The sequence below is a fragment of the Lolium rigidum genome, unplaced genomic scaffold, assembly GCF_022539505.1.
Source record: "Lolium rigidum isolate FL_2022 unplaced genomic scaffold, APGP_CSIRO_Lrig_0.1 contig_18504_1, whole genome shotgun sequence".
NCBI classification, from domain to species: domain Eukaryota; kingdom Viridiplantae; phylum Streptophyta; class Magnoliopsida; order Poales; family Poaceae; genus Lolium; species Lolium rigidum.
The window spans coordinates 29,543-173,721 of NW_025899923.1; the positions used below are offsets into that span (position 1 = coordinate 29,543).

Sequence of the window (144,179 nt, forward strand, 5' to 3'; positions counted from 1 at the left end):
GGGTGGCGCCAATCGTCGACGGTGAGCTGCGTCCCCCGGCGGCTCCGATCTTGAAATTGCTTCTCCTCCGGCGGCAATCGATCAAGCTAAGGTGGTGAGGAAGATCAGGGGTGAGAGGGGAGTCGATTGGTGTGAGGAGAGCTTGCTGGGAGGGCCTCTATTTATAGTGGCGAGGGGTGCCGCGGGGTGCTGCAAGGGCGCGGCCATGGCGTGGCGTTTCCAGCGAGCGAAAGGGCAAGCGAAGGACGGCTACGGCTAGCCGGTGTACTGGAGATGCTCAACCTGTATCGAGACAGAGAAAAGAGTGATGGGAGAGCTCGAGCGCTGGCAATGTCTATCACTGGGCGCGCGGCATCATTTTGGTCTAGGGCGACGGCGACGGTGCAGGGCAGGCACGGGCGTTCGTCTAGCGTGTAGAGGGTGCAGAGGCGATGCTCGACGCGGTGATAGGGATGCAGGGCGAGGACGGTAGCGGTCGAGTGCGTGGCGTCCTTGCGCGTCCAGGGCGTGATCACCACGCCGGCTGGCACGTCCTGGCACGTTTTGGACGCGGGCGTTCTGGGCGAGTGCCGTGCAATGGCGATCGAGTGAGGGGTACGGGCTTGGTCCTTATGCATCGGAGATGCTCGCGGACATGGAGAAACGACGAGGGAGAGGCCGGGGAGAGGAGTGCCAAAGGTGGCCGGCATGGCATTGTTTGGCATGTTTTAGGGTTTCTCCTCGACTTTAATCGACCATGCAAGTACTGGGCTAGAGGCAGGGGTGTAGGGGAGGCTGATGATCACAAACCAAAAGTGGTTTAGGCTCAAATCTGCTGGACAATAGCATGTAACACAAATCCCAGATGCTGCCTGCCACCTGTTCGACAGAATGCCCGCATGAAAGTTTCTTTTGAATTTTGAAAATCTCTTTGGTGATTCTCATTTATATAATTATTGTGATGTATTGGTGGTGGTGGCACTCAATTTGGAAGTGATTTGCAACTTTGCAAATTTGAGGTGATCTTCTTCTCTCTCTCGGGTTCCCTCTTTGCCCTCTTATTCTGGTCAACCTAGTCAACTTTAGGGAGGGTGGTCAACATCAAAGTTACTCACCTTGACATGGTCTTGGATGACCTGGCTTTAGTTGACCTTGCTTAGTTCAAGATTTGAGAAATACAGAAGGGTAAAGTGGTGAAGAAAATAATTTTGGGTTAAGTGACCATTATCACATGTGTGATGAAATCTTGATTTCTTTTGATTTGATTCTTGATCCAAGGATGCAAAAGGGTTAGTTTATCACATTGAAGCATTTTAGAAGCAAGGGGGCAAGCAAACTTGGCCTTGGTTGAAGATTTGCTAAAATGCATATTGTGTATGTGAGTGAGAAATGAGTTTTTCTCATTTTCTCTATTTCCCCTCAAATTAGGGTTTGGTGATCTTGCTTAGGGTTCACATAACAATATTTAATCATACTAACACTCATCATGGCAATTGCACAAAAGAAAATCACTCAAATGCATATATCTATATGTGGCACTATATGCATAGAAAAAGTTTTTGTTAATTGCAAATTTTGGGTTTGGGGAATTTCTCTTTCTTGTTTATTATTGTTGAAACTTGGGATGTTACAAACCCTTCCCCCTTACAAAAGATCTCGTCCCGAGATCTGAGAAAACTAGGTACTAAAGAGATCTGGGTACTCAGTCCTCATAAAGTCTTCTCTCTCCCAAGTGGCTTCTTCTTCGGTGTGGTTACTCCATTGGATCTTCAGAAACTTGATACTTCGAGTACGGGTGGTTCTGAGAGCTTCTTCCAAGATGCGAATAGGTACTTCGCGGTATGTCAGATCTGAGTTGATATCGACAGCTCGATGGTCGATGTTCTTGAAAACCTCGGTCTTCTCAGGCACTTCTAAACACTTCCGGAGTAGCGAGATGTGAAACACATTGTGCACCGCTGACATTTCTTCCGGTAACTCCAGCTGATAGGATACTTCTCCTCGGCGACTCAGGACCTTGAAAGGTCCGACATATCGGGGTGCGAGCTTTCCTCGAAGTTGAAATCTCTGCATTCCCTTAAGAGGGGACACTTTGAGATATACGAAATCTCCGATCTCGAAGGTCATCTCTCGGCGTCTCTTGTCGGCGTAGCTCTTCTGTCTTGATTGGGCTGTCTTGAGATACTCGCGGATCTTGTGAACCTTCTCTTCGGCTTCTCGGAGAATATCTGGTCCAAAGATTTGACTCTCTCCTACTTCCGACCAATTCAGAGGGGTACGGCACTTCCTTCCATACAGTGCTTCGAAGGGGGCCATCTGCAAGCTGGCTTGGTAACTGTTGTTGTACGAGAATTCTGCGTACGGCAAGCAGTCTTCCCACTTAGATCCATACTCTAGCACACATGCTCTCAACATATCTTCTAAGATTTGGTTGACTCTTTCTGTCTGTCCATCTGTCTGCGGGTGATAGGCTGTGCTGAAATTCAGGCGAGTTCCGAGTCCTTCATGGACTTTCTGCCAGAATCTGGAGGTGAATTGGGATCCTCTGTCGGATACTATCGACTTCGGGGTTCCGTGAAGGCTGACTATCCTTGAGATATATAACTCTGCGAGTCTCGGTCCTTGATAGGTGGTCTTGACGGGGATGAAGTGGGCGACTTTGGTTAGTCTGTCGACCACTACCCAGATGGAATCATTTCCTTTATTAGACTTGGGCAGTCCGGTGATGAAGTCCATTCCTACGGAATCCCACTTCCATTCGGGAATCTGTAGGGGTTGCAACAGTCCTGCGGGGCGTTGGTGTTCTGCTTTGACTCTTTGACAGATGTCACACTTGGCGATGTAGCTTCCAATTTCTCTCTTCATTCCATGCCACCAGAATTGCTCCTTCAAATCCTGGTACATCTTGGTTCCTCCGGGGTGAATGGAGTATAGGGTGTCGTGAGCTTCTTTCAGGATAACTTGCTTTAATTCTGAGTCTGACGGTACGCAAAGGCGCTTGTTATACCATAGCACTCCTTCTTCATCTACGGTGAATCCTGGTGCTTTTCCGGCGGCTATTTGGTTCTTGATTCCGTCAATGCTAGCATTTCCTTTCTGTGCTTCTTTGATCTGACTAATCAGGGTGGGTTGGAGTTCAATGCTGGCGAGGTATCCTTCGCTAACCAGTTCAAGTCTAAACTGTTCAAACTCTTCAAACAGGCTAGGTTGCTCAATTGCTAACATGGAATTTAACTGACACGGCAGTCTACTCAGAGCATCCGCTACCACGTTGGCCTTGCCGGGGTGATAGTGGATTTCCATGTCGTAATCCTTGATTAACTCTATCCATCTGCGCTGTCTCATATTCAGCTCCTTCTGCGTGAAGATATACTTCAGGCTCTTGTGATCCGAGTAAACCTCGCATCGATTACCCATGAGGTAGTGACGCCATACTTTCAGCGCTAACACCACCGCTGCTAGCTCTAAGTCATGGGTTGGGTAGTTCTGTTCATGCGGCTTCAGCTGTCTTGATAGGTAAGATATCACTTTGCCTTCTTGCATCAGCACACATCCAAGACCAATCTTGGAGGCGTCACAGTACACATCGAAGGGCTTGGTAATGTCCGGCATAACCAGTATTGGGGCTGTTGTCAATCTTAACTTGAGCTGTTGAAAGCTCTCTTCACACTTGTCGGTCCATTCGAAACTCCGGTCCTTCTTCAACAATTGGGTCATTGGTCTTGCTATGCTCGAAAATCCTTCAACGAATCGGCGGTAATATCCCGCCAATCCGAGAAAGGCACGGACTTCGGTCTGGGTGGTTGGGGCTTTCCATTCTTCAACAGTCTTGATTTTTGCGGGGTCAACGGCAATTCCTCCGGCTGACAAGATGTGACCCAGGAATCCTACTTCTTTCAACCAGAATTCACACTTGCTGAACTTGGCATACAACTGATGTTCCCGAAGGGTATCTAGGACCACTTCCAAATGTTGCCCATGTTCTTCCTCGGACTTGGAGTATATGAGGATGTCGTCGATGAAGACAACCACAAACTTGTCCAGGAAGTTCATAAAGATCTTATTCATGAGATTCATGAAGTAGGCGGGGGCATTGGTCAATCCAAATGACATGACATTGTACTCATACAATCCATATCTGGTGGTAAAGGCAGTTTTGGGGATATCGGTGGCACGAATCTTCAATCGATGGTATCCTGTCCGCAGATCAATCTTTGAGAATACTCGGGCTCCGGTCAGCTGGTCAAACAGATCTTCTATCTTGGGCAATGGATACTTGTTCTTAATGGTGACATCGTTAAGCTTACGATAGTCCGTAACCAAACGAGTGGCACCATCCTTTTTATCCACAAACAAAACTGGCGATCTCCAGGGTGACGCACTTGGTTGAATCAGACCTTTGAATAGCATATCATCCAGCTGCTTCTTCAGTTCCACTAACTCTGCCGGGTTCATGCTGTAGGCTCTCTGGGCTATAGGTCCGGTTCCGGGGATTAACTCGATGATAAACTCGATATCCCGATCTGGGGGCATACCGGGTAGATCATCCGGGAACACATCAGGATATCGACAAACGACCCTGATCTGATCCAAGGTGGGTTTGGCTAGGCTTTGGTTACAAGTGAACTTTCGGGGCATCTTTTCGGATATGTGTTCGACTATTATTCCGGTGCTACTAGTCATGGTGATGGCCTTCTTGGCACAATCAATCAGTCCATGATGTTTCGCCATCCAGTCCATTCCCAGGACTACTTCCATTCCTTTGGCTCCCAGAACAATCAAATTTGCATAGAAATCTATTTCATGTATTCTGATTGGCACATCTTTGCAAATTTTTCTAGCTTTAGTGGTTGATCCAGGTATTTGAACTATCATGACATGCTTCAAACTGATGGGTTGAATCTTACTAGTGCATGCAAAATCTTCGGTAATGAATGAATGCGATGCTCCGGAATCAAACAACGACTCTTGCGGGTATTGAGTTAACGAGAGAACATACCCAAGCACAACGTCCGGGGCTTCCCGAGCTTCTTCCGCATTCATGTGGTAGAGGCGGCCGTTGCGGTTGTTCGGGTTGTTGGGGGCGAACTTCTTGTTGGTGGTGACACGACGCCAGCTGCTGCGCAGGGCCTGAGGTGTTGGCGGCAGTCTTGGCGAGCTTCTTGGGGCACTCATAGGAAAAGTGCCCAGCTACTCCGCACTCGTAGCAGTTGTAGGTGGACTTGTCCTTGGGGGTGATGGGAACAGCGTTGCTCCCAGTCCTTGGAGCAGGGTTGGAGTTATTGTTGGGGGCGCGAGGTGGGGCGCGGTTGAAGTTGCTGTTGTTGTTGTTGTAGTTGTTGTGTCCTCCTGACCTGGGGTTTCCTCCACTCCGGTTCTGATAACTCGGACGCGGATTCTGCATCGGGGGCTTGTTGTTTCTTGGGGTGAACCCTCCACCTGAGTTGGGGCGATACTTGTGATTGTTGCTGGGCCCACTCTGGTTCATCATACGGCGCTTGCGGTTCTCATTGGCTTGGTGTATCTTCCCCTCCATCTGAATGGCGGAGTCAACGAGTGCTTCTAAGTCAGCAAAGGGGATGTTGATCGATACGATCCGCATCTCATCATGCGGTCCATTCAGAAACCTCTCCTTCCTCTTCTCGACGGTGTCCGTCTCATCCGGGGCGTACCTTGACAAAGTGAGGAACTTGTCGCGGTATTCTACCACGGTCATTCTGCCTTGCTTCAGTTCCCTGAACTCATCCCTCATCTTTTTAATCAGACCCGGGGGCACATGATACTTGCTAAACTTGAGTTTGAAGTCTTCCCAAGTCATCAGGTTTCCCGCATGTAAGGCGCGGGTACTTGTCCACCAGGCACGTGCAGGTCCAGCCAGATAGTGGGTGGCGAACAACACCTTCTCGTTGTCCTCCACTCCGGCAACCTCGAGATTGTTCTCCATAGTCTGGAGCCAATCATCAGCGTCGAGGGGTTCCTCTGTCTTGTTGAACACAGGTGGGTTAGTGTTCTGGAAGTTTTTCAGCTTTGACCCTGGGTGGTCGTGGTTTCCGTGGCCTTGATTTCCCTGAGCAAGTTGTTGAAGTGCAGCTAGGTTGGCTTGCCGTTCAGCTCTCTCAACTTCTCTATCAGCCAACATCTGTTGCAACATCTGCAGCATTGCCTCCTGAGTCATGTTGCGAGTTGGGGGTGCCATCTGAACAGTGATAGGGATCATGAGATAAGAGGGAAATGTCTATGGCTCATTTTGGGATAAAATACAACTTAAACTTGATTCATAATAATAATAATATTACACACACACAAACATAGTCATGGAGGTAGCACATATTACAAGCCAAATGTTCAGGAGGGTTTTAAGAACCCTTTCAACAAACTACGATACATGGGGCGGGTACAAAGGACAGATACATAACACGGGGCGCAAGTGCTCAGACGGGACTACTCGCCATCGACGTTGATAGGATAGACATTGTCTACCCCGGCATCGAGGTGCTCGTGGCCATCCTCGTAAGGGTGGAACTCCAGGTCGTCGTCTTCCTCCTCCTCGTAGTCGTCGTCGTTGCTGACGTAGGAGTAGCCGTCCCCCTGGATGTTCTCCCCTTCACCTTCGCCTTCCAGCTCCTGGATCTGCTCAGCTTGTGCAGCGATGGTCGCCTTCAGAGTGGCGATCCTGGCCTTCAGGCGGTTGATGGCGTGATCCTTCTTCTGGTTGGCACGGCGGAGTGCCCTGCGTTCTCCGGCGATCACCCTGATGGTGTCCGCCTGCTGCGCCAACTGGATGTGAGTGTGGTTGGCGTATTCGCGGGAGTTGTCGAGGTCGATGCGGGTCTCGCTCAGCATGAAGTCAAGGTGATCAACATGGTGGCGAAGCTGCGGGTGTGACGGCAGGTTCATTGGCACTCCGAGTGAGTTGTGCCTTGCATAGTGCACAAAGCGACTGTCGGTGAAGTCCATGAAGTTTTGCCCGCACAGACGTGCGAGTCCTTCCCGAAGTCCCCTTGCGAGACCATCCGCCCAGCTTGTTCTCCCCGAAGGAGAACTCGGATCCTTGCGCTCATTGGGAGCGTGAACCTTCCACGAAGGTCCACCATGATCACCCACCGAAGTTGACCACCGGGTTGGTCATTCAGCATTCCGCCAAAGACTTCCGGTGGTGGGCGCCCGAGGAACTCGGAGAGGGAGAAGAGGTCCCTCTCGAAGATGATCTCTCCACCGTTCCCCAACTGATAGAACTCAGTCTGGAGAAAGGGCTGCGCGTCCACGACGTGATCCATCTGTAGAGAGATGAGATGATTAAGTTAGATAAGTGCAAGTGTTCCCAATTTTAATTCTATTAGAAGAAGGGCATGAATTTAAAGTTTGTAAAAGACTCTTCAAGGTAAGGAGGTGAATAAGATTTTCATAACTAGTCAAATCATGGAATTTGAAACTAAGTTTTTGAGCGTCCATTCTAACTAGGGTCTCCTAAGGTCAAACAATGGCTCTGATACCAACTTGTCAACACCCGGGTTTTTAAGTCCAGATGCCTATTATGCCGTACATCGCAATCCCAGGAATAATGTTTTTGCGAGACATAATAGTAAGTAGCATAGAGTCATCATTTATTACAACACATATTGTCTTACAACCATAGATCACATGATCCAATATTACACAAATATATTGTTCAACATCACAAATAGTAGCGGAAGCGAAGTAGTAGTGGACGATCTATTCCACAGGCAACGCTTGACGTTAGAAGACGATCCTAGTTATCGTAGACGTCCTGTTGTCCGTCATCCTGATACCGGTGCTCTCCTTCATAGTCTGGCATTTGAATAGCCAGGGCAAAGCCATGAGTACTTTTAAAGTACTCGCAAACTAACTCTAGGATAAATACTCATTAAGTGTAAGAGGGTGCTAAGCTCTAGGTTTATTTGCATAAAGCCAAGTTTTAGTTTCATAAATCTTTGGTAAAAGCCTAATTCATGTGCTAGACTAACTCAAGTGGGAACATTAGTGTCATTCCCACAACTCATTATGGATCCACCATAATGTCACCTTTCAAACCACCATTCATTTCTCGAATCAAAACATTTTAATGATAACGGAGATAGTATGGCCTTTCCAATCGTCCGTAACCGTGGACACGGCTATTCGAATAGGTTTAACACTCTGCAGAGGTTGTACTCTTGTGCCACAACTTTTGATTACATCCGTCGAGGGTAACCTCGAATCATCGTAACACAGTACGCGGATCATCAATCGAAACCTTTCACTTATATATGCTAGTATGAGCACCTCTCCCCATGAGCTTGGCCTCCCGGTGGAAACCGCAGTTAACCCGGGAACTGCACAGGGCTTGGGCCGTACATTCACCTCATTTCAACATCAATCCACAAGTAACGGAGGCAGCCGCAGCGTAACCCCTATGATGTTTGTTCGGAGGGAACCCATACTAAAATACACAAGCTTCTAGTTAAGCCCTACCCATAATCAGGTATTGTGGGGGTACTTGTATAATTGGAAGGGTATCGCATTCAAACTCAATCATCTATTTTATCAAAAATCACCATCTCCTCGAGGTCATATTCACCTTCAAAATCTTTCACTTTAGTTCATTTCACAAATGTTCCCATCTAGAGTAGTCAATTTTAGTTCTTAGCAATAGCAACTAGTCATGAGGGGGTGCTATCTAGCTTTATTTGCTTAGGCTAACTTTGATGCTCTTGTTCTATTCCGGACAAGGGAATCATAAATCAAAAAGTACTTAAAAAAATAAATAAGCAAAAGCAAGAGTAAGTAAAAACATGGGATAGGTAATACTTAAAAGTAAAGTGTGAAGATGCCTTTGCTCTTGTAGAGCTAAGCACTTGTTTTCAGCAAGGGTTAGCTTGCCTTGAGCTGGGTAGTTATCGAAGTTCTCTTCTTCTTCCTGAGAGTAGCCCTCCTCCTCTTGGTATTCCTCGTTACTAGCGTCTATATACGAATACGAGGTATAAATACTAAACCAAGCTCACATACTAAACTAGAAACACTCAAAGAGTTCACACACTAGTCCTAGTATCAATCAAACATGGCATGGTGGATTATTGGATTTGTCTTTATTAGAAAGAAAATAATTTCCTCTCATTATTCTCATTTCCTAAATTTGATATGTAGGTCTTTAAAGAATTTCAATTCTTTGCATTACCTAATATTAAGATTTAATCTCTCCATATAATAATAAGGTATGAAATATAGGTTGACCCCAAAGTCAACATTTCATATCTATTATAGGTGAGTTCAATTTAATGGAAGTGCTATACTTCACATAGTTTTAAAACTTAACATTTAAATGAATTAAAATCTCTAAGTAATAATTCTCAAGGGTTCATTAGCCTAAGTCATTCCCCCTGGTTATTAGTACTTAGGATCAAAATTTAAATGAGAGGTAACTCTCATATTAGGGTTGAGTTTGGATTCCACTTTAAAATGCTCTAGAAATGACTACATAGCCATTTTATTTGATCTAGTCCATGATCATACAAACAACGGGGCTATGTTATTGCATAATCAATTAGAGGACATCATTTGTGATTTATTAGAATTGGAATTACTTCAAAAACTATTCTGGTTGAATTTTAAATAAAGTTTGAAAGTGCAAAAGTCCCTGTCTTGTCTTTTTTGTCAAATTAAATCTACAAAGAAAATGGAGATGGGGCCAGTGGCATTGGATAGGTAAATTCATGGGCTTTCCAAAGGTATAAAGTTTGCTAGATTTGGTTTGGTAGTATTCAAATTATTCAAATTTTACTAAACATTCAGCAGAGCAATTTGAATAAAGAATAAACGGGATTTGAATTTGTGGGCTTAGGCGGGAAGAGTTATTGGGCCGAAACGAATTTAAACAGCGCTTCGCAGCCCAACACGCGTCTGGCGCGCTCGGGCCGCGCTGACAGGGTGGGGGCCACCTGTCGGCGCCTCTTCAAACGCCGAAGCGGTATTTCCTATCTCGACCGTAGGATTAGAAAGAGGATCGACGGCGGTTGCGCGTCGTCGTCACCGACGGGATTCCGACGAGGTCACGGCGGCAGTAGGGGGTCGGAGAGCCTACCAGGCCGATGCAGGACTCAGGCAGTATGCGCGGTGAAGGTGTAGTAGATGGGGAAGAGCTTGGGAGCAGCGGCGGCGCTTGGGGTGGCGCCAATCGTCGACGGTGAGCTGCGTCCCCCGGCGGCTCCGATCTTGAAATTGCTTCTCCTCCGGCGGCAATCGATCAAGCTAAGGTGGTGAGGAAGATCAGGGGTGAGAGGGGAGTCGATTGGTGTGAGGAGAGCTTGCTCGGGAGGGCCTCTATTTATAGTGGCGAGGGGTGCCGCGGGGTGCTGCAAGGGCGCGGCCATGGCGTGGCGTTTCCAGCGAGCGAAAGGGCAAGCGAAGGACGGCTACGGCTAGCCGGTGTACTGGAGATGCTCAACCTGTATCGAGACGAGAGAAAAGAGTGATGGGAGAGCTCGAGCGCTGGCAATGTCTATCACTGGGCGCGCGGCATCATTTTGGTCTAGGGCGACGGCGACGGTGCAGGGCAGGCACGGGCGTTCGTCTAGCGTGTAGAGGGTGCAGAGGCGATGCTCGACGCGGTGATAGGGATGCAGGGCGAGGACGGTAGCGGTCGAGTGCGTGGCGTCCTTGCGCGTCCCGGGGCGTGATCACCACGCTGGCTGGCACGTCCTGGCACGTTTTGGACGCGGGCGTTCTGGGCAGTGCCGTGCAATGGCGATCGAGTGAGGGGTACAGGCTTGGTCCTTATGCATCAGAGATGCTCGCAGACATGGAGAAACGACGAGGGAGAGGCCAGGGAGAGGAGTGCCAAAGGTGGCCGGCATGGCATTGTTTGGCATGTTTTAGGGTTTCTCCTCGACTTTAATCGACCATGCAAGTACTGGGCTAGAGGCAGGGGTGTAGGGGAGGCTGATGATCACAAACCAAAAGTGGTTTAGGCTCAAATCTGCTGGACAATAGCATGTAACACAAATCCCAGATGCCGCTCGCCACCTGTTCGACAGAATGCCCGCATGAAAGTTTCTTTTGAATTTTGAAAATCTCTTTGGTGATTCTCATTTATATAATTATTGTGATGTATTGGTGGTGGTGGCACTCAATTTGGAAGTGATTTGCAACTTTGCAAATTTGAGGTGATCTTCTTCTCTCTCTCGGGTTCCCTCTTTGCCCTCTTATTCTGGTCAACCTAGTCAACTTTAGGGAGGGTGGTCAACATCAAAGTTACTCACCTTGACATGGTCTTGGATGACCTGGCTTTAGTTGACCTTGCTTAGTTCAAGATTTGAGAAATACAGAAGGGTAAAGTGGTGAAGAAAATAATTTTGGGTTAAGTGACCATTATCACATGTGTGATGAAATCTTGATTTCTTTTGATTTGATTCTTGATCCAAGGATGCAAAAGGGTTAGTTTATCACATTGAAGCATTTTAGAAGCAAGGGGGCAAGCAAACTTGGCCTTGGTTGAAGATTTGCTAAAATGCATATTGTGTATGTGAGTGAGAAATGAGTTTTTCTCATTTTCTCTATTTCCCCTCAAATTAGGGTTTGGTGATCTTGCTTAGGGTTCACATAACAATATTTAATCATACTAACACTCATCATGGCAATTGCACAAAATAAAATCACTCAAATGCATATATCTATATGTGGCACTATATGCATAGAAAAAGTTTTTGTTAATTGCAAATTTTGGGTTTGGGGAATTTCTCTTTCTTGTTTATTATTGTTGAAACTTGGGATGTTACACCCCCGTCCTTACGATCGTACTGAGGAGGAAAATGATGCCATTGTGAAGAAATACAATTATGATTTTTTTCATAAGCCAAAACCTCCAGCGCCAGAGCCATACACAGAGAAGCAAATAGAATATGCTACTAGTTTTCTGAACACACCATCGCAGTATGACTTACACGAGAAGAAGGATGACTATACACGCACTCTTGCGAAGGTAATTGACAAGAAGAAGGATGAAAAGGCTAAGGAGAAGGACATTGCTGGCACGAGCAAATCATCAGCTAGAAGTGCAGCCGAGAAAAAGTCCAGTTCAACAAGTGCACCCCTCAAGGCCAAGCAAACGACAAAAGGCAAAAAGAGAAAGCAAGTTCCCCTCCTCGGAGATCAGCCCAAACAATCGATCCCAGCACTCAAAGTGTTTAATGTTCCCAAGGTGTACCAGGAACATGGTGGTCTCGATATGGAAGAAGCTGCAAGGCTAGCGGCTTCCTGTTCAGTTACCGTGGAGGAATTGCTGTCTGCAGCAGATGCTGCACTACCCACTGCTGATATAGCTCCTAAATTTGTCTACGGGGCCGACTTGGTCAGCAGAGAGCAGCTGCATAAACTGCCAACACATATGCGGAATTTGCATCAGTGGTACCTTGATGCATGCAAGGAGAACATAATGTACATCGTGGCGAGTATACCATGGGAATATTACTACCGAAAGGAGGAGATCCATATTGAGATGAATGAACTCCGGCGGTTATTCAATCTAGATGCCCTCGACAAATCTCTCATGAGTTGCTATTGCTTGTAAGTTGTTAACTACATATAAGTTCATTTTCATTCAGTTCATGTTCGTTTTCATTGCATATACTCATTATATCTTATGTGTTCTCTTATGCGGATCGAAGATCGGTGAATGCAAAAGTAATAATATTATCAATGTTGGGTTTATTGACCCGGATAAAATACATGTTGAAACGGTAAAGCATAAACGCGAAGAAACGGGGGAAACCTACTAAGGTTTTTGGGGGAGCAATATTTACGTGATTCAATATTGTTTCCTTACAACTACGAGTGAGAGTCTTAATGATCTTTTATGCACATTCAATTTTTCTTACTCGATGTTAAGTGTAATTCCTGACGTATATGCATAACATGTGCAGCTTCCACTCGGATTCTACTAGACATTCAACCCGATAAGGGAATAGTTGAAGTAAGAGACCCACTGAGTAGAGGCGTGGACGGGTTCCACGACTTGCGAGAGTTGCTCCAAGTGTAATTTCCTTCATCGCCGCGCTTTATCTTTCGTGAGATATCAATTAATTATCCACTCATTCAATCATTCTTTTGCCCGGCAGGGCTTGGCAAGCTTTGAAGAATCATCATAAGGAGATTACCCGGGCAAAGAAGCTAACATTTACTCCTGTACCGTGCCCCCGAGCAGCCACAAGGGACGAATCTATGTGGATACTACGTTTGCGAGTCCATTCGCATGTTAACCACTGAGAAGCAGAACAAAAATAAATTCGACGTAAGCAATAACATTCACAACTTTATTTATTATCATCAATATTTCGTTATCAAGACTGATATAGTCATACTCATCTTATTTTCGTATATAGGCCGACTTCATGCGGGACAGACTCCAACCAAAGGAACACCTACTAGGAATCGCGGAGGAACTGGCGGGACTTTTGGTTAGAGAAGTAATAAACAACAAAGGCTTGTTTAGTCCAAATAGATGCTCTACCTCCAAATAGACGGTCGTTAGTACCGCTTGTCGATCGTGAGTTCCATGTATATATATAGGGAATCTACGAATATGTGTAAGGGGAATCGACTTTTGCTTCCAATATTTGTTTGATCGATCTATATATATATATATATATATATATATATATATATATATATATATATATATATATATAATGAATGAACGTGTACCACTTCTAGTAGCGTACAAATATATGCAACTTTTATTTTCGAATGAAAAAAATGAAATAAAAGGGGGTCGGTGGCGGAGGGGGGGGGGGTGCTGCACCTCTCAAACCCTAAAGCAGCAGCATTGTGTGTGCGCCACGTAGAGGGCCTTTTGTCACGGGTGGTAATACCGCCCGCGACAAAAGGGCCCGTGCCTGCGCCCCGCGGCTGCCACGTGGTGGACCTTATGTCGCGGGTCGTAAGCGACCGTGACCTTTTGTCGCGCCTTCCTTGTCGCGGCTGGCCGCCCGCGACAAAAGGGTCATACGACCCGCGACATTAGGCCTGTTTTCCACTAGTGAAACTGTCTCCTCTATCACCATCTAATATAGAGGTGGGTTTCACCGTTTCATAGCTTCCATTGGTACTTCCTCCGCCCCATAATGACATCTTATGTAATTGGACTGAGGGAGTAATATATAATGTGTGGCTAGTTCATTTATCACGATGGAATATAGTTCCTTATATAGTCTATACATAAGTAATATTTCTATGACACATCGCCATAGATAGACATGTAACTAATCAGTCCAAACAAACTGTATGCTCCACCACTGTTGGAGATCAATTTGGAGTCGAGAAGCCAATGGCAAAAAGAGGAGACCCATATATAAATATCGAACATCTAACTAAACCTAATCACTTTGAAAAATCAAATGAAATGGGGCGGTCTGAGAGAGGGATCTGTCACATGATCCCCATATCATTTCGCAAATATGTTTTTACACTAAACTTTGTTGCTTCTAGTATATTAATATTGTACACAAAATGGACCATGCATGTATCTTTGGTTCCTAATATAAAGATACACCATTATATTTGTTATACATATCAGTGCACATATACTTAGTTATCTCTGTTTTGAGACAATCCTCTTATAGAAACCCTTTATAAAACCATGTGATGTGAGATGCGAGAAAAACAAATAAACACATGCCTCCAAATATTATCTTAGCGGAAACTAGAAGAGCTAGGGTGCATATACATATGCTTGTTCTCATTTTTTGTATATTTGGATAATGCATGCATCGACTTAAAAATGTATTGCATGCCAAATATCTAAATATAGAGGTACCTATGGTGTATGATTGTCCATCTTGGTTGTATGTAGAAAGAAAATTCTAGGGTATGCCAGGTGCCTACAAAGGGTTTGTCCTTATTTACTAGTCTTTTAATGGTCAATAAATCTTTCATGCCTTTTCATGTTTAACAGTTATCTTGCAAAACATGCATACTCTTTTATTTGATGTTAAAATAACATCACTTTTAACGAACATGCAAAACATAATTTTAAACACAAAAAAGAGAATGCACCGTTGACCATTGGTTTCTCTCGATTTTTCTTATCTGAGATTTAATTGGCGTGCATGTCCAAATTTGTATACTTATTCTCTTGCATGGCCGGTTGAAAATGACGTGGTTTGGTATAGGAATGAACGAAGTTGTTAGTTGCCACCTACACATGTTCTTTGCTCTTGGTTTTTCTATAACATAGTGTATGTATGGATTGGTTTTTCCGCATATGCATCGTATAATACTCCCTTTGTTCCATTCTATAGTGCCTATTGTTTTTTTGCACGGAAATTACCGCAAGAGTATTTTTTACATAAGACCCCTTGCTGAACGATTTGAGATCAACATAAAATTTGGTAAACCCATATCTTTCTAACTTACCATAACAATTTTTGGGAGCTGAACGATTTGGAAGCTGAACGGGGAGGGATAATTGAAAAAAAGCTAAGCAACAACCTTATATTCTGAAACAAATGCCAAAAATCTATAGGCACTATATAAAGGAACGGAGGGAGTATTAAAATGTACACCGGTGAAAGGACACGGATGTCGCCTAGAGGGGGGGGTGAATAGGCGATTTAAAACTTTTACGAGATGGGCTTAACAAATGCGGAATAAAACTAGCGTTTACTTTGTCAAGCCCAAAGCCTATAAACTATGGTTCACCTATGTGCACCAACAACTTATTCTAAGCAATGGTTCACCTATGTGTACCAATAACTTATGCTAAGCAAGACAAGCAACTTATGTGATAGCACGATATATATATAACTTCAAGCACGATGGCTATCACAAAGTAAAGTGCATAAGTAAAGAGCTCGGGTATAGGAATAACCGAAGTGACGCGGAGACAACGATGTAGCCCAAAGTTCACACTCTTGCGAGTGCTACTCTCCGTTGGAGCGGTGTGGAGGACAAGTCACTCCAAATGCACGTGGGCCACCGTATTCTCCTCGAGAATTCCCACCAAAAGGGATGTCCTCGATCCACTATGGGACCTTAGGAAGGTCACCGAACCCGCACAAAGCTTGGGGCTATCTCCACAACTTAATTGGAGGCTCCCAACAAATTGCCACAAAGGCCTTGCCCTTGAAGATTCTCCACAACTTAATTGGAGTCCCCAAGAACACCACAAAGATGCCACAAAGGCCTTGCCCTTGAAGATTCTCCACAACTTAATTGGAGTCCCCAAGAACACCACAAAGATGCCACAAAGGCATTGCCCTTGAAGATTCTCCACAACTTAATTGGAGTCCCCAAGAACACCACTAAGATGCCACAAAGGCCTAGAATCCGTCTAGGGTTCCAAGAACCCAAGAGTAACAACCTTCTTGCTTTCACCTCCACGAATCACCGTGGAGAACTCAAACCGATGCACCAAATGTAATGGCAAGAACACCACAAAGATGCTCAAGTCCTTCTCTCTCAAATTCCAACAAAGCTACAAAAGCTATTGGGGGAATAAGAGAGGAAGAACAAATAAGAGGAGGAACACCAAATTTCTCCAAGATCTAGATCTAGTAGATTCCCCTCACAAAGAGAGGGATTTGATTGGTAGGAATGTAGATCTAGATCTCCTCTTCCTTTTCCCTCAAAAAGATTCAAGAAGCATAGGAGGAGTAGAGGGAAAGGGAAGCTCTCAAGGTCAACAATGGTGGAGAGCACAAAGGGGAAGAGGTAGCTGCCCAAGGAGGAAGAAGGGGGCTTAAATACCTCCTCCCATCGAAATATGACCGTTTGGGTCAGCTCAGGCCGGATTTTCCGGGCCGAATATTTGCAAAATATCCGGGCCCCGAAAAACGGCTAAGGACATGAGAAAACTGCTCTCAGGATGGAAGCCGGACATTTGGCCGGATATTTGCCCGGATTTGTCCAAAAACCGGATTTTTCCGGGGGCCGGATTATCCGCCCCAAACTTGGGCCGGAATATCCGCCCCCTGAAAACTGGCGAAACATCAAACTGAAACGGGCATAACTTTAGCATCCGGACTCCGATTTTGATGATCTTGGGCTTGTTTTAAAGCTAGGAACAAGCTCTACAAGATCTTGCAGGAAACCATCATAGTCCAACAAGGGAGGATAGAAACAAATGATGAAAGGTTTGACCTATCTAAAAAAGACATACCGGTAAAACCTCCAATCTCGAAAATGCAACAAGTTGCCCGTGCAAAAACCATTCTTGATGAACTAGAGCTTGTCATGAGAATAATCACAAGCTCTAAATCATCACATGGATAAGATCCAAATGACAACCAAGAAAGATGATGAACCAAACTCGAAAACACAACAAGTGATCTATGCGAAATCCGTTTTCGATGAACTAGAGCTTGTCATGAGAATAAGCACAAGCTCTAAAACATCACATGGATAAGGTCCAAATAACAACCAAGAAAGATGATGCAAGGATGCAAAGGTTTGAGCTCTCTCCGAACGATACGATCGAGTTACTCACTCGAGAGCCCTCTTGATAGTACGGCAACTATACTATAAACCGGTCTCCAACTACACTATGAGACCGGTGAGAAAGAAACCCTATCAAGAGCAAACCTTATACTTGCGCATTCCACTTGAGCTCGATGACGACGATCTTGACCTCAACAAGATGGAACGCCTTTCTTGCTTGTGTTTGCTTGACGAAGTCTTGTGGATTGCTCCCCCATAATCCACCATGGGAGAGCTTCTTCTTCGGCGCATCTTCACATAACCATGACCACCATGTGGATTGCTCCCCCATAATCCACCATATGGATGGCAAGACTCAAGCAAAGGACCTCTTCGAGATGGCTCATCTTGAACTTGCACTTCATTTCTCCATGGAAAGCTTCAAGCTTATGAACTCTTCGAGTTGGCTCATCTTGAACTTGCACTTCATTTCTTCATTCTTCATCATGTTGATGTCTTGAAGTAACTTGAGGGCTCACTTCATCTTCATCTTCAAGACATACTTGACACTTGATATCCTTCATCAAATTCTTCCTATTGCAACCTTGAAGCCAACATATGGTTCAAGAATTGCCTATGGACAACTCCTACAAATATAACTCAATGCAAACATTAGTTCATAGGGATTGTCATTAATTACCAAAACCACACATGGGGGCTCCATGCACTTTCAATCTCCCCCATTTTGGTAATTGATGATAATCTCTTTGAGAGGGTTTATATAAGGAATTTAAGTAACAAATAAGTTGAATATATAGAGCAAACTCCCCCATAACATATGCATGTGTGAATGATTTTGACTTTCATTGCATATATTGGCATTCAAAGCCTAGTGGGGTTTCCTCTAAATATCCAACTATGCAAAGCAACAAGATGCAATGCAATAAAGGCACATGCTTAAGCACAAAGCAAAGACATAACTAAATTCCCTTAAACCCTCCAAACTTCTCCCCCATTGGCACCAATTGCCGAAATGGATGAAAAATTTAGAAGGCCAATATAGTGAGAGTTCCTCCATAGCGTGTGCATTTCTCATAATTTGAGTGGATTCAAATGCACATATCCAATAACGAATATTCGGAAGGAATCACACTATAGATAGGATCAAAGATTGCAAAAAGATAACAAAGTCAAGAAGCTTCAACAAATGAAGCAAGCAACCAAATGAACCACAAAGAAGATACCAAAAGAAAGATAGATATTATGATAAGATCAAGAAGATTGCTCTAAATAATATGAGGAAGCTCCCCAAGGTTTGTGCACAAAACTAGACAATTTGCATTGGAGTATAAAGTGCACAAACATGGAATCATCACTCCCATAATATCATTCAAAACAAAAGATACCAAGTGAATCAAACTCTAATGATCACCACAAAATAGTGCCTTAAATAAAATGAGGAAGCTCCCCAAGGTACATGCATAAATTAAAATGTTGCATTTGAATGCAATATGCATAACATGGAATCCTCACTCCCTCGTTACCATTTAAAACACAAACATTTGCAATAGATCATAGATAGAAAATTAAGCTTAACACTTGCAACAAACAAATGGTTGAGCAACAAGTAAGAGGCACCATAATAAAAGGCTCAACCAAGAGGATATGTGAAAGGCATGATAAAGCATATTATAAGACTATTACAAGGATGAGCAAAAAGCATCATCATAGTCTTCAATGAATTATATTGCTTAGCATGACCAATCAACACGCAACAAATAAATAAGATATCGAATGGAGATGTATCATCTCTTATGTGTATAAGTTTCTCTAAGTGAGCAATATCACAAAGATATTTATCCACAAAGAAACATGCACACACAAAATAGATACACAAGAAATATTGCATGATATCCAAGACAAAGTCATGCACTATACCAATAAGAATTTTTGCTTAATAGCATGGCCAAAGGCTCAATTTTATCTTATGGTACATTCATGAACTTCAACCATAAACACATAAAATACATCACAAATATCCACAAGGGATAGAAGATAGTTGGGATGCTTTGAGAAAGGAAACAAGTATCACAAACGAGGATACTAAAAGAAATAACTCAATTTGCACTTTCATCGATATTGCACATGTGAGAGGCTTGAGGAATTGATATGCAATAAAATTGCTAGATAAGCATAGATGGGATGGGTGAATCATGATCATGATTTTATATACTTCCCAACATATGTGCTCATCTCAAATTACTCACATTCGCAATAAAGAGGTTTCGTTAAGATTTTAGCAAGAAGCACAACATTTGCAAATCAAGAGATTCATGCCAAGATGCAACCACATGGTTGGATGCTAGAAAAATATGCATGAGAAGATACTTGTTACCGAGATAGCATTGGTGAGGATGTAGTAGATATGTGTTCGTTGACCATCCTAGCTTGCCTCAAGTTACCATTGAGTCACCACTTCTCCCCAAGAGTGAGACAAGCATCCAATGCATATCCATTGTACCTAACACAAAGGTAAGTACAAAAAGGTCCCCAAACTAATTGGGTTCAAAGTAGTTAGACACACTACAACATATAGGACAAACTCCACAATTCTATGTGCATATAGATATGAAATTGAATTTCATGCACATCTTAGCCAAATTAGGATTTGATGGAGTTTACCCTATATATTGGATCAAAGAAAGTGACACATGCCATAAGATATACATATATTAAATATGCATGCACAATACTTTCAAAAACCAAAAGAAGATACAATTTGGACAAAAACACCAAATAAACCAAGAGACAATGGTTGTCCAAATTATATCAAAGAATCAAATCAACACAAGATTGACTTCAAGGACTTATCTCATTATAAGAAGTTAATTAAACCTAAACACAAAGGAATGAGATAACCAAATCCCAAGAGAGCAAGGTTCCAACAAATAAACCAAACCCTCGACACTTTTTATGATGGCACAAAGTACCAAAAAGAAAATTTTATGTCTCCCAAAACCAAATTTTTGATAAAGATCAAGAGATGTTAAGTATTCTAATAATATAGAAGAGCTCCCCCAAGTTTGGTGCATTATCTAGGATTTTTTATATGAATACAAAATGCACAAAACTAGGATCATCACGCTACCTATATCTTCTAACAATGCTAAGAAAGTTTGAATAGACAACTTAGATCCATAAGATGCAAGGAAGACACATGGGAGTCAAAGCACAACAAATTCATGGCAATAAATAAGGCAATATAAATACAAGAGCCAATGTAGATATGATCAATAAATATCTACCTCATAATTGATTACCAATTGTCCTAGGACAAGAGGTATTAGGAAATATTTCCCGGTAGTAGTTTGTAAGTATACATAAGATCATATTTACAACGAACAAAGCATATGGTAAAAGATAAGAGTTAACCATCATGCAAAGATAGTTTCTTGATAGCTTCATTTAGTCATACCAACATGCAAGGCAATTAATAGTATTCATACCAACATGCAAGGCAATTAATAGTATTCATACCAACATGCAAAGCAATTAATAGTATGACTTGAAGCACTTGGTTTTCCAAAAATGTATTGAGGGACACGTTGTGAAAAACCATGCCAAGAAAAACTTTCACAATAAAGATCCACAAAGATATTAGCAATGAAGCCATTTAAGCAAATTGGAGCTTGTTTGAGCAAACACGCCACATAGGAGAGAGATAATTTACGGTATCAATTCTATGTGACACAACCTCAAATGTTCACATTTTCTATGCTTGTAATATGCACAAAGCTTATTACCCCCCCATAATGTGATAAGGAATTTCTTTTCACAAGAGGCAAATAAGATCCAAGTAGAGATATTAATGGACATTAGAATTTGAATTTCTCATGAAGATGACATACCACATAGCGACTAGATAATCTCGCAATATCAATTCTAAGTGATATTCCTCATGTACACACATTGTTTAGGATCATGAAATTCCCAAAGGAATATCACTCCCCCAAAATGGGATTGTCCATTAATCGCTCATAAGAGCCATATAAGATACAACAAGATGCAAAGAGGCTCCAACACAAACACAAATACATGGTGTGCAACCCAACATGCATAGACTTGATTTCTCAAGCAAAACTATTAGGAAGCACAACATATACAAACACATGTTAGGAACAAAACTAACACATGCAAAGGGGCGAGTAACTTTCAATATAAATGAGTTGAGAACATGTTACCGCAAGGAGGAACATTGGATATATGATAGTAGCAAGATAATCAAAAGACTTGGCTTGATATAATATAAATGATGAAGATCCCTTAATTCTTCATGATGTAGCCAAGTCTCTAATGCCCTCCAACGAGCACCTATTGATCAAATTTTGGATTGTTGGTCCCCAACTAAGTTGGGTCCTAAGAGGTTAGTCACAATAGGCTTGGCAACCCAAATGGTTCTTTTCTTGACACCACTTTGAGCACCAACATATTTGGCAAACACATTGCCACCCTCATCCTTACGAAGAGAATAAACATCATCAATGGTGATAGAGTTGGATGAGGTACCAATAGTGCAAAAGGAGGAGATGTGGCCCTTCTCGCGGCATATGTAGCAAGTTCTTTTCTTCTCCTTCTTCTCACTAGATTTCTCCACAATGGGAGCATTGGCTTGATTCTTCTTGGGAAGTGGCATTTCTTCAACTTGAGGTTGAATATGAGTTTGAGCTTGAGGCCGCTTCCCTTTTTGCTTCTTCTTCAAAGGGCAAGATCTAACATGATGCCCTTCAATTTTGCACTTCAAGCAAACAATCTTGGCCGGGTCTTTGACTTGTAATTGGCCCTTCTTAGTCTTGTTGTTCTTGGACTTGTTCTTGTTGTTGGAGTTGAATCCAAGTCCACTCTTGTCATTGGGGGATTGTTGCACACTTAACATCTTGTCAAGTTTGCATTTCCCTTCATGACTCTTTACCAAGTCGGTCTTCAAAGAAGTGACTTGGGCCATGAGCTCTTTGATTTTCTCTACATGGTTAGTAACAACACAAGTACTAGAGGAAGTAGAACCTTCATTGTTAGAGCAACAAGGCAAGGAAGATAATTCACCACAAGATTTAGCAATACTATGAGTGGATGAATTACTAGGACTAGCACATGGCAATATAGCTTTTTGGGTAGTAGTGATAGTATCCACATGAGGCTCACAAGGTGTTGCCTTTGATATGATAGCCGCATGAGCTAACTTTAGCCTATCATGGGAGGCTAGAAGATCCTCATGGGAGCTAGAAAGCTTTCCATGATTTTCTTCCAATTTCCCATAATTGCTAGTTAGCAATTCAATTTGAGCCCTTAGCTCAACATTCTCCTTCAAGATAGATGCTTCACAAGAAGTAGAGTTAGTAGCACAAGCATCATCACAAGACATATTAAGAAGAGAGGGTAACATAGCATGCTTTTTTAAATAGGAAGCTTGAAGTTGCTCATGAGACTTGGTGAGGATAGAGTGTTCGCTCTCCAAGACCTTGTGGGCCTTGTCTAGATCATCTAGATCCTTAACAAGTTTATCATGACCAACACCAACTTTGGGATTTTCCTTTTTAAGCATTTTTACTTGAGCTTTAGCATGGTCTCTTTCCTTAGTGAGTTTAGAAACTATTTCATTTTGAGACACTTCAAGGGTTTCAAGTTTCTCTTCAAGAGAGGCTATGGTCTCTTGTTCTTCTTCAAGGTCATTCTTTAGGGATGCTACATCATTGGCATACTCTCGTTCAAGAGCACCCTTTTTATCAATGGTGTTCTCATGCATCCAAATAAGTTTTTGGCTCTCAATAGCGGTAGTCAAGATTTCAAAGAAGTGAGTGCTAGCAATTTTATCTTTGCAAATAACCTTGAATACGCTCTTACCCTTATCGCGTAGAGAGACAACCCAATCTTCTTCTTCATATTCATCCTCATCCTTATCACCACGAGACATATTAGGTTCCATGGTAGGAGGTACCGTGGAACCCTTGGCCATAAGGCATATATGAGGACCGTGAGATAAAGATGAGGAGTTACTTGAGGCTCCTTTCAAGATCTTGTCTTGACCAATAGAATCTTTGGTTTCCTCTACATTGTTAGACACACAACAACTAGAGGAAATAGAATCATTTTTATCATGGCCACAAGACAATGCAAGCATATCATCATTAGATTTTTTCAAGCAACTTACACATGATATGCAAGGACTATCAACACAAGCATGTAAATCATTTCTAGTGCTAGATGTGTTTAAGTCCAAAGATGAAGCATTGCAATGAGATAGAGATGAAGAATCATCAATAGTAAGCTCAATATCAATATTGCAATTTTCATCACCACTCACCATATCATTACCTTGTGTCTTACCACACTTTGGTGAAGTGGATGAAGATGAGAACTCATCACGGCCGGAAGTGGAAGCAAAACAATCATCCTCAATGATATTGGACACATCATATTTATCTTGAAGCTTTGTCCATAATTCATGAGCGCTCCCAAAAGGCATGATTGAAGAAGTAACTACATTGTTCACAACAATGGAAAACACATGAGAAGCAAGAGCATCGAGGCAAGAGTTTTTCTCCTCCTCAAGAGATAAATTTTGAGGATCCTTAGGAGAAGAAAAACCCATGTCAAGAAATCGCTCCATGTCCGGAGACATACGCCGCAAAATATTAAGCACATAAATTTTCCATAGATCATAATTTGTGCCATCAAATATAACCAAGTTATTGTGCGCTAATCCCCTAACCGACATCTTTACTCTCAAGGCGGTGAAGCCTAACAATGAGAGACCCTGCTCTGATACCAATTGAAAGGACACGGATGTCGCCTAGAGGGGGGGTGAATAGGCGATTTAAAACTTTTACGAGATGGGCTTAACAAATGCGGAATAAAACTAGCGTTTACTTTGTCAAGCCCAAAGCCTATAAACTATGGTTCACCTATGTGCACCAACAACTTATTCTAAGCAATGGTTTGCCTATGTGTACCAACAACTTATGCTAAGCAAGACAAGCAACTTATGTGATAGCACGATATATATATAACTTCAAGCACGATGGCTATCACAAAGTAAAGTGCATAAGTAAAGAGCTCGGGTATAGGAATAACCGAAGTGACGCGGAGACAACGATGTAGCCCGAAGTTCACACTCTTGCGAGTGCTACTCTCGTTGGAGCGGTGTGGAGGACAAGTCACTCCAAATGCACGAGGGCCACCGTATTCTCCTCGAGAATTCCCACCAAAAGGGATGTCCTCGATCCACTATGGGACCTTAGGAAGGTCACCGAACCCGCACAAAGCTTGGGGCTATCTCCACAACTTAATTGGAGGCTCCCAACAAATTGCCACAAAGGCCTTGCCCTTGAAGATTCTCCACAACTTAATTGGAGTCCCCAAGAACACCACAAAGATGCCACAAAGGCCTTGCCCTTGAAGATTCTCCACAACTTAATTGGAGTCCCCAAGAACACCACAAAGATGCCACAAAGGCATTGCCCTTGAAGATTCTCCACAACTTAATTGGAGTCCCCAAGAACACCACTAAGATGCCACAAAGGCCTAGAATCCGTCTAGGGTTCCAAGAACCCAAGAGTAACAACCTTCTTGCTTTCACCTCCACGAATCACCGTGGAGAACTCAAACCGATGCACCAAATGCAATGGCAAGAACACCACAAAGATGCTCAAGTCCTTCTCTCTCAAATTCCAACAAAGCTACAAAAGCTATTGGGGGAATAAGAGAGGAAGAACAAATAAGAGGAGGAACACCAAATTTCTCCAAGATCTAGATCTAGTGGATTCCCCTCACAAAGAGAGGGATTTGATTGGTAGGAATGTAGATCTAGATCTCCTCTTCCTTTTCCCTCAAAAAGATTCAAGAAGCATAGGAGGAGTAGAGGGAAAGGGAAGCTCTCAAGGTCAACAATGGTGGAGAGCACAAAAGGGAAGAGGTAGCTGCCCAAGGAGGAAGAAGGGGGGCTTAAATACCCCCTCCCATCGAAATATGACCGTTTGGGTCAGCTTAGGCCGGATTTTCCGGGCCGGATATTTGCAAAATATTCGGGCCCCAAAAACGGCTAAGGACATGAGAAAACTGCTCTCGGGATGGGGGCCGGACATTTGGCCGGATATTTGCCCGGATTTGTCCAAAAACCGGATTTTTCCGGGGGCCGGATTATCCGCCCCAAATTTGGGCCGGAATATCCGCCCCCCGAAAACCGGCGAAACATCAAACCGAAACGGGCATAACTTTAGCATCCGGACTCCGATTTTGATGATCTTGGGCTTGTATTAAAGCTAGGAACAAGCTCTACAAGATCATGCAGGAAACCATCATAGTCCAACAAGGGAGGATAGAAACAAATGATGAAAGGTTTGACCTATCTAAAAAAGACATACCGGTAAAACTTCCAATCTCGAAAATGCAACAAGTTGCCCGTGCAAAAACCATTCTTGATGAACTAGAGCTTGTCATGAGAATAATCACAAGCTCTAAATCATCACATGGATAAGATCCAAATGACAACCAAGAAAGATGATGAACCAAACTCGAAAACGCAACAAGTGATCTATGCGAAATCCGTTTTCGATGAACTAGAGCTTGTCATGAGAATAAGCACAAGCTCTAAAACATCACATGGATAAGGTCCAAATAACAACCAAGAAAGATGATGCAAGGATGCAAAGGTTTGAGCTCTCTCCGAACGATACGATCGAGTTACTCACTCGAGAGCCCTCTTGATAGTACGGCAACTATACTATAAACCGGTCTCCAACTACACTATGAGACCGGTGAGAAAGAAACCCTATCAAGAGCAAACCTTATACTTGCGCATTCCACTTGAGCTCGATGACGACGATCTTGACCTCAACAAGATGGAACGCCTTTCTTGCTTGTGTTTGCTTGACGAAGTCTTGTGGATTGCTCCCCCATAATCCACCATGGGAGAGCTTCTTCTTCGGCGCATCTTCACATAACCATGACCACCATGTGGATTGCTCCCCCATAATCCACCATATGGATGGCAAGACTCAAGCAAAGGACCTCTTCGAGATGGCTCATCTTGAACTTGCACTTCATTTCTCATGGAAAGCTTCAAGCTTATGAACTCTTCGAGTTGGCTCATCTTGAACTTGCACTTCATTTCTTCATTCTTCATCATGTTGATGTCTTGAAGTAACTTGAGGGCTCACTTCATCTTCATCTTCAAGACATACTTGACACTTGATATCCTTCATCAAATTCTTCTTATTGCAGCCTTGAAGCCAACATATGGTTCAAGAATTGCCTATGGACAACTCCTACAAATATAACTCAATGCAAACATTAGTCCATAGGGATTGTCATTAATTACCAAAACCACACATGGGGGCTCCATGCACTTTCAACCGGCCACCAACTTCACTAAGGTTGAACTATAAAAAATTATACTCCCCTCTGATCCATAATAAATTTAATAAGTATCGACGGGTTACAGTACCCCTTCGCTCGTGAGGGGATCGTGGGACGATTAGGGTTCCTCTGCCCCCCCCCCCCCCCCCGCCGTTGGCGGCCGCCTCCGATCGGGCCATGGAGGTGCGGCGGATCGCGACTCTCATCGGTGGGAGGGTGCCATTTCTCAAATTTGGGGTCTTCGTTCCTCGCCTTTAGGGCTTATGTTTGTAGGGGCAGCGTTCAGGTGGTGGTGGCGGCACCTCGTGCAATAATGTTTCCCTACCTTCAATCCCATCTCGATAGCGATGTCGAGAAGCTTGTGGGTGTGGTGTGTTCTTTGAGGATTTCGTCTGGCTGTGGGGATTTTTGAATCGTCAAGGAGTCATCGGCAGTTCATCCTACTTCTTCGTCTCCGGGACAGATGTGGTCTTTTCGGCCCGTTCAGCGACTTCCCTTCCGCAACCAACAATGTTAGGTCAACTCAGGGAGCAGCGGCAGTGGCGGCGCGCCATCGACACGGTCTGTAGGGTTGAAGATGAAGGGCTTCTCAAGGATCTTGTTGTAAGTTTCGTTTTTCTTGGACTGCTTTGTACGGATCGACGGTTTTTTAAATCACAAACTTAGTTTAAAAATTATACTCATTTAGTAATAAATCTCCAACACATTTTATGTATGAGAGGAGGTAATATTTGTCCACTAAATAATAGCCATCATGCACGCTTAGAGCATCTCCACCGGCGCCCACCAAATAGTTGCCGGCAGGGGCGCCGGCACTGCCGTATGGGGTCGCTGGCAGAGCATTCTCTATTTGGGGATGCTGCTCCCACACCGACGCCCCCCGTAGTGTAGCCCCAATAGAAGTTTAAATTTAAAATAACATTTAAAAACCAAATTTAAATTAAATTCATACAAATTTTATACAAAAGTACGTCGAATTTAAACCTAAATAAAACTTAAATTTAATCCTAATCTACTGGCCGTCGGTTGGGACGCGCGACGAGCATGCCTCGTCGTCGTTCTTCGCCTTTGCCGCCTGCGTCCGTGCCCGCCTCTCGGACCTTGATTCGCGCATCTGGCGATGGAGCATGGCGGATGGCATCGCCGGAGCCTGCTGGCGGCGTTGTGCCCGCGCTACCAGCCTTTGGCGAGAAGACTCGTTCTCGGCGTGTCTCGATGGCTCGTGGGCGAACACGTCGTAGTGGCGATGAGCGTTGAGCTCGTAGAGCTTCTGTCGCTCCGCCTCCATCAGGAGGCGTCCCGCCTCCTCCGTGGCGGCTCGCTGGCGCGAGATCTCGAGGGCATGCTCGAGATTAGCATCGTTGATGAACTCCCGCTGCTCCTCCTTCAACCTCCGGAACCGCTGCGCGTTCAATTACGTCAGGATCGTCGCCTGCTCCGGGTCGGGGGGTGCCTGCGGCTGCTCACCCCACTGCGCCGCCTCCTCCGCCGCCTCAGCTTCCGCATCTGCGACGTAGGACTCGCGCCACACCGTGAACCTTGGGTCTGCGGCGTCGTCGGAGCTGTTGTCCGAGTCGGGCTCTGGCTTCGGCTCCGGCTGCGGCGGTGGTGGTCGTGGCAGCGCGCGGCCGTTGAGCCCAAGCATGGAGTACGTCGTCTTCATACGACGCGGCATTTTGAGGTGGAGACGAGAGAATGGCGCGGCGGCGGTGGTGGAGATGAGAGGATAGCACCACGTGGTGGACGACGTACGTACTATATAGTGGTGGAACTGCCCGCATTAACAACGACGTAGGCGACTAGACGCCGAGTGGTCAGTCGCTGCCCTCGTGTCTCGGTTGCCGTGCGGGAGACCATTAAACGCCGACAATCAACCTTGTGTGTTGCGACCGATGCGAATTGTCACGTCCTCTCGTTGACAAGGCGCCCCACCCGCGAAAACCATCGTTTCGCGAGGCGCCGGCGCCCGATTCACGCTCTTTGCCAAGGGGCCAGCACGGAGTTGCCGGCGATTCTATTATGCTCGAAAACTAGCCGGCAGCGTTTGGGACGCACCGGTGCAAGCCCAAAAACCACGCTGACCCCAAAACGCTATCGGAATCGCTATCGGAATCGCCGGTTGAGATGCTCTTAGTAGTGGAGTTTGCAATCGAATCCACGGCTGCTGCGTGCTATACAGACTACCGCACGAATGTGAACGATACATCGATCGATCTCTTTTATCTGGCCTTGTATGCTACGTGGACGCACGCACGTGTCCGGGGTACGTGAATATGCATGGGAGCGGTCTGCGTCGTGCCGTGTTCTGTTGGCAAGCGAAAGTGTGAATATTCTGCCGCCGCCTGCAGATGCCTCCGTTTTTCCTCGGCAAACAAACTCCGCGTCCAGGAATTCGTGGTCATGAATCATGATACGGTGCTGTGGGTATGAGACAAGGGAAACCGCGTCGCGTGGGCCCACACGGCGGGACGGTGTATGGCCCCCTCTCGCGCTGCAAAGAATTGAAAAACCCGATTGACACATTGGAAACTTTGGAGGTCCTGCTCCGGCTCCAGTCACGCACGGGTCAAAGATCGCCAAACAAAAATCTCCGGCTGCCGGTCCACATTCGCTAGTGAACTGCTGGAGTGAGAGAGAATTGCATTACTAATTGGGTGTGATTATTTCTCAACTGATTGAGAACTAGCTTCGTTTTTAGTCAGATGATGTCATAAGAAATCTCAATTACAACTTTTTCGATAAAGGAAATATATTAATATCAAGAGATAGTAAATACACCCAGCCTCTGCAACAACGCACCACCTTAATGGCACTACGGATGCACACATCCAAAAAAAGGAAAAGAAAACTAAGAAACAAAAGTCCCGCTACAGTATCTCGGGCCTAGCAACAGCAATACATCCACCGCCATGACAACAACTGAATTACAGACTCTCCGAAAAAATGACGCTTTCAAGAAGGAAACAGTGCTCAAACACCGTCGTCGCCCGATCAAAGATCTTAGGTTTTCACCCTGAAGATAGTCCCCGCTCTCAAAACAATGCCTCCACCAAGGTCATTGCCAGGCACAACCAGTTAAGTCCAGACCTTGGATTTTCATCCTGAAAGGTAGGACTCTGCACTTCACCTGTGTTGTCGCCCCCACTTTCATACCGATGTGTTAAGAGTAGGACTCTACTATATACGGGCATGATATGATACAAAATGGAGTTCAGAGGAAGACCACCAAAATTTCTATGAGTATTATTCTAATTGTATATAGTAGAGTCCTACTCTTAACACATCGGTATGATATGATATGATAGTACTTTCTATGAGTATTATTCTAATTGTATTATTTTACTTTTTAGATATAATATGTTTTCACATATAATTGGTCAAAATTAACTAATTTTAATTTTAACTAAATTTTGTAATATACATAATAATATGAAGCAGATATTTTGTTGGTTTCACGGAAGCCACGTGATTCGGACACACGGAAAAATGAAGGAGAAGCAAATCAAGTAATCTAGGCTTGTCTGGATGGAGATACTCGTCTCATCGTCGCGGAGCGCTTTGGCACACGCTGACGGCCAAACCTAGTGTACTTCCCGATCTAGCTAGCTAGCTTAGCTAACCATCATCGATCTAATCCATCCGAAGCTTCCAATTCCAGCCCTGGATTCATAGAAGAACATTCGTCTTCTTCTCGTTATCATCCCTCTGACCTCCGTTCAAGAAGCAAAACGCGTCCACGCATTGCAATATTCACACCGATCACCGTGCATGTGCGATCCTGGATTTGGTTCGGATTTTGTTTCGTACACACACATCATGTTAACTGGCTGTCACTAAATTAACAACACTTGCTAGGCTCCTTGATTTTGTTTTGAGACCGACCACGCCATCAACTGGCTCGCACAACAGCGCTGATGTGATGATTAATCTGGCGGTAGTTCGTGTCACGCTGATTCATGGACTTTTTTTTTGACAGAATTGATGGATTGATTAGTGCGGAGAGCACCTGGAATTAGGGACATGCTTGTTTGCCCTGCCCCTTGTTTTGCCACTTGTTGGGGATTATTTATTGTGATATTCCTGGTTAATATCTTTCGCCATGCTACTGGTTAGGTGCAACAACTAGCAGACAACTTCCCGCCCCCTATATCAAAGCAAGCAAAATACAGTAGATAGCTATGGGTATCATTTGCAAAGAAAATACTGAAAGAGCTAGCTGCGTGTATCTAGTTTTTACTCCCTTCGTTTGAAAATGTACGATATTTTAGGTATTTATAAAGTAGACTAAATACAACCTAAAGTGAGTGAACTTACATATTAAAATAGACTAGATACAAACTAAAGTGGGTGAACTAAAGAAAATGCTTCAAAATCTTACATTTCCAAACGGAGGGAGTAGGAGAGTATCCTAGTATTATTCTCCCTGAATCATCCTATCAATTCGTTCATATTTTCTTCATGGCAACCCTATCATGGTTGCCTGGGAATTTTGTTAAACATTGAGAAACACACGTCACAACATAGACACATGTACGCATTGTGCTCACATACACACATTTCATACAGTGTGTTATAGGGACCGAAGTCGCGGATTTTTAGATTGATAAAAAAACCCACATGATTCCCCTATTGACGAGCACAACACCAACCGTTAAAAAGATGCAATTATGTATGTACCTTTCATGTACCGGGCGATCCGATTGTGAGACATGCCGGTGATCATAATGTCTTTTCGCAAATGTATTTTTACACTAGATTATGTTACTTCTATTCAATTATTATTGTACACAAAATTGACCAGATATCTTTTGTTCCAAATACAAAGATACACTATTTTATTTTGTCACTATATATATTTGTGCATGTATACTTGCTTATCTCTTTTTTTGGCAAGACTCTTACAGAAACCCTTCACAAAACCTTGCCCTCTAAGATCCAAGTAAAGCAAATAAACATATGCCTCCAAATATTATCTTATGAAAACTAGAAGAGCTAGGGTGTATATACATGTGCTTGTTCTTATTTTTGTATAATTATATATCTATGCATGTGCATCGACTTAAAAAACGTGTTGCACAATAAATATCTCAATAGAGATATCTATGGTGTATGATTGTCCATCTTGGGTGTACGTAGACAGAAAATTCTAGGGTATGCGGGTTGCCTACAAAGGGTTTGTCCTCAAACCTTTCACATTTGTTATATACTAGCTTTTTAAATGGTCAAATAAATATTTCGTCCCTTTTCAAGTAGAACAAATTATCTTGCAAAACATGCATTCTCTTTATTTTATGCCAAAAAATAGCATCACTTTTAGCAAACATGCAAAATAGATTTTCCTTATAAGTGAGGCTTGTTTTTCTATCCCAAATTAAATACGTTTTCTCAAGCATGGGTAGATTGAAAATGAGGTGGTTTGAATGAGGATGAAAGAAGTTGTTAGTTGCAAGGCGCATTTGTGCATAGTTGCTGATAATGTAGTCCGACAAATAACAAGTTTGTGTGATATGCAGTTTTTAGATTTTGTACATCTCCGATGCTTGTACCAACCAGCCAAAACCACAATGTTTACCTGGAAAATTGAAACGGATGCCGAGCTACACGTATTTATTCATTTTCAAACACTCGAAATTCTTATTTCAAAGTTTCAAAAAAAAAAAATCGAAGCAGAATTCTAAGTGTAGCCAATGATGTATAGTTCAACTTTTAAATCTCAGTACGAACTCTACTTTGTATTCTAGACAGAAAATCTGAGAACTTTGATAATGATTGAGTATAAAGTTTGTCAGATTTTATCATATTTAAGTTACATAGAATATAAAGTATAGTTCGATTTTACAGGTTTGTAGTATACATCATTGACTAACTCGAATTTTTTTTCAGATGTTTAAAAAACTTTCACATACGAATTTTAAGTGTTTTTGAAATAATGTATGCAAAAGGAAAACCGCGTCGCGTGGGCTCGCCTCCTCACGCGGCGGCGGCGGGTTGGTTGGTGCCTTGGTGTGGCCTCTGGGCTCTGGCAGTGCAAAGAAAGAACGACACCCGACTGACACGGCGGAAGTTTTTTGGTGGTGTTCCTGTGACTCCTCTCACGCGTCCGTCTAAGATGGCCAAACAAGAATCACCGGGTGCCGGTCCAGATCAGCTCGTGCTGCATGTTATCATGGCACTGCTGGAACCCAAGAACTGCATGACCGTGACGGCGCCGGGCTGAGCGTGCTTGCGACGTGACGTGACGGCTCACATGTTCCGGCCATGGCCGGGTTACGCCACCTAGCTTACGCTCTTGTGGACTGGCAAACCGGATGTGTCAGTTCGAACCTTCTGATTCTACAACTTAATTCATGGATATAGAAATGGCTTTGCCTACGACCCAGTCGAATGAAAGTTAAGTCATAGCAAGCTGCGAAAAGCCCCCTCCCTCAAAAAAAAAAGCTGCGAAAAGTCTAGTTTAGATGAAACTCGGTCCACTTCTTTTCTGACAGAAAAATGCAACTTATTCAAGTTTCAAATGAAGCACTTTTTTTATGGGTGGCCGAGACTTAAAAAAACTCTCAGCCGGTCGGTTAACCGAGACATGGCAAATCCGTAAATAAAATTGCATCTCTTCTGGTGTATATCTCTCGATCGAGCTATTTCAGAGGCCCGATCGGACGTAGTACAACTCGGTCTGGCCATGTGCCACATTTTGTTTCGAGACCGGCCATGCCATCAACTGGGGCATGCGCAATAGCTCACAACTGTGTTCGTGTCGTGCAGATTGTTGGCTTCCGGGCGCCTGGAACTAGCTAGGGACATCCCGACACCGTGTTTTCCGACTTGTCGGTGTTATATTGTGATCCAAATTCATATACTAATGGGAGGCTAACTTCTGACGAGCGGAGCGAGGCCCGTCGCCGGAGGCTTGGGCCCAATCTTCAGATCTGGATGAAGCGATCGATGCTTTCGGCGAGAAAGCGAAGGATACCTGGACCGATGCGGAGAAGCGGAAAGACCGTAAGGCTTTATCGTTGATTCAACTCCATCTGTCCAATAATATTCTGCAGAAAGTGCTGCAGGAGAAAACCACTGCCGAGTTATGGGTCAAACTAGAGGAGATCTGTTTGTCCAAGGATCTCACGGACAGATTGCACGTGAAGATGAAGCTGTTCTCGCATAAGTTGCAAGAGGGAGGTTCGGTAATGAATCACCTATCTTCCTGAAAAGAGATTGTTTCTGATTTGCAGTCTATAGAAGTTAAGTATGAGGATGAGGATTTAGGTCTTCTTCTTTTATGCTCGCTACCTAATTCTTTCAGTAATTTTCGTGACACCATATTATTGAGCCGCGACAAACTAACTCTCGCGGAAGTTTATGATGCTCTCCAACAAAAGGAGAAAATGAAATCTATGGTGCAGGCTGAAAGTTCGTCCTCCAAGGCGGAGGCATTAGAGGTTCGTGGCAGGCCTGAGCAGCGAGATAACTACTACCACAACAACAGAGATAAGAGCAAGGGCGACAGAGGTCGCTCAAAGTCCAAAGGACGTGACAAGTTCTGCAGGTATTGTAAGAAATCTAACCATAATGTTGATGATTGTTGGAAGCTGCAGAACAAGGAGAAAAGGAACGGAACTTACCAACCGAAAAATAATGATGGTAATGGTAAGGCTGCCGTTGTCATCGGTAAGGGTGAGGCTGCTGTTGTTGCTGGTAGTGATAGTTCTGATGGAGATTGCTTAGCTGTCTTGGCTGCATGTGTTTCACGTGATGATGAATGGATTCTTGATACTGCATGTTCGTTTCATATTTGTTGTAACAAAGATTGGTTCAGTTCTTATGAGTCTGTGCAGAGTGGAGATTTTGTGCGTGTGGGGAATGACAACCAGTGCAGCATTGTTGGCATTGGTTCCGTTCGGATCAAGACCCATGATGGGATGACACGCACGTTGACAGGAGTGAAACACATACCCTCCATGGCGAGGAATTTGATCTCTTTGAGTACCCTTGATTGTGACGGGTACAAGTACAAATGTGGGAACAAACTTTTGAAGGTATCATCAGGTTCTCTCATTATTATGATTGGTGATATGAATTCTGCGAAATTATATGTCCTTAGAGGTAGCACTTTGCCTGGTATTGCTGCTGTTGTTAGTTCTGATGAAACTAGTAAGACTAACCTTTGGCATAAGCGTCTTGGACATATGAGTGAGCTTGGCATGGCAGAATTGGCAAAGAGAGAGCTAATTGATGGCTGCGATTTAGGAAATCTTGAGTTCTGTGAGCACTGCATCTTTGGTAAGCATAAAAGAGTAAAATTTAATGCTTCCGTTCATACCACCAAAGGCATTTTAGATTATGTACACGCTGATGTTTGGGGTCCGTCCCGTAGAACTTCTAATGGTGGTGCTAATTACATGCTTACTATTATTGATGATTACTCAAGGAAAGTGTGGCCATATTTCCTGAAACATAAATCTGATGTTTTTAATGCTTTTAAGAAGTGGAAAGTTATGGTAGAAACCCAAACTGAAAAGAAGGTTAAGATACTCCATACTGACAATGGTATGGAATTTTGTTCAAATGAATTTGATGAGTTTTGCAGCAATGATGGGATGGTAAGACATCATACCATTCCGTACACCCCTCAACAGAATGGCGTGGCTGAACGCATGAACAAGACCATTATTTCGAGGGCTCGCTGCATGTTGTCTAATGCAAAGATGCATAGAAGTTTTTGGGCTGAAGCAGCCTCCACCGCATGTTATCTCATCAACAGGTCACCTTCTGTTCCACTTGATAAGAAAACTCCAATTGAGGTATGGTCTAGTTCGCCTGCTGATTATTCAGATTTGAGAGTTTTTTGGTTGCACTGCTTACGCTCATGTTGATAATGGAAAGTTGGAGCCAAGGGCTGTTAAGTGCATCTTCCTTGGTTATGGTTCAGGAGTTAAGGCATATAGATTATGGAATCCTGAAACTAAGAAAATTGTGTTGAGCAGGAATGTCGTTTTTAATGAGGCGGTTATGTTTAATGATAGTACGTCTACCGATATTTCGATGCTATTGATTCTCCCGATGTTTCGATGATGAGCAGCACGGAATTGGCGTGCGGGTGGAGCACGCAAAGGAGAATGAAAATGTGGTTCCCGAAACCAACAATGATGATAATGATGTTCCACCTTCACCACCTTTTGTTCAGCGACAAGGACGGTCTATTGCTGCTGACCGCCCTAAGAGAAATATTACACCTCCTACCCGATTAATTCAAGAATGTGATATTGTTGATTATGCTTTGAGTTGTGCTGAACAGGTGGAGCATGATATTGAACCAGCTACATATACGGAAGCCATTGCTTCGGTTGATAAAGAGAAGTGGGTAGGTGCGATGCAAGAAGAGATGCAATCGCTTGAGAAGAATGGCACATGGGATTTTGTGCACTTGCCTAAACAAAAGAAGGCTGTCCGCTGCAAGTGGATATTTAAAAGAAAGGAAGGTTTGTCTCCTAATGAGCCTCCACGGTTTAAGGCAAGGTTAGTAGCAAAAGGTTTCAGTCAAATTCCATGTGTTGATTATAATGATGTATTCTCCCCGGTTGTGAAGCATAGTTCTATTCGTGCTTTCTTTGGTACTGTTGCTATGCATGATCTTGAGCTTGAGCAGTTAGATGTAAAGACTGCTTTTCTGCATGGTGAGTTGGAGGAGGAGATATATATGGACCAACCTGAAGGTTATGTTGTGTCTGGTAAGGAGGATCTTGTTTGCAAATTAAAGAGGTCCCTTTATGGTCCGAAACGAGTCGCCACGACAAGTGGTATAAAAGGTTTGATTCATTTATGCTTACACATGGTTTTGAGAGATCTCAGTATGATAGTTGTGTGTATATCAAGTTTGTTAATGGATCACCTATTTATTTGCTGCTATATGTTGATGATATGTTGATTGCTGCCAAGAGCATGAAAGAGATCACTATTTTAAAGAATCAATTAAGTAGTGAGTTTGAGATGAAGGATCTTGGTCCTGCTAAGAAAATACTAGGCATGGAAATTAAAAGGGACAAAAAGTCTAGTTTGTTGTTTCTTAGTCAGGAAAAGTACATTGAGAAAGTTCTTCATCGTTTTAATATGCATGATGCAAAGTCAGTTACTACTCCTATTGCTTCTCATTTCAAGTTGTCAGCTTTGCAATGTCCTAGCTCCGAAGATGATATTGAGTACATGTCTCGGGTTCCCTATTCTAGTGATGTTGGTTCCTTGATGTATGCCATGGTTTGTTCACGTCCTGATCTGTCATATGCTATGAGTTTGGTCAGTCGATACATGGCTAATCCTGGTAAAGAACATTGGAAAGCCTGTTCGGTGGATTTTCAGGTACCTTCGCGGCACATCAAAAGCTTGCTTGAGGTTTGGCAGGATTGGTGAGGGGCTCGCCGGATATGTGGATTCAGATTATGCTGGCGATTTGGATAAGAGAAGGTCCCTCACAGGTTATGTGTTTACTGTTGGTGGATGTGCTGTTAGCTGAAGGCTACTTTGCAGGATGCTGTTGCACAATCTACTACTGAGGCTGAGTACATGGCTATTGCTGAGGCATGTAAAGAGGCTGTTTGGCTGAAAGGTTTATATGCTGAGCTTTGTGGAGATAATTGTTGCATTAAGTTGTTCAGTGACAGTCAAAGTGCTATTTATCTTACTAAAGATCAGATGTTCCATGAGAGGACAAAGCACATTGATATTAAGTACCACACAATCAGAGATGTGGTTGCAAAAGGTAAAGTGAAGGTATGCAAGATTAGTACTCATGATAATCCCGCCGATATGATGACTAAGCTCTGTCCTCGTGTCCAAGTTTGAGCTTTGCTCAAGCTTGGTTGGTATAACTTGTTTAGCCCAAGTGGCTATTGGCGCCGACAAGTGTTTTCTTTGTTGATTCAGGTGATTGTTGAAGTTCATGCTACAAGGAATTTGTCTCAAGGTGGAGTTTGTTATATTGTGATCCAAATTCATATACTAAAGGGAGGCTAACTTCTGACGAGCGGAGCGAGGCCTGTCGCCGGAGGCTTGGGCCGAAGCGTAGGGTTTCGTCGCATCATTGTACACCCACGGCGTTTATAAACACCACTGAAATAGTGAAGTTTTGCTGGCTGGCGCCCGTGGTTTTTCCCTTGTGTGTTGCAAGGGTTTTCCACGTTAAAATCTCGTGTCCCCTGCAGTGTTTTACTTTTCGTTCTTCGTTTATTGTGCATCTCGATTATAACAGTCGGGGCATGATTTATCGTGATATTCCTGGTTGCAATTTGCCACGCTCTTGGTTAGCTGTAACAACTAGGAGACAACTGCCCGGTTCCGCATAGCAAGCCAAGAAAAATACACTAGCTAGATACCTGCATGTAATTGTATGTCACATTACCATAAATGGACATGTAATTAATCGGTCTAAACAGAATTGTATGCTCCATCACCTACGGATATCGAGTCGCAGTCGACAATACGATGACAATGGTGTTGCAATGATGTAAAAGTATGACTGAATGAAGCTCCCCATCCAAACACACAGTAAAACCCATGCATAAATATTTAAAGTTCTAACTAACCCTCGTCATTGTGAAAACCATAATAACATAACTTTATCAAAGTTAATCAAATCAACTCAATCAAACGTATTCAAACACGAATTCTGATTCACAAGCTAGCTTTTAGAACAAGCACAAGCCCAAAGTCGCAGAAAGTTATGTGCTTGGCCATTTAGCAAGTATGTCCGTGTTGATACTGTGATACCTGTAGGTTGCCAGAGTATGTACGTCCAATCCAAGAGTGAGATCCCCAAAATGATCAAGATATCTTTTTGCAAAAATATGTTTTATATTAAACTTTGTTACTTCTAGTATATTCATATTGTATACAAAATTTACCACATATATTTGGTTCCAAATATAAAGGTGCACTATCATATTTGTTATACATATCTGGTTATCTCTATTTTTAGGCAATCTTATTATAGAAAACCTTCATTAAATCTTATCCTCTAAGATCCAAGGAAAACAAATGAACATTTGCCTCCAAATATTATCTTGTGGAAGCTAGAAGAGCTAGGGTGTATATACATGTGTTTGTTCTCTTTTTTGTATGTTTAGATATCTATAAAAATGTACCGCACAACAAATATCTCAATAGAGATATCTATGGTGTATGATTGTCATTATTGGGTGTACGTAGATAGAAAATTCTATGGTTTGCGAGGTGCCTACACAGGTTTTGTCCTCAAACCTTTGGCATTTTTATATACTAGTGTTTTGATGGTCAAAAAAATCTTTCATCCCTTTCAAGTTTAACGGTTATTTTGCAAAGCATGCATGCTATGTATTTGATGTGCATCACTTTTTAAAAAACATGCAAAGTATTTTTTAACATAAAAATGAGAATGTAATATCGACCATTAATTGCTTTGTCTTGGTTTTCCTTGTTGTGATTTGCTTGCCATGCATGTCCAAATTTTTATACCTTTTCTCATGCATTGGTCTCTTGAAAATATGAGATGGTTTAGCACAAGAGTGAAGGAAGTTTTTAGTTGCAACCTACTCATGTCCTTTGCTCTTGGTGTTTTCTATAACATATTGTGATGCATGGACCGGTTTTTCCAAAGATGTGTTTATAATATGCATGGATAATTCGAGTGCGTAGATGGAAATAATATGGGGGAAGATGTGTATAGTTTCTTGGAATGTAGTCCAGCAAATCACATGTTTGTGTGATTGGCAATTCTGAATTCTTTTACAACTCCAACACTTGTATAAAACAATATAAATAACAATGTTTACCTAGATAAATAGATGAAGATGACAACGAGGAATGCAATAAGGTGGATGTATTGCATATAATATTGAGTACAATAACGGGTGGAAAGGACACAAATAGGGATGATAGGAAAGGAAGATGGAGGTATGAGGACATGGGATGAGTATGGTGGCCGGGGGAGGTGAAGTAATAAACGAGTTGGCCGATGAAGCAAGTCATTAACTTGACATGTGTGGTGTGATTCATTTGTGTTTAGTTTATATTTCCCCCTTCTATATTTTGAAAGGATATTTTTTGAAAACACTTTTTTTAAATGATAAGAACCTAAATCCATGTATGTGAGGATTTGAACCAGGGCGATTGGGTTGTAGATCCAGCTCTAGGTTCACTTATTTTTTGGAAGGATCTTACAAACAAAAACTGGTCAACAATAAAATTCATGACAAATATTGCATTCAAGCGTAGTTTGCAACAAAGATACATACATGATACATTTACCGTAGAGAAAGGGAGCAACAAGTTGGCAACCCTACACCCCCACCACGGAAAAAAACAAACAAATCAACAATCTTGCGGGCACACACCAACAAAATAGAGCACACAACTCAAACATGACATTGAACCCTTGCAATGAGAAACTCACTTCTATCTAGATGTGATCATGAGATGCAAGAGCACAGTTTGGGTAACGCTGACATGGTATTTTTCTCCTCCGAGAGTGCTAAATTCATGGACAGTGCTTGCCATTGGATGCCACAACCATCTCAAAATCATTGCGAGATTATGATATATTGTTTTGGTCAAAATTATTAATGTCATATACTTGATGATATTGGCTAGCTTAGGGATCTCCATGACACGTATTGTACCCATGCAACACAATCGTCCACAATGTTATGAACAAGGTTCGAAAATCACGTGAATAGGAAAAACATGTGAATCGAACACCATGAGGTGCTTAATACCATGTGAAGTGAAAACCATGCGTGGACCAGATAGTGGAAGAAATGAGTTCCGCTTAAATTGTTATCGAATTTCTTTAAGCCGACAAAGGACGAGAAATTTAGAGCCATATCGCGTTAGTGTTCTCCTCTCCACCAAACCAATCTAGCCACAAAGGTTGTACCATCGTGTTCGAACCGCCAAACCGTGCCCGAGGCTGCCACCGACCTCGTTACTTGCTGAAAGATCTCCCGCTTAGCTAACAAAACCTTCACCTAGCATCAAAACGAATCCACTGTCACTGTCTAATCTCCCTCTCTCTCTAATCATGTGCACTGACCACAGCACCAGCCCCCAACAAACAACAAAGCAAAGCAAAGCAAAGTTTCTCTAAAAGAAACAAAACAAAACAAGCACAACAGCAACAACAACCAAATAAACCCCAATCCCCAATTCGCTGCGCGTGTGTTGTGGCTGTAGCGGCGCGCGCGTTTATTTATTAATCCGAAAGCAGCTCTCTAGTCTCTGGCACAGCTAATCCGGCGCCAGCCTCTTTTCTCCTCCCCGAGAAGAAGAAGAGCAGAAAAAAGCTTTCCAAAAGGCCGCACCGGAAATTTCGGCGTCGGATTCGGGCTGGTGGCGCGCCGGACCCCTCGCTCCCTCCCTCGGCTCCGGCGGTCGGAAGAGCTCCGGCGGTTACGGCGGAAGCGGCGCGGCGGGGAATTCCGCGGCTGGTGTGGGGGACGCGGATCTGGCCGGAGGCGTTGGCGATGGGGAGGCGGGAGTAGGGCCGGGCCGGAGGGAAAGGCGCGATCTTGGGACGGTCTCCCATGGGGGGATGCTTCTCGCTCGAGGAGCAGCGGCTCCAGAGTAGGACAGGTGCGTTCCGTTCCTGCTCCCGTGCTCATGCCTTGCTCTGTCTGTCTGTCTGTCTGTCTCCGGTTTAGTTTCTTTCAGAGCTTGCTTGCTTGTTGGTGGTGGTGTGTGGTTCGGATTGGTCCGTGCCGGACTGTCGGTTCCTGGGTTTTGCCCAATTGCAGTCTAGAAACGTGGATTTAGTTGGGGATTATTCTGGTTGCTTCGGGTGCTTGGGTAGCGGCTGCTTTGGGGGTGATTGTGCCGCAGCAAAGGCTTGCTGAGAACTGGCTGGATGCTTCCGTCGTGTTCGTGAGCTGCTGGAATGAGTGACGGAGAATGCCGCACTATGTTTGGCGCTAAGGCTTCGGTTCTCGTTGGACGTCGGGGTTCTCTATATCCGCCTCTTAGAACACTAGGATTGCATGGCGATGTTTGGGGTCGCTGATGGCCTATGGAAAGCGTGACCGTAATACACTATGCCTGTGTAGTGGTCAGTCGGAAGCAAGATCCGTGGAAGGGGTAGTCTGTGGTAGAATAAATCACATTTAGCTCATTCTTCGGTATAGAGAATTGAAAACTATATTGCGGGCAGACTGGCAAACTGCAAAGACGAAGTCTAGTATAGTGCCAGGTGCAACCGAAAACTTCTTCAGTGCGAGTAGAAAAGTGGTCTAACGTGAAGGTACAAACTCATGTCCCAGATAATTAGGAGTCATAGATTAGGCGAGAAATCCAATGCTGATATTTGAGAATTTGCAAGGAACTATTCTTAGAGGGCATGTCAACGAAAAGCAGGGAAATGGAATAGTTCATATATGCTACCCTCGAGATATGGGCTTGTGGCTGAAAATGCTCGTTTAGAACTATTCTTAGAGGGCATGTCTACGAAAAACAGAGACCCTTTGTTGTCCATGTCCTAGCCCTTAGCTACACATTCACGACCTCACGAGTGAACTTGGAGACAGTCGATGGATAACCTGTATCATTGTATATCTGCTCTTATGTTACATTATAGGTGGAGGGTCTACCAGGTCAGGTGAGGAACGCCATTGGGGTTCTCTATTTCTGGCTCATAGACTAGGCTTGCAAGTCAATGTTTGGGTCTCTGATGGCCTATGGAGAGCGTGATGGTCATAGACTATGCCTATGTAATGGTGCAGTCTGAAGAAAGATCCATGGAAGGGGTAGTCTGTGGTAGAATAAATCACATTTAGCTCATACGTCGGTGTAGAAAAATGAAAGCTATAGTGTGCGCAGACTGGCAAACTGCGATAAATGTTATTTTATCTCTAAATTGTTCATATGTGTGCTCTTAAAATAGAACGTCCTGGTCAGGTTGGATTACAAACCAAAGGGTACATGCATTATCTTTGATTCTTCTCTGCCGTCAAACTATGCAATCGTTGTCCCTTTGAGTTCATTGGAATGTCTTTACTTATGGTTTTGGTGTGCTTAAGTTATGCTGCTGAGTTCTGACTGTACACACTCCAATAACAGGCACTTCAGATGGAGCTAGTGGACCGGATGGGTTGAAGAAGTGCAAATCTGATTCTAAAGCTATTTCAAGTGTTCTTGCTCCTCCAAAAGATGTGGAGGACCTGCAAACAGAAGGCTATGGAAATGTTAACATTTTCACGTACAACGAACTGCGAGCAGCCACAAAAAACTTCCGTCCAGACCAAATTCTTGGAGAGGGCGGGTTTGGAGTTGTTTACAAAGGCGTGATTGATGAAAATGTTAGAGCGGGGTTTCCATCTGCACAGGTTGCTGTGAAGGAACTAAATCCAGAGGGGTTTCAGGGAGACAAGGAATGGTTGGTAAGTCCCCCTGCTTCCTTAGGTTATCCTGAACCTTGATAGCTCATATAGACATATACCTTACGAAGAAGCTGTGTTCCTTTATCTATTATGTAAAATGTTGATGAACCTTGGCATGGCAGCTCATATGCATTTTTAATAACTCATGATTTCTATATCATTTCAAATCCTCATGAAGCTTTTCTAGCTGATTGGGGTTTAAGATTCAACAAAGTGGTCAGAGCAGTTGTTCCTTATCTTTGTTTCGAACATAACTCACCTTTTTTATCTTTTAAGAAACAAACGTTGCATTAGCACTGCATACAAGAGTGTAGTTCTACATATATTAATAGGTCCAAGTAAAGAACATACTGTCGTGGTCGGCCACAGGCTGGCTCAAGACCATAGCATGTTACATTTGTCATTATTGGAGGACTAATGGTGCTTTTCTTTTGTGTTTCCAGGCAGAAGTCAACTATCTTGGCCAACTTAGTCATCCAAATCTGGTTGAACTAATTGGCTATTGCTGTGAGGGTTCACATAGATTACTTGTCTACGAGTACATGGCTTGTGGCAGCCTTGAAAAACACCTTTTTCGACGTAAGCTCTTCCCTAGTTGGCAAGTCCACTCCTGCTGTCCGTAACAGTCAGTGTTTTAAAGCAGCATATCCTGCATTTATTTACCTATAGTATCAATTGTTGGTTCTGAACTAGATTTAGTTTTAGAATAAGTGCAGTCAACAACTTTACATTTTAAAACCTTTGTTGACAATGAGTGGTAATGTCTGCTTCCAAGTATCTATTGAATTACATACTGCTTGTCAAGTTTGTCAGGTGGCAACTATACATTTGATCTGAATTGTTCAGTTGGTTCTATATAGCATAGTGTGATCTAACATCTGCATACACATGGGTAACCTGGCTATTAAGATACTTGAAAGAAATATCACTAAGCCAAGACAGTAACAAATATTAACCTGGTAGTAGCAGGTACCAAACCTAGCTTGTTTCCTCATTGATTAATATATTGAGCAAACATGCTTGACTTCGTCATCATAATTCATAAGATATTTGAACAATGAAATAGCAAAATGGTGACATGAAAAAAATGGCAAGCGGATTTGTGGAAATGTTTATTTTGAAGATTAGTATTAGTATGTATGTCTTCAATTTAAAGAGCACATTTTATCTTCTTTTGTGGAATAATGATTTTATCTTCTTCATTCTGAACATTAGGGGTTTGCCTTAATATGCCATGGTCAACTCGTATGAAGATTGCGCTCGGTGCGGCAAGGGGGCTTGAGTACCTCCATGGAGCCGAGAGATCCATCATCTATAGGGATTTCAAGACATCAAATATCTTGTTAGATGCGGTTCGTATATCATCTTTTATTGTTTTAAGCCCATTTCTGTCAAGTTTCTTTTTGTGTTCCCAGTTCAGTGTTTATGGCAAAGTGTATAATCCATTTACAAGCCATGCAGTGATTATGTTCCAATGTATTTTGCTGTTTATGAATAATTGTTGATTCTACTATCCAGAAGTGTAATTTGATGTATTATGAAAAATGAACTACCAAACAAGTCATATTTTATTTACCCTTGTCACTCCACAATGCTTCTGCTTGGCTTGGCACCTCCATTTAGAAGTACAAGACATCACATGACTTCTATCCTTGTTCATATTCTACAAATAGAAGAGACTTCATGCTGATGTTATGTGTTGAGGATACTATCTTGGGTAGTGTCTCAGTCTCACTCTGCATTATCCTTGCAGGATTATAATGCTAAACTTTCAGACTTTGGCCTAGCAAGAACTGGACCTAGTGGAGACCAAACCCATGTCTCAACTCGGGTCATGGGAACTTATGGCTATGCAGCTCCTGAATATGTCATGACTGGTGAGCCAATCCTCTTCCAGAAAGAAACTTTACTGAATATATATGGTTCCAGGAACGGATACATACTGCATTTTACTCATAAGTTTGTGTGTGTTAATCCAACCATTCTTGTTACAGGCCATTTGACAGCACGGAGTGATGTTTATGGTTTTGGTGTTGTGCTTCTGGAGATGATAATTGGGAGGAGGGCTGTGGACAAGAGCCGACCAAGCCGTGAGCACAACCTAGTTGAGTGGGCACGCCCCCTCCTTGTCCACAATCGCAAGCTTTTCAGAATCATTGATCCAAGAATGGAAGGCCAATACTCCACCAAGGCTGCCATTGAGGTGGCCAGCCTTGCGTACCGATGCTTGAGCCAGAACCCTAAAGGGCGGCCAACCATGAGCCAGGTTGTTGAAACCTTTGAGGCGGTTCAGAACATGCCGGAATGCCAGGACATACTCCTGCAGAACTGCATCACTGGCTCTGTGACGCTCTACGAGGTCCCCAAGGAATCCATTGAACGTGTCGAGACGGAGAAGCCGAAGCTAGAACCAGCAGCTAAGACCGATGCCGTGGCTGTGGCTCTGCCACCGGTGAACGGAAAGCCAGTGCCCCAGAGCAGGAGAACACGGCCAGCGAACGGCAGGAGCAAGAGCGAGCCGTCTCTGGAGTGCAAGCTGTACATCCCTTCGCCCGACTCTGATGGGCATCAGCTCGGTCTGGAAGCCCTAGCATCGCCCCCTTCCAGAAATGGCAGTAGGCATGATGATCCTCCTCCTCTGGACGAGGATCTGTACAAGATATAAGTAATAACAACAGCAGCAGTTTTTGATGACGATCGAGTTTTCCTCGCTCGGGTTTTGCATTGCCATCCATCTTGATCATCAAGATCAGTCAGTCAGTCAGTCAGCCTGGTGTTGGCAGAACCACCTTGCTAGGTTTTCTTGTTCCTCCTGTTAGCAAATTGTACGTAGAGGAGAGTTGTGGGAAGCATGCACTGCTGAGTGCCTGCCGTGACGATGTTCATGCTGTAAACTCGAAACGGTTCTCTGGGAATATGATCCACACCAAAATGGTAATGGAGAGATTTGTGTTGTCATCGCCTGTTTGCGTCGAGTTAATTTTGCGCAGATACTGTGAATCTTTTTCTCTGTTTGTGATGATTCCGGGCCATGATGGTGTTGATTGTGTGCACTTGTGCTGGTGTACTCGAACATGCCTGGTAGAATTAAAATTGCTCTTTGAATTCTGAATTTAAATGTCTCAACGTGTTTGAGGGTTTGTTCAGATGTCGGAATTGAATCGGGTTTATAGAATTTGCTCAGTTCAGTTTCAAATGTTTTTTCAAATTAGGCTGCAATCTATGATAATTTCTGTCATATTTTATTCAGTTAGCAAAAAATTGCCAGTTTCAAATCGGTGTAGGTAGGCCGCTGTATACTGTTAAAAAATCCTTTGAGCCCTCTCTGACTCCTTCACATCTGGTGCCGGTTACCCAGGGGCCGCCGCCGCCGCCGCCGCTTTTCATCGCCACCTCCGCACGACCACACCTGCGCCACCGCGAGGGAAAGAACCACTCTCACGCCGTTGCTGGAGCCCGCCGGCCCGGACACGAGTGCCCTAATCCCCAAATCCATCTGCGCCGCCGAGCCCGTACATGCTCGCGAGGTTCCGGCCCCTCATGGCAACGGCGCCGACGACGAAGGCCGCCCCGGCCGTGGCGTTCTCCACGGCGGCGGAGCGGGACGGCTACGCGCAGTACAACCACACCGACGCCTGCCAGCACCTCCGGTGGACAGCCAGGTATATAGCCGCACCTCACCAGTTTTATGGAACCAGGAGCTTGCTTGGTCCCCTCACTGTTCCGGTTGGGCAGGGAGAGCTACGAGTACATGTACGCGCGGCCCTGGAGCAAGGTGGTCGACTTCTACGCCATGCTCGTGCGCACCGGCGCCGGCGCAGCGGGGCTCGCCGAGCTGTTCCGGAAAGATGAGGTCCGTGGAAAACAGCAGTAGAACTTTATTACCTCTATAATGCCTGCTAATTTGGATTATGATTTTCATGGTTGGATGGATGGAGAGTTGGATTCGTGTTCATGTCAGTGACAAATTTTTTTTTGTGACAAATGTTCATTCTACCCAACTTAGTGCTTGTTTGGAGACAAATAGAAAATTGAATCTCACTATCCTAAAAAAGAACTCCAAGGTTGGCTATTTGGCCAAACTCTAATATGTTTAGGATGGATTTTCAGCATTTTTTGCAGTAGGTCCTTGTTATGCATTTTATATTTTTTCTACCAAATCCATCTGATTTTCCTTCCGCAGGAAAATCGTACCTGTGGTACAAATGGGGAGGAGCCTTTAACATCATCGGGAAAACAGATGGCGGTTAAATCCTCCAAAGGCCGAGGAGGCAGGTGGGAAAGAGCAAACTTTAAGATTGTTCTTTCTTACCATGGCGGGTCGTTTGATGGTTGGCAGAAGCAGCCTGACCTCAACACTGTTCAAGGGTAAGAATGTAGTAACCTAATTTCGGTGAGAGTTTATTTTACAGTTTTGTTCAACTTTTTCTCTTCATTTTCTATACATTTCTAGGCATAATATAACCACTTAGATGTTTATTTCACTGTGTATCGGTTGCAGGTTAGTTGAACAACGTCTCGGACAATTTGTCGATGAGAGAAAAGCTAAACAACTTCAAGATAGATCTTTGCCAATCGAAGGCTGCGCCACTGTTGCTGGGCGCACTGACAAAGGGGTGACTGCTCTTCAGCAAGTCTGCTCATTTTGTTAGTTGCACTTGAGAACACATACTTTTGCATTGCTTCTGTCTTAAGCATGTTTATAAAACCTGTTATGATCCATATCAGTTTCTCTCGAGCCTTAGCTTATCTGTAGTTATTAACTAGATTAAGACAGAAGAAAATCATACAAGTTATTTGCTCTGCAAAAGATCCTACTTTAGCAAAGCATTAACACTGACAGCATACCACAACTTTGACCAAAAGGTTGCCTGAACTTTTTTTTTGTTTTCAAATAAGTGATAGTATTCGTTCTCAGTTGGCTTCAATCTAGCAATGCATACCAGGTATTTAACTGGGATTAACAGAACTTGCTATTTGTATAAATCAATTAGTCTGTCTTTTTACTCCAAAAAAAAAAAAAATTAGTCTGTCTTTATGGGATTATCCGAAAATTTACTTCAATTAGTCTTGATCCTTCACTTCTTATAACTGACATGAAATACTTACTGTTAATCGTCTTAGATACGTGGAGAAAGGATGTACAGCCTAGTGATATAAAAGATGCAATAAATGAGGCTGCACCAGATAAAATTAAATCATTGGTTGTGTCAGAGGTATTTTCCTTCCTCTTACAGAATATATCATTGCAATTAATATCTAAGCTGGTGATTTCATTCGATATTCACTAGATTTGTTTACCATTTGTTTTCTAGTATGATAGGATGTTTTGGTTTTGTGGCTGAATGTTCTGAGAATACCAAGACTTCCGCCATATGTTATGTACTATGCTGAATATCAACTGATGACATAATTTACAGGTCTCGCGTGAATTTCATCCTAATTTTTCAGCCAAATGGAGGAGATACCTGTATATATTTCCTCTTGATGAAGATGCCAAATCAATATTAGGGGACGATCAATCCTCTACAGTATCTGAAAATCCTGAATACAATGTAGCTCCTCGGAGCTTTGATGTGGCCAAAGTTGACAAAATCATTAGACAACTGGAAGGAAAAATGCTATCTTACAAAATATTTGCACGTGATACACAAGCTTCAAGGAGTGCGTAAGTTTGTATATGGTAGCATGCTTTGTATTTTGAAGTACAGAAATGATTCCTCATCTAGATTGGCAATAGTTTCATCAGTCTATTCAGACATGTCTGTTCACCAGATACCTTAACGGTGTGCCACACTCTTCATCAATGCTTGTTTCTCGAGGGAACATTATGTTTCTCTTATTTTACATGTGCTTTCGAGTTCAATAAATTCATCAGTTACTTCACTTCGAGCCCTGTTATTTTTGCAGTGGCCCAGCTACGGAGTGCTTTATGTTTCACTCCCGAGCTGCAGTGACGAAACTGTGTTCTTCTGATGAGGTGATTCCAGTATTTCTTATTTTGTCTCTAGTTAATGCTAAAATTTCATCTATCCTATGGAAACAAAGTGTGTACCTTCGCTTGTTGGGATTTACTTTGCTCTGAATATTTTCCTTATCACTGCATATGCACATACATCACTTCAGTTGAAAATTTATGTTCAGTTTGTGTTTCCCATTTTTGCAGAATTGCAAAGAAGGCACGACGGTCATGTGCGTTGAGCTAGTTGCGAACAGGTTTCTACGCAAGGTAATACAAAACTCTGTTATTTGTCCTACTATTTATTCCCTATTATACATTGAGTTCTAGTTATCACTAAATTAGTTCACAACAAACAGATGGTTAGAGTTCTTGTCGCGACCGTCATCAGAGAGGCTGCTGCTGGAGCTGACGAAGATGCGTTGCTGAACCTGATGGAAGCTACTTGCAGGCGAGCAACGGCTCCCCCAGCACCAGCGGAAGGGCCTCTGCCTTGTAGATGTTGGCTATGAAGATTTCAACGAGCAGAGGTGCTTCATTGTTGACTAAATGAAGAAGTAATCTTCCACCTAGCGCAAGCACAAGATACCTGATTCTTCAACAAGCAAAATTTAAATCATTCGGGTCCTGATTGTGGATCATATTCCTATATACCTTACATATTCATGCTTAGTCTGACCTGCTTCACATTTCTTGTTAATTCATCCACCCAGAAAGATGGCCCCATTTTTAGAACTTAGTTATTGAAATCTGTTTTCTGTCAGAATCATAGTGATCAGGAGGTAATTAGTCTTCTTAACCACTATTGCATAAAAAATAATCTAAAACATGTCACAAAACTTCAGATAGTCCAACAAAAAGGACGAAGAGTACATTTTTTTAGCGAAAACTCTTTGTAATGAAGAAAATCCACTTTCTGTCCTTGAACTCTTGAGAGAGTTCACTTTTCATCCTAAAATCTCTACTATTTGTTTCACAACAAACCCTAAACTCTTGAAAATTTAACAAGAGAAAGATCACTGAGCCCCAAACAAAATTGTTCGCTCTCTTGCCGGCCTGGCTCTGCCACTATCCACAAGTTCAGGAAAAACCACAAAGTACATATCTCAGATAGGAATTACCCACTAGGCCACCGCCGCCAGCAATACCATGCAGTAAATATCAGCTTGTGCTTGTCTTGCTCTATTTGGTTCATTAAAGCTACGAGCCTACGATCCGACGCATCTCTTTCATCCTGAATCTTAAATTGTTCCCTTGTAGATTCTGCTGTCTGTTTTTTATGAACTATGCAACCTCTAACCTATCATCCGCCACAGTTCTAGTTGAAAAGGAGAAACAATGTAGTATTCCCTCCGTCCAAAATAAGTGTCATCTAAAGTGTGTCTAAACAAATCCGTATTTAGACAAAACTAAGACATATATTTTTGGATGGAGGTAGTACATACTATACCAGCTTGGAGACAATAAGAGCTGCCCTGCTAGCATAAGTGTCCACCAAGCCGAGACAGGAACAATGCTGGCCAATCTATCTCCATAGGCACGGCAGTCAAATGCAAGCCAACTTGGAAAAACTTAGTTACATCCTCCACAACTCCTGTTTCCTTGTCGAACTTGTGTAGGCGCCCTGCAGGCACGTCTAAGATGAGCACTGTGCCGCTCTTCTCTCCTAGCCACATACGCACTGAAAGCCAGTTATCTCCTAGCACTTTGAGGTCGAACGCCCCAACACGGAGCCAGAAGGTCTCACTCTCTCTAGTGTCGTCTCCCCGCCTCGTCCAGATATCTAGCTGTGGGACGCCAGCTTCTTCAGAAACCTGGTACAGCGTGAGTGCCCCGTCAGCGGCAACGCTCAGCATAGGCCAACCATAACCTGTTGTGCTGAGTTGATGCACCGACGACACCGGGATGGAGACCTCCGTCGAAGAGACGTGTCCGGTCTCGATGTCGACGTTGAAAGTGTGATACTTTGATGGCGTCCTATCGCTTGACAAGTAGGCGGCGAGCCAATGCGTGGTGCCGCGGCGTACGATGCCAGCGCGGTTCCACATCGGCATCATGAATCCGCCCTTGCCGTGTACCCAGGTCTCGCTGAAACACCTCCTAGGCGCGCTCCATCTTGGCCTGGCTGATGAGAACGTGTAGAGGTCGCACTCGTGGCGGTCGTTCCAGCACGTGTAATCGACAATGGTTTGCACGGTGAAGAATGTTGAGTAACCCCGAGCTGGTCTACGCGGGTGTGGCCCGCCGTCCGGGGAGCAATAGTCCGAGCCAGTGAGAATGGCACAGCTGATGCACCAGACTGGGCAGTTGAGCGGGGGGAGCACGTCGCATGTCCCTGCGAGCGGATCGCACACGGCCAAGTGGACCGAGTCCGAGTTGGCAGTGGAACCACGGTCGAGGCGCACCAGGAGGAGGCCACCGCGCGCGGCGAGCGGCTTCGTGCCATCCAGTTGGAAAGCGGGCACGTCTGTAACGAATGAGGAGAGGAAACGACGCCGAGCGCCCAGCGGCTGTCCCGGCTGCTGTGCTGGGACAAAGAAGGGCGGCTGCCGGGCCTCGGTGTCCATGTCATCATACAGGCCGCCGGCGAACAGTTCGGCGTTGTCTTCTTGGGTGCGTCGCTGCTGGACGAAGAACCCGAGGAGAGAGGACGGGTGGCAGGCGTTGTCCGGCCAGCGGCGGCGGAGGAAGGTCGGATCGGCTACCAGCGCGCACCACCGCTTGCACGTTGCGGCGCACCGGAGCAGGTCGGCGACGTCCGTGGACACCCGGAAGAGGATCTCGAGGAGGACGTCGTCGTCGTGGATCGCGGTGGCCGCCGTCCTCTTCATCTTGTTCTTACCTAGTGCGATCGATGGATCGATTGGGGTTTGGTTGGGCGATCCGATCGAGCGAGTTAGGTTTCCACGTAGTATTTTTCACCTCCTTATTAGTAATGCCGTTTTAGTTAGCCAGGGTTCCATACGTAATACAAGACCAGGCCTACGGGGCAATTAGGGCGTGGGGCTGCCTCCAGCTGGATCCGCATTTTACACTGTGGTTTCGTGCCGTGCCGTGGGCGAGCCGCGAGCCGCGAGCGTGAGGCGGTGACCGATCGAATCACGCACATGGTTGAGCCCGCCAGCCTGGCGTCACGCGCGCACGCACGAACCACCTACACGCCCTCGCTGCCTCCAGGCGCGCCGCGCGCGTGACCGATCGAATCGCGACTTCGATCGTAATCAATTCGCGCAGCTTCTCTCCCGTGTGCTTTGCCTTCTCTCTAGCGCTCGTAATCAACTCGCCACAACTGCTTTTCGCTCTGTATCTCGTCTCACCTAATGGTATGGCCATTAACGGCGTAATCCATGTAAAAGCTGCTAGTACGTATAGCTTAAGCCTTACCTTAAACCATGCATGAATGTTCACCATCGGGCGTTCGTGTGCCCCTTGCCCATCTTGGTGTCTTCTATATGCATCCACGCCGTCGCCAACGCGCTCCTCCAAGCCCCCCGCCCGCATCGCGGCAGACCACCCCGGCCGGCTCACTTCCCTTCTGCATGATTTCTACAGTTGGCCGGTTTCAGAGAAACAAAAGCCAAACCATCAGGACGAGAAACAACGACACCAGACCAGAAACAAATCATGCATACCATGGATCGACTCATCTCATGGATTGACAAAAAGCAAAAGAAACTCACGGATAAAGAAGGGAGTGCCTGCAGGTGGGTTCTCCTCCGCGCAGTCGGCCGGCATGACGGATGCCGATCGGATCGACAAAGCGCAGGACGCGGCGAGATGGAGCCGGCGGCGGCAGAGTAAGGCCTCTCTCCTCTCCTCTCCTCGACGAGTAAAGAAAAGCCAAACCATCAGGACGAGAAACAACGACACCACCAGAAACAAATCACGCATGCCATGGATCGACTCATCTCATGGAATGACAAAAGCAAAAGAAACTCACGGATAGAGAAGGGAGTGCCTGATGGTGGGTTCTCCTCCGCGCAGCCGGCCGGCATGACATACGACGATCGGATCGACAAAGCGCACGACGCGGCGAGATGGAGCCGGCGGTGGCAGAGTAAGGCCTCTCTCCTCGACGAGTAAAGAGTCAAAGTCTAAGTCATAGTCACACGCGCTAACCGCACGCGGACTACGGCCACACCCTTCTACTTATAGAGGCAACAAGAGGAGGCTGTGCTGTTGGAGTTTCGAATTTTCAGGGAGGGAGGAGTGGAGCGGCGGGAAGGAGATGACGCTCTGGCCGAAATTTCGCTCCTCTGTTTTGATGCCTGTTGGAATGCCTAGATGGACTGTTGAGATTACCCTGTGCCTGAGAGATCCATGACGTGCATACGTAGATGGACCAATCAATTATTGATTATTTCTTTCTCACGAAATAACTTCTTTGTTCCTTTCCGTTGGTAATCACGCCCAGCATTCATGGGGACATGCAGTGCATTGATCCAATGTTAGCTTACCTCAAAAATAAAAAAACAATGTTAACGGAATCCCATCAGCCAAAGATAATTAATTCCTCTCCTGGGCCACGGCCACGAATTCTGCTTCCTATAATCATAGCTCTATTTGGAATGGTTGTGCGCGTGTTGCCAGCTTGTCGTAGAAGATCGACTATGTACAAGTAGTGATGCAGTACGTGGTACGTAAAGGAATAGGTCCTTTGAGGATTATTAACAAGTATTCGTCAAGGCTAGGAAATAATTCCAAATATTATACTTCCTCCGGATCTAAATATTTGTTGTGGGATCTATCAATATATACAAGTTTAGCCTATATTTTGACTAAGGTTGCGACAATTCTTTTGAGCCCAAGAGAGTAGGGTTTTTACTGATATAATCATGTCCTATTTAATTAGGTTGTTGATTGGCATGGGAGACTTGAGGGATTTTTCCCATAGGTAAAAGCTTGAATCGATCAAATATAGGAAGACCCGTTTCTTACTTGGGTAATCCTGCTTCGTATTCCAAAGAAACTGCCAAATAATGAAGGGATGTAGAAATGGATAGCAGGAGAAGCTGATGGTGGCATAATGGGATGAGAAGCACAAACATGCAACAAGGAGCACGGATTATTTCGTTTGCAGATACTATGTGGATTCCTGAAATTCTGTGATCTTGCAGTCTTGATTTCTCATCGCTTGCATGGGGAAAAGAAGGTATTTTTGAGTTTGGATGGCAAGTTGAGATGGAACAATATCTCATAGTGCTACAATCATTACTTGATCCGATGGATCCCGTAAGGCACACCATGATGGCCCAGCTCTAAACTGGTTTCAAATTTCCAGTCGTCTCCAGCTCCAGCTGAACATAGTGTGCCTGCACACACACCATGGATAACTAGGTGTTTATCTAGATTACTTTTCTACTCTCGTGTGCAAAACTGTGTAGCTAGTTAAGCACTAAATTTCAAAATTTTGCCATTACCTGTACTATCATTGTACATTCCGATCACAACATCAAATAATACAAGAATAACGTGCATCACTGTCAAACATCACGAAAGCAAGGCTAACAGCAATCACACAAATCGCCACACAGATGTATACAGCCCAGGTTCTCAAGTAACAAATGGCAACAAAAGCGTGCAGCATGCAGCTACACGTCACCAGCAAAACAGAAACAACTCACAGAGCTAGTTCCCCTTAGTGGTGGAGCCAGAGTTGGAGGAAGAGAGGTGCTAACTTATAGCACAAGTGCAACGAGCAAGCACGCCACATGAAAGAGTACCAGTGCTGCCCTATATGCTTTCCGTTTTACAGCAGAAATCTAATTCATATATTCCCTTTGATAGTTCAGCTGGACCGGTGCTACAACGCTGGTAGCACCGGCTGCAGCTCCACCCCTGGTTCCCCTGTCAAAGAACCGTGCAGACTCCACACACATGGAGCCATCTACCAAGAGCATAATAGCCCCATCAACAAGGTCAGTGAAGTTGAGAAAACCAGTCATCACATCTATAGGCCAGAACATCAGCCTTTCCTTGCTTATCGACGCTGCCGCGTGCCGTCTGCTGCTGGGTTCCTAGACCAGGGTCATGCCGACAACAATGAAATGCACACAAGATTAGGCATTTGACTTAAAACAAGGGATATATTTTGTATGCATATAATAAATAGGAAGCGTCAACAAATATGTTATTGCATCAACCACATGATGGATCACGAGTTCACACTTAAACAAAACAAGTAGCTGTATAGCAACACATTATCAACAAATATAATACTAATTTCAAGTTTTTTTGACCTTTCTGGTCCCAAACATATAAACAACTGTCGTAATGCCATTATGCAGAGAATAGCACACCACCAATATGGATAGCCCACATCAGCAATATAGAACAATAAACCAACCAGAAGTACAAGGAAGAAATGATACTATGTGCAAAATTGAAGACCAGCACCCACAACTCAAGCGCGCTCCACTAACCAAACTCTCTAATTCAACAGACCACACACATTTATGGCTGAGTAAGAACCAAAAACTGACGGAGACCAGGCCATGATCATGAGCTTAGAGTAGAGGAGAAATGCTCGAGCTAGTGAATTACCTTAGATGGATTGTAGCCAATGCTAATCTGGGGTTGGCGGGAGGGGCACCGTCTGATACCAGTGCTAGTCTATGAGTACACTGAGGCTGGTGGAGTGGCACATCATTGACCTGCAAACACACACAAGCATCAGTTAATATTTTCTAAACAAGGTCATGTACCATCATATAAAGGTGCTCAATGGAACGGGAAGTAAAGAAACTCCTAGAAACTGAACAATTGACCACCTATGGATGGTTACAAGCTGCAGCAAGCACAACACTCAGCTGCAAGTTGAAAGATCCCAATTTACCAAAAGAGAAACATCCCAATTTACCAAAAGACAAAGAAAGCTCAAACATCAGGGTACCAAAACCAAACACTCAGCTGCAAGTTGAAAAATGGCATGCAGTTCGAGGCACACATGTTGTACGAACTATGAACCTGCACATTTAAGTTAACTACTCAACTCCAATGTTTTTAGTCATCTTTACTTGTAACACACACAGTAGTCAATACCAAACCAAAGGTTGATTGATAATACACTAACAACGAACAGGAAAAAATAAGATGATAGATGTGGTCAGAGCAACCACGTGTAAGGGAGGAAACGCCCATCTGCAGACAATGCACATGCAGATTAGGAGTGACGGAATAATCTCAGCCTAAATCCCTCAGCTGCAACAACTTGCTGCTCCAACTGACAACGCGACATGGTGGAGGCGGGAGCTGCTGCAGACGGCATTCATCCCAGCCCTAACCCTAACCTGACCCCGGACCGACGGCACAAGTGATGAACAGCCAAACAGCAGAAGCCACATCTACTACCACTGGGCAATAAGGAAAACCATCTACTACCTTCAGAATCGGTTCATGTAACGACTCAAATGTAACATGGAACTCAATATAGATTGTGATAAACATTTTCGAATGAGTTTATACGCGGCGGGGAAGATTGCAACCACAGAGTTACATCAGCTACAGAATTCGCAAAACCTACCTAATCATCATGGAAATATCCATAAATTAAGTCACACTCATTTGCAAGTTTTTAAGTTCATATAACTATGCCTGGTGATTGCACTTTTTCTTTTATCATGAAACGATGATTACTGATCAGCTAACAATCATCACATGTCTCATAATGTAGCTTACATCCTATGTTAGGGATTATAAGGCCTGAGCGCTTTTTTAAATTGTTAGAGATTATAAGGCCTTTCTCATTTCTTGTCATCTATCTCAATGCACGTTTTCTTTTTTCTCACTCTTATCTAATGCATGTGAAACAGGCATGTAGTAATTAATAAGGGGGGTCTATGAACTTTCTTGGTCCTTGCAAATTAGCCCTGGGAATACAGTTCAACACAGATCCCCTAAATAAGGTTTTAATGATATAATTAAACATGAAGTCACATCGACCTAACCCTAAGAAAAGATAATCATGTTTTTATACATCCCCCCAATATGAGACCGAAATCATCAGCAAAATCTTAGAACCCCAAGCTTTTCCAGATTTTACCCAAAACAAGAGTTCAGCAAACATCAACTTCCTAGTAGACCGTAACACATGTATCTCCTAGATATATATGGAACCTGAAGAGAAAATGAAAAACAAAACACTAGAGGAACTACATGTGAGGTGCCAGTCACATAAAGAAAAAACATTGAGTTGACAGAAACACTAACGGTCCATCTTTGCCTCTTTAGAAGGTTTCAGGAAATAAAAGGTGATTTATCGGCTGTAATAACATGTCTGTTTCTATCCATGTTAATATCAAAGCAATTTATTAAATCATGAAGTGGAACTAACTGCTCATGCATCAGTTAGCTAGTCTGAAACTTCCAGGACGTTTCAGACTTGTAGATCAGCTAGCTAGCTCCAGACATGCATCGGTTATATTGCATAGATACAACAGGTGACACCCATCAAACTGAAGAATGAAAAAAACATGTCGCATAAATTTCTAGTGGTATACAAGAAGATGTAAAATATTGCAGCACACTATATAACTATCAACTAGTAAGATAGAATTAATCGCAACAAAATTAAATAAAAAATGCTGCTTATGCCTCATTGGCTAAGAACCACAGCAAGTTAATGGCAGGTACAACAAATAAGTGCACCGATTTGCTCCATAAGGATAGTATTTCAGATAACTGAATAGATGAAGCCAACCTTGCATCATCTGCTAGTTCCCTTGTCAAAAAACCAAGTAACAGCAAGCTACCACTGCAAGACCACTGGCCACCACCACCTCAGATACATATATGTCAGTACTCAGAACGAACATCCGTCTCATGCATGTGTCAAATAAAAATAAGCAGATAACAGTGCATTACATACTAAAACATGCAATCTGGTTTCTCTATCTGCACCAAACCAGTCACAAGAACCAATAACTGACTAGCACACATTTATGGCTCAGTAAGAACCAATATTTCTGATCTAAATTCAGCTCTTGTTGTTGCTTTTGAAGCTATTTCCTTAATACAGACAAAGAAAGATTATAAATGACACACCAAAGCTGTAAAGCAATAATCTCACTTTAGCACTGGTTGACTTTGAAGCTACTTCCATTTGACAGCCATATAAACAACATAAATTTACATACGAAACACATATACATGACCAAATAGACATTGCACAACAAAATGTTGAGAATAATACTAGTTCCCAAAACCTCAACACATGTCTAGTTCCCAAAACCTACAAATCACTATAGGCTAGGCGTATTTATCAATGCAATCAATCATGACGCATCCTGCAAAGGACCCTGCTCAAAAATAAAAATAAAATTTAGATAACTCATAGCACTACCTAAGGGAAAATTCATCGGCAGACCATGTACGATGGATGCATTATATGCCAAGGCTTCTGCATACCTATACATGGGACAAACAATGAATTTTAGTTTCCAATATAAAATAGAAACAAACAATAACTTACACTCATAAATTATAAGGGATGAATTTCAGCAAAAAATATAGAACTATAAATCTATCAAGTTATAGAATTTACAGACTTGCATTATTAAATAACTTTCTGAACCATATTATTCAAGATGCATCATTTGTACTAGGACTAGGCGACCGCCGCCAACAATACCATGGAGTAAATACCAGGTTGTGTGCTTGTCTTGCTCTATTTGGTTCATCAAAGCTGCGAGCCTACGTTGATACAAGGCATCTCTTTCATCCTGAATCTTAAATTGGACCCTTGTAAATTGTGCTGTCTGTTTATTTCTCTATTAACTATGCAACCTCTAATACATCATCCACCACAGTTCTAGTTGAAAAGAAGAAACAATATAGTACCGAGAACATGTTCATACTAGCTTAGGGAGAATAACACCTGCGAGCCCTGCTAGCATAAGTGTCCACCAAGCCGAGACAGGAACAACGCTGTCCAATCTATCTCCATAGGCACGGCAGTCAAATGCAAGCCAACTTTGAAAAAACTAGTTACATCCTCCGCAACTCCTGTTTCCGTGTCGAACCTGTGTAGGCGCCCTGCAGGCTCGTCTAAGATGAGCATTGTGCCGCTCTTCTCTCCTAGCCACATACGTACTGAAAGCCAATTATCTCCTAGCACTTCGAGGTCAAATGCCCTAACATGGAGCCAGAAGGTTTCGCTTTCTTCTCCACTGTCGTCTCCCCGCCTCGTCCAGATATCTAGCCGTGGGAGGCCAGCTTCTCCGGATACGTGGTACAGCGTGAGCGCCCCATCAGCAGCAACGCTCAGCATAGGCCAACCATAGCCTGTTGCGCTGAGTTGATGCAACGGCGACACCGGAATGGAGACATCCATCAAAGAGACTTGTCCGGTCTCGATATCGACGTTGAAGGTGTGATACTTTGATGGTGTCCTTTCGCTTGACAAGTAGGCTAAGAGCCAATGCGTGGTGCCTCGGCGGATGATGCCAGCGCGGTTCCACATCGGCATCATGAATCCGCCCTTGCCATGTATCCAGGTCTCGCTGAAACACCTCCTAGGTGCGCTCCATCTTGGCCTGGCTGATGAGAACGTGTAGAGGTCGCACTCGTGGCGGTTGTTCCAGCGCGTATGACCGACTATGGTTTGCACGGTGAAGAATGTTGAGTAACCCCGAGCTGGTATATGCGGGTGTGGCCCGCCGTCCGGGGAGCAATAGTCTGAGCCAGTGAGAATGGCACAGCTGATGGAAGAGACTGGGCAGTTGAGCGGGGGGAGCACGTCGCATGTCCCTGCGAGCGGATCGCACACGACCAAGTGGACCGAGTTCGAGTTGGCAATGTAACCACGGTCGAGGCGCACCAGGAGGAGACCACGGCGGGCAGCGAGCGGCTTCGCGCCATCCAATTGGAAAGCGGGCACGTCTGTAACGAATGAGGAGAGGAAACGACGCCGAGCGCCGAGCGGCTGTGGCCGCTGCTGCGCCGGGACAAAGAAGGGCGGCTGCCGGGCCTCGGTGTCCATGTCATCATACAGGCCGCCGAGGAACAGTTCGGCGTTGTCCTCTTGGGTGCGTCGCTGCTGGACGAAGAACCCGAGGAGGGAGGACGGGAGGCAGGCGTTGTCCGGCCAGCGGCGGCGGAGGAAGGACGGATCGGCTACCAGCGCGCACCACCGCTTGCACGTCACGGCGCATCGGAACAGGTCGGCGACGTCCGTGGACACGCGGTAGAGGATCTCGAGGAGGACGTCGTCGTCGTGGATCGTGGCCGCCGTCCTCTTCATCTTCCTCCCTAATGCGATCGATCTATTTAGGTCTGGTTGTGCCGTCCAAGGGAGGTAGATGTCCACGTCTCTTCCATCTCCTTAATAACCTGCCGTTCTATTTTTTAGGGGGCCTAACGAGCCAATTAGTCCGTGGGACTGCCCAGCCCATCGTTCTCAGTTCACAAGGAAAAAATGATCCAAGCCAAAGAAAATAGCAGCTCTTCATCCGATCCGAGCTAGTAGTACAAGAGCAGGCCTATCGTACGCGGCAATTAGGGCAATTAGCGCGCGCGCACAGGGATCTGCTGTACATGAACCACTCTCACGCCCTCGCTGCCTCCACGCGCGTTGACTCGGACGGACGGGCTGCTTTTCTTTCAGGCGCGACTAGAGAAGTAGAGAGAGGCGCGAGCCAGCCTGGCGTCACGCACGAAACATGCAAACAACAACTCTCTTCTCTCACGCGTGCTTTGACTTCTCTCGCGCTGCTTTTCGGTCTCTATCTCGTCTCACAGTATGGCCAGCATAATCCATGTAAAAGCTGCTACTAGAGCTTAAGCTTTACCTTAACCCATGAATTTTCAACATTCGGCGTTCGTGCCCCTTGCCCAACTTGGTGTCTTCTCTTCTGTCCGCATCCACGCCGCAGACAACGCCAAGCTTCCCGCGCAGACAACCACGCCAGGACGAGAAACAACAGACACCTGCAAAAACGAAACAAATCATGCCATGGATCGACTCATCTCTTGGATTGACAAAAGCAAAAGAAAGTCACGGATAGAGAAGGGACTGACTGCAGGTGGATTCTCCTCTGCGCAGCCGGCCGGCATGACAGGACGGCGATCGGATCGACAAAGCGCAGGACGCGGCGAGATGGAGCCGCCGCCGGCAGAGTAAGGCCTCTCTCCTCTCCTCTCCTCGATATAGCCAGCCCAGGTTCTAAGTCATAGTCACACGCGCTAACCGCACGCGGACTACGGCGACACCCTCCTACTTATAGAGGCAACAAGAGGAGGCTGTGCTGCTTGGAGTTTCGAATTTTCAGGAGGGAGGAGTGGAGCGGCGGGAAGGAGATCAGGCTCGGCCGAAATTTCGCTGCTCTATTTTGATGCCTGTTGCAATGCCTAGATGGACCGTTGAGATTACACTATGCTCAGGATCGATGACATGGAGGGTAGGCAGACCTGTTCTACCAATCAATTACCGATTATTTCTTCCTTATTATAACTTCTCCCTTCCTTCCTTTCCATTGGTTCCAATGTTAGGGGAAGCCAACACGCCAAAGCTAACTTGTAATTCCTCTTCTAGACCATGAATTCTTCCTTTCTATAATCTTGGCCGGGAAATCCACTCTGTTTTGCTTTGCTAGTAGTAGTAGAACAAGATCGATTCTATACACAATATTAGTGCTGCAGTACGTGGTACGTAACACAATAGCTACTTAGTGGATATTAACAAGTAAAAAACCTCTTATTAGGCCGTTTTGGGTCTATCAATATATACAAAAAAAGATTCAGGTGGGAAAATCAGCAGTTGATCTTCCATAATATAAATTCACGAAGGCTAGGAATTAATTCCAAATATTATAGTAGGATTTTTACTGATGTAATCATGTCCTATTAAGTTAGTTATTCTTGATTGGAATGGGACAATTGAGGGATTCTTCCCATCGGTAAAAGCTCGAATTAATCAAATATAGGAATACCCGTTTGTTGGTTGGGTAACCCCAATCCTGTCCATATTCCAACGAGGGAGGTAGAAATGGATAGCAGGAGAAGTTGATGGTGACATAATGGGAGGAGATAACCAAACATACGACAAAGAGCTCACATTATTTCGTTTGCAGTACTATGTGGATTCTTGAAATTCTGTAGACCTTGCCATCTTGATTTTTTCCATCTTTTATTACATGGGGAAAAGAAAATGATTTTCAGTTTGGACGGCGAGTTGAGTTGGAACAATCTCTTCCTAGTACTGCGGATGAACATGGATTTTTCTCTCTCCATTGCTTCAATCCGACAAAATGGTTCCCATCGTTGTATAGAGTTGTCCAAACCTCAGGGGCAGACAAATGTAATATCCAGGTTAATATTGATTGCACCTTTTTCCATGATTTTTTCGTAGTTCTCGGAACAATCAGAACTACTGTTCGCTAGTTACTTCCGGGTCGCCCTCATGCTTATTTCCAGTATATGGTAACCCTTCCATCTGAGTGACGAATTTGCATATAAGTAAATTAGATTTGACACGGATCCACTCCGTGCACGATGGGTTGAACCTAGCTAGCGTGATGCGAGTCGAGCAAGATGGGTTGAACCTAGCTAGTATTTGGTTATACGAATTCTCCGGCTCTATCAACTTTGCAAGAGAGCAAATAACCTGTACCTTGGCTGATCGGGATGGAGCCGTAAGGCACGCCATGCTGGCCCAGCTCCAAAATGGGTTCAAATTTCCCATTCATCTCCAGCAGCTGCTGCTGAACATAACGTGCCTGCGCACGTACCATGAGGTGGCATAACTAGGTGCAGCTGAATTTGTTTATCTAGATTACTTTTCGAATTACACATTATGTAGATATAAAACTTCAAATTTTGCCATGACCTGTACTGTACTATAATCGGGAGTTCCAATCGCACCACAAAATTAAGGAACACATAAAGTGCATCACTGTCTGACATCACGACATCAAAGCTGACAACAAACACACAAATCGCCACACAGATATGGCTAGCCCAGGTTCTCAAGTAACAAATGGCAACAAAAGCGTGCAGCATGGAGCTACGTGTCACCGACAAGAAAGACACAACTCACAGCTAGTTCAGCTGTCAAAGAACCGTGCAGACTCCTCACACATGGAGCTAGCTCATGCTCTCAACTTTCAACAACTACAAAACAGTGCAGCATGCAGCTACACATCACAACATACAAAACATGAATCAAGTCCGAGTGACTTTCCCTGTCAAAAAACCAAGTCAACAATTTGTTGCCGCCGCAAGACCGCCAGCTCCACCACCACCGACGGCGGCAGCCAGCTGCCAAGTGCATAATGGTCCCATCAACGAGGTAAGTGAAGCTGAGCAAACCAGTCAGCTCATTTACGTGCCTAAACACCAGCCATCCTTGCTTATCGACGCCGCCGCGTGCCGTCTGTTGTTGGGTTCCTGGACCAGGGTCATGTCGACGACCAAGACTATGCCAAGCAAGCTTGGCGTTCTCTAGCAGCTACACACATTAAGGAAACGCACACACGATTAGGCATTTGACTTAAAACAAGGAATATATTGTATACATATAATAAGCATAAAGAGTCAACAAATATGTTATTGCATCAACTACATGGTGCAGCACAAGTTCATACTTCAGCAAAAGAAGCAGCGGTATAGCAAAGCATTATCAACAAATATACTACTCACTATCTTCAGGTTTAGTTGAAATCTATGGTCCCACACAGATAAACAATTGGCCACAACAGCTATATAGAACAATAAACCAACCAGGCAGAAGTAGAAGGAAGAAATGATACTATGTGCAAAGTAGAAAACTAGCACCGACAAGCCACAACATAAGGGCTCCACTAACCAAACTCACTAATTCAACGGACCATCACGCATTTATGGCTGAGTAAGAACAAAAAACTTACGGAGACCAGTCCATGATCATGAGCTTAGAGCAGGGTAGAAAAACTCAAGCTAGTGAGTTACCTGAGATGGATTGTAGCCGATGCTAATCTGGGGTTGCCAGGAGGGGCACCGTCCAATACCAGTGCTAGTGTATGGGTGCGCTGAGACTGGTGGTGGGCTCCAGTGGCACATCATTTTACCTGCAAACACACACAAGCATCAGTTATTTTATTTTTCAAAACAAGGCTTTGTACCATCATATAAAGATGCTCGATGGAACTAGAAGAAAAGAAACTCCCAGTAACTAAACCATTGACCACATATGAATGGTTACAAACTGCAGCAAGCACAACACAACTTTATATTGACTGAAACGAATATCCACCCAAAGTTTTTGATACATGGCAAACAATAGGCAAATATATTTAAGACCACAAGTTAAAGACAGTGTTGCATACATGTTACCATGGCCGAACTTCAACCTGCAGCTCCCAGATTTCAAGTCTACCAGCACCAACAAGTGCGACCCAAAAAATACTACAAAGCTCCCAGATTTTAAGTAAATGGTACGCTTTTAATCCAAAAAGTTGTAAATCTCCAACTTAACACTAGGAAGCATAAACAAAAAAACTTAAAAGAACTCCAGCAGCCTTGCCACAAAAGAAAGAAACTAGAAACAATTAGAAACAACTCCTCTCCACTGCAGAAGAGCAAAAGGGAACGAGAATAGAAAGATTGAAGCTCTATTTCTTGTCCATAACAAATACCAAAATAATCCAGCTGAAGAACACTCTTATGGCGTGATAATCAGCACCGCAGAAATTAAGGAACACCATAAAGTGCATCACTGTCAAACATCACGGCATCAAAGCTAACAGCAAACACACAAATCACCACATAGATATAGCCAGCCCAGGTTCTCAAGTAACAAATGGCAACAAAAGCATACAACATGGAGCTACGTGTCACCGACAAAAAAGAGACAACTCACAGCTAGTTTCCCCTGCCAACAGACTCCTCACACATGGAGCTAGCTCATGCTCTCAACTTTCAACAACTATAAAGCAGTGGAGCATGCAGCTACACATCACAACACACAAAACATGAATCCAGTCAGAGTGACTTTCCCTATCAAAAAATCAAGTCAACAATTTGTTGCCGCCGCAAGACCGCCAGCTCCACCGCCGACGGCAGCAGCCAGCTGCCAAATGCATAATGGACCCATCAACAAGGTCAGTGATGTTGAGCAAACCAGTCAGCTTATCTACAAGCTTAAACACAAGCCATCCTTGCTTATCGACGCAGCCGCGTGCTGTTGAGTTCCTGGACCAGGGTCATGTCGACGACCAAGACCATGCCAAGCAAGCTTGGCGTTCTCTAGCAGCTACACACATTAAGGAAATGCACACACGATTAGGCATTTGACTTAAAACAAGGAATAGATTGTATACATATAGTAAACATAAAGAGTCAACAAATATGTTATTGCATCAACCACATGGTGCAGCACAAGTTAATACTTCAGCAAAAGAAGTAGCGGTATAGCAAAGCATTATCAACAAATATACTACTCAGTATCTTCAGGTTTAGTTGAAATCTATGATCCCACACACATAAACAACTGGCCACAACAGCTATATAGAACAATATACCAACCAGGCAGAAGTAGAAGGAAGAAATGATACTATGTGCAAAATCGAAAACCAGCCCCGGCAAGCCACAACACAAGGGCTCCACAAACCAAACTCACTAATTCAACAGACCAGAACGCATAATGGCTGAGTAAGAACCAAAAACTTACGGAGACCAGGCCATGATCATGAGCTTAGAGCAGAGAAGAAAAACTCGAGCTAGTGAGTTACCTGAGATGGATTGTAGCCGATGCTAATCTAGGGTTGCCGGGAGGGGCACCATCCAATACCAGTGCTAGTCTATGGGTGCACCGAGACTGGTGGTGGGCTCCAGTGGTACATCATTTTACCTGCAAACACAAGCATCGGTTAATTTTTTTCAAAATAAGTCTTTGTACCATCATGTAAAGATGCTCCAGGGAACTAGAAGAAAAGAACTCCCATCAACTAAACCATTGACCACATATGAATGGTTACAAACTGTAGCAAGCACAACACAACTTCATATTGACTGAAACGAATATCCACCCAAAGTTTTTGATACAACAAGCACAACACAACTTTATATTGACTGAAGTGAATATCCACCCGAAGTTTTTGATACATGGCAACCAATAGGAAAATATATTTAAGACCACAAGTTAAGATACATTGTTGGATACATGTTACCAGGGCCAAACTTCAAATCATCAGCTCCCAGATTTCCGAGTCTACCAGCACCAACAAGTGCGACCAAAAAATACTATGAAGCTCCCAGATTTCAAGTAAATGGTACTCTTTTAATCCAAAAAGTTGTAAATCCCCATCTTAACATCCGGAAGCATAAACAAAAAAACTTAAGAGGACTCCCAACAGCCTAGCCACAAAAGAAAGAAACTAGAAACAATAAGAATGAATACATCATTATAGAATGAATACTTATCATGGCCATGGATTATGCAGTCATGTTGGATCTAGTCTAAAGCACGAATCTATAAGATCACAAGATATCCTCAACGCAACACCCAAATTTACCAAAAGAGAAAGAAAGCTCAAACATCAGGGTACCAAAAGCAAAGACTCAGCTGCAAGTTGAAAATAGGCATGCAGTTCGAGGCACACATGTTGTACGAACTATGAACTTGCACATTTTAGTTAACTACTCAACTCTAATGTTTTCAGTCATCTTTACTTGTAACACACACAGTAGACCATACCAAACCAAAGGTTGATAATACACTGACAATGAATAGGGAAAAATAAGATGGTAGATGTGCTCAGAGCAACGACGTGTTAGGGAGGAAACGCCCATCTGCTGACAATGCACATGCAGATTACGAGCGATGGAATAATCTTAGCCTAAATCACTCAGCTGCAAATACTTGCTGCTCCCCAATCGATGATGCGACTTGGCGGAGGCGGAGCTGCTACAGCCTGCACTCATCCCAGCCCTTCCCCTAATTTGACCCCGGATCGGCGGCACAAGCGCTGGACGGCCAAACAACAGAAGCCGCATCTACGACCACTGGGCAATAAGGAAAACCATGTACTACCTTCAGAATCGGTTCATGTAACAACTCAAATGTAACCTGAAAAACTCAATATAGATTGTGATAAACATTTTTGAATGAGTTTTTATGCAGCAGGGAAGATTGCAACCACAGATTACAGTAGCAACAGAATTTGCAAAAGCGGCCCAATCATCATGGAAGTATCCATAAATGAAGTGACATTCATTTGCAAGTGTTTAAGTTGACTATGCTTGGTGAGTGCACTTTTGCTTTTATCATCAAATGACGATTACTGATCAGTTAACAATCAACATAAATCCCCTAAATAAGGTTTTAATGATATAATTAAACATGAAGACACATCGACAAAACCCTAAGAAAAGATAATCATGTTTTATGCAAACTCGTTGTAGTAGAGAGGTCATGTGTACTAGGTTGACGCAATGCCCAACTCACCCTGCCTCTCCAGTTCACACTGAACCATTTCAATTCTGGAATTGGCGGCACTCCGCTCTATGTTGCCAACAGGTAGAGATTCCCTGCCCCCGCAAGAACAATGATGATTAATACATAGTTCCAAGCAGTTTCTAGGAAAACCAATTAGAGTCTGTCATATGGCCAAAATAAAGGTATTGTAATCGATTAATTTCTCAGAGCACATTCTTCTGGCAACTGCAAACATATATATGGTCAAGATACTCTTAGTGACTGCAGACTGGATGTTTATGATGGCAATTACAACTCCAATCATACAGGACTAGTCCAAAGCACAGATTTGTATTCTTAATAGTACTAGATTCCCTCAACAAGCACACATCCAGAATAAAGCAACTGCAGCTACACAATTTATAAAGGCACATTCTGGTTACTCAAACATATATGTGGATTCTACTCCATACATAATTATAGAATGAATACTTATCATGGCCATGGATTATGCAGTCATGTTGGATCTAGTCTAAAGCACGAACCTATAAGATCACAAGATATCCTCAACGTAACACCCCAATTTACCAAAAGAGAAAGAAAGCTCAAACACTCAGCTGCAAGTTGAAAAATGGCATGCAGTTCAAGGCACACATGTTGTACAAACTATGAACTTGTACATTTCAGTTAACTACTCCACTCCAATGTTTTCAGTCATCTTTACTTGTAACACACACAGTAGACCAAACCAAACGAAAGGTTGACAATACACTGACAACGAGCATGGAAAAATAAGATGATAGATGTGCTCAGAGCAACCAGGTGTTAGGGAGTAAACGCCTATCTGAAGACAATGCACATGCAGATTACGAGTGACGGAATAATCTTAGCCTAAATCCCTCGGCTGCAACAACTTGCTGCTCAAATCGACGACGCGACTTGGCGGAGGCTGAGCTGCTGCAGCCGGCATTCATCCCAGACCTGCGGCACAAGCGCTGGACAGCCAAACAGCAGAAGCCGCATCTACGACCACTGGGCAATAAGGAAAACCATCTACTACCTTCAGAATCGGTTCATGTAATAACTCAAATGTAACATGAAAAACTCAATATAGATTGTGATAAACATTTTTGAATGAGTTTATATGCAGCAGTGAAGATTGCAACCAAAGAGTTACAGCAACAACAGAATTCGCAAAAGCTACCTAATCATCATTGAAGTATCCATAAATTAAGTGACATTCATTTGCAAGTGTTTAAGTTCATATAACTATGCTTGGTGATGGCACTTTTGCTTTTATCATCAAACGATGATTACTGATCAGTTAACAATCAACATTATCCCCTAAATAAGGTTTTAATGATATGATTAAACAAGAAGATACATCAACCTTACCCTACGATAAGATAATCATGTTTTTATGCATCCACCCCAATATGAGACCGAAATCATCAGCAAAATCTTAGATCCCCAAACTTCTCCAGATTTTACCCAAAACAAGAGTTCAGAAAACATCAACTTCCTAGTAGACCGTAACACATGTATCTCCTAGATATATATGAAACCTGAAAAGAAAATTTAAAAAAAAAACACTAGAGGAAATACATGTGAGGTGCCAGTAACATAAAGAAAAAACTTTGAGTTGACAGAAACACTAATGGTCCATCTTTTTCTCTTTAGAAGGTTTGAGGAAATAAAAGGTGATTTATCGTCTGTAATAACATGTTTGTTTCTATCCATGTTAATATCAAAGCAGATTATTAAATCATGATAACTTCTTAAGAAATATGGAAAAACATTTTGAAGCTTAATCTGCTGGGGAATAATATTTCAGGAAAGGAAATACAATGGTCATCATCATTCTCTTATGAAGCAGTCATCAACTCATCCTCATGAATAAAGCTATGCATCATTTGGTTCCGACCATATGACTTCCCCCAATTTGTAGTTCATGGACAATCATGCCAGTTAGTTTAGAAAACACTGTTGCTATTAGCAACCTGTCAAGTTAAAACAATTCAAGAGAACTGGAAGAACAATTCAGGAGAACATCATGCTTTAATAAGCGTTATCGCTCTATAGTACGTGGAGGAAATAACCAAGCAGGCCGCACACGAGAATAACTATAAACATTCTGATGAACATATTTGAGAAAAAAAACCTTTGGGTGACGATGTCAACGATCTTCTGAATGGAAGCTTCGAGGTCACCTCGATGGTCCTTGGGGGCAACCATCTTGACTTCCTACTCGGCCAGGCCCATTGGCTTCCCTGCTGCCGATGGTTCCTCGGTAGACACAAAGGTTGAAGGAAGCCAGTATCAACTAGAAATCATGATGTTAGAATATAACTAGCTCAATGGCTACTCTAATGAAATTCATGCATTCGTCATATTTAAAAATTATATGGATCATGACAAAGGAAGAAAGTGCTTCAAGAAACAAATTGTTGTTACCTGAGACAACATGTCATCATGGCAGCACTGTGATGAGTTTGCGCCAAGGAGGGGAGCAGTCACTGGCCTCCCAACCATTTCCGAACAGAGGGTCCCAACAGTGCAGGTCCCGTCAAATGTCCTCGATGAGGCGCTGCACGAAAATTCCAACCGATTAATGAGATCAGATTTCTTCAACATCTTCCTTTGGCCAAACGTTGACAGTGGCTGATGATGAGAACACTAGCTGCATAGATCAAATGAGAAGAGTTTAGCATTCTGACCAGATAATGGTACAAATTTGTTGTGTCAAAAATACATAAACTTCCAAACAACAACCTTTATTGTAAAAAGAGATAAATGAGAAGAATACTATATGCTTGGGTAACAGGATGACACGCTAACAAAGAAAGCGAAGACAACAGTGTGAAGTTGTGAAAGACAAAAACAAATACTGTAACATAGCAGTTGGTCTCCATATGATCGAGCCAAAAGCTACAAACAGATCCAGATTTACTAAGAAGCTCTTGCCCAGCTCTCACAGTAAATGGCTGTACAAATTGTTTGACTCTCACGGAAGATGTTGCAGGTTTCTGAGATGGTGGCAGTGCATGACCAAAACAAAGAAAAGCAATTAGCTTGCAATATTTGATGAACTGATTCAGCATACAGACTTGGTAGTTAAAAGACCAGTAAAAAATAAGGACTCACCAATCCGCTCCTTTGGAGAATCTCCCCATTCTGTTGAATCAGAGCTACCAAAAGAACGGCTTCACATAGGCTGAAAAATATCCTTAGGGACATCAGAACCGGTTTGACTCAATATCTGTCTTTCTGGGACCTTGCACTGTCTGCAGCCCATCGATCGATGATGACATTTAATTGGCTCAGTGTTTGCAACATGTTCTTCAGCTGTGAGATCAACAGGGAGTTAACAAAAACTCAAAGACGCTATAAATGCAGAATGAACAATCAATCTTAGGCTCATTACTTCACTAGCATTTTAAGATATTTGGTATCCAAATATTAGTAACATATTGACCAAAGATCTTTTAAGTAGCAGAAGACTAACACAGCTTGCGAGCAATACAACTTTACAAGAATATCTAACATCAAAGGGTTTATGTTCAAACTTAGCAGTTAACAACAATATTAGAGTACATACAACATGTGCCTGCCCCAGCTAAACTAAACTGCACACTCTCAAGTACAAACATGATTATTTGTTATATAAAACAAGACATGCTAACAGAAATAAGTTTCAACAAATAAGAGATTTTTCCGGGCCTCCTCCTCCGGAGGCTCAAGAAAGAAGAGCTTTCTTCAATCAGATCGGGGGCAGAAGATTAAATCATAGTTGCTTGATAGCATATAATTAACCTTTCTCCACAACTATGGTTACAACACAATAAAGAAGAAGTGCAGAATAAGTACATGCCTCATAAAAAATTCCCTATATGAATCAACGCTTGGCTGAAAAATGATCCAAAAAGATGGCGAGCTTCATAATATAATTCTTGATAGTATACATAAGCGAAACGATCTCGTGCCTAGTTAATGGAACATCACTAGAAAGTGAAAATTCAGAATTATCTTGTGTTAAAGATGTCAAAATCTTTACAAAGCAAGAAAATACTATTGTTCTTGTGTTACCGTTAGGTTAGGAAACATAAATTTACACATTGGATCAGACCTGGGAACTAGCATGCTTTTCCTAGGGTATACCTTCTTTGAGCTCTTCTCGGATGATGACGGTGACCAAGCTGCTCCCCACGGACATCGCAGGACACCTGCGGCACACCACCAAGCCTCGCTGGACAACTGTGGCCCTCTGCATAATTTCAGAAAAAGTAAAATAAAAATGTAGAACAATATGTGAGGCAAAATATAAGGTAGAAAAAACAGAGCATGCATAATTAATCAAGCAACTTGTCCTGCCATCACCTTCCCATCAGTATGCATGCCATCCATGTACTACGGTTTGATGTTAGGACTGAGCCATTTATGTATGCAAATGCAACCAAAGTAACAATATAAAGGTCGACTACGAGCTGATCCTCAACAATTCTTCTTGATTTACAAATAGTACCTCAAATGCTTGTAGCAATAACAGTTAGATCAATGTGCAGGCATACGGCATAATATAACAAGGCCGCTTTGACTTGCTACAACATACTAGTAATTAACATAGACATGACGTGCAGAAACTAGATTGTTAATAATGCTTCTGCTATATACCTTACCAGGCAAATCAAGAAATACAAGACTAACTCCAGGTTACAGCAAAACAGAGTAAAAGCACCATTCTACAGACCAAACTATGGTAAACTATCCAGTCTCAAGTTGCAGCACACTCTCAATCAGTATTCAACATTCAGAATTATAAATTAAAAAGAAGTTTGTTTGTTCTTTTCGAGAAAAGAATTCAGAATGAGGAGCCAGCGTCAGCCGGTCAACATCTTCAGAACGCCATCCGACGCGACGTCCTAATTGCGGGCAACCAAACACAACAATCAATTTGATTTTGAATTGGTGTGTGTGTGTGTGTGTGTGTGTGTGTGTGTTTCACTCAAATTGTGCTTAGGGAAAGAGAGAAGAATGAATTTAAGCAAGACGGAGAGATGGATATAACTTTTTTCGTTTCTGTTTAGATTAAGGTTGCGACCTGAGCACCTCGCTACCGGCCTGCTGCTACATACAGACAAAGGAGGATGTCTGCTGCTCCGCATCGATGCTACCCACTGGACCCTGCTCAAAATTGCCAACCACCTGGCCGCCTTGATGCATGCCATGCAGATTGTGCAGCAAACATGGACCTTCATATACGAACGAGAGCTTTGATTTAGTGAAATATATTTCCATTTACCAATACATGCAGACTTTCTCTACTGCCTATGCAAAAGGAAACTTTTTTTTTGCAAGAATAGGATAGAGGAGGAAAGAGAGGTCACGGGAGCAGATTGCTGGGGAGGTGGCCATCGCCATCAGCATGAGCCCGAGAATGTGGCCGTCGGCAACATCAGCTCCGGGAGGAACAAGACCTTGACAACAACAATGGTGGCGGCGGAGAAGGAGGTGCGGGACCAGCAGGCGAACTGCTCTGAGAACTTGCACATTACATCCACCAATTTGACCGACCCATCCATTTCGTCCTGATGCTCAGGAAAGAATGCAATACAATCAATACAAATATTCAGTTTAATGATTTCTTGTGCATTTCATAGACAATTCAGAGTTTGGTCTGCTAAATAGTAGTTGAACTTTGTATTCCGTACCCCAACAGAGTTAGGCGCAATATATACGAAGAAACTGAGAATACATGGATCAACAACCAACATAATTTTAGTTCGGTCATTCATTTATTATGTTAATGAAAACATAGCCAGAGAATGTTACCAATATTAGCACAACAACGTTTGATGATTTATTTATAGCAGAGTGAACCAACTAGTGTGTTCAAAAGTTTCAGCTATTATTCCTCATTTGGATATTAGGAGTTCCTGGATGTGTGCAACGGACGAGAACAACTAGAGCTGCAATTATGCTCCCATGAAACATGACAAAAAACAAGCAAGGATCTGGGCATACACCTGAATGTCAAGATGTAATCTTTTCAGCAGAAGAATCGATACATGCAGTCCAACCAGTAGCAAAAATTCCATTGAGAGATAACTACTTAACAAGATCCTAAATATTTTCTCTAAGATCAAAGGCAAAGCAGCAGATCCTAAATCTGCTAGAGTCTACGGGGAGGGGGGGGGGCAAAGGTTGAGATTTCCTCCAATTATAGCTAGCACTAACCTATCTGAACTCCACAAATCTAAAACCAGTGGGGAAAACAAGTACCAGTTGCATAAGCGGGTAATATAAAAACTAAGAGGCAAACGAAGTCGTTAGAAACACATATTTAAATGCCAGCGAGAACTTAGACAGCAAAGGCCACTTGATTGATCTGCAGTCCATATCTTGATTCATACATTAGATTTTTTAAATATTTTCAATCATGTTCCTCTTGAATCCAAAAAAGTGTCAGCAAGAAACGATTATGTCGAAATAGAGATGAATTTTTTTAAAATCCTACAATCTCGATCAAATGAAATACCTTTCGCCATTCAACTAGAAAGTGGACTTATACTGCAGGAAAAAGACTTCCAACAATAGAAAAAGTACCCCTATAGGTCCAACAAGTTGCACAATACTGATGAAAAGGGGTAGGTCCATCTTATGTTCAAAGATAACATCTATTTCTTTAAATTTAATTCAAGGTAACAATGGTGCGACAAGATTAGACCTCAAATGCTTCACTGATGTAAGAAAGTAAATTATGGGGTACATGAGTGGCAAATTGTTCAGAATAAGAAAACATATTCCAACCGAAAAAATTAATAATCAGTTGACAATATGCTCTGCCTATTGGGAGGAACACCAACTGAACAGATGAAAAACTAAAAGCTACAAATCAAAATGCACTGAATTAGAAAAATGATGAACTGTGCAGCGTACAAGGAGGTGTAGAAAATGCCTTCGAAGCTGATTGGACAAGACCACAACACGAAGAGAAACATAGAATAGAAAAACCGAGCACTGCTTTAAATCCATCCATACATGGTGAAAATGTCAGCCTTGTAACTGAAGAATATGCATTCAGGCCACCCCATACTTTTCCTTGAGACAAAGCAATATTTGTTTGATCACATTAAAGAAAACCGATACACACACAGATCCATATCTTACCATCTAAGATGTTTCGTGGAAAATATAAAGTATGGGCCTGCCTATGCACGCATCACAATTTATTTACTGAAGGGGATTTCCATCTATTGCATAGGTGCACACGCAAGCTACTGCCTACACAATCAAGCGAACAGTAAAATCCATTTTTTAGCAAGAAGAATAGATGGGAGGGGAAGATGGAGCTCACTATTAGTAGCTTGTTGGGGAGGAGGACGGCAGAAGCTTGTCAGGGACGTCACCGACTGCAGGTGCTCTGGGACCGCGGTGGCAACGGCTCAGGGTGGTGGTCGCCGGAAGTCACCATCTTTTTTTCAATGGTTTCTGCACAACAGCTTATGCATAACAAGAAGCAAAGAATCAAAATAGTGACCACATTTGTTCCATATACGTCTACTGCCTACGCACATGACAAGTTTTGAATGAGTGAAGTGAATTTCCATCTTCCATACAAGCTCTTTTTACTTCCTACAACCAACCTGATTTGCTGGACCGGTAAGGGAAAGGCCATCATTCATGCTTGCTAGGCTGAGCATGTCTGCGAGTTCCAAAACTGTATACTATATTACTGTACCAACTTTGAGTAGCAATGTTCCAGGAATAGAAGTAGCAGCCACGTATTGAAATGTTCCAGGAATAAAGTATGGGCGTCCCTATATATGCACACATCACATTTTATTTACTGAAGGGGATTTCCATATATTGCAGAGGTGCACACACAAGCTACTGCCTACACAATCAACCGAACAGGAAAATCCATTTTTCAGCAAGCAGAATAGATGGGAGGGGAAGATGGAGCTCACTATTAGTAGCTTGTTTGGGAGGTGGACGGCAGCAGCTTGTCAGGGACGCCACCGACTGCAGGTGCTCTGGGACCGCGGTGGCAACGGCTCAGGGAGGTGGTCGCCGGAAGTCACCGTCTTTTTCTCAATGGTTTCTGCAGTGCAGCCTATGCATAACAAGAAGCAAAGAATCAAAATAGTGAGCACATTGGTTTCATATACGTCTACTGCCTATATATGCACATGACAAGTTTCGAATGAGTGAAGTGGATTTCCATCTTCCATACAAGCTTTCTTTACTTCGTACAACCAGCCTGATTTGCCGGACCGGTAAGCGAAAGGCCGTCGATCATTCATACTTGCTAGACTGAGCATGTCTGCATGTCTGCAAGTTCCAAAACCATATACTAGTATATTACTATACCAACTTTGAGTAGCACGCACTGTTCCAGGAATAGAAGTAGCAGCCACGTACAGAAACTAGCTTCATCAGCTGGCTGGTGTAGTGAACCAATCGATTGAACTTGCTAGTAGTACATATAAACAGAGTTGAACTACTGCCTACACAATGCTTTCTGATTAACTGAAAGCGATTTGGATCTACTGCATACGTGCGTGCTTAATTCAATGGCTACGTACACAGTCAACCGAGCAAGAAGAGAAGAAAAGCTAGAGCGAGAACTAGATGCAGAAGGGGAAGGGTAGCTCACCCAGCAGTAGCTTGTTGGGATGACGCCGGCAGCGGCAGGTCAGAGCGGTGATACGTCGTGCGCTGCCGGCAGTATCGATCTCGGGGAGGTGGCCTGGGAAGTCGCCGGGAGGAGCTCCCCATGGAGGCCGGCAGTAAAAACCAGGAGAGGCGACCAGCAGGCCCCGCTCCGACCACCGACCACGGACATCAGGCGAGCTACACCGTCAGGTCGCCACGGTCGTTACCACCGCTGGTGGGGATGCGGAGGAGGGGCACCAGGGCGGCGTCCCTCCCGGCGTGCCGGCGGGGAGGTTCCGTTCTCCGGGGCGGCGGGGCTGCATTGGGAGTTGAGTAGGCTGAATTGAGCGGCTGGGCTAGGGTTCGTCGGGGAGGATGCAGATCGAAGGTTTCACACCGTGTAGTCGGTGGAGAAGGAGGAGGGCTCGGCAGCGGCAGCGCAGGGCCTCGCCGGAGCCGGAGCCGGAGCCGGAATCGAGCGGGCACGGTGGTGGCGTTGGTTGGGGGAGATGGAGAGGAATGTGGGGGAGTTGTGCTCTCTGTTTTCCATCTTCACTCAATTTTGACGGAGGGGAAATAAATGGTGATTAATTACTCGTCCGCCTAGCATGTTTTGGAAAATGGAAATGAAATAAATGGTGAGTAATTCTTGGCACGATTAATTTGGACCAGTGCATGATGGACTACGTTTTCATGGCCTGATTTTCCGTATTGGTTAATTAATCGCCGCAATGAATGTGAGGAAATGAGTTCCCCTCGTTCTATCCCCACAAAGCTTTTCTCACACTAATCTTGGTCGTGGTTGTTTCCTTGTGGAATTTTCCCCGATGGGTCGATACATGTCACGGTCAAAAATTATGCTATAAAAATAGTAACTCGCAATAATTGATAACTTGTTGCAAAAAAAATTGGGAAATTAATTAAAATCACCACGTAGCAATCGGTCATGCTAGTGAAGTAGTAATTCCAACGCTATCACCCAAATCGGAAAAAACGCAGACATGTCCATGTACATTTAGGTCATCATGCAGAGAACCATAGACAAGCCGTATCCGCCCATTCTCCCAAGCGATGTGGTGGACGAGCCGGTCAGCGCGAAGTCCATTGAGGCCGAGGTCGAGACGGTCATTGCAGAGTTGGGCGAGGTTTGGGAGACTGGGACGTGTGTGGCCGGTGAACCAGCAACAGAGAGGCGCGAGCTCCACGGCAACATGAAGACTGACAATCTCCTCGATGCACTCTACCAGCAACCGGGAAGAGTAGAGTGGAGAGGCGGCGACCGGCGATGGAGGACATGCGCGTCGTTTAGCTCCCGGAGGAGAGAGGGATTGAGAAGAGGCGACAGCCATTATCATTTGGAAAGAGAAAGAACCGAGAGAAGGGAGAGATGGCCCTTTTCTTGGGTCACTTATTCGTGGCCCAGTATGGACACCCAGCGGACATGGAAGGACACGAACACTCTCCACGCCTATCCACGTAGACCCAATCTCCACCCACATTTGATCCGATTTTGGGTCATAGACGGGTAGTTATCGAACAGTTTATTAAAATGGGTTGTAGCGTTGGGGCTTAATTTTTTCCGCTTAGACCCAAACAGACTAATGGGCGGAGTTGCCCTAACTTGACAAGTATATAACTAACAAGGCTAAGAACTTGTCCTATTTTGGGTTAATCATGTTTCCATGATCTATTTTAACATGAACATAGATTAAGGTCACATGGAATCAATATTGTTGATGGAAAGCTAATAGGTAGTTGTCATGGGGCCACAAGACATAGTTTATCTTGAAATCGCATGAGAAGGGGTCGAAGACCATACCCTCTTGCATGGTATCCTAATATGGACATACAAGGGTCTTCCATTTAAAGTTGCTATTGATTATGAAAGAGGTCTATCTTGTAGGAAGATACTGAACTTATAGTGCAAATCTCCCGCTTCGAGACCATTGATCCAACTCTTATAAGTATTTGAAAACTTCTAGTTTGGTCATGTTCATATATATGACCTATTCAGATATGTTCTGGACCCGGGTGCAGCTAGGGCCCACCTAGTAGTCACGTGCCCTCGTTGTACTTACGCTACCAGTAGGAGCATACCACTCGCGTGCGGCTTTTGGTGCGCAACAAATAATACCACCCGCGTGCGATTATCGATGTCCGCTTCTAATAAGCGTTCATCTATAGTGTTCTGCCTACTAGTGGTATGCAAAAAAAAAGTCCAAGCGACACTTTCTTCACAAAGAGGACTACCCCATATCATGATCCTAGAATTATTGTGCAAATTTGGGAACTTTTGTAAGAATTTGGAAAGTTTTTGGGTTTGCTCACCTTCATATAACCTATTCTAACATAAAAATAAAGTCACATGAGATTGCCAATTCTAACAAAATCTTGGGTATACATGTTATAGAGTCCGTTGGGTGTGGTGGTGGTGGGGGGGGGGGAGGCACATGAATTTAGGCGAGTCTTGGAAACCCTTGTACTTTTGGATGTTGTCATACTATAGATAAATAAGGGTGTTGTAAACAGGAAAGGCCGAAAAGACACATAAAATATTAGGTAACAACAAGAAAATAATAATGCATGACAACGATATGACACGTGAAATCATAATTGATAGCCATCTTTTAGCGGTCATAAAATTAAGCAATGGTGTAGCGACTTCACGACTTCCATTATGGTAATTATCATGCACTCATCTACAAGCACATTCACCCGAGGTTGACTTCATGGCTCCACCATATTCATGGAGTCAAAGAATAAATACTTTCTTGCTTGAAGTCAACCGGTCCCGAATCCACTTGAGGAAGGAAGGGAACAAGTTATGGGGTTTCTTCCACAAAAATATAGAATAGCTAATGACGCTATTCATCTTGAATTCACATGGGACTTTCGAGAAAAGAATGCAGAATGACGAGCCAGCGTCAGCCGACCAACATCTTCAGCACGCCAACGCCACCAGATGTGACGTCCTACTTGCGGGCAACTAAACACAACGATCAATCTGATTTTGAATTGGTGTGTGTGTGTGTTTCACTCAAATTGTGCTTAAGGAAAGAGAGAAGAATGAATTTAAGCAAGACAGAGAGATGAATATAACTTTTTCCGGTTCTTCTTGGATTAAGGCTGCGACCTGAGCACCTCGCTACTGGCCTGCTGCTACACACGAACAAAGGAGGATGTCTGCTGCTCCGCATCGATGCTACCCATTGGACCCTGCTCAAAATTGCCAGCCACCTGGCCGCCTTGATGCATGCCATGCAGATTGTGCAGCAAACATGGACCTTCATATACAAACAAGAGGTTTGATTTAGTGAAATATATTTCCATTTTCCAATACATGCACACTTTCTCTACTGTCTATGCAAAAGGAAACTTTTTTTTTGCAAGAATAGGATAGAGGAGGAGGAAAGAGAGCTCACAGGAGCAGATTGCTGGGGAGGTCAGCATGAGCCCAGAAATGTGGCCATCGGCAACATCAGCTCCGGGAGGAACGAGACCTTGACAACGACAATGGTGGCGGCGGAGAAGGAGGTGCAGGACCAGCGGGCGTACTGCTCCGAGAACTTGCACATTACCTCCACCAATTTCACCGACCCGTCCAATTCGTCCTGATGCTCAGGAAAGAATGCAATACAATCAATACAAATATTCCGTATAATGATTTCTTGTGCATTTCATAGACAATTCAGAGTTTGGTCTGCTAAATAGTAGTTGAACTTTGTATTCCGTACCCGAACAGAGTTAGGTGCAATATATACAAACAAACTCAGAATACATGGATCAACAACCAACATAATTTTAGTTCGGTCATTCATTTATTATGTTAATGAAAACATAGCCAGAGAATGTTACCAATATTAGCATAACAACATTTGATGAATTACTTATAGCAGAGTGAACCAACTAGCGTGTTCAAAAATTTCAGCTATTATTCCTCATTTGGATATTAGGAGATCCTGGATGTGTGCACCGGACGAGGACAACTACAGCTGCAATTATGCTCCCATGAAACGTGACAAAAAAACAAGCAAGGATCTGGGTGTACACCTGAATGTCAAGATGTAATCTTTCCAGCAGAAGAATCGACACAGGCATTCTAACCGGTAGCAAAAATTCCATTGAGAGATAACTACTTAACAAGAACCTAAGTATTTTCTGTAAGATCAAAGGCAAAGCAACAGATCCTAAATCTACAGGAAGCATGGCTAGTAACCAATCTTGCAAGAGTCCACAGGAGGCATGGCTAGTAGACATATAAAAAGGTCGAGATTTCCTCCAATTATAGCTACTAGCACTAACCTATCTGAACTCCAAATATCTAAAACCAGTGGAGAAAACAAGTACCAGTTGCATAAGTGGGTAATATAAAAACTAAGAGGCAAACGAAGTCGTTAAAAACACATATTTAAATGCCAGCGAGAACTTAAACATCAAAGGCCACTTGATTGATCTGCAGTCCATGTCTTGATTCATACATTCGATTTTTTAAATATTTTCAATCATGTTCCTCTTGAATCCAAAAAAGTAAGGGTCAGCAAGAAACGATTTTGTCGAAATAGAGATGGTTTTCTTTCAAATCCTACAATTTCGATCAAATGAAACACTTTCGCCATTCAACTAAAAAGTGCACTTATACTGCAGGAAAAAAGACTTTCAATAATAGAAAAAGTACCCCTATAGATCCAACAAGTTGCACAATACTGATGAAAAGGGGTAGGTACGTCTTGTTTTCAAAGATAACATCTCTTTCTTTAAATTTAATTCAAGGTAACAATGGTGCAACAAGATTAGACCTCAAATGCTTCACCGATGTAAGAAAGTAAATTATGAGATACATGAGTGGAAAATTGTTCAGAATAAGAAAACATATTCCAACCAAAAAAAATTAATAATCAGTTGACCATATATATGCTCATGTCTATTAGGAGGAACACCAACTGAACAGATGAAAAACTAAAAGCTACAAATCAAAATGCACTGAACCATAAAAATTATGGAACTGTGCAACATACAAGGAGGTGTAGAAAATGCCCTCGAAGCTGATTGGACAAGACTACAACACGAAGAGAAAAATAGAATAGAAAAACCGAGCACTGCTCTAAATCCGTCCATACATGTCAGCCTTGTAACTGAAGAAGATTTCATTTAAAACTATGCATTCAGGCGACACCGGAATGGAGACGGCGAGTTGCGCTGAGTTGATGCAACGGCGACACCGGAATGGAGACATCCGTCAAAGAGACTTGCCCGGTCTCGATATCGACGTTGAAGGTGTGATACTTTGATGGTGTCCTGTCGCTTGACAAGTAGGCTGCGAGCCAATGCGTGGTGCCTCGGCGGACGATGCCAGCGCGGTTCCACATCGGCATCATGAATCCGCCCTTGCCATGTATCCAGGTCTCGCTGAAACACCTCCTAGGCGCGCTCCATCTTGGCCTGGCTGATGAGAACGTGTAGAGGTCGCACTCGTGGCGGTTGTTCCAGCGCGTATGACCGACTATGGTTTGCACGGTGAAGAATGTTGAGTAACCCCGAGCTGGTCTACGCGGGTGCGGCCCGCCGTCCGGGGAGCAATAGTCTGAGCCAGTGAGAATGGCACAGCTGATGGAAGATACCGGGCAGTTGAGCGGGGGGAGCACGTCGCATGTCCCTGCGAGCGGATCGCACACGACCAAGTGGACCGAGTTCGAGTTGGCAATGAAACCACGGTCGAGGCGCACCAGGAGGAGACCACGGCGCGCAGCGAGCGGCTTCGCGCCATCCAGTTGGAAAGCGGGCACGTCTGTAACGAATGAGGAGAGGAAACGACGCCGAGCGCCCAGCGGCTGTCGCCGCTGCTGCGCTGGGACGAAGAAGGGCGGCTGCCGGGCCTCGGTGTCCATGTCATCATACAGGCCGCCGGCGAACAGTTCGGCGTTGTCCTCTTGGGTGCGTCGCTGCTGGACGAAGAACCCGAGGAGGGAGGACGGGTGGCAGGCGTTGTCCGGCCAGCGGCGGCGGAGGAAGGACGGATCGGCTACCAGCGCGCACCACCGCTTGCACGTCACGGCGCATCGGAACAGGTCGGCGACGTCCGTGGACACGCGGTAGAGGATCTCGAGGAGGACGTCGTCGTCGGGGATATTGGCCGCCGTCCTCTTCATCTTCCTCCCTATGGCGATCGATGGATTGGGGTTTGGTTGGGCGATCCGATCGAGTGAGTTAGGTTTTCACGTATTTTTCATCTCCTTATTAGTAATGCCGTTTTATTTAGGCAGGAGACCATACGTAATACAAGACCAGGCCTAACGTACAAGCCAAATTAGCCCGCGGGACTGCCCAGCCCATCGTGCTCAGTTCACAAGGAAAAGAAAATGATCATCTCTTGGAACAAAGAAAATAGCAGCTCTTGAGTGACCATCATTTCAAACTGAATCTCATATGTACTCGAGGGAAAACACAAATCAGCACATTTTATCACGGAATTTTGAAGTACATGCTATACTACCTGCCAGAACATCTGCCACTATAAAGCTAAAATTTTATAAACCATGCAATTGACTTTGGGTTCAGCAAATCCACATTGAGCAATCAATCCTGCTCTTTGGCATGCTCAACCATTTTCGACGCACGTGTCATATATAACATGAAGAAATGCGTTAATGGATAAGATATCTAATGTTCAAAAGTTTGAGTTCTAGGAAGAGGAGAGACTTTAATTTTTTTCCGTCTTGGCATGGCCTTACTGAATCTTTCATATTTCAGACGCATATTTAGCAATGACATTTTCAGTATCAAGGTAACTAAAGCGTCGTATATACTCCCTTTGTCCTACAAAAAGCTGGTCAATTTTTTCTAGGTACGGATGCATCTATACTAAAACATGTCTATATACCTCCGTATCTCGACAAAGTTGAGCAGATTTTTAGAGACGGAGGGACTACATAATTTCGTTTTGGTGATTACAAACAAAAATGTAGCGGCTCTTGTTGATTAATTAATAATTTACACTTGTTTCTGCTACCTGTGATTCCATTTACGGTTTCACTTCACAAGCTTATGTAAGTTCCGTCCTGCACCAATGTGTCATGCCGTAAGAAAACATATGCAGTAACACCAGCACTTGGACATTCTGTACTAGCTAGTTCAGCTCAGGAGGTTATTGATCAGCGATCCAGCATGCACAAGCCACACATAACATCTCTTGGGCCAAAGAAGATAGAATATCTGAAAATGCCCTTGTCATCCGTGGATCTTTAGAAATTGAAACCAAGCTGGGGTTGGATTCATAGATTTTATCAATCAAAGCTGGGGTCACATTATGACATTATATATCTATCAATTGAATCTGGGAGAGCAAATTGGAACTTATAGACAAAAGCCAAGAACAACAAAAGAAACCAAGAGGAAAAAAGCATCTTCCTCGTTGACTAGAGTGGTATCCCGCTCCTCGACATACCGGACCACCGTAGTAAGCAATTTTCCAGCAATGTGACACTACGGGAGAACCGACGTGTGCCGACGGCCAGACTATGTGCCGACGGCCAAATGTCGGGGCCGTCGGCACAGAGGCCTCCAGCTACCGGCGACGGAGCTCACCGTCGGCACAGCATGGCCGTCGGCACAACGCACGGTACACCGACGGTCACCCTCGGCGCAACCGCGGCCGTCGGCACAGCTAGGTGGAGCCCGAAGGTCACCGTCGGCACATCTGCGACCGTCGGTACACGCCCTGACAGGAGGGCCCTGTTGACTGCCAAAACCCACCGGCGGGCAGCGGCCTTGTCAACACCGTAGAGCCGGGAAGAGCCTAGAGCTGCGGCTGGCTGAGACCCCTCCGAGCGACAGCCCGCAATGCTCTTCTGGTCACACGCGGCGATGCGAAGTGCAAGGGCGTGCCACCTGACCTATACCCGGCCTGGAAGGTGATGGGGATGCCTCGCTTAGTTTCCTGCAGGGCATACATGTAAACATTAAATACGAGCCTCGATCGGCTCTCAGGTTATCCTGTGAATCGGCTCAAAGAGCCGATCCACCCATGATTCGTACGGGGTGCACGAATACTTGGTGGTCCTACTTGATCAAGATAAAGCTAATGAGATCTACGACGATTTAGGGTTTTCACCGCATAATCGGATCATCCTACTCCAGGTTGGGCCTCGCGGCCACGCACGGTGCTCGTAAGCCGATCCTAAACAAGGCCTAAAAACCAACATGAAGTTGATCCTCGGAACATCCGGTTTAGGACTTGCGAACGCCACCCCACGTGCCACTGGATCCTCCCCCCTTGTAAGGCCTAACTATTGCGGATATTAAACTAATCCTTGTAGAACAAGGAGCAATCGTAACGGATCAGATCTACTACATAATGATCAAGCGGGTGCCGCCCCACACCCGAGATAGGTGTGAGGGCGGCTAGACATGCAAGGGTTGCACTACGTAAGCATGCTTAAACGAAGAACAATGCTAACCCTAACACATCTATGATAACTACGTTGCTCGCCATCAAAAGCGCTTCGATACGAGCAACGCATGAACAACGTGGGGCTTGTGCTGCCTAGATCGCAAGATGCGATCTAGGCAGCATGTCGCTTACCTGATAGAAACCCTCGAGACGAAGGAGTTGGCGATGCGCCGAGATTGGTTTGTTTTGGGGTTGAACGTGAGTTGTTGTTTATTCCATAAACCCTAGGTACATATTTATAGTCCAGCGGACTTTCTAATATGGGCGTGCACTAAACCGTGCACGAGTAAGATTCTATCTCTAAACTAAGATGCGATCTAATATGTTACAGATACACGGGAAATTAAGCCCAACTTGGTATAAAAGGCCGATTCACATAATTCTCCATATATACTTCCTTTAAGCCCATCCTGATTGCGGCCCACCTCTGACTCGGTTAAATTCTGGTGATAACACATGCCCCCCTGGTTTTGGAATTGGTAATTCCAAAATCATCTCACTGCTTTCCTTCGTCGGGTCATGTCGTGGCAGAACCGTCGCAGTATCCCTCATGATGATGCCTTGCCTTCTCAACTTCTCCGCGTGACCTGGCAGTTCTCTTTTTTTTTTTTTTTTTTTTAGGCACCACTTCCTCGGAAACTGCTGTGGCATTGAATTTCCACTATATCCTCCTTCGATTTAACCGCCCTGAACAGTTCTCCTTTGTATCTCCTTCGCATCAGTACTCCAAAAGCCCTCCCAGCCACCATGTCTTCTTCCTCCTCTGCCCCATCGGATCTTGCCAGCCAATCCTCCACGTCCCGTGAGCCGACGCCGGAGTACAACGCGGCGGCGGTCCACGCGGCCAACACCCGCCGAGCCATTGCGGCCGGGGAGGAGTCAGACCACGACTTCTCCATCTGGTCCGAGGACGACCAATCCTTGACGGACGGGGAGAGCGACCTCCGCCTCCTCGCCGTTGGGGAAACGGAGGAGGAGAGTGACGACGACAGCTTCTCTTGCGACTTCACCTCTTCCGAGGAGGAGGAGCAGGAAGAGGAGGAGGAGGACGACGACGAGAGCTCCTCCGACGAGCCGCCGGCCAAGAGGTTCTGCCCTTGGCCGGGCAATCTTAGCGACTTCGACAGCGACGAGGACGACGCTGACGAAGAAGATGAAGACAACGAGGGCCCGGTCGGCGGCCATTGGAGCGATGACGAGCCCGCCGGGAGCAGCGCCGATAGCAGCGACAACGGCGACGACGAGGGTAGTGATGGCCCATAGATAAGACCTCTAGAATAGGGCCAGTAGTAGCAGATGGGGCAATGAATCCCCTAGTATTTCCCTTTTGAGAGCAATTAGCTCTTTATGTAAGAAATCTCATCTTAATCAATGAAGAACTTTTCCCCAATTTTGATTTTGCCGATTCCTTCTGAGTTTAATTGAGCCGATCCTCTCTCCTACTGACCTTGCCGATTCGTCCCTTTTGCCAATTCGTAATGAGCCGATCGCACCGCATCGGTCCTTTGAAATTCACCCTTTTCTTCTTCAGCTGATGATTTTCTAAATCTGGTGGAAAATGCAGGATCTTCAGGAAAACCTTCGAACTTTTCCAACCAAACCCAATAATCCTTTTCAGTACCCATCATTGTGAAGAAGGTTGCAATGAAGGATCAGCCGATGGTATCCCCATCGGTTCTTTGACAGAGTATCCACTAGGCCTGCTGCCCCCCCCGAGCCTCACTCGAGCCTGCTGCCCCCCGAGCCTCACTCGAGGCGAGAATGTCAGAGAGAATGCGCCACAGCCGATCCTCTTTCTTCCTCCGACAGCCGATAATCTTCCGTTTCAGCTGAACTAGCCCCAAAGATTGGAAATCCTTGACAAAAAGGTTCGGGAACCCGGATCGGCTCGAAGCAGCTGGAGAAGTTTCCATTGTTTTACTCCCTCGAGGCAACAGAAGGCACCACCGTTGGTTTAGATAAACACTGCATAATTCCACTAAAGTCGATGGCTACGCATCGGCTGCTGGCTGCGCATCGGCTGCCTCTCAATTCTAAAGTCGATGCCTGCTGCATCGGCTGTGCTCGAAAATTTTCGAATTTTCATATATATATTTTTTTTTGTTTTTTACGGCCGACCCGTGCATCGGCCCCCATATTCCAATACCCATCACCAGAAGACGAGATGCTTCCGTTGCATATCCTCGTATTTCATATACTCAGGTGCCCCCCGAGCCGATTCTCGTCAAGAGAATTGATGGTATCGGCTCGTTGGATAACATGTTGAACCCGAGCAGAATGGTGGGTGAGGATAATTTTGGCCGATTGCTGGAATCGGCCTCCACGTTGCTTGCTCGTTGAAGGTTTTGTAAGTTCCCTTCATAAATTTTTTGGGGCCGATCACAAGGATCAGCCTCGCCTGGTTTGCTCATTGGTTTAATCTTGCTATCTGGTTAGGCTGGATAAAACCAACCCAACCTCTGACTTGATGCGCTTGCTGTCGTCCACCTTGAGTGCACCGTAGAGTCGTGGAGCACTAAGCTCTGTCGGCAAGACGAGTACCATATTTGTGCCAGCCGATGTCTCATCATCGGCTTTCCTTTGTTTGGGGCGCCACTCCATTTTCCGTGGACGACCCTCTTCATCCAGGGTTCGCTGAACTTTTGCAGCCAGATCAGGTCGTGCCTTCCTTAGCGTATGCAGGTATAACCTTTCGGCTTCCTCCAGGCCGCGCAATCGCTGAACCCTGCGCTTTTGGGAACGGCTGAGTCCGTCAGGGCACCACCTTGGACGGTGGTACCTGTCTTCTTCTACTTCTCCCTCGTCTTCTGAATCCTCAAGATCTGCCCAACGAGGTGACTCAACGCGTTTGCTTTGTGGCGGGAGAGGCCCTAGGCGCTCGAACACAGACACGTTGGCTGCCTCCTTCTTCTTCTTGTTGCATTTCGGGCAATTGCCGATTGTGGGCAATCGGCTCATTCCTGAATCCCAGCAGTTGTCCGAAGAAGGGGCAGTCCCAGTGTCTGGCGTTGTCATCTTGCTCCCTTGATGTTTCCGTGGCACAGCGCTCGTGCTCCTCCTCATCGCGATCCTGCCGACGATATCTTCTGGCTCCTCTCGCCAGACGATCTCCTCTATCATCACAATTGGACCGTCTGCGTTGGTCATACTGACTCACATATTTGTTGAGGAGGTGATCAGAGAGGGGTCGCTGATATCTTATATTCTTCACCTCTCCCTCTGTGACATAGCGCTTGCCATCATGACGGAGCTGATCGCGTGGAGCGGCCTCCTCTGTATCCTTGCTATGAGAGCAGCTGCCCTCATCTCCATCTTTGCCGAGTGGTTCCCGTGTCCTACCATGTTGATGCTGAACGAGGGACCCGGCCGGCAACCCTCGTGGTAGGTGACTTCCACCATGTTAACGGCGGGGAAGGGTTGGGTGTCGACCTTCATGGCGTACTCGGTTGAAAATTAGCCGCCCCTTCTATATCGCCGCTTGGATGTGCCGACGCCACACCCGGCGGTCGTTGGTGGCATGGGAAAGCGAGTTGTGGAATTTGCAAGTACGGCTTTCCGTTTAGCTCCTTCGTCGTGGGGAACTTGAGACCTTCAGGAATCGTCAACTCGTTTCTCCTTGAGCAGGAGGTCGAAGATTTGCTCGGTCTTGGTCACGTCGAAATCAAATCCCCCGGGCGGCCCCGGTGGCTTTACCCATTTGCAGGACACGGGGTTCCTCCCCGAGTCCACTCAGCCACCGCTATTCCTTGGTCTCCCGCAGCACTTCATCTTCCTCTCGTATCGACCATGACTACCGCACGCTTGAACTTGTCTTGGTACAGTCCGGGTGGCGCTGTTCATATGCCGATAATTTCTGAACCATGTGCGCCAGCGAGGGATAATCTGCTTGGGAGGCCATGTCCTTGAGCTGCGTTGCAAGGCCGGCTACTGCCAACTCGACCGCTTCCTTTTCAGTTATACGAACCGAATAACATCGGTTCCTAAGATTCCTGAAGCGCTGGATGTACTCTGTCACCGTTTCCCCGCGCTTGTGACGTAGTTGGGCTAGATCGGCAATGCCGGACTCGGAAGCTTCGAATGGTATTGCATATGGAACTCGTTCTTCCAATTGCTTCCAAGACTCGGATGGAGTTTGCCGGCAAAGAGGTGTACCATCCAAAAGCCGATCCCGTGAGGGACCGTGAAAAGAGCCTCACGCGTAGCTGATCCGACACCGAAGCCGGTCCTAGTTGAGCCAAATATCGGCCGACGTGCTCGATGGAGCTGGAGCCATCCGATCCACCGAATTTGGAAAAGTCGTGGAGCCGATATTTAGGTGGCAGCGGGATCATCTCGTAATCGTCGGGGTACGGCTTGGAATAGCCGACTCGCCCTTCTTTTCGGCATCATGCCGAACTGGTCTCTCGCATGGTACCGATCTGATCCGCCGTGCCGGCCGTAGGAGTTGCACTCGAAGATTCGCCGGGGTGGCGTACTTAGCCAGCCATGTTTGCTTTTCCAGCTCCGAGCCAACCGCAGGAGTTGGGCTCGGGAGTTTCGTCGGTGTGGCGTACTTAGTTAGCCACGTCTCGCTTCTCAAGCTCGTCGCCGACGTTCCTCCCGTCTTCGCCGGAGTCCCCGATGTTGTGGCCTGGTTTGTGAGTGCCCGGTCACCACAATCCGGCACATACGTGCACGCGTATCCTTGAGGGATCTCCTTGGGCGCCTCCATTAGGAACCGGTAGTCACTAGGGTCACCACCAATCTTGTAGACGAGGAATGCCGGTGTAGTCGGCACTTCAACAGTGCCGCCAACGCATATGGCGGTGGTGGACGGGACTCGGAGTGGCAACTCTCCTTGATGAGTCCCGAGAGCTGGTCCCGACGGCGAGTACCGGTGGCTCATGATCTCCTGGATTACGCGCGAGCGACACGCTCCAACACGTTGACCAAGTTTTCGAGTGGCGATGTAGCGAGTGAGCCACCAAGTAGTTGATCTCCCCGCCGCAGTCCCTCGGTGCGTTCCTCCGACGGGGCGAGAGGTCTATCCCATCGAGAGCACCTTGCGGTGAGAATCCCTTCCATCTGATGCCATGGGAACGGGTTCTCCGAAAAGAGCCGATGAGGTCGGCTTCGAGGGTGGCCTTGATCTCGTTGTATTGCTTCTTGAGCTCGTCAGGCAGCTCCTCGTAGGTGACTGGCGTGCCGTCCGCCATCTCAGATGTAGATGGCGATGTGGTTGATGTAGACGATTGTCCCACCGGGCGTGCCAGAAGAGGAGGAGGAGGACGACGACGAGAGCTCCGAGGACTTCTAATCAGGCGATTGTGGGTTCGAGTCCCACCAGGCGTGCCAGAATGTGTTGACTGCCAAAACCCACCGGCGGGCAGCGGCCTTGTCAACACCGTAGAGCCGGGAAGAGCCTAGAGCTGCGGCTGGCTGAGACCCCTCCGAGCGACGGCCCGCAATGCTCTTCTGGTCACACGCGGCGATGCGAAGTGCAAGGACGTGCCACCTGACCTATACCTGGCCAGGAAGGTGATGGGGATGCATCGCTTAGTTTCCTGCAGGGCATACATGTAAACGTTAAATACGAGCCTCGATCGGCTCTCGGTTATCCCGTGAATCGGCTCAAAGAGCCGATCCACCCATGATTCGTACGGGGTGCACGAATACTTGGTGGTCCCGCTTGATCAAGATAGAGCTAATGAGATCTACGACGATTTAGGGTTTTCACCGCATAATCGGATCATCCTACTCCAGGTTGGGCCTCGCGGCCACGCACGGTGCTCGTAAGCCGATCCTAAACAAGGCCTAAAAACCAACATGAAGTTGATCCTCGGAACATCCCGTTTAGGACTTGCGAACGCCACCCTACGTGCCACCGGATCCTCCCCCTTTGTAAGGCCTAACTATTGCAGATATTAAACTAATCCTTGTAGAACAAGGAGCAATCGTAACGGATCAGATCTACTAAATAATGATCAAGCGGGGTGCCGCCCCCACACCTGAGATGGGCGTGAGGGCGGCTAGATATGCAAGGGTTGCACTACGTAAGCATGCTTAAACGAAGAACAATGCTAACCCTAACATATCTAATGATAACTACGTTGCTCGCCATCAAAAGCGCTTCAAGACGAGCAACGCATGAACAACGTGAGCTTGTGCTGCCTAGATCGCAAGATGCGATCTAGGCAGCATGTCGCTTACCTGATAGAAACCCTCGAGACGAAGGAGTTGGCGATGCGCCGAGATTGGTTTGTTTTTGGGGTTGAACGTGAGTTGTTGTTTATTCCATAAACCCTAGGTACATATTTATAGTCCAGGGGACTTTCTAATGTGCGCGTGCACTAAACCGTGCACGAGTAAGATTCTACTTTCTAAACTAAAATGCGATCTAATATTTTACAGATACAAGGGCAATTAAACCCAACTTGGTATAACAGGCCGATTCACGTAATCCTCCACGTATACTTCCTTTAAGCCCATCTTGATTGCGGCCCACCTCTGACTCGGTTAAATTCTGGTGATAACAGTTGCTTAATAGATGAATATAATCTGTTAAATGTTCTCTGACCAAGAACAAAGTTTGCCATCACCAATTATGATTCCTTGTGCACCTTTATTTGTGATTACCTTATACTTGTTTCAAGATTGAGTTATATGAGGAAGTTGTTTACTATAATGTCTTGTGTGAATGAATATGATGCTTCTTGTCCGTATTTTATTTATCGACTCTTCACTCCATAAACATGTGGACCTGTTTACAGAGTTCAATTTCGCTTGGGGACAAGCGAAGTCTAAGCTTGGGGGGAGTTGATACGTCCAATTTGCATCACTATTTTATATCATAATTTGCTGTTATTCATTGATATATTTCATATTGGGACACAATACTTATGTTATTTCATCTATTTTGCATGTTTCATGATTATTTGGAGATCGAGCACCGGAGCCGGGATTCTGCTGGAAAAAGCACCGTCGGGATGCAATATTTCGGAAGATCAACTCGTGGAAGGAAGTTTTACGAAACTCCTATTTTTCCGGATGACGGAGGAAGCCGAAAGGGGAGCCAGCTGGACCCGGGTGGGCCCACACCATAGGGTGGCGCGGCCCATGGCTCCGGCCGCGCCACCATGTGGTGTGGGGCCCCCTCGGCCTCTTTCGCCTCCTTTTCTTCGCGAAACCCTTCGTCCCGAAGACCTAAGCCACAGAGGAATCCTCACGAAGGGTTACAGCCGCCTCTGCGGGGCGGAGAACACCAGAGAGAAAAGAGCTCTCCGGCGGGCAGGAATCCGCCGGGGAAATTCCCTCCTGGAGGGGGAAATCGACGCCATCGTCACCGCCATCGAGCTGGACATCATCTTAATCACCATCATCATTATGTTCACCATCATCACCGCCATCTCCACCGCTGGACATCGTCACCGCCGTAGCAATTTGGTTTTCATCTTGATTGTTTGATAGGGGAAACTCTCCCGGTATCTATTCATACTTGTTGTTGATGCTATTGAGTGAAACCATTGAACCAAGTTCATGTTCAGATTGTTATTCATCATCATATCACCTCTGATCATGTTCCATATGATGTCTCGTGAGTAGTTCGTTTAGTTCTTGAGGACATGGGTGAAGTCTAATTGTTAGTAGTGAACTATGGTTGAGTAATATTCAATGTTATGATATTTAAGTTGTGGTGTTATTCTTCTAGTGGTGTCGTGTGAACGTCGACTACACGACACTTCACCATTTATGGGCCTAGGGGAATGCATCTTGTACTCGTTTGCCAATTGCGGGGTTGCCGGAGTGACGAAACCTGAGCCCCCGTTGGTATATCGATGCGGGAGGGATCGCGGGATCTCGAGTTTAAGGTCGTGGTTAGATTTATCTTAATTACTTTCTTGTAGTTGCGGATGCTTGCAAGGGGTATAATCACAAGTATGTATTAGTCCTAGGAAGGGCGGTACATTAGCACAGGTTCACCCACACAACACTTATCAAAACAATGAAGATTAATCAACTGTATGTAGCGAAAGCACTAGACTAAAATCCCGTGTGTCCTCGAGAACGTTTGGTCATTATAAGTAAACAAACCGGCTTGTCCTTTGTGCTAAAAAGGATTGGGCCACTCGCTGCAATTATTTCTCTCGCATTTTACTTATTTGTACTTTATTTATCTGCTACATCAAAAACCCCCGAATATTTGTCTGTGAGCATTTACAGTGAAACCTTCATCGAAACTGCTTGTCAACACCTTCTGCTCCTCGTTGGGATCGACATTCTTACTTATCGAAGATACTACGATACACCCCCTATACTTGTGGGTCATCAGTTATCACCTCCCACGTTATCTCAGCCCTCAATGCTCTGGCAAGGTGCCGAACAATTCCCCAACGTGATTGCAGCACGCCAAATGCCCGCTCTACATATGGGAACTCCGTCAACGAGCGATGTACGTGTCCTTCCTGGAAATGGGGAGGATTCAACGATGGTCGGGGGAAGTAGCAACCGGCCAAAAAAATTGTCGAGTGGCATAGCTGGTGGCAAAAGCATGCGTAATTGCTAGGTAACACGGGCCGCTAGAAACTGCTGACACCAACAGCAACCCAACGCGCAAATGACAGTGCTTCCTGGGGGTGGCAGCGGAGAATGGCCGAAGGGCCTAGGTTGGCCAAAAGGAGCACAAGGGAGGACGCTCTCGTTGTCCAGCCGACGCATCGGCGGACCAAATTTAGGAACAGATGGGTCGGTCCGCGCGAATCGCCCCGTTTGCGTCACGCCGCTAGTATCATGTACGGTCCGTCCATCACCGCAGACCGTTTCGACTAGGTCAATTTGAGTCGCGCCGGTGTTGCTGCTCGAGATGCCCTTATGGCATCTCCAATGCGGTGACCCAAATGGACGCGTTGGGCCGTCCGTTTTGGGCCGTTTGGGTGGACACGTAGACAGCGCCCCGCGTGTCCGTTTGGGTCGCACGCTGAGCCCAACGCGGCGGCCCATAAAGCCTCCACGTGGCTCGTCTTCCCTGGGCAGCCCTGCGCCATGGCAGTCCTCGACGGGACATCAATGGCGGGTGGAAGAACCCGCAGGAAGTTCCCGTGCGCGTGAAAAGGACTAGGGGCGCGCTCGCGCCCAAGTTTCCCGCCAAGGCCGCCTGCTATAAAAGATGGCGTGCACGGCCTCGTAGACCACCCGCTCCGCCGCTCGCTCTCCCTCTACCTTCTCCAGCGCCCTCTCCTCCTCCATCGCGATGCCGCGCACCCTGCCGACCACGTGGGCCAAGCTCTCCCTCGTGCCCGCGCTAGGTTCCCGAGGATGGAGGAGGAGCGGTAGGATGCGCGGTGGGTTGCCGACGATGAGGTGATCCGTGTCGCGGCCGATGGGGGTGAAGAAGGCAGAGGACGCGGAGCTGGTTGAGGGGGCCAAAGCTGGCTGGTACGAGGCCGCGGAGGAGGGCCCCGACCCCGTCGCCGAGAAAGAGGCGGATGCCGTCGCGGACGCCGACGGGGAGGAGGCCATCCACGACCGCGAGATGGCGAAGCTCAACGTCGCCATCGAGGCGCGTCTAGTCGAGCTCACGCGCGAGACGAGGGAGCACGAGGCCGCCGTCCGGGCCGGTCGCCGCCGTTTAGGCGACCTTGTCGGGCGGAAGAACGAGCTCATCGCTCAGGAGGTTGCCCGCACCTTGTCCATATGCCCTCGCCCGACCGGCGCGCCCACGAGGAGGCTGCGGAGGCGGAGCTAGGCCGGCAACAGCTGCAGCGTCACCAGGAAGGGATCAAGGATGCCAAGGACGTCGGCCGCGTCCGCCTCGAGGCACGGGACGTTGTGGAATGCGCCGTTGCGCGCGAGCTCGTGTTGTGCAGGAAGCAGATCATGACGACGTAGGAGAAGGACCGCGCCCGCTCCCTAGCTGCGAGGATGGAAAGGAAGAGGGCGGCCACGAAGGAATGCTGCCGCCGAGCCACCCAGCTGGTACGCTGGAGTGGAATCCTCACGCGTACAGGCCGCCCGCTTCGAGTGAAATCCACGGCCGTGGCGGCGAGTCGGCCGCGAGTCCGGGGTAGCTAGGCTAGTTGTAGATAGTATTAAGAAAAGTGTAATGTCTTATTTTAATGAAAAATTAAGTTATCACGCATTCCAGGGGAGGACAGGGGAGGACGCGGCGTTCGCGGCCACGCAAACCTGACACAAATTTGGATAGGGTTTAGGTCGTCCTGGACATCGCGGCCATCGGTTTTCGAGATGGATTCGCGCGCTGGGTCGCGATTTTGTCCGGAGTGACCCATTCAGACATGCGAGCGCGAGATGGGTCGCGGCGAGAAGGCCGAATTTGTATACACTTGATCACGAGATAAGAACTGCTCTCGTGCTCGTGCAATGGAGCCACTGCCATGGCACGAGAGACATAGGTTGCAGGGAGAGTGCAGGGTTGCAACGGCTTAGCTTAGCTAGGTAGATAGCTATAGCTAGTTAGCGCTGTAGCGCAGCTGGGGTCAGAGCTACTCCGTATGTTCAAGCGTGCATGCTGCTGCAAGTGCTTGAGGCCGGCCGGTGCAGCAGGAATCAAAAGCCACGAGTGGCAAAAACAATGTTTGAACGCAAGAAAGATCGATGCCAAGAAGAAAAAGATAGTGACGACCGATACATTGCATTAGCATGCATGGATGCCTGGTCGCTTGTGACTGTGCATGTGTTGTATACATGTAAAAACCGTCTCATCTATTGCCCAGCAGTTGCACCTGCGCTACCACGCATATGCATTCCCATCCCATATATGGGCTGACACAGGGCAGCAAAGTGGCTGCCTCTTCGATCGGGTGCGATGCGAACAAGAAAGCATGGTAAAAAATGTATGTGCACACTCCATCCATCCACGAGCTGCCTAGTATGTGCGTCTGTCTGTCAATCTCTTGTGTGCTGTGCCTGTGACCGAGTGTGTCACGGTACGGCTGCTGCTTTAGCGTAGACACTGCAGGGGGCTATATAGCTAGCTGCGACTGCAAAGCACAGTGCCCGTGCTGCATGCTACCTCTAGCTGGTCGCAAATAAATGAGCCTGGGCCGGCTGGCTCTGGTTTCTCGTTGTCTCTCCTTCACCAGTGGATCGGGTGGGCGCGGCGCATGCACAAGATCCAAACAAAATCTAAGGTGGATTTGTATGAGCTACACCTACACTGCTAGAGCGAGCGAGACTTTGGAGCCAGAGAGGGTACTACAAAGCTGCATGCTCAAACACAAGTACTGGGCCGGGGCCCCTGAGATTGTAACTATACGTGACTGCAAAACAGCTGTTGGAATTTCTGTTTTCCACTTCTATCCCTCTCGGGGACTCTCTTGGCTTTCTAGTTCCTACCCACTCAGTCCACAAGTGCCCGTTTGGTAGGTTGGTAGCCTGGCCCTCGTTAGAGCATCTCCACGGGCGCCCCATAGCGGCCCGATAACGTTTTGGGGCCGACAGCGGAAACGGGCTCACACCGATGCGTCCCAAATAGCGTCTGCGCTTTTTTGAGCCTAGTAGAAGCGACGGAAACCTCGTGCCGGCCTTTGGCGAAGGGCACGAATCGGGCGCGTCGGCGCCTCGCGAGACGAAAAGTTTTGTGCGTGGAGCTGCCTGTCAGCCACACATCCCAAAATTATACATCTTTTCCACCAAAACCCCGTCCCCTCCGCCGCTCATTTCTCCCGCCCGCCGCTCCATCTCCCATCCAGCCTCCAACCCAAAAAAAAACCTCGCCACCGCCATACCGCCGAAGAGAAAGGCTCCGGTGAAGGCAATGAAGGCGTCGCCGAAGCCGTGCACCTTGACAATGAAGGAGAAGTCGACGAACATGTCGTCGGAGGACTGGAAGGAGGAGAAACGCCGCTGCTCCTTTGCGACGGCCGATCGCAAAAGGCGCCGACACCGGCGTGACCACGACGAGGACGACGACGCGTAGGCGTTCCGGCGGCGCTCGTGGTCCGAGGTGGAGGTCTTTGGAGGATGAATGTCTCATCGAGGCGTCACGCCACTGCCATGAAGGCCACCAACGAAGCGACGCAGCTTTCGTTGGCCAAGATGTCTCAAGATGGACCCGTTGGTGCGGGCGTGGCACGAGATGTACCGCGAGCGCATCGGCCAAGAGGTGTTGGCGGCGCGAGCTGCGTCGGTGTCTCCCCCGACACCATCCACGTTCATGTCTCCATCGACACCGTCGACGTTCATGCCTCCCCCGGCGACCGTGGATCCTCTTGCAGCGATGGAGCTGACGCCGGGGCTCGCCGACGATGAGGAAGTGATCGAGGTTGAGCCGCCCCTAACCCCGTTCATCTGAGCAGTTGGCTTGGAAGCTGAAGTTTTTTTTGCAGCCGCAGACGGCGATTCGGTGGCCTTATGTTGGCCCAAACTTCATATTCGAAAACCTATTCGAATTTGGTGGCCATGTGTTGGCTCAAACTTTAAATGCGAAAACTTATTCAAATTTCTATGCTTTTGTTTGTGTTTTTATTTCAAATCATCTATCGGGGCTGTCGTATGGGGCGCGCTGCGGTGACCCAGCATATCACTGCATGTTGTAGTATACAAGTCGTTGATATGACATTAATGAAGGGGATTCTTCACAAATATCACATTCCTCAGAGTGGTACAACAGAAACATTGCAGGTCATAACACTCCACATATTACTACAAACAAGGTTCTTAACAACTTGGCATTCTCACAGGTCCGATGAGAACATCCAAAGATCTTACTTAAGTTTCATTACAACTTCAAACTAAAAGTAGACATGACGAGCTCAGCAACTTATTTAAGTAAGTCACTACGTTGCTTGGCTCCGATATGTCTACGGTAGGTCTCTAATCCTCCGCCTCCATGTCATCTGCTCCGTAGACTATCCCATAGTCCACACCTTCAACTCCTCCGGAAAGATCTGACTCCTCGTAGAACAACTCATAGTACCCTTATGGTGCTCCGTTGTAGGCCTCCTCTTTGGTGTCACAGTCTAGCAAGGGTGTCGAAAGAAAGTGAGTACAGAGGTACTCAGCAAGTTCAAAAGAGAAAAGGTGTTTGATGAACTAGCTACGACCATTGATCAGAAAATCTCGTCAATGCATGTTTTGCAAACATTTCTTAAAAAGGTTAATTTTATTCTGAAACTATGCCTACCAGTCTTCACATGTTGACCAGAACTTCACGGAGTTCCTTTCCTGTCGCGTTTGTAGTTCCCTTCCCGGAACAGGGAGTGACAGCCACAATTCAATACACTCTACAGAGGTGCCTTACTTTTTCCATAAGAGGACTTATCCGTGTTGCCAACCGGGCGTACTTTCCCGTCCACTCTTCCTTGGTGTGAGGCCCAGTATAAGAACCAAGCCAATCACTGCCTTCTCCGCGACCCTTCATACCCACCCTTTTGTTCATCCGCACATCCCGGTAGACATCTCCCGATCATAGGGCTTTACCCACGATGTACTATGGACAATCCATCATAGACGGTAGAGCACACTCATCCTCAAGGATGGGGATTTAAAGGATTTCCCAACCGCTGCAGTGTTCTCGCAACACCCAGCCAGGCCCTATCAAGTCCGTTGATATGCAGAAGGAAAAAAGATACAGCTGACTTCGCCAGAGCCATTATAGATCATATGGTTAACGCGATATGTACGACACTAGAATCACTAGACGGCATTGGTGATTAGTCCTAGATGAGTAGAACCTTGCAATGGAACCTCCACCATTAACACATACCATGGTTCCATTTCCCACCACATAGTCATATTCATAATTGGAAAAGTAACATTTTTATTTTCAATGCAGGAGTGATAAGTATATTGCTTTGCGAGTAAATTGATATAAAATAATCAATATGGCATGAGCAAGAGCGAACTTGCCTGGAGACTGTGAGATAGTGCAGTTCGAGGGTTTGGATGGAACCTGGACCTCCAGTTCTGGAAAGAAGCATCATTGTCCGATAAGGACAATGTTGAATCCCTTTCCCCGAGTATTTCTTAAGATTTGTGTGATTAAAGCCTTATTGGAATATTTATTCCTTAAGTAATAATTTATAACTCTTTAATATTATTTTTATGACGATTTTCCTCAAATGAAAGGATTTGGAATATTAGAATTTCCCTTTTGAAAATATTTGATTTAGCAAATATTTAAAGTCATTTGGAATTTTCCTTGATTTTTATTTCCAAGGAAAATTTCAAATATTAAATTCCAACTTGGAATTCATTTTAGAATTTCCTGAATTTACATTTGTATTGATTATCTTACTTCTTATTTTATTTTGGTTAAGGAATAATTCTCATGAATTATTCCTATTTTTCTTGAATTTTTTGAGTTATTCTGGATTTATTTGCAGTTTTTAAAGTGGAAGAGTTAAATTTAAAAGTGAAAAGGTTTAAATCCTAAAGTGAATTGACTAAACTACCCCTGGGTCCCACTGGTCAGCGCACCAGGGACTAAACCAGACCGGTTCGGTCCACTTCCCCCTCTCTCTCACGCGCGAACCCTAACCCTAGCTCTCGTGACGCTCCACCTTTCTATCCGCATCGATTTGACGCTCGCCGCCTCCTTCTCGAGATCTCCACCCCTCGGCATCTAGGGTTCTAGTCGCCTGTGATGGTTCCTCGTCGATCCACGGGTTCCGACGCGATGAGGCCATCGCCGTCAACGATCTGACAACCTGGGGATTGGCCTGGCGCAGGTGGTGTTGTGGCGTGATACGTCTCCGACGTATCGATAATTTCTTATGTTCCATGCCACATTATTGATGATATCTACATGTTTTATGCACACTTTATGTCATATTCGTGCATTTTCTGGAACTAACCTATTAACAAGATGCCGAAGAGCCAGTTGCTGTTTTCTGCTGTTTTTGGTTTCGAAATCCTAGTAACGAAATATTCTCGGAATTGGACGAAATCAAGACCCGGGGTCCTATTTTGCCACGAAGCTTCCGGAAGACCGAAGAGGAGTCGAAGTGGGGCCACGAGGGGCCGCCACCATAGGGCGGCGCGGCCCGGGCCTTGGCCGCGCCGACCTGTGGTGTGGGGCCCTCGTGTGGCCCCCACGTTGCCCTTCCGCCTACTTAAAGCCTCCGTCGCGAAACCCCCGATGCGAAAAACCACGATACGGAAAACCTTGCGAGACGCCGCCGCCGCCAATCCCATCTCGGGGGATTCTGGAGATCTCCTCCGGCACCCTGCCGGAGAGGGGATTCATCTCCCGGAGGACTCTACACCGCCATGGTCGCCTCCGGAGTGATGAGTGAGTAGTTCACCCCTGGACTATGGGTCCATAGCAGTAGCTAGATGGTTGTCTTCTCCTCATTGTGCTTCATTGTTGGATCTTGTGAGCTGCCTAACATGATTAAGATCATCTATCCGTAATACTCTATGTTGTGTTTGTCGGGATCCGATGGATAGAGAATACCATGTTATGTTAATTATCAAGTTATTACATATGTGTTGTTTATGATCTTGCATGCTCTCCGTTATTAGTAGAGGCTCTGGCCAAGTTTTTGCTCTTAACTCCAAGAGGGAGTATTTATGCTCGATAGTGGGTTCATGCCTGCATTGACACCGGGACGAGTGACGAAAGTTCTAAGGTTGTGTTGTGCTCGTTGCCACTAGGGATAAAACATTGGCGCTATGTCTAAGGATGTAGTTGTTGATTACATTACGCACCATACTTAATGCAATTGTCCGTTGCTTTGCAACTTAATACTGGAAGGGGTTCGGATGATAACCTGAAGGTGGACTTTTTAGGCATAGATGCGGTTGGATGGCGGTCTATGTACTTTGTCGTAATGCCCAATTAAATCTCACTATACTTATCATGACATGTATGTGCATTGTTATGCCCTCTCTATTTGTCAATTGCCCGACTGTAATTTGTTCACCCAACATGCTTTTATCTTATGGGAGAGACACCTCTAGTGAACTGTGGACCCCGGTCCATTCTTTAATACTCGTAATACAAATCTGCTTGCAATACTTGTTTTACTGTTTTCTCTGCAAACAATCATCTTCCACACAATACGGTTAATCCTTTGTTACAGCAAGCCGGTGAGATTGACAACCTCACTGTTTCGTTGGGGCAAAGTACTTTGGTTGTGTTGTGCGGGTTCCACGTTGGCACCGGGATCTCCGGTGTTGCGTCGCACTACATCCCGCCGCCATCAACCTTCAACGTGCTTCTTGGCTCCTCCTGGTTCGATAAACCTTGGTTTCTTTCCGAGGGAAAACTTGCTGCTGTGCGCATCATACCTTCCTCTTGGGGTTCCCAACGAACGTGTGAGTTACACGCCATCAAGCTCTTTTTCTGGCGCCGTTGCCGGGGAGATCAAGACACGCTGCAAGGGGAGTCTCCACTTCCCAATCTCTTTACTTTGTTTTTGTCTTGCTTTGTTTACTACTTTGTTTGCTGCATTATATCAAAACACAAAAAAATTAGTTGCTAGCTTTACTTTATTTACTGTCTTGCACTCTATATCAAAAACACAAAAAAATTAGTTACTTGTTTTACTTTACTTAATATCATGCATGTTTTTATTTCACTAGTTAAGCATAATGGAAAACAACAAAAATATGAGAGATCTTTATGAACTTTATCTTGAATTAGGACATGATGTGTTTGAAGAGAGAATTAAAAACCCATGGAACTTTATATGCATGCTAATGGGAATGTTATTACTATGGATGCTTTGAACACCATTGTTGCTAATGCTATGGAAAATTCTAAGCTTGGGGAAGCTGGCTCGATGAGCAGGATCTTTTTAGTACCCCAAGCATTGAGGAGAAAATTTTCTTTTATGATTACAATATGCCTCCTATATATGATGATAGCCACTTTGTTGAATTTTCTCCCACTACAACTAATAAAATTGATTATGCTTACGTGGAGAGTAATAATTTTATGCATGAGACTCATGATAAGAATGCTTTATGTGATAGTTAGATTGTTGAGTTTGCTCATGATGCTACTGAAAATTATTATGAGAGAGGAAAATATGGTTGTAGAAATTTTCATGTTACTAAAATGCCTCTCTATGTGCTGAAATTTTTGAAGCTACACTTGTTTTATCTTCCTATGCTTGTTACTTTGCTCTTCATGAACTTGTTTATTTACAAGATTCCTATGCATAGGAAGCATGTTAGACTTAATTTTTTTTTGAATTTGCCTCTCGATGCTCTCTTTTGCTTCAGCTACTATTTCTTGCGAGTGCATCATTAAAACTGCTGAGCCCATCTTAATGGCTATAAAGAAAGAACTTCTTGGGAGATAACCCATGTGTTTATTTTGCTACAGTATTTTTGTTTTATATTTGAATCTTGGAAGTTGTTTACTACTGTAGCAACCTCTCCTTATCTTAGTTTTATGTTTTGTTGTGCCAAGTAAAGTCTTTGATAGTAAAGTAAATACTAGATTTGGATTACTGCGCAGAAACAGATTTCTTTCCTGTCATGAATCTGGGTCTAATTCTCTGTAGGTAACTCAGAAAATTAAGCCAATTTACGTGAGTGTCCTCAGATATGTACGCAACTTTCATTCAATTTGGGCATTTTCATTTGAGCAAGTCTGGTTCCCTAATAAAATCCATCTTTACGGACTGTTCTGTTTTGACAGATTCTGCCTTTTATTTCGCATTGCCTCTTTTGCTATGTTGGATGAATTTCTTTGATCCATTAATGTCCATTAGCTTTATGCAATGTCCAGAAGTGTTAAGAATGATTGTGTCACCTCCGAACATGTTAATTTTTATTGTGCACTAACCCTCTAATGAGTTGTTTCGAGTTTGGTGTGGAGGAAGTTTTCAAGGATCAAGAGAGGAGTATGATACAATATGATCAAGGAGAGTGAAAGCTCTAAGCTTGGGGATGCCCCGGTGGTTCACCCCTGCATATTCTAAGAAGACTCAAGCGTCTAAGCTTGGGGATGCCCAAGGCATCCCCTTCTTCATCGACAACATTATCAGGTTCCTCCCCCGAAACTATATTTTTATTCCGTCACATCTTATGCACTTTGCTTGGAGCGTCGGTTTGTTTTTGTTTTTGTTTTGTTTGAATAAAATGGATCCTAGCATTCACTTTGTGGGAGAGAGACACGCTCCGTTGTAGCATATGGACAAGTATGTCCTTAGGCTCTACTCATAGTATTCATGGCGAAGTTTCTTCTTCGTTAAATTGTTATATGGTTGGAATTGGAAAATACTACATGCAGTAACTCTAAAATGTCTTGGATAATTTGATACTTGGCAATTGTTGTGCTCATGTTTAAGCTCTTGCATCATATACTTTGCACCCATTAATGAAGAAACACTTAGAGCTTGCTAATTTGGTTTGCATATTTGGTTTCTCTAGAGTCTAGATAATATCTAGTATTGAGTTATGAACAACAAGGAAGACGGTGTAGAGTCTTATAATATTTACAATATGTCTTTTATGTGAGTTTTGCTGCACCGTTCATCCTTGTGTTTGTTTCAAATAACCTTGCTAGCCTAAACCTTGTATCGAGAGGGAATACTTCTCATGCATCCAAAATCCTTGAGCCAACCACTATGCCATTTGTGTCCACCATACCTACCTACTACATGGTATTTATCCGCCATTCCAAAGTAAATTGCTTGAGTGCTACCTTTAAAATTCCATCATTCACCTTTGCAATATATAGCTCATGGGACAAATAGTTTAAAAACTATTGTGGTATTGAATATGTACTTATGCACTTTATCTCTTATTAAGTTGCTTGTTGTGCGATAACCATGTTTTCTGGGGACGCCATCAACTATTCTTTGTTGAATATCATGTGAGTAGCTATGCATGTCCGTCTTGTCTGAAGTAAGAGAGATCTACCACCTTAATGGTTGGAGCATGCATATTGTTAGAGAAGAACATTGTGCCGCTAACTAAAGCCATGATTCATGGTGGAAGTTTCAGTTTTGGACATATATCCTCAATCTCATATGAGAATAATAATTGTTGCCACATGCTTATGCATTAAAGAGGAGTCCATTATCTGTTGTCCATGTTGTCCCGGTATGGATGTCTAAGTTGAGAATAATCAAAAGCGAGAAATCCAAAATGCGAGCTTTCTCCTTAGACCTTTGTACAGGCGGCATGGAGGTACCCCATTGTGACACTTGGTTAAAACATGTGCATTGCAAAGATCCGGTAGTCCAAGCTAATTAGGACAAGGTGCGGGCACTATTAGTATACTATGCATGAGGCTTGCAACTTGTAAGATATAATTTACATAACTCATATGCTTTATTACTACCGTTGACAAAATTGTTTCATGTTTTCAAAATAAAAGCTCTAGCACAAATATAGCAATCGATGCTTTCCTCTTTGAAGGACCATTCTTTTTACCTTTATGTTGAGTCAGTTCACCTATCTCTCTCCATCTCAAGAAGCAAACACTTGTGTGAACTATGCATTGATTCCTACATACTTGCATATTGCACTTGTTATATTACTCTATGTTGACAATTATCCATGAGATATACATGTTACAAGTTGAAAGCAACCGCTGAAACTTAATCTTCCTTTGTGTTGCTTCAATACCTTTACTTTGATTTATTGCTTGATGAGTTAACTCTTATGCAAGACTTATTGATGCTTGTCTTGAAGTACTATTCATGAAAAGTCTTTGCTTTATGATTCACTTGTTTACTCATGTCATTACCATTGTTTTGATCGCTGCATTCATTACATATGTTTACAAATAGTATGATCAAGGTTATGATGGCATGTCACTTGAGAAATTATCTTTGTTATCGTTTTACCTGCTCGGGACGAGCAGAACTAAGCTTGGGGATGCTGATACGTCTCCGACGTATCGATAATTTCTTATGTTCCATGCCACATTATTGATGATATCTACATGTTTTATGCACACTTTATGTCATATTCGTGCATTTTCCGGAACTAACCTATTAACAAGATGCCGAAGAGCCGATTCGTTGTTTTCTGCTGTTTTTGGTTTCAGAAATCCTAGTAACGAAATATTCTCGGAATTGGACGAAATCAAGACCCAGGGTCCTATTTTGCCACGAAGCTTCCGGAAGACCGAAGAGGAGTCGAAGTGGGGCCACGAGGGGCCGCCACCATAGGGCGGCGCAGCCCAGGCCTTGGCCGCGCCGACCTGTGGTGTGGGGCCCTCGTGTGGCCCCCCACGTTGCCCTTCCGCCTACTTAAAGCCTCCGTCGCGAAACCCCTGATGCGAAAAACCACGATACGGAAAACCTTACTGAGACGTCGCCGCCGCCAATCCCATCTCGGGGGATTCTGGAGATCTCCTCCGGCACCCTGCCGGAGAGGGGATTCATCTCCCGGAGGACTCTACACCGCCATGGTCGCCTCCGGAGTGATGAGTGAGTAGTTCACCCCTGGACTATGGGTCCATAGCAGTAGCTAGATGGTTGTCTTCTCCTAATTGTGCTTCATTGTTGGATCTTGTGAGCTGCCTAACATGATCAAGATCATCTATCTGTAATACTCTATGTTGTGTTTGTCGGGATCCGATGGATAGAGAATACCATGTTATGTTAATTATCAAGTTATTACATATGTGTTGTTTATGATCTTGCATACTGGTGTATGCCCATCTAGTATCTGTGCCTTGTGGTGCTACTGGTGTTATACCAGTGACACATCTGTGATCTTTCTCCCATTTAATACTGGTTACTGTCATGCTATATCACTTGTGTATGCTCTGTGAATGGATTATGATGCTCTTGCTTGCAGTAATTACCTGACAAGCAATATATGATAGCCTTGTTTGCTTTATTAACCTATGCAGGTCATGTTGTTGCCTTGTGGTGGTTTACTGTCAGCTATAATTGATGAACCATGTGTTGGTAGTGATTCCGTTGAATTTAATGATACTTATTTGATTTCCATATTGAATTGGAAGTAAATATATGTCTGGACCTCTTCAAGTAGTGATGACTTGCTTGCCTATGTGGCTTGCTTGCTTATGTGGCTTGATTTTCTTATTATGTGACCTCAGTAGTTTGCTACTGTCATTGGTTGCAAAGTAAAGTAGCTACTGGTTGGTTTTTATGAAAATAATAATATCCACATTTGGGAATCATATAGATGAATGCCCTGTGGTATTATTTTGATGAAAATGGGTATTGCTGATGGTTTTGAACACCAAGTGGTGCTAGGTGATTCAGTTGGTCACTAGGACTGGTTTATCTGGATACATTGGATACCTGGGTACTTTGGTTTACTTATGCATGTCCATCTACTAGTTTACTAGCACTGGTCTGGCCTCTCTCTTGCCAGCATCACTTGGTCTATACCAAGTGATGACTAAACCCTATGGAGCATCTGCTCCACACCAGGTGTGTGTATGAGCATGCTTATGATGGATTGGATCCTTGGATCCTCTCCATGTATTAGTTATACCTTGCTCCAACTCCTAGATGGTTTGTTTTGTTGATGAAGAGATTTGCTGGTTGATTTGATCAACTGGCCCTTCAGCTCCTAGCTCATGGATGATCTTGACTTATGTCACCATGATTCACTGCTTGGTTTGTTTGGTTTGGTTTGGATTGGATGGATGAACTAGATGAATGTGGGTTGTTGTGGTGTTCTTGCTGATGAACTGATGTTCTTGGTGAGCTCATCCCTCTCTACTTGTTACTGTGCTATTTATAGCATCACTGGATGGTGTCCTTGGTCGACAACACACACTTGCTTGTGTGTTGTGGTGTCCTTCCTGGTTTCACCATGATGTGTGTCACAGAGAAAAGATCTGTGGCCTCAGCCTTGGCTTTGGTTGGGACTTGATCCCCCCAGCCAGAGCTTATCTTATCAATTCTCATTATTTTCACTGTCCAAGTGGCTTCGCCACTTGTTACTAGACAAATTTGGTTCTTTTCCTTGTATATGTTGCAGGTTTCAAGTGGATCAAGAATGGAGAAGATCAAATGAAGATTTTAGAAGACTTAGTCTAGGAAAATCATCCATGCTGTAATCTTTATTTTTATTTACTTAATTCTGGTTTGTATTTGACAATGTAATATGTGTGGTTTATCAATAAAGCTCGAGTTTTCCTTATGAGCTCTTTGTAATATTTATAATTCATTTATGGAATATGTTGTATAATTGTCATATTGGTTTGAGTTATGAATTATAAATGCATTTGAATTATTGATTACTTATATTCATATATGTTTGAAATTCAAATTCTAATGCCAATTCAAACTCCTCTCCAAAACCCTAATTTCAAAAGAGGTCATGTCGAAATTCATAGCACTCTCATTACTCTAACCCTCATAGCAACGAGAGAGAAACCTAGATCCCTCTTAGGTTTTATATAATTAAGCGCGAAAATTTCCCGAGTTTTGCGATGAAATGCACAACCCTTTTCTAAATCTACCCCGCGTTTCTCCTAAGTTCTAGGATGTTACACGCGCCGGTGTGGGAGAAGCTCCCCCAAATGAAGGATGTTGTGCCGGCGCCCCTGCCGGCGACTATTTGGGGCGCGCTGATATCTACGCACGCTTCTATTCTTGTAGACACTGTTGGGCCTCCAAGTGCAGAGGTTTGTAGAACAGCAGCAAGTTTCCCTTAAGTGGATCACCCCAAGATTTATCGAACTGAGGGAGGTGGAGGTCAAAGATATCCCTCTCAAGCAACCCTGCAATTAAGATAGAAGAATTCTCTTGTGTCCCCAACACACCCAATACACTTGTCAGATGTAGGTGAACTAGTTCGGCGAAGAGATAGTAAAATGCAAATGATATGGATGAATATGAGTGGTAATAACAATCTAAAATAAATATGGCAGCAAGTAAACATGCAGTAAAACAGTAAATAAATGGTGATTTGATGTTTGGAAACAAGGCCTAGGGATCATACTTTCACTAGTGGTCACTCTCAAAAATGATATCATAAAGGAATATAAATATGGGATTTCTATTTCCGTGCCCTCGGGTCCTTAGTTGTGCTCAGTTTTCCCCAGCTCGTTAGTTTTTCCTCAATTTCCCCCTCCCTCTAGTTTGAAAGCCCTCGCAGACGCTCGGACGGGAGGGTTGCCGTCAGGTCAGAGGCCTTACCGTTACCGTTAATCTGACGGGTGGGGCTGCACAGAGGGCAGTTCCTCTCTGACCCGTCTCGTGCTGACGGGTAGCCATCCATCTATCGCTGATGTGTGGGCCATTTTATTTCCTGATTGTATACGCGGTGCTGTCAATGACAAATGGGGCCGCTCCCGCAGCCAATGACCAGTGGGGTCATCTATTTTCAGGAAAAGTCATATATTGCCGCTCTGTGGGGCTGCCGCAGCCAATGACTAGTGGGGTCGTCTATTTTTCAGGAAAAGACATATATTTGCCTCTCTGTGGGGCTGCCGCAGCCAATGACCAGTGGGGTCGTCTATTTATTTATAGAAAATCATATATTGCCACTCTGTGGGGCCTCCGCAGCCAATGACTGGGGTTGTCTATTTATTTAGAGAATATAATATAGAGCCGCTCTGTGGGGCCGCCTCAGCCCATGGCAGGTGACTATTTTCGTAGCTTAATCTAAAGTGACTCTTATGCTAAACATTGTGCATAATATATAGAAAATAGCTAGATCTCTAAATATATAGAAAATAGCTAGATCTCTAAATCGATGCATATGAAGCTACATATATATTCTTGGTCATAATCCCCTTATCTAAAGGGGATGGATGCATGGCTTCACGTTGTCGTCGCTTTCATCGTCAGTATCTTCGTCGTCTGAGTAGTAGTACTTCATGCACATTGTTCCGTCGAACACCTTCACTGTGAGCACATCATCGCCTTCATATTTGAAGTGTACGTAGCAGCCGAAATCCACACCGTGCGCGATGGCGAAATTCTCACAGCCCTTGTCGAGATACATCCGGCCTTGTCCGTCAAATAGGACCTCCACGGTCCAGAGACGATGACCGCAGTCAGCTGCTCGCAGATACACCTTAGCTAGCTCCTGGCCGTCAAGATAGTCCGCAAACTTTTTTGGGAGTGCCTGTAAAGATATCGAGCGCCGATCGTTTGAAATTAAAGGTTTTTTAGAACATGCCCATAATTAATCACATGCATCATATATGTGGGAACGCGTACGTACCTTCTTGACCAAAGGGTCTTCATAGACGACGATGAAGAACTCCTCTATGATCAATGGCAGTGTTGATGGTGGTGGTGGCAATGATTATGATCCACCACCCCGGCCGCCCCTTCCCCTTCCCCTTCCGGTCCGCGTCCGAGACGTGGAAGTCATGGCAATGGATCAAGTATATGTGAACGAAGAAGAGAGAGGCATAACCTATTGACACAAGGGATGGCCGTTGTGGGTGTTTACAAGGGAGAGATGACCGTTATAGGGGTTTACACAATAAATTAAGGAGGAGGTGACCGTTGTGGGGGTTTACACAATAAATTAAGGAGGAGATGACCGTTGTGGGGGTATATATCTCAACAAAAAGTAATGCAGACTATCTTGATGGAAATGGAACTTCGTGATTTAGTTTATCATTTTACCGTGAAAAGTAATGCCTAAAAGAAATGGTAATTCGTGATAGTTTATCATTTTACCGCAATGGCTACAAGAAATCGGTGATTGTTCATCATTTTTTGCGTGAAAAGTAATGGCTACAACAAATCGGTGATGGTTTATCATTTTTTGTGTGGAAAGTTATGGCTAGAAGAAATGGGTGATGGTGTATCATTTTTTGCGTGAAAAATAATGGCTACAAGAAATGGGTGATGGTGTAAAAAATTTTGCGTGAAAAGTAATGGGTACAACAAATTGGTGATGGTGTATCATTTTTTGCGTGAAAAGTAATGGCTACAACAAATTGGTGATGGTGTACCATTTTTTGCGTGAAAAGTAATGACTACAACAAATTGGTGATGGTTTATCATTTTGGGATTTTTTGCGTGCAAAGTAATGGCTACAAGAAATGGTGATGGTGTATCATTTTTTGCGTGAAAAATAATTCCTAAAAGAGTTTATAATTTAGCTCGTGAAAAATAATGCAGAAAACTAAACTTTAGCGTACTGGGTAACCGCCCTTAAGCATACATAGAGGGTGGAAGCTAACCGCCGACAGAGAGAGAGGGTGGTGGCCCCGACCAGAGAGAGAGATAGGGGTTATCATGCCTGTTAAATCCTACGATCAACGGTCGGCGGGCACGATCCGCGTGACATCGGCTAGACCAATCAGGGCAATGTTGGGCGTCTGTGAGAATTTGTGAAGGCAGAGGGCAAAACTTAGTATCAAGAAACCAAGGGCATGTGAGTAGTAAACAGACTAAGGGATTCAAATATGAGATTTAAAAAATGGAAAATACGTGTTTTGTACAATGAAACCCATCTGGGTCTACCTCAAACTATTTGCAATACAAATATACATGAGTGTGAAAATTATGGCCTCATTCAGACAAAGTATGTTATGGGGAAAGCTGTTTTGGGTAGGGCTTATTGTGGAAAACCATGCACCTTCATAGCTACTAGGTGATTTGAGAAGTGGCAATTTGTGGTAAAACTTGATTTATCTATGATTTATCTATGATTTATCTATAATTTGAGAAGTGGCAATTTGTGGTAAAGACTCCATGAGTAAGTGCCACTCTTTTTCGGAATTTTTTGCACATTAAATAACTCATTTAACTAGTTAATCCCATTTGTTGACTCTCTGTTGACCAGCCACTTGAGGGTGAAACTGAGTATATTGCACTAGCCAGTATTAGCACTCAAGGCGAAAACTGAGCACACAAAAAATGCTAGTATATGACTCGAGGGTATACCTGAGTATATCTAAATTTCCAGGGTTAGACTCGAGGACGCGTGTTGCGGTGCAGAAGTGGAAGACGTGCCATTGTTGACGTGTGTCGCGGTGCAGATGTGCAATAGTGGACGCGTAGGACGCGGGTCGCATTTAGCACGCGTAAGCCCCTCCCTCCCTCCCTCTGCACACAGTACGTCTCATTCTCGCTCACGCACGAAACCACGCCTCTCACGTCCCATCAACTTCTCCAAATCGAAGGAAAAAACCCCAACCGCCGTACGAGCGCTCCCCTGCCGGCGATGGAGAAGAAGAATGCGCCGGCGGCCATCGCCCCCGAGCACGTCACCTCCGAGCCCATCGCCTCCGAGCCCGTCGCATCCGAGCCCGTCGTCGCCGAGCTCGTCGCCGCCGAGCCCGTCGCCTCCGAGGGCGGCGCATCCAAGCGCGGCGCCTCCGTGAACTGGGCCTCTCTCATGGCTGACGGACCACTTCACAAGATCGGCGAATGCTTACTGGCAAATGAGGAGTATGTGGACACCTACTCTGCTATGAGGCAAGTCTGTAGAAATTGGCACTCAGGTTTACCTGAGCCCGGCGTGCACCTGCACGAATGGATCATGGTAGACCATGCCCTTCCACGTGCCGCTGAGTTCACCTTCCTCCAACTCGGCACATCCCGCTACGTCACCATAGATCTATCTGAAGTTTGTGCAAGGCTCAAATTCCTCCATATCTAAAGGGTTAATCTATTCTTATTTTCAATCTTAGTGCTGAATGTTATCTTCATCAATATATTTTAGATACTACTTCGTCGGCTTTTTCCGTGTCGTCATCGTGCTTGCCCAGAAGAACCCGCCGCACAAGATACAGCTTCTGAACCCACTCACAAAGACATCGAAAACTATGTTTGAGGCGCAGATGCCATCTGTTTTTCTGGATTCAGTCGTTGTAATCAAATCCCCGACTATGGTCTTCGTTTCCGCACATTACCCGGAGGAACTTGGTTGGGTCGATGAGAGCACTCCAACTAAGGATATATCTGAAGATTGGGGAGAAGGAAGATTTTCGGTCGAGAACCATAGTCTGCGTTGCATTACCCCGTTCAATGGTGAACTGTATTCAATAGCTGTGGACAATTTTGAGTCCGGAAGAATAGTGTGCACCAATGTACAGTTGCAGTAGCGCGCGAGCACTGTCAAGATGGAGACACTAATTTCATTTCCAGAACTTGGAAATGGTAAGTTCTACCTTGTGAAGTCGGATGGTGATCTGCTGCTTGTGTTGTTCCACAACATGCCATTGGTGTACCGTGTGGACACTCAGAGCCGCTCTCTCCATCCGGTCAGTAACATTGGCATTCATGCCTTCTTCGTGCATTATATCCGATGTATCTCCGTTGACACCAGAGTGCACCCGACACTTCGACCTGGCTGCATCTACTACGCGAATTTGGGTTATATCAGAGAGTACTTTCATGATACAAAGTCCTGGGATGAGTGGCCACGATATGTGGATAGATTATGAAGCTACGGTCTGAGAAATGAACACAGGCCATACCGTTTGGAGGATGTATTGGCCGCACACTGCAGACGGAAGGAGTTCAATGAATATTTCCTTGGCATAATGCACGAATGGAGCGACGAAGAAATATATGAGGAATGAAGAACAAATTCATTCATCCTGGGGTATCCTAATCTTCTTGTTGGCCATACATTGCGTGCGTCTTGTATTTTTTTTCAGCTTAGTTTGTCGTGAACATTAACAATGTTATTGGCTGCGTTTGGCTGTTGTATACGGTTTATGTATTATACTTAGTTTTCTGATTATGCTGCTGTGAATTTATCATATACTAGCTTCTAGATTTGCTACTAGATTTGCTGCCATATTGGGCAAAAAACGAGGGCCAAAAGGCATAAATAATTGAAGAAAGACAAAAATAGAAACTTCTCTAGATTTGATACTAATTTGGTGAAACTGAGATAGAAAGAGGGGAAAAGGTGCTCTTAAAAATGCCAATTTGGGCCGAGAGAGACAAAACCCTGCTCTCACGTACAACCAAACACGGTCTCGTGTTGTCCCACGTGGTCCCTTCCTACCAACCCCACACGACGTGGCCCCACAGACGACGCAGCCCCACACGTCAGCATGGAACGTTCAAATAAACGGATTCCTTCCGTCTGAGCTCCTTCTGCGGGTTTCAGACAAAGGCTTGGGGAAAACTGAGGAAAAACTAAGGGGCTGGGGAAAACTGAGTACAACTAAGGACCCGAGGGCACGAAAATAGAAATCCCTATAAATATAAGCACTTCACTATTCTACTCTGAACTACTCTCCGGTTAGATAACGAACACTAATTCACCGCGTAGGGATGCAAAAGCAAACCTTAAAGATGTATTCCCAAGTACTAATGAACACCTCACGCTGTACTTTGAGCATTCATAGGAGGTACTAACACACCACAATCATAATTCAGTGAACAAGTATTCTGTGAAATATAGCCTAAGAGACCCTGATACGTCTCCGACGTATCGATAATTTCTTATGTTCCATGCCACATTAATGATGATATCTACATGTTTTATACACATTATATGTCGTATTTATGCATTTTCCGGCACTAACCTATTAACGAGATGCCGAAGAGCCGATTCTTGTTTTCTGCTGTTTTTGGTTTCAGAAATCCTATAAAGGAAATATTCTCGGAATTGGACGAAATCAACGCCCAGGGTCCTATTTTTGCACGAAGCTTCCAGAAGACCGAGGGGGAAAGGAAGTGGGGCCACGAGGCGCCGACACAACAGGGCGGCGCGGCCTGGCCCTTGGCCGCGTGGCCCTGGCGTGTGGGGCCCTCGTGTGGCCCCCGCGTTGCCCTTCCGCCTACTTAAAGCCTTCGTCGCGAAACCCCCGGTACCGAGAGCCACGATACGGAAAACCTTACCGAGACGCCGCCGCCGCCAATCCCATCTCGGGGGATTCGGAGATCACCTCCGGCACCCTGCCGGAGAGGGGAATCATCTCCCGGAGGACTCTTCACCGCCATGGTCGCCTCCGGAGTGATGAGTGAGTAGTTCACCCCTGGACTATGGGTCCATAGCAGTAGCTAGATGGTTGTCTTCTCCTCATGTGCTTCATTGTTGGATCTTGTGAGCTGCCTAACATGATCAAGATCATCTATCTGTAATGCCATATGTTGTGTTTGTCGGGATCCGATGGATAGAGAATACTATGTTATGTTGATTATCAATCTATTACCTATGTGTTGTTTATGATCTTGCATGCTCTCCGTTATTAGTAGAGGCTCGGCCAAGTTTTTGCTCTTAACTCCAACAGGGAGTATTTATGCTCGATAGTGGGTTCATGCCTCCATTAAATGCGGGACGATGACGGAAAGTTCTAAGGTTGTGGATGTGCTGTTGCCACTAGGGATAAAACATTGATGCTATGTCCGAGGATGTAGTTATTGATTACATTACGCACCATACTTAATGCAATTGTCTGTTGTTTTGCAACTTAATACTGGAAGAGGGGTTCGGATGATAACCTGAAGGTGGACTTTTTAGGCATAGATGCATGCTGGATAGCGGTCTATGTACTTTGTCATAATGCCCAATTAAATCTCACAATATTCATCATATCATGTATGTGCATTGTTATGCCCTCTCTATTTTTCAATTGCCCAACTGTAATTTGTTCACCCAACATGCTATTTATCTTATGGGAGAGACACCTCTAGTGAACTGTGGACCCCGGTCCTATTCTTTTACATCGAATACAATCTACTGCAATACTTGTTCTACTGTTTTCTGCAAACAATCATCATCGACACTATACATCTAATCATTTGTTACAGCAAGCCGGTGAGATTGACAACCTCACTGTTTCGTTGGGGCAAAGTACTTTGGTTGTGTTGTGCAGGTTCCACGTTGGCGCCGGAATCCCTGGTGTTGCGCCGCACTACATCCCGCCGCCATCAACATTCGACGTGCTTCTTGACTCCTACTAGTTCGATAACCTTGGTTTCTTACTGAGGGAAAACTTGCTGATGTGCGCATCACACCTTCCTCTTGGGGTTCCCAACGGACGTGTCATCTACGCGCATCAAGACTGTTTTCTGGCGCCGTTGTCGGGGAGATCAAGACACGCTGCAAGGGGAGTCTCCACAATCCAATCTCTTTACTTTGTTTTTGTCTTGCTTTATTTTATTTACTACTTTGTTTGCTGCATTATATCAAAACACAAAAAAATTAGCTGCTAGCTTTACTTTATTTACTGTCTTGCACTCTATATCAAAAACACAAAAAAATTAGTTACTTGCATTTATTTTATCTAGTTTGCTTTATTTACTACTCGCTAAAATGAGTAATCCTGAAGTTGAAGTTCGTTCGTTTAAGCAACAAGGGGGAGAATGTTTAAAATATGCTTGGTATAGAATTAGTGATGCCCATAATAGGTGCACTAAGAAACACTCCACCACTATCCTACTCAGGAATTTTTATGTTGGTATCTCTAGCTGGAATAGGTATGTTCTTGATTGTCTCGCATGAGGTAACTTCCTAGGCGCTCCTTCTTTAGAAGCTAGTTGCATTATTGAGAGTTTATTTGGAACACCACCTATTAATGAAGTTAAAATTGAAACCTCTCTTGAAGATGTCATGAAAAAATTGGAAACCATAGAGAAAATTTTTCCAAGTGTTGAACTAAATTGGAAATGTTACTTGATAAAACTGATGAACTTGATAAATCCTTAGGAGGAATTGATGAACAATTAGTGTCCTAGGAACTTGTGTGGTCCATGATAATCAAATCAATAGGATTGGTGAACTTGAAAAAGCTATGGGAACCTTGGGTTCAACCTTTTCATCTATAAAGTTTAGGGAAAAAGCTTATGTGGGTAAGGAGCAAAAGTTTATGCATGTCTCTAAAGTGCCTAAACCAAAAAAATATTATTATAGGCCTAAAAATGACAAAGCCCTTAGTATACCTACAGATGGGGGAGCTCATGATGTTGATGCTCCATCTCTTGATAATACTTGATACACACTTTCTGCACCTAGCTGAAAGGCGTTAAAGAAAAGCGCTTATGGGAGACAACCCATGTTTTTACTACAGTATTTTTATTTTATATTTGAGTGTTGGAAGTTGTTTACTACTGTAGCAACCTCTCCTTATCTTATTTTTGTGCTTTGTTGTGCCAAGTAAAGTCGTTGATAGTAAGGTTCATACTAGATTTGGATTGCTGCGCAGTAACATATTTCTTTGCTGTCACGAATTTCGACCTGCCTCTCTGTAGGTAGCTCAGAAAAATATGCCAATTTACGTGCGTGATCCTCAGATATGTACTCAACTTTCATTCAATTTGGGCATTTTCATTTGAGCAAGTATGGTGCCTCGATAAAATCCATCTTTACGGACTGTTCTGTTTTGACAGATTCTGCCTTTTATTTCGCATTGCCTCTTTTGCTATGGTGGATGAATTTCTTTGTTCCATTAATGTCCAGTAGCTTTATGCAATGTCCAGAAGTGTTAAGAATGATTGTGTCACCTCTGAACATGTTAATTTTTATTGTGCACTAACCCTCTAATGAGTTGTTTCGAGTTTGGTGTGGAGGAAGTTTTCAAGGATCAAGAGAGGGAAATGATGCAATATGATCAAGGACAGTGAAAGCTCTAAGCTTGGGGATGCCCCGGTGGTTCACCCCTGCATATTTTAAGAAGACTCAAGCGTCTAAGCTTGGGGATGCCCAAGGCATCCCCTTCTTCATCGACAACATTATCAGGTTCCTCCCCTGAAACTATATTTTTATTCCATCACATCTTATGTGCTTTGCTTGGAGCGTCGGTTTGTTTTTGTTTTTGTTTTTGTTTGAATAAAATGGATCCTAGCATTCATTTTGTGGGAGAGAGACACGCTCCGCCGTTGCATATGGACAAATATGTCCTTAGGCTTTACTCATAGTATTCATGGCGAAGGTTGAATCTTCTTCGTAAAATTGTTATATGGTTGGAATCGGGAAATGCTACATGTAGTAATTCTAAAATGTCTTGAATAATTTGATACTTGGCAATTGTTGTGCTCATGTTTAAGCTCTTGCATCATATACTTTGCACCCATTAATGAAGAAATACATAGAGCTTGCTAAAATTTGGTTTGCATATTTGGTCTCTCTAAAGTCTAGATAATTTCTAGTATTGAGTTTTGAACAACAAGGAAGATGGTGTAGAGTCTTATAATGTTTACAATATGTCTTTTATGTGAGTTTTGCTGCACCGGTTCATCCTTGTGTTTGTTTCAAATAACCTTGCTAGCCTAAACCTTGTATCGAGAGGGAATACTTCTCATGCATCCAAAATCCTTGAGCCAACCACTATGCCATTTGTGTCCACCATACCTACCTACTACATGGTATTTCTCCGCCATTCCAAAGTAAATTGCTTGAGTGCTACCTTTAAAATTTCCATTCTTTACCTTTACAATATATAGCTCATGGGACAAATAGCTTAAAAACTATTGTGGTATTGAATATGTACTTATGCACTTTATCTCTTATTAAGTTGCTTGTTGTGTGATGTCTACGGGAGCTTCTATTCTTGTAGACAGTGTTGGGCCTCCAAGAGCAGAGGTTTGTAGAACAGCAGCAGTTTTCCCTTAAGTGGATCACCCATGGTTTATCGAACTCAGGGAGGAAGAGGTCAAAGATATCCCTCTCATGCAACCCTGCAACCACAAAGCAAGAAGTCTCTTGTGTCCCCAACACACCTAATAGGTGCACTAGCTAGTTCGGCGAAGAGATAGTGAAATACAGGTGGTATGAATAAATATGAGCAGTAGTAACGGCACCAGAAAATAGCTTGCTGGCGTGTAGTTGATGGTGGTAATATGGTAGCAGTAGTAACACAGTAAAACAGTAAACAAGCAGCGATAGCAGTATTTAGGAACAAGGCCTAGGGATTAGACTTTCACTAGTGGACACTCTCAACATTGATCACATAGCGAGAATAGATAAATGCATACTCTACACTCTCTTGTTGGATGATGAACACATTGCGTAGGATTACACGAACCCTCAATGCCGGAGTTAACAAGCTCCACAATTCAATGTTCATATTTAAATAACCTTAGAGTGCATGAAAGATCAATACGACTAAACCAAGTACTAACACAAGCATGCACACTTGTCACCTTCACACTATGTAGGAGGAATAGATCACATCAATACTATCATAGCAATAGTTAACTTCACAATCTACAAGAGATCATGATCATAGCATACGCCAAGTACTAACACGGATGCACACACTGTCACCATTACACCGTGCAGGAGGAATAAAACTACTTTAATAACATCACTAGAGTAGCACATGAAATAGTAGTGATACAAAACTCATATGAATCTCAATCATGTAAAGCAGCTCATGAGATTATTGTATTGAGGTACATGGAAGAGAGATTAACCACATAGCTACCGGTACAGCCCCGAGCCTCGATGGAGAACTACTCCCTCCTCATGGGAGACGAGCGGCGTTGATGAAGATGGCGGTGGTGTCGATGGAGGAGCCTTCCGGGGCACTTCCCCGTCCCGGCGGCGTGCCGGAACAGAGACTCCTGTCCCCCAGATCTTGGCTTCGCGATGGCGGCGGCTCTGGAAGGTTTCTCGTACCGTGGCTTTTTCGTATCGAAGATTTAGGTCAGGGACCTTTAAATAGGCGAAGAGGCGGAGTCGGAAGGTCAACGGGGCGATGACACCATAAGGCGGCGCGGCCAGGGCCTGGGCCGCGCCGGCCTATCATCTGGGGCCCCTGTGGCCCCCCTCTGGCGACTCTCGGGTGTTCTGGAAGCTTCGTGGAAAAATAGGATGCTGGGTCTTGATTTCGTCCGATTCCGAGAATATTTCCTTACTACGATTTCTGGAACCAAAAACAGCAGAAAACGAGAACCGGCCCTTCGGCATCTCGTCAATAGGTTAGTTCCGGAAAACGCATAAATATGACATGAAGTATGCATAAAACATGTAGATATCATCAATAATGTGGCATGGAACATAAGAAATTATCGATACGTCGGAGACGTATCAGCATCCCCAAGCTTAGTTCCTGCTCATCCCGAGCAGGTAAACGATAACAAGGATAATTTCTGGAGTGACATGCCATCATAACCTTGATCATACTGTAAACATATGTAATGAATGCAGCGATCAAAACAATGGTAATGACATGAGTAAACAACTGAATCATAAAGCAAAGACTTTTCATGAATAGTACTTAAAGGCAAGCATCAATAAGTCTTGCATAAGAGTTAACTCATAAAGCAATAAATCAAAGTAAAGGCATTGAAGCAACACAAAGGAAGATTAAGTTTCAGCGGTTGCTTTCAACTTATAACATGTATATCTCATGGATAATTGTCAACATAGAGTAATATAACAAGTGCAATATGCAAGTATGTAGGAATCAATGCACAATTCACACAAGTGTTTGCTTCTTGAGGTGGAGAGAGATAGGTGAACTGACTCAACATAAAAGTAAAAAGAATGGTCCTTCAAAGAGGAAAGCATCGATTTCTATATTTGTGCTAGAGCTTTTATTTTGAAAACATGAAACAATTTTGTCAACGGTAGTAATAAAGCATATGAGTTATGTAAATTATATCTTACAAGTTGCAAGTCTCATGCATAGTATACTAATAGTGCCCGCACCTTGTCCTAATTAGCTTGGACTACCGGATCATCGCAATGCACATGTTTTAACCAAGTGTCACAAAGGGGTACCTCTATGCCGCCTGTACAAATATCTAAGGAGAAAGCTCGCATTGGATTTCTCGCTATTGATTATTCTCAACTTAGACATCCATACCGGGACAACATAGACAACAGATAATGGACTCCTCTTTAATGCATAAGCATGTGGCAACAATTATTATTCTCATATGAGATTGAGGATATATGTCCAAAACTGAAACTTCCACCATGAATCATGGCTTTGGTTAGCGGCCCAATGTTCTTCTCTAACAATATGCATGCTACAACCATTAAGGTGGTAGATCTCTCTTACTTCAGACAAGACGGAAATGCATAGCAACTCACATGATATTCAACAAAGAATAACTGGCGTCCCCAGAAACATGGTTATCGCACAACAAGCAACTTAATAAGAGATAAAGTGCATAAGTACATATTCAATACCACAATAGTTTTTAAGCTATTTGTCCCATGAGCTATATATTGCAAAGGTGAATGATGGAATTTTAAAGGTAGCACTCAAGCAATTTACTTTGGAATGGCGGATAAATACCATGTAGTAGGTAGGTATGGTGGACACAAATGGCATAGTGGTTGGCTCAAGGATTTTGGATGCATGAGAAGTATTCCCTCTCGATACAAGGTTTAGGCTAGCAAGGTTATTTGAAACAAACACAAGGATGAACCAGTGCAGCAAAACTCACATAAAAGACATATTGTAAACATTATAAGACTCTACACCGTCTTCCTTGTTGTTCAAAACTCAATACTAGATGTTATCTAGACTCTAGAGAAACCAAATATGCAAACCAAATTAGCAAGCTCTAAGTGTTTCTTCATTAATGGGTGCAAAGTATATGATGCAAGAGCTTAAACATAAGCACAACAATTGCCAAGTATCAAATTATTCAAGACATTTTAGAGTTACTACATGTAGCATTTTCCAATTCCAACCATATAACAATTTAACGAAGAAGAAACTTCGCCATGAATACTATGAGTAGAGCCTAAGGACATACTTGTCCATATGCTACGACGGAGCGTGTCTCTCTCCCACAAAGTGAATGCTAGGATCCATTTTATTCAAACAAAAACAAAAACAAAATCACACAGACGCTCCAAGTAAAGTACATAAGATGTGGCCGAATAAAAATATAGTTTCAAGAGAAGGAACCTGATAATTTTGTCGATGAAGAAGGGGGTGCCTTGGGCATCCCCAAGCTTAGACGCTTGAGTCTTCTTAGAATATGCAGGGGTGAACCACCGGGGCATCCCCAAGCTTAGAGCTTTCACTCTCCTTGATCATATTGTATCATACTCCTCTCTTGATCCTTGAAAGCTTCCTCCACAGCAAACTCGAAACAACTCATTAGAGGGTTAGTGCACAATAAAAATTAACATGTTCAGAGGTGACACAATCATTCTTAACACTTCTGGACATTGCATAAAGCTACTGGACATTAATGGATCAAAGAAATTCATCCAACATAGCAAAAGAGGCAATGCGAAATAAAAGGTAGAATCTGTCAAAACAGAACAGTCCGTAAAGATGGATTTTATTGAGGCACCAGCCTTGGTCAAATGAAAATGTCCAAATTGAATGAAAGTTGCGTACATATCTGAGGATCACGCACGTAAATTGTCTTAATTTTCTGAGCTACCTACAGGGAGGCAGGTCGAAATTCGTGACAACAAAGAAATCTGAAACTGCGCAGTAATCCAAATCTAGTATTCACTTTACTATCAAGGACTTTACTTGGCACAACAAAGCGCAAAACTAAGATAAGGAGAGGTTGCTAAAATTTGGTTTGCATATTTGGTCTCTCTAAAGTCTAGATAATTTCTAGTATTGAGTTTTTAACAACAAGGAAGATGGTGTAGAGTCTTATAATGTTTACAATATGTCTTTTATGTGAGTTTTGCTGCACCGGTTCATCCTTGTGTTTGTTTCAAATAACCTTGCTAGCCTAAACCTTGTATCGAGAGGGAATACTTCTCATGCATCCAAAATCCTTGAGCCAACCACTATGCCATTTGTGTCCACCATACCTACCTACTACATGGTATTTCTCCGCCATTCCAAAGTAAATTGCTTGAGTGCTACCTTTAAAATTTCCATTCTTTACCTTTACAATATATAGCTCATGGGACAAATAGATTAAAAACTATTGTGGTATTGAATATGTACTTATGCACTTTATCTCTTATTAAGTTGCTTGTTGTGTGATGTCTACGGGAGCTTCTATTCTTGTAGACAGTGTTGGGCCTCCAAGAGCAGAGGTTTGTAGAACAGCAGCAGTTTTCCCTTAAGTGGATCACCCAAGGTTTATCGAACTCAGGGAGGAAGAGGTCAAAGATATCCCTCTCATGAAACCCTGCAACCACAAAGCAAGAAGTCTCTTGTGTCCCCAACACACCTAATAGGTGCACTAGTTCGGCGAAGAGATAGTGAAATACGGGTGGTATGAATAAATATGAGCAAGTAGTAACGGCACCGAGAAAATAGCTTGCTGGCATGTAGTTGATGGTGGTAATATGGTAGCGATAGTAACGCAAGTAAAACGAGTAAACAAGCAGCGATAGCGATATTTAGGAACAAGGCCTAGGGATTAGACTTTCACTAGTGGACACTCTCAACATTGATCACATAACGGAATAGATAAATGCATACTCTACACTCTCTTGTTGGATGATGAACACATTGCGTAGGATTACACGAACCCTCAATGCCGGAGTTAACAAGCTCCACAATTCAATGTTCATATTTAAATAACCTTAGAGTGCATGAAAGATCAATACGACTAAACCAAGTACTAACACAAGCATGCACACTCGTCACCTTCACACTATGTAGGAGGAATAGATCACATCAATACTATCATAGCAATAGTTAACTTCACAATCTACAAGAGATCATGATCATAGCATACGCCAAGTACTAACACGGATGCACACACTGTCACCATTACACCGTGCAGGAGGAATAAAACTACTTTAATAACATCACTAGAGTAGCACATGAAATAGTAGTGATACAAAACTCATATGAATCTCAATCATGTAAAGCAGCTCATGAGATTATTGTATTGAGGTACATGGAAGAGAGATTAACCACATAGCTACCGGTACAGCCCCGAGCCTCGATGGAGAACTACTCCCTCCTCATGGGAGACAGCAGCGTTGATGAAGATGGCGGTGGTGTCGATGGAGGAGCCTTCCGGGGGCACTTCCCCGTCCCGGCGGCGTGCCGGAACAGAGACTCCTGTCCCCCAGATCTTGGCTTTGCGATGGCGGCGGCTCTGGAAGGTTTCTCGTACCGTGGCTTTTTCGTATCGAAGATTTAGGTCAGAGACCTTTAAATAGGCGAAGAGGCGGAGTCGGAAGGTCAACGGGGCGACGACACCATAAGGCGGCGCGGCCAGGGCCTGGGCCGCGCCGGCCTATCATCTGGGGCCCCTGTGGCCCCCCTCTGGCGACTCTCGGGTGTTCTGGAAGCTTCGTGGAAAAATAGGATGCTGGGGTCTTGATTTCGTCCGATTCCGAGAATATTTCCTTACTAGGATTTCGGAACCAAAAACAGCAGAAAACGAGGACCGACCCTTCGGCATCTCGTCAATAGGTTAGTTCCGGAAAACGCATAAATATGACATAAAGTATGCATAAAACATGTAGATATCATCAATAATGTGGCATGGAACATAAGAAATTATCGATACGTCGGAGACGTATCATTGTGCGACAACCATGTTTTCTGGGGACGCCATCAACTACTCTTTGTTGAATATCATGTGAGTTGCTATGCATGTCCGTCTTGTCTGAAGTAAGGGAGATCTACCACTTTATTGGTTAGAGCATGCATATTGTTAGAGAAGAACATTGGGCCGCTAACTAAAGACATGAATCATGGTGGAAGTTTCAGTTTTGGACATATATCCTCAATCTCATATGAGAACACTAATTGTTGCCACATGCTTATGCATTAAAGAGGAGTCCATTATCTGTTGTCTATGTTGTCCCGGTATGGATGTCTAAGTTGAGAATAATCAAAAGCGAGAAATCCAAAATGCGAGCTTTCTCCTTAGACCTTTGTACAGGCGGCATAGAGGTACCCCTTTGTGACACTTGGTTAAAACATGTGTATTGCGATGATCCCGGTAGTCCAAGCTAATTAGGACAAGGTGCGGGCACTATTAGTATACTATGCATGAGGCTTGCAACTTGTAAGATATAATATACATGATACATATGCTTTATTACTACCGTTGACAAAATTGTTTCCTGTTTTCAAAATAAAAGCTCTAGCACAAATATAGCAATCAATGCTTCCCTCTGCGAAGGGCCTTTCTTTTACTTTTATGTTGAGTCAGTTCACCTATCTCTCTCCATCTCAAGAAGCAAACACTTGTGTGAACTGTGCATTGATTCCTACATACTTGCATATTGCACTTGCTATATTACTTTACATTGACAATATCCATGAGATATACATGTTATAAGTTGAAAGCAACCGCTACTTAATCTTCTTTTTTGTTGCTTCAATACCTTTACTATGAAATTATTGCTTTATAAGTTAACTCTTATGCAAGACTTATTGATGCTTGTCTTGAAGTGCTATTCATGAAAAGTCTTTGCTTTATGATTCAGTTGTTTACTCATGTCATTACCATTGTTTTGATCGCTGCATTCATTACATATGCTTACAATAGTATGATCAAGGTTATGATGGCATGTCACTCCGGAAATTATCTTTGTTATCGTTTACCTGCTCGGGACGAGCGAGAACTAAGCTTGGGGATGCTGATACGTCTCCGACGTATCGATAATTTCTTATGTTCCATGCCACATTATTGATGATATCTACATGTTTTATACACATTATATGTCGTATTTATGCATTTTCCGGCACTAACCTATTAACGAGATGCCGAAGAGCCGATTCTTGTTTTACGCCGTTTTTGGTTTCAGAAATCCTACAAAGGAAATATTCTCGGAATTGGACGAAATCAACGCCCAGGGTCCTATTTTTGCACGAAGCTTCCAGAAGACCGAGGGGGAAAGGAAGTGGGGCCACGAGGCGCCGACACAACAGGGCGGCGCGGCCTGGCCCTTGGCCGCGCGGCCCTAGCGTGTGGGACCCTCGTGTGGCCCCCCACTTTGCCCTTCCGCCTACTTAAAGCCTTCGTCGCGAAACCCCCAGTACCGAGAGCCACGATACGGAAAACCTTACTGAGACGCCGCTGCCGCCAATCCCATCTCGGGGGATTCTGGAGATCACCTCCGGCACCCTGCCGGAGAGGGGAATCATCTCCCGGAGGACTCTTCACCGCCATGGTCGCCTCCGGAGTGATGAGTGAGTAGTTCACCCCTGGACTATGGGTCCATAGCGGTAGCTAGATGGTTGTCTTCTCCTCATGTGCTTCATTGTTGGATCTTGTGAGCTGCCTAACATGATCAAGATCATCTATCTGTAATGCTATATGTTGTGTTTGTCGGGATCCGATGGATAGAGAATACTATGTTATGTTGATTATCAATCTATTACCTATGTATTGTTTATGATCTTGCATGCTCTCCGTTATTAGTAGAGGCTCCGGCCAAGTTTTTGCTCTTAACTCCAACAGGGAGTATTTATGCTCGATAGTGGGTTCATGCCTCCATTAAATCTGGGACAGTGAAAGAAAGTTCTAAGGTTGTGGATGTGCTGTTGCCACTAGGGATAAAACATTGATGCTATGTCCGAGGATGTAGTTATTGATTACATTACGCACCATACTTAATGCAATTGTCCGTTGTTTTGCAACTTAATACTAGAAGGGGTTCGGATGATAACTCTGAAGGTGGACTTTTTAGGCATAGATGCATGCTGGATAGCGGTCTATGTACTTTGTCGTAATGCCCAATTAAATCTCACAATATTCATCAGATCATGTATGTGCATTGTTATGCCCTCTCTATTTGTCAATTGCCCGACTGTAATTTGTTCACCCAACATGCTATTTATCTTATGGGAGAGACACCTCTAGTGAACTGTGGACCCCGGTCCTATTCTTTTACATCGAATACAATCTACTGCAATACTTGTTCTACTCGTTTTCTCGCAAACAATCATCATCCACACTATACATCTAATCCTTTGTTACGAGCAAGCCGGTGAGATTGACAACCTCACTTGTTTCGTTGGGGCAAAGTACTTTGGTTGTGTTGTGCAGGTTCCACGTTGGCACCGGAATCCCTGGTGTTGCGCCGCACTACATCCCGCCGCCATCAACCTTCGACGTGCTTCTTGACTCCTACTGGTTCGATAACCTTGGTTTCTTACTGAGGGAAAACTTGCTGCTGTGCGCATCACACCTTCCTCTTGGGGTTCCCAACAGACGTGTCATCTACGCGCATCAGACCCACACGATGCACAAACTCCACCTTTACACACGTGGACAAGGAGTCTCTAGAGATCACATAAGTAAAATCCACTTGAATAGCATAACGACATCTAGATTACAAAGCTCATGGTCACATAATGATCACACCATGGGAGACAGAGACATACCACATAGCTACCGGTAGAGCCCTCAGCCCGGGGGAGAACTACTCCCTCCTCATCATGGGAGTCAGCAACGGTGATGGAGATGGCGGTCGAATCGATGGAGATGGTTCTGGGGGCAATTCCCCGTCCCGATAGGTTGCCGGAACAGAGACTTTTGTCCCCCGAATCTTGTCTGCAACGGTGGTGGAGCTACGGAACTTTTCGTGGATGGAGGCATGTATCTTTAGGGTTTTTGCGTCAGGAGCTTCATGTAGGCATAAGGGCGAGGTCGGTGGAGGCCTGGTGGCCCCAGACCAAACCTAGGCGCGGGCCAGGGCCAGGTCGCGCCTAGGGTAGGTCTGGCCACCCTGTGCTCCCCTTCGTCTCTCCTCTGGACTTCGTCTTCGCTCCAGAAAAATAGGAACTTTGGCTTTTGTTTCGTCCAATTCCGAGAATATTTCCTGTACAACTTTTCTGAAATACAAAAAAAGCAGAAAACAGGGAACTGGCACTATGGCATCTTGTCAATAGGTTAGTTCTGTAAAATGCATAAAAGTGCCACGAAGTGTAAACAAAACATGTAGCAATTGGTGTAAAACAAGCATGGAGCATCAAAAATTATAGATACGTTTGCAACGTATCAACATCCCCAAGCTTAACTCCTGCTCGTCCTCGAGTAGGTAAGTGATAACAATTGGATTTTACTTATGTGATCTCGGGAGACTCCTTGTCCCACGTGTGTAAAGGTGACGGTGTATGTACCGTGTGGGTCTCTTAGGCTATATTTCACAGAATACTTGTTCACTGAATTATGATTTGAGTTGGATGTCTCTATGAAATTGTGGTGTGTTAGTACCTCCTATGAATGCTCAAAGTGACGGAGTGGGATGTTCATTAGTACTTGGGAATACATCTTTAAGGTCTGCTTTTGCAGCCCTACACGGTGAATTAGTGTTCGTTATCCAACCGCAGAGTAGTTCAGAGTAGCATAGTGAAGTGCTTATATTTATATTTCTTTATGATATCATTGTTGAGAGTGACCACTAGTGAAAGTATGATCCCTAGGCCTTGTTTCCAAACATCGAATCACCGTTTTTTTCCCGTTATACTGCATTTTTACTTGCTGCCATATTTATTTCAGATTGTTATTACCACTCATATTCATCCATATCACTTGCATTTTACTATCTCTTCTCCGAACTAGTGCACCTATACATCTGACAAATGTATTGCGTGTGTTGGGGACACAAGAGACCTTTACCTACCTAAGTTCGATAAACCTTGGGTGATCCACTTAAGGGAAACTTGTTGATGTTCTACAAACCTCTGCACTTGGAGGCCGAACACTGTCTACAAGAATAAGCGTGCATAGACATCAATTAGCGGCCCATGTGTTTCCCTAACTCATATACAAAATCTAAGGAGGACTTATAAGTTTTCATTTTATTTCGCACCACTAGGCATCCATAAACAAAATTACATAACATCAACTAAATATAAGTGCAATGTCGAAAGTGTTGCCCATGAAAGCATGGTTCTACTAACTCCCAACTCGCAATTTGCAAACACATAAACTTCATTAGATAGGCACAATGATCAAATTTATTAAGTACAAGAAAGTAAATGTGCCATCAAGTTCGTGAGAGCTTTACTGACTAATTTTCTCATGCCAAAATTTAAATTGGAAGATAAAAACATGATGAATTACTTGGATATCAATAATGCTACTAGGTAGATATGGTGGACACAATTGGAAAACTTTTTTTCATGGTGGTTGGATGCACGAGTAAAAATCATACTCAGCACAGGTGAAGGCTAACAAAAGACTTGGAGCGACCAACTAACAGAGCAGTAATGGCCATAATCATGCATAGTTGTAAGGGTATATTGCCCCTATGTGTGGTTTTGGTAATTAATGACAACCCCTATGGTCTAATGTTTTCATTGAGTTTATATGAAGGAATATTCCATAGGTACTACTTGTATTCCATGTGTTGGATTCAAGTATGGATGCCATGAAGATAAAGATATACCTTGTGTATTGGCATCAAGATCATCGATTTGAAGATATATATGTGATATGATCAAGAAGAAGAAATGAAGATAGAGTTCTTATGTGGAACTCAATATTATCCATGCTCTAGCTTATGTGATAAGAAATGAATGATCAAGATCTTGAGAGCTTGATTCCAAGTGAAGAATTCAAGTTATGGCTCTAAGTCGGTGTCACGATAGTCTCATAAGTTGAGGTATGGTTGATGATACGTCTCCAACGTACCTATAATTTCTGATGTTCCATGCTTGTTTTATGACAATACTTACATGTTTTGCTTGCACTTTATAATGTTTTTATGCATTTTCCGGAACTAACCTATTAACAAGATGCCGAAGTGCCGGTTCTCGTTTTCTGTTGTTTTTGGTTCCAGAAAGGCTGTTCGGGCAATATTCTCGGAATCGGACGAAATCAACGCCCAGAACCTTATTTTTCCCGGAAGCTTCCAGAAAGCCAGAGTGGAACCAGAGGGGAGCACTGGGGGCCCCACACGTGGTGGCGGCGCGGCCCAAGGGGGCGCGCCCCCTAGTGTGAGGAGGCCCCGTGGCCCCTCCGACTCCGACTCTTCGCCTATTTAAGCCGTCCTGACCTAAAACATCGATACCAATTGACGAAACTCCAGAAAGACTCCAGGGGCGCCGCCACCATCGCAAAACTCCAATTCGGGGGACAGAATCTCTGTTCCGGCACGCCGCCGGGACGGGGAAGTGCCCACGGAAGCCATCTCCATCAACGCCACCGCCTCCATCATGCTCCGTGAGTAGTTCCCCCATGGACTACGGGTTCTAGCGGTAGCTAGTTGGTATTCTCTCCCCCATGTACTTCAATACAATGATCTCATGAGCTGCCTTACATGATTGAGATTCATCTGATGTAATCGGTGTTTTGTTTGTTGTGATCCGATGGATTGTTACATTATGATTAGTCTATCTATAAAGTTTGTGAAGTTATTGTTGCTGCAATCTTGTTGTGTTTAATGCTTGTCACTAGGGCCCGAGTGGCATGATCTTAGATTTAAGCTTTATACTTATTGCTTAGATTGTATCTACAAGTTGTTTGCACGTGTCTATGTCCGGAACCCGAGGCCCCGCAGTGACAAGCAATCGGGATAAGCTGGAGGGGAAGGCTTAGATATGAGGATCACATGTTTTCATGGAGTGTTAATGCTTTGCTCCGGTGCTCTATTAAAAGGAGTACCTTAATTTCCGATAGATTCCCTAGAGGCCCGGCTGCCACCGGCTGGTAGGACAAAAGATGTTGTACAAGTTTCTCATTGCGAGCACGTATGACTATATATGGGAAACATGCCTACATGATTAATAATCTTGATGTTCTGTCTTAATGCTATTTCAATCCTATCAATTGCCCAACTGTAATTTGTTCACCCAACACTTGTTATTGGAGAGTTACCACTACTGTAGATAGCTGGGAACCCCGGTCCATCTTTCATCAACATATACTCGTTCTGTATGTCATTGGAAATAGTATCAACTATTTTCTGGTGCCATTGCCTCTGTGTTACTGTTACTGATGATGTGTTACTGTTACTATTGCTCCCATATTACTGTTGCTTTCACATCACCCCTGTTACTAGTGCTTTTCCAGGTGCAGCTGAATTGACAACTCAGTTGTTAAGGCTTATAAGTATTCTTTACCTCCCCTTGTGTCGAATCAATAAATTTGGGTTTTACTTCCCTCGAAGACTCGTTGCGATCCCCTATACTTGTGGGTTATCAAGACTATTTTCACGGCGCCGTTGCCGGGGAGGCATAGCTCTACTCATAAGTTCACCTGGGGAGTACACTCTACCTCTCTCTCTGTTTTTGTTTTATTTTATTTTGTTTTGCTTAGTTTACTTTTGTTTAGTTTATTTGTGCTTAGTTTATTTATGTCCAGTTTTATTTTGATTAGTTTACTTTTGTCTAGTTTGTTTTTGTTTGTTTTATTTTCCCTATATACCCGAAAATCCATAAAAAATTGAAAAACCTAAAAATTAAAAACTGTTGCTATGGAAGAACCTACAACCTATTTGGAGCTTATTGAATTATATAATAATTATAGAGAATCAAGAACGGGTAAAGTTATGAGTGCCGTGATAGAAAAACTGAATACAATTGCTAAAATCTTGCTTAAATGCCATGATATAAACTGTTGCTCTAAACAGGATACTAAACATCTTAAATTTCAATGTGGCTTTAGTGAGGAAGTTTTAATTAAGAACTATAATTGGAATAGCTATATTCATCTTGGGTTCGAAGAGGTAGAACAATTTGTCATATTTATGGGAGCCTCCGAGATAGAATCCTTCATGTCTAAAAATTATGAAACTTGTGCTTGTTTGTAAGGACCTTAAAGATTATGTCTCTTCTATCCTTAATTTTTGCATAGAAAGCTACAGTGATAATCCTTATATCATTGATTATAAAGAGAGACTCATTAATGCACAAGAATGCACTCACAATTTGCAGGAACCGGTGGAAGAAGAAATTGATGAACCTGAAAGCTCATTGGATGAAAAAGAGGAGGAAATTGATGAACCTGAAAGCTCATTGGATGAAAAAGAAGAGGAGAGTGATGAACAAAAGGAGGAAGAACTTGTGGGTTATCAGTTGACTAAGATTTAGAGCATGCATGCAAACAAATGAATAATTCTTTATACACCTCCAGATAGTATGATAGAGCATGAGAAGATACAAGGTTGACCAATACAAAGAGTGAAGAATAGATTCAAGTTTGGTCAACACATGAAGCATGAAGAATGTGCCACGTGAAGTCACGTGGTATGGTAAGCCTTGTAAATTATGCTTCATGAACTAACCCATCATATTTGTGCGCTTGTGTTTTCTATGCGGGTTAGGTATCTTTCCATGGGCATGCATCAAAAGTGAGATCTCATATAGCCCATGAGAGGATGACGGCAAGTGGTGATCGTCATCAAGGTTGAGTTGGACAAGTTCAAGTTGAGCATCTCGAGAGGATCATATGCTTGAAGCTTGCCGTCCATTTAGTGATAATGGACATGTGAAGCTGTGCATCAATGAAGCTTTCCCATCATAGTGTGTATGGGGGAGCATTTGTGAGTCTTCATAAGGCAACAATGATCAAGTGAGGCATTCCGGCTTGAGTGGAGCTTGAAGAGTTATCATCAAGATCAAGCGGGATGTGCAAGGCAAAGGTATAGCCTTGATAGGTCTTCCTTTTACCGGTCTCAAGGTGGTTGATGGGAGACCGGATTATAGGATAGATAGCCGCACTATCAAGAGGGGCTTTCGGTTGGGTAACTTGATCACATCATCTTAGGGAGCTCAATCCTTTGAATACTTTGCGTATCCCTATTGCTTCTTAGTATTTCTCTGTGAGAGGTTCTTGAGCTTGTTGCTAGCTTTACAACAAGCCCAAGTTCATCGAAAACGGAATCCGCATGCATCTTCTATTGCGTTTTCGAGTTTGGACGTCTTCACCGTTTCTTGACGGTGGGAGACTCCCTCTCTAAAAACATCTAAAAATATCCTGTGAGGAGTCTCCATATTGTTGGGGTTCTATTCATTGTTATCTTTCCAACAAAATTGGTTTCATGTCAATCGGGGTCCGGACACAAAAGATATCACAGTTTTTGTATAACATGTTTTCCTGCTGGCCCGGTTTCTCGCCCGGTGTGAACGGCCATCTCACCGGATGGCCCGGTTCCAACCGGCCCCTGGACTGGTGCCAGCCGGGGGCCATGTTTTGTAAGACAAAGATGGGTCCTGGTCATGGCCCGGTCACGGGCTCGATCTGGACCGGCCTGGTCCGGTCATGCGCCCGGTCCGACCGGGCTGTGGACCGGACGGCTCGGCGCCAACCGACTCCTGCGCTGGTGACATACGGAGGCTATTACTGCACGACAAATCCTGCCCCGGTCAAGGCCCGGTCCCAGATCCGGTTTGGACCGGAAGGCCCGGTCTGACCGGCACCTGGACCGGACGGCCCGGCCCCAGGACCGGTTGACCAGCCTCCTCGACTGTGCTGAGCTGAATCTCAACCAACGGTTATATTTCTCCCTAGACTATAAATAGGCCTTCTTCCACCTTGGGCTGGAAAATTTCTTTCACTCTCTCTCCTCCATTGTTGACTTTGAAGAACTTGCCCTATCTCTTGATTCCCCCCATGATTCTTGCTCATTCTTGAGGGATCTAAGAGAGGAGATCTAGATCTACAATCCCCACCAATCCATCTCTCCTCTAAGTGAGGGGAACTCTTTAGATCTAGATCTTGGAGTCATTTGTTGATTTCCTCTTTATTCTTCCTCTCTAATCTCATCAAAGCATTTGTTGCTTTGGTGGGATTTGACTGTGAAGGATTTGGGCACCTCTAGTGTTCTTGCTTTGCATCATTCCATAGTGTTGAGCTCTCCACCACGATTAGTTCGAGTGAGAGACCGTGAGCTTGTTACTCTTGGAGGGTGACCTCCTAGTTGGCTTGGTTGGTGTCCCGGTGACCTCTTCGTGGAAGATTGTGAAGGGGCCCGGGCTTCTCCTTCGTGGAGCTTGTGAAGTGGTTGTGGAGCTTCCCATCTCCGGAGTGGAGGAAAAGCTAACCATAAGGAAAGGGCCATTATCCTTCGTGGGTTTGGCTCGGAGAAGAAGGTGAGCCTTCGTGGCGTTGGGGAATCCTTCGTGGGACCTCCGCCTCTCCAAACGTGACGTACCTTCTTGCAAAGGAAGGGAACACGGGAATACATCTTCGTCTCCGCGTGCCTCGGTTATTTCTATACCCGAGCTTACTTTCCTTGTGATAGCCATCGAGCTTGAAGTATCATGGGCGGACGCAGCGGGGGGCCGGGGGGGCCATGGCCCACCCAGAATTCGTGAAAAAAATTAGGTACCCCTAAGAAAAAGCCCAATTAGCCCATTTGGAGGAGACGAGGTCACGAGCGATTCGGCGCAGCGACCAGGCGCTTCTCCCAGATCGCGATTCGCAGCGACCAAACCAGGCCCTGCCCAGTGCGGCAGTGCCCCCGACCGACCGCCGCCGCGGCCCTGGAGCCGCTGCCGCACGCCGTAGGCCCACCCTCGACTCGACCGCCGACCGCTGCCCCCACTCCTCTCTGGCTCTCTGCCTCTGTTATATGTTTGGTTTGGTTAGGGTTATATGTTAGCATCTGCCTTATATGTTTGGTATACAAATTGCAAATGTATACATGATTCAGTGTGTAACAAATAAAATTGCTAAATTGCTAACTTGCTAATTGCTACTATTTAAATGTTTCAATTGTGTAGAAATGAAGAGGGATAGCAAAATTGCGCTACTTTTTCAGGAACAAGCATCAAAGACAAAGAAGATTGCATCACAGTTAGTCATACATGATGTAGAAATCGAAGATGGCGGGCTTGATTTCGAACCTCCGGTCCAATCCGATATTGAGAGTGAGATTGAAATTGGAGACTTGCTCAATTCTACCCTAATGACATATCAAGCATGGATTTGTTAAGACTTGAACCCCAAATTGAGATCTTTATTGATATTGCTTCTACCGGTGGCGATGGTGAATGTTGAAAGAGTATTTTCCACAGTGAGTCTAGTGAAAAACAAGTTGAGAAATAGTATGGGTGATGACCTCTTGAACCATTGCTTAGTGACATTTATCGAGCGAGGGGTGTTCATTCATGTAAGTGATGATACCATTGTTGAAACTTTCATGGCAATGCAAAACCGTAGATTGAAGAAATGATGTAAGTTTCTAGTTATGCTATATTCTATCATGTAAGACCCTTGTAATGTTTTGAACTATTTGTATTGTAATCGTGTACATTTGATATATCTATTGAACTCCAATGCAATGAATTTGTCTTGTAGATTGTTCATTACTTCATTATGCAAAGGTTTTTTACTTTTTGGGAGGTGCGCCAAAAAAAATTGAGGTGTGCCCCCCTCCAATTCTTTCCTGCGTCCACCACTGTGAAGTATCTATTATATCTTGCTATCACTTGTTGTTCATATATATTGTGCCTATTTTTCTTAGCTCTAGTTGTTGTTGTTGCACTTAGTTGAGCCTAGCATATTTAGGGTTTGGGCTTGTAGAATAAACATAGTTTAATTCCACATTCTTACAAGCCAAATTTGTAAGAGTTTTTAAACGAGTATTCACCCCCCTCTAGGCGACATCTCGTCCTTTCAATAGCGACAAAACATTATCAATCAAAGCATAAAGTAATATTACAAGTAAAAAACTAAATTATCATAGAGGCTTTAGTTGACTGGTTATAGTCATAACATGGTATAAGCATGCGCCAAGTCAACCCAATAAAACATCGAAGGAGAATACCACAATATTATGCTTTTATGATAGAAACAACACATGATTCTTTCAATGACACATTAAGCACTCTCAGATATTTGAGACAAGTCATGCTACAACAATAAATACTAAGAATATTACAAGAATAACATCCAACATGACATGCCAAAGTCTATGCCATAGTCTAGACAAGCTTCCGTTTGCATCACTATAGTCATGAAACATTTTACTCGTATCCAACACCAATTAACTTATTTGAAATATCTCTCAGATATGAAATACATTATGTACAGAGAGATAATAATCCACAAATAAAGAATACTAACGAGTTCTGAACAAAATTCAAGTGAAAGAACAAGAGTTAAACGCAGTACTAGAAAACTAGAACACTCGCAGAACAATAACAGCGAAAACTAGAGTGTTCTATGCAATTAAAACGGAGCGTGTCCTCTCTCCCACACAATAATGATATGATCCAACCATATTCTACATAAGACAAAACAAAAAAAATTAAAAAAAATAAAGACACTCCAAGAACAACACATAGTATATGAAGCAATAAAAATACCGCGTCTAGAAAGATGACCTGATGCTTTGTTGATGAAGAGGGGATGCCTTGAGCATCCCCAAGCTTTGACGCTTGTACCTTTTGGATATTTCTTGGGGTGCAGGGGCATCCACAAGCTTGAGCTTTTGTACATTCTTCATATCATCACATCATTCTTTTCTCCCTACACTTGAAAACTTTTTCCTTCATACAAAACTTCACACAATTCTCTATTAGCAGCATTAGTACAATCAAAATAAACAAACTCACTTGGGTTAAGTTCTAACATATATCAAACATCTATTAAAGCATAAGATACTGTAGCAACTCTTCAAAAAGCTCTTTGATCAAAAGAACTAAAAAGAAAGAGATTTAAGAGGCAAATGCAAATAGTGCAGAAATCTATCAAAACAGAACAACAGGTAAATATCGATTTTTTAGAAAATTCTCTGTTACTCATCTAGAAAAGTGGTCAACTAACAAAAGTTATATAATTACCTGGGTCATATGCATAAAAAATGACAGCTCAAAGTTCCACTCTGGCTATGTTTACGAATTTTTATGGTAAGAACACAGAATCTGTTTTTTCAGGACAACAACTTCCCCAAATCTTACTTTCTTCATGTTAGACGCTAATCTTATCACAAAAATGAAATAAAAATGATAAGTAGAGGTATTACAGAGGTAACAACTTCCAAGACTCAACATAAAAGAAAAATTACAGAAATCAAACAATGGGGTGTCTCTCATAAGCGCTTTTTTAACGCCTTTTAGCTTGGCTTGATAGTTTGAGAAAATGCTCACATAAGAAATATGAATTGAAGCAAATGAGAGCATCAAGGATCAAATTCAAAAAAAGTTTAAGTCTAACCCACTTCCAATGCATAGGATTCTTGTACACAAATAGAATCATAAAGAACAAAGTGACAAGCATAGGAAGATAAAACAAGAGCAACTTCACTTTCAGCATGTAGATAGGTGCTTTAGTACCATGAAAACTTCTACAACCATATTTTCCTCTCTCATAATAACTTTCAGTAGCACCATGAATAAACTCAAAAATATAACCATCACATAAAATATTCTTATCATGAGTCACATGCATAAAATTATTACTCCCCACATAAGCATAGTCATTCTTATTAATTGTAGTGGGAGCAAATTCAACAAAATAGCTATCATTATTATACTCATCACCATAATCATCAAATATAAGAGGCATATTTTAATCAAAATTAATTTTCTCCTCAATAGTAGGTGGACTGAAAATAACATAATCATCATATATTGGAGGCATAGTATGATCATAGCAAATTTCCTCCTCTAAAGCTGGGGAACTAAAAATATCATCATAAAAACTAGCTTCCCAAGCTTAGACTTTTCCATAGCATTATAAATAATGGTTTTCAAAGAATTCATACTAATAACATGGTAACCAGCATGCAAGGAAAGTTCCATAGGTTTTTAAATTTTCTCTTCAAACACCTCATGTCCTAACTCAAGATAAATACTATAAACCTCTCTAATTTTTGTTGTTGTTTTCCATTAAGCCTAACTAGTAAAAATAAAAACAAGAAACAAAAAGATGTAATTGCAGAATCTAAAGGAAATAGCTTCGAGCACTCACCAGCAACTAAAAAACTTAGTAGCCAGAGGATGTGAGTACCTTTTACCTTGCCTCCCCGACAACGGCGCCAGAAAAGAGCTTGATGTCTACGCACGCTTCTATTCTTGTAGACAGTGTTGGGCCTCCAAGTGCAGATGTTTGTAGAACAGTAGAAAGTTTCCCTTAAGTGGATCACCCAAGGTTTATCGAACTCAGGGAGGTAGAGGTCAAAGATATCCCTCTCAAGCAACCCTGCAATTATGATACAAGAAGTCTCTTGTGTCCCGACACACCCAATACACTTGTCAGAGTTATAGGTGCACTAGTTCGGCGAAGAGATAGTAAAATGCAAATGATATGGATGAATATGAGAGGTAATAACAATCTGAAATAAATATGGCAGCAAGTAAACATGCAGTAAAACAGTAAATAAACGGTGATTCGTTGTTTGCAAACAAGGCCTATGGATCATACTTTCACTAGTGGTCACTCTCAACAATGATATCATAAAGGAATATAAATATAAGCACTTCACTATGCTACTCTTAACTACTCCCCGGTTGGATAACAAACACTAATTCACCGCGTATGGATGCAAAAGCAAACCTTAAAGATGTATTCCCAAGTACTAATGAACACCCTACGCTGTTCTTTGAGGAGGTACTAACACACCACAATTTCATAGAGACATCCAACTCAAATAATAATTCAGTGAACAAGTATTATGTGAAATATAGCCTAAGAGACCCACACGGTGCACAAACTCCACCTTTACACACGTGGACAAGGAGTCTCCAGAGATCGCATAAGTAAAATCCACTTGAATAGCATAACGACATCCAGATTACAAAGCTCATGGTCACATAATGATCACACCATGGGAGACAGAGACATACCACATAGCTACCGGTAGAGCCCTCAGCCCGGGGGAGAACTACTCCTCCTCATCATGGGAGTCAGCAACGGCGATGGAGATGGTGGTCGAGTCGATGGAGATGGTTCCGGGGGCAATTCCCCGTCCCGGTAGGGTGCCGGAACAGAGACTTCTGTCCCCCGAATCTTGTCTGCGACGGCGGTGGAGCTACGGAACTTTTCGTGGATGGAGGCATGTATCTTTAGGGTTTTTGCGTCAGGAGCTTCATGTAGGCAGAAGGGCGAGGTCGGTGGAGGCCTGGTGGCCCCAGACCAAACCTAGGCGCGGGCCAGGGCCAGGCCGCGCCTAGGGTAGGTCTGGCCACCCTGTGTGCCCCTTCGTCTCTCCTCTGGACTTCGTCTTCGCTCCGGTAAATTTAGGAACTTTGGCTTTTGTTCGTCCAATTCCGAGAATATTTCCTGTACAACTTTTCTGAAATACAAAAACAACAGAAAACAGGGAACTGGCACTGTGACATCTTGTCAATAGGTTAGTTCCGGAAAATGCATAAAAGTGCCAGGAAGTGTATACAAAACATATAGCAATTGGTGTAAACAAGCATGGAGCATCAAAAATTATAGATACGTTTGCAATGTATCACGCGCCGGTGGAGATGCTCTTAGGGCTCGGTTGGAACCGCCTCTATGAACGGCTGCCAATTCAAATAAGTTGTTTGGTAGGTTAGGCTGCATCAGTTGCACTCTAAGTGTAATTTTGTTTGGTTGTTTGAATTTTTTTTATCTATGTTGAGTCAAAACACATGTGTTTGGTTGCCATTTTGAGCACACACACATGGTATCTCCTCAACATATTCAAATATAGTGAGCTTACGAGTACACAAAGGCATACACACGATCAAAGCAAGCAATGAAGCAAACTACACATCATATTAACATCTGACATACTACTAACTTGTTTCAACAACCTAATCATCACATACTTAGTTCAATCTAATCACTATCATACTTACACTAGGGGCATAAACACATCAGGCACAAAAAGGTTTTCAAAAGCCTCCTCATGCCAACAATACAACCGGAACATCAAAAAAGCAACTACATAAGAAGGTAGATAACATGAATGGCTCCCACTAATGGTCTCCTTCATACCGAGGATCTTCCCAAGGGCCCTCGTTGTGCTTTTTTGCATATAATCTCCACGGAGTTGTCGTTCCTATACCGGGTGGAGGTAGGAGAAGAGAATGAGGGGGGCCATTTGGAAAAAATCATTCTTATCAGTTGTTGGGGAGGGCCGAAATGTAAAATTATAGACTTTTGAGCGTTTTTTAGCAAGGAAATTAGGGGGTATACAAGAAAATTCTGCACCATCAGGGGGAGGGGAAAGGGCCCTGCTGGTCCCCCTGTCTTCGCCATTGTTCCTATACATCTTCAAGTCGAAGCCTCCGTCCATGGGAGTGAAGACGACCGTGTCGTCGGTGACCATCCTGGTTTTCCCGACGAACTCTCTCCAGACTTTGATGAACGCGACCGTTTCACCTCTCCAGTGCAACTGGACATTGTTCTCGCAATTTTTCAAGATAGAGCGACGTCTTCACGGGTTGCCCATCCTTCCTGAGCTTGTACTTCTTGATCAACAGCTATTCCATGGCGGGCGACACGCTCAAGGCGAGGAGGTCACTGGTGGAGAGCTGCACAAAGAAGGTTGGAAACTTCTTCCTGGGGACCATGCCCTAGGTATGCAGGACTATCGACATGAAGCTTGGGCACGTCAATCTCGTGGTAGGCATCCATGAGTGCAACATTGTTCTCCCAGAGCTGTTCCCTGGGCATAATGTCCTCCAGCGCCTCCATCGCCGCCTCCTGGTAGTCCCTTAGATAGTCCCAGTCCTGCAAATGCATTGGCAATGGGTGATCACCATGGCATCTCAATGGAAAGATTTCCATTCACAAGCATGTCGATGCGGTGATAACCGCACAATCGCGGCCACCTCCCTGGTTCCATGCCACGACCATGTCGTTCATGGCTGGCGAAGACTGCTAGTACCAAATTAGTGTTCTCGTGATGTACTAGTGTCGGGTCTAAAAAACCGTAACAAAAACCGAAACCAGGGGGATCAGAAACTTACAATCGGACGGAGTGAAAGTGGCCATGTTGGAGGTGGAGCCCGCGTCAATGCTCCTGCCGGTTCTCGATAATGTCCCAAGCCCCATACAGGAGGATGCCTCTTGAGAAGGAGCAACTGCTAGGGGTTGCCCTGCTCGTTTGATGCATGTAAAATGCATACATGAACTTTGTCATTTATCATATTGAATTCCCACATATTTGCAACATATATGATGATAATACCATGTTTTACATTGATTTATGGGGATTTACCAATGATCCCCTTTATTTGGTTTATAACTCTGCATACCAGGAAAACCCTATTTTGCGTATTTTTTACTTCAGAGACATATACGGAGTCAAATTGACCTGGGATTTTTGGAGCATCATTTTTTCATCGGGAGAAGCACCCTGGGCCCTGGAAGCACACCTGGAGAGGCCTGAGGCCCGAAAGAGACCAGGTGGCACACCCAACAAGGTAGGGCGCGTCACCCATGTTGTTTGGGCCGCCGATTGTCCGATTGTCCTGATTCTTTCGCCCACCAACGTATTTTGATTTAAAAATCACTATATATATGGCCCCGAATAGTTCTCAGGGGGAGAGCACCGCACAAACATAGAAACACAAAAATGGAGGCAGCTGCAGAGAAGATTGGGGGGGGGACTCCGTCGGGATCACCGCAGGAGGGATCTCCACCTTCTCCAACGTCATCATCATCATCATGATCAAGGGAGAGTAGTCCACCTATGTACTACGGGTTTGTGACAGTAGGTTGATCTATTTCTCTCATGTTCTTCATAGTTCTTAGTGCCATATGAGCTGCCTAACATGATTATGGTCATATTTGTAATACCTATGCGGTGGATCCTTATTATATGATATTATGCTATGAGATCTGGCCATATTATGTGTAAGATGTATTGATAGATGCATATTATGTAACCCGTGTTAAGTATTTGTTTTCACCCCACATCTATGCAAGAGCGTGTGTGGGGTGATGTGTGCCCCATCTAATACACACATCACCCACACACATCACCCACACACGCTCTTGCATAGATGTGGGATGAAAACAAATACATAACACGGGTTACATAATATGCATCTATCAATACATCTTACACATAATATGGCCAGATCTCATAGCATAATATCATATAATAAGGATCCACCGCGTAGGTATTACAAATATGGCCATAATCATGTTAGGCAGCTCATATGGCACTAAGAACTATGAAGAACATGAGAGAAATATATCAAACTACCGCCACAAACCCATAGTCCAGAGGTGGGCTACTCTCTCTTGATCATGGCGATGATTATGAAGACGTTGGAGAAGGTGGAGATCCCTTGGCGGTGATCTCGGTGGAGTTTCCCCCTCCAATCTTCTCTACTTCAGCCTCCGTTTTCATGTTTCTGTGTATGTGCGGCGCTCTTCTCTCGAGAACTCTTCGGGGCCATATATATAGTGTTTTTTAGGTCAAAATACGCCGGTGGGCGAAAGAATCAGGGCAATCGGACGATCGACAGCCGAAAGAGGTTGGGTGGCACGCCCAACAAGGTAGGGCGCGCCACCTGGTCTCTTTCGGGCCTCAGGCCTCTCCAGGTGTGCTTCTAGAGTTCTGGGTTCTTCTCCCGATGAAAAAGTGACAACCAAAAAATTCATGTTAATTTGACTCCGTATAGGTTTCTGTAAGTGACAAATACGCAAAACAGGGTTTTCCTGTTCTGTAGAGTTATAAACATAAAGAGGATCATTGGTAAATCCCCATAAATCAATGTAAAACATGGTATTATCATCATATATGTTGCAAATATGTGGGAATTTAATATGATAAAGGATAAAGTTCATGTATACATTTTACATGCATCAGATGGCAACTGGAAAGTGGATTTGATCCGCAGTTTATTTGTACCAATTGATTATTGATTTAATCCTGAAGGTTAAACCATCTCGCCTCCTTGGTGAGGACATGCGTGCATTCCATCATGACCAGTGTGCCATTGTGGATTCAAGTGTCCAAGTGGATCCATCTGGGCAAGAACATGGCGGGCCTCTGTACCAAGGTGAAGGTTTTTGCGTGAAATGCTGCATTGAATGCTCTAGCTAACAAAGGAAATCAAACTGCATCGCAATATGCGGATTACTGTGCATTGTAATATTTGCGGTGCAGCGTCAGAGGATGTTGCTTATGCTCTATACAGTTGCCCCCATGCACACACATTGTGGGATAATATGAGAACAATCTGGAACCTACCGGCATATTCCGATCTTCAGCAACCTTCCTACCATTGGTTCCGGTCCTTGCTTACACAAGTACCAAATTGGCTTATTGATGCGACGCTGCTGGCATGGCGTGCCTGGTTCGTACGAAATGAGGTGGTGCATGATAAACCCCTCCCTCCGATTGAAAGGTCTAAATGGTTCCTATCTAATTATATGAAGCTAATTCAGAATTACAAAGACACCTCTACTGAGTCGTTGATTACGGGCAAGCAACCCCTACTTGTTGCAGGTCCTCCGCTTGCCGTGTGAGGCAAAAAAGGCCTAAAATACCTTGGTCTAGGCCACCACTGGGCTGGGTGAAACTTACTATCGATGGATCATTTCGCACTGAAGATAGATCGGCTGGTATTAGTAGGGCTCTACGTGATGACCAATGTTTCCCCATCTTCACCTCGTGCAGGTTCTTGGCTGATTGTGATTCACCATTTGAAACTGAACTCCGTGCATGTGTGGAGGGCTTAGAGTTGGCTCTACTAAGAAAACCGAGTGGCCAATTATTATTGAGATTGGTTGCTCGAAGGTGGTGGATGTTGTGAAGTCGGTGGAGCAATATAGATCGCCCGATCTTCATTGGGTCTTTGGGATTAAGTTGTTAATTAGTCAAGGGTGTGAGTGTGTTTTTGCTAAAGTGGAACGGTCACAGGTTAGGGTTAGCCATGGTCTAGCAACCTTTGCTAGATTACAACATCATAGTGCTACTTGGTTAGGCTTTGAACCTGAAGCTATTCTTTAGGATCTAGACCATGATGGATTTGTAACCCATCCTGTTTAATAAAGTTCATATTTGATCCGCAAAAAATGCTATATCTCCATTTCTCGGAGGGGTGGTAAAAAAAACTTCTTGTGTGGTTTTGCTTAGCAACTCTTTGTTTTACCAAGGTGCTCCATTCTGCAACTTCCTTGTAGACTTACCCGGGTCGAGGTGCAAGTTTTGTACCGTGTGCTTAATTACCTCCAAAAAAAAGTTACCGATCCACTTCCATGCACAAACTGACGTGATCAAAACTCAAAAGAGAATGTGATCTCATTCATTCTCCTTCTCTTTCCGTAAAGTCTAAACCCCTTAGGCCCACCTGCATGGATGACCATCTGCAGCTATGCCCCCACGCGTGGTGCAGGGCATGCGCACCATTGAAGTTTTTCATTAAAGCAACTTACCTCCCTTCTGCCCCTCCGGTCCTGCCTGCCAAAGCACATTCATGGTCTCTAGTACCCTCGTCTTAACACTAAAACCAGCAATGCTGCATAGTACACCGCCCTGGTGCCCTCCTTAATTAATTCTGCCACGAGGAGTCACCATCTTCTCTGCCCCTTCCTCCTCCGATCAACAGTCTTTCTCGGATCAACAGTCTTAGATTCAAGTAGACACACTATGGATGCATAGTTCGTTTTCTGTCCCTGTGTATAGATCTTCCGCGACGGAGCATATATGTTCTGATTAGGATGGAAACCGCATTAGCTTGTCCTTGCCTAGGATGCAAACCGCATCTTTGACGTCCTAGTATATCTCATGCTCCTTTTCTACTATATGTTCTGATGATCTCTGGTCCCTGGTGGCCATGGCGCCGTACGTACATGGTCCATCAGTGCGTGCAGGGCGCCGCAGCTGGTTTTGTCTCGGTACATATGTTTGCTTGTGCCAAGGTTACCGTCGCGACGTTGCCAGATAAACGCGATCGCTTCCATGTCCGGGACATACATGTATGCCAAGACAAGATACTGGCGCTGCCATTTTTCGACCAGTACGTGCACAGGAATCGGCCGGAAAACTGAGGAGATTTCGTGCGTTGGTCTGATGCTGATGGATGCATCGGCAGCTAGAAGCTAGTCGATTTATCGATCAGATCAACGGGTTAATTGCACATTCTGTTCCAATCTGTTGCTGTAAGGGCTGGACAGACTGAATCGGTAAATCTGCGAAAAAAGTACACGGACAGCTTAGCTACTCGCTGTGATATTCAAGATGGTGTACTTGCACAGTGATCACACACTGGTGTTAACACGGCTACACGCTACTTTACATGCAAGCACGCTTTAATCAAATCACGTCAAAGGATATTAGTTGAAATCCAAGTACGAATGCTACAGCGCTGCTTGCTCCCAGCGAGCTAGCTCGTTTCCATGCCACCGAGGTATCCATGCCGACACCGGAGTGGCTCACCTGAAACACTACCGGAAGAAGAACTTGGTCAGAGCCGGCGAGCTGACCGAGGTTTTACACGAGAACGCGCACGCCTACGAGCCCTAACTCCGGCAGACACGACCAGACCAACCCTAACTTCAATTCGTCGTCGTGCCCTGCATTTGCATGGCCAGCGAACAGGCATGGGTCTCCGTCGCGTCACGCACCGTGTGGCGTGGGTCACACACGCCGGCCGGCGGGCATCCCCAAAGTCTCGACATGCCCACGATGCCTCCACATTCCCCACCCGGCCCCTGCCTGCCATCCGCCATGGCCGGTTAAAGCTTTCAGCTCCGCAGACGGCAATGGCGACGCGGCATGCAGCGCAGCGGCAGCCTTGGGTTGGATTAATGCGAAAGTTGTTCAACACCATGGCCGCAGGGGCCCTGCTTGTGCTGCTACTGCTAGCCTGCTGCCTCCTGTGAGCGAGCCTGAAAATAGCCTGCTTTGCTTCCCCTTCTGCTCCTGATGTGCCCTTTCTTCTTTCGCTTTCCCTTTATTTTTCTTCGAAACAAAAATAATATCATCGCCATGCATATGCTTTTTTCCACCTTCTCCTCTTGTAGTGTAGCGCCCTCAATTTGCCAACAAGATTAGAAAGAAAGGGAGCATAGAGGAAGGAGCCTA

The 144,179-nt window shown here is 44.3% G+C and overlaps 2 protein-coding genes and 1 long non-coding RNA gene across 3 annotated transcripts; 2 read left to right on the plus strand and 1 right to left on the minus strand.

Moving 5' to 3' along the window:
* The first annotated feature begins 41,239 nt into the window (after positions 1-41,239).
* On the plus strand, positions 41,240-46,145 carry LOC124680516 (probable serine/threonine-protein kinase PBL17). The gene is made up of 6 exons (XM_047215563.1): positions 41,240-41,391; positions 42,868-43,187; positions 43,631-43,766; positions 44,403-44,539; positions 44,941-45,064; positions 45,182-46,145. Exons 1-6 carry the CDS (start codon positions 41,343-41,345, stop codon positions 45,850-45,852), a joined length of 1,437 nt encoding a protein of 478 aa, XP_047071519.1. The 5' UTR covers positions 41,240-41,342; the 3' UTR covers positions 45,853-46,145.
* A 457-nt stretch (positions 46,146-46,602) lies between these two features.
* On the plus strand, positions 46,603-49,707 carry LOC124680517 (tRNA pseudouridine synthase A). The gene is given in 10 exon segments (XM_047215564.1): positions 46,603-46,849; positions 46,923-47,040; positions 47,371-47,555; positions 47,689-47,834; positions 48,312-48,403; positions 48,608-48,855; positions 49,098-49,167; positions 49,354-49,416; positions 49,506-49,628; positions 49,630-49,707. Coding segments are annotated over 10 exon segments (1,257 nt in total). The 5' UTR covers positions 46,603-46,703; the 3' UTR covers positions 49,696-49,707.
* Positions 49,708-55,120: 5,413 nt separating this feature from the next.
* On the minus strand, positions 55,121-69,747 carry LOC124680515. The gene is made up of 3 exons (XR_006995525.1): positions 69,696-69,747; positions 55,690-55,799; positions 55,121-55,163 (listed from the first exon to the last, which is right to left on the minus strand). It is a non-coding gene; the product is annotated as an uncharacterized LOC124680515 (long non-coding RNA).
* Between the last annotated feature and the right edge of the window lie 74,432 nt (positions 69,748-144,179).

Coding starts and splice junctions, on each gene's coding strand:
- LOC124680516 (XM_047215563.1), top strand. CDS start 41,343: ATGGGGGGATGCTTCTCGCTCGAGGAGCAGCGGCTCCAGAGTAGGACA. Junction 41,392..42,867: donor GCGGCTCCAGAGTAGGACAG/GTGCGTTCCGTT, acceptor CTCCAATAACAG/GCACTTCAGATGGAGCTAGT. Junction 43,767..44,402: donor TGAAAAACACCTTTTTCGAC/GTAAGCTCTTCC, acceptor TCTGAACATTAG/GGGTTTGCCTTAATATGCCA.